The sequence below is a fragment of the Callospermophilus lateralis genome, chromosome 9 (genome assembly GCF_048772815.1).
Source record: "Callospermophilus lateralis isolate mCalLat2 chromosome 9, mCalLat2.hap1, whole genome shotgun sequence".
Taxonomy (NCBI): Eukaryota; Metazoa; Chordata; class Mammalia; order Rodentia; family Sciuridae; genus Callospermophilus; species Callospermophilus lateralis.
The window spans coordinates 924,462-1,043,738 of record NC_135313.1 but is presented as its reverse complement, the minus strand read 5'-3'; the positions used below and the strand labels follow the sequence as shown (position 1 = coordinate 1,043,738).

At 62.2% G+C, this 119,277-nt stretch overlaps 3 protein-coding genes across 3 annotated transcripts; 2 read left to right on the top strand and 1 right to left on the bottom strand.

Moving 5' to 3' along the window:
- The first annotated feature begins 14,396 nt into the window (after positions 1–14,396).
- Gpr35 (G protein-coupled receptor 35) lies at positions 14,397–15,314 on the top strand. The gene has a single exon (XM_076866492.2). It carries the CDS (start codon positions 14,397–14,399, stop codon positions 15,312–15,314), a length of 918 nt encoding a protein of 305 aa, XP_076722607.2.
- An 8,524-nt stretch (positions 15,315–23,838) lies between these two features.
- LOC143407218 (aquaporin-12-like) lies at positions 23,839–27,746 on the top strand. Its single transcript, XM_076866348.2, has 3 exons — positions 23,839–24,445; positions 25,707–25,823; positions 27,529–27,746. Exons 1-3 carry the CDS (start codon positions 23,839–23,841, stop codon positions 27,744–27,746), a joined length of 942 nt encoding a protein of 313 aa, XP_076722463.2.
- A 3,016-nt stretch (positions 27,747–30,762) lies between these two features.
- On the bottom strand, positions 30,763–119,048 carry Kif1a (kinesin family member 1A). Its single transcript, XM_076866347.2, has 49 exons — positions 118,978–119,048; positions 96,285–96,452; positions 92,801–92,877; positions 92,319–92,498; positions 91,701–91,766; positions 91,208–91,386; positions 90,105–90,216; positions 89,021–89,098; positions 88,422–88,487; positions 87,702–87,719; positions 83,291–83,366; positions 81,972–82,050; positions 81,233–81,375; positions 80,771–80,797; positions 79,399–79,604; positions 78,365–78,444; positions 77,936–78,011; positions 76,062–76,141; positions 75,653–75,759; positions 74,715–74,798; positions 72,568–72,748; positions 72,424–72,496; positions 72,222–72,315; positions 71,376–71,524; positions 70,888–71,066; positions 69,439–69,576; positions 68,492–68,755; positions 63,156–63,274; positions 58,696–58,781; positions 57,687–57,825; positions 57,419–57,590; positions 55,232–55,322; positions 54,232–54,350; positions 53,330–53,385; positions 52,698–52,806; positions 51,957–52,023; positions 51,780–51,864; positions 49,008–49,113; positions 39,576–39,690; positions 38,797–38,930; positions 38,025–38,086; positions 37,546–37,691; positions 36,777–36,977; positions 36,357–36,434; positions 35,659–35,783; positions 35,046–35,198; positions 34,372–34,564; positions 33,899–34,017; positions 30,763–33,555 (listed from the first exon to the last, which is right to left on the bottom strand). Exons 2-49 carry the CDS (start codon positions 96,388–96,390, stop codon positions 33,513–33,515), a joined length of 5,436 nt encoding a protein of 1,811 aa, XP_076722462.2. The 5' UTR covers positions 96,391–96,452; positions 118,978–119,048; the 3' UTR covers positions 30,763–33,512.
- Between the last annotated feature and the right edge of the window lie 229 nt (positions 119,049–119,277).

Sequence of the window (119,277 nt, the reverse complement as noted above, 5' to 3'; positions counted from 1 at the left end):
GAGGGTCAGGGGCTGACCCTGCATGACACACAGCCAGACCCAGGGCTACCACAGTGAGCTGAGAGGAGAGGCAGGCCCTTGGCTGGGTCAGTGGCCATGGTGGGCTCCCATCCACCTGCAGGGCTCCCTGCCATGGCTCCTGTGCGTCCTGCTCGGGGAGCTGCCCACATGAGCTGTGGAGCACAGGGAAGGACGCGCTGTCCCCAGTGCTCCCTGGGGCACCTGCAGAACCGTCCTGGTGTCTAGTCAGTGCAGGTCTGCACCACCACAGGGTCCGGCCCATGGGCCTTGTCCACGTGGCTTCCTGAGACTGTTCCCATCCGGGTCTCCACCTCAGAGGAGGGGGGAGTCTGGGCTGAGGTCTGCAGGGCTGGCCAGGGCTGCTAGTAGAAGCAGGATTAGTGGCTGGCGGGTGCTGGCGGGTACTGGTGGGCCCCACGAGATGCAGCAGCTCGGAACATGCGTGGAGCAGGGTCTGAGAGTTCCCTGAGGTTGAGCAGACCTGAGCCTGGGGGCTGTGAACACGTGCACGCGCGCATGTGTGTGCGCTCACACACACACAGATCCAGGGAAAGGGCCTTGTCAGACTGAGCAAGCTCCAGTTAGAGACAACCCTGTTTCTTTTGAACTCTGACCCCAGCCCCCACCCCGACTTTAACCTCCTAGGCCCTGCTGAGCTCCCGGCCCTGCCCCTTCACTCCACCCCAGTTCCCATCAGTCCATGTCTTCCTGCACCGTCCACGGCTCTACAGCCCGTCAGTCTCATGGTGCTTGCTGCTTCTGCCCCAGTCTAGGGACCTGAGCTGGTCATTCCAGCTCAGTGCTTGACAGACCTCCCTGGGGACTGAAGCCTGGTGCTGGCCCTCCTGGCCATGATTTCCTGACCTGTAGAGCATGGGGTTGGGGCTGGGGGTGCGGAAGCAGGAACCCTAATGAGCTGGTGGAGGCCACCAAGGTCTCTGCTGCCCAGGTCCCAGCCCATCTGGAACAGCTGCATGGCCCAGGCATTGATCAGCTTCAGCAGGCAAGGTCCCTGGGCTTGGCCCCAGTAGGAGCAGTCATGGTGGTGGCTCTGCCCTCTTGGCTCCAGCTCACTTGAGCCAGCAGTCCTACCTCTGCCCGCAGGGCCCTTCCCCGGGCTAGCTCAGCAAGTGTGTGCTTCTGTGTGTGCATGCATGTATGTTTGCACACGTTCACTGTCTAGTGTATCTGTGTGTATGCACGTGTGTGGATGTGTGTCTATGTGTAACCCACAGTGTGTGTGTGTGTCTGCATGTGCACATGCACATCTGTTTTTATGTGTATGTGCGTGGGTATGCACACCTGTAAATTGTGCTTGTGTGCAATACACGTGTGTGCCTTTGTGCATGTGCATGTATGGGGAAGCCATATGACCCCCGCCATCCCAGACCAGTCAGGCCCGAGCAGCCACAGCTGGCCTGCATCTGCCCTCCTCTGGCAGCAAGGGGCCACCCTGTTTGCTGGAGTCTCCTGGCTCCCTTGGCCCCCGGTTCCCTTCTCTAGCTGCTTCCCCTGACTTTGAGCTCAGAGACCACTTGTCCCCAAGACCCTGGAGAAGCCCCATTCTGCACTGCTGCAGCCACACACAAGTCCCACCACTGCCCAGCCACTTGTGGATCTGCAGCAGAGGGTGTGGCCGTCTGTGTTGTTTTATGTTTTATTGTGGAAATTTCCAACGTGCACAGACACAGAGGCAGGGGGAGCCCACCTGCCTGCCCCCTGTCGTTGGCAAGGATCAGATCACTCCTTCCCCACTCTCTATCTATGGCCCAGAACACTTTGAAACAAATGCCAGACATCATATTGTTCTATCTACAAAAACCCCAGCGGGAAGCCAAGATAAGGACTTTGACAAATGCAGGCACCAGGCACACACTCTTGAGGTCCCCACGGTCTGGCTGGTTTCCTGAAAAGCAGTGCAGCCACTGGCCACGGGCTGCGGGGGAAGAGATCAGGCCTGATCCTGTCTTCCATTTCAAAAGCAATTTCCTTGATTGAACTGGAACCAGAGGAGTCTGACCCGGGTCAGAATCCTACTTGCGATTTCAGCCCAAGCGCTGATCTGCCAAGTGCTTGCCAGCCCCCTGGGCAGCTGCCTCCCCACTGCAGGCAAGTGACTGCCCGCCTCCTCATGGTGAGACCTTCTGCTCTGGCTGTTGTCATCTCAAGGAAAACCAGGACACTGTGGTGACGGCACCTCTTTCTTCTCACGTAGGCTGTGCCTTTCAGCTTGGTGCACTGATGCCTGTCAATCTCCCTTCAATCTCCTGTCAGATTCGGGTGTGACTTCGGTTTCTCTCTCCATTTTTGTTATTAAACTGGGGATTGAACCAGAGACACTTAACCACTGAGCCACGTCCCCAGTCCTTTTTAGAGACAGGGTCTCATTGAGTTGCTGAGGCTGGCTTTGACCTCATGATCCTCCTGCCTCAGCCTCCCAAGCCCCTGGGATCACTTGCTTCTTGGCAAGCCCATGGCATAAGTGGCTTGCCCTTCCACCAGGAGCCACTGGATGACCATGACCGACAGCCTCTAAGAGACCTGCAGTGATCCCTGCCCACCTTGAGGGGGTGGACTTACCAGATCACTTATAAATAGAACACATGATGAAAAAATAAAGGACACTTGGTACTTCTGAGGCTGAATTGGGGAGCGCGGCATCTGTCACTCACTGAGGGAGTGAGTGACCACAGAGCTGACCTCTGAGGGACGAAGTGGGAGGGAGCTAAGAGCAGCCTCTGGACAAGAGCCAGGGAGACTTGAGGTCCTCTGTCCAGCTGCCCATCAGGGGCAGAGTCGGGGTGAGCTGGCAGCAGGTCCTCCTAGCTGAGCCTTGGCCAACAGCTGGGGCAGAGGTGGGAGCCCAGGCCCCTGGCCCACAGAGACTGGGAGCTGACCCCTGCTTGTTTCGGGGTGATCTTTGTGAGCAACAGTAACAGACAATGCACAGCTGATGCAGCAGATGACCGTTCCACGCGGTGGACAGGACAGCACACCCTCATTCTCTCTTCCTTCTCCCACTGACCGCTGAAGCTCATGGGAAGGAGGTCCAGACTGTGTGGTCACACCAGGGGATAGTTTATACAGGAAAGCTGGATGAGGTCTGGATTCTTTCCCTTTATTTACAAGCTTCTGACCACGAGCAGCCTCCCTAGCAAGCATCTTCCACGGATCCACGAATCCAGACATCTTTGCTCTCCAGTGCATCAAGCATCCCTGCCGATATTCACGTCGCCCCTCTTTCCAGCGACAGTTACTCGAGTGGACCCTGAGTCCCTGTGGTGGGGCCCTCACGGTCTGGATGCCATTCTGTTCCTCAGAGGAAGAGACGTTCCAGGCCCTTTCCACTCCCCCTGCCCCACCTCACAGCCCTCTTCTCTAGGAGCCCCTCCCTCTCCAGGACAGCCAGCAGGTAGACGGGGCCTGGACACCAGGACAGCCTCTTGACTGTGTGAGTCACTGTGCCTTAGGTTGCATCTGGACCACCCCAGATCCAAGGCTTGGTCCAGGCGCAGCCGTGAGAGGCAGTTCCTGGGAAGCGCCTGACCGCAAGGTCCTGACCTGCCCACTGATGGAGTCACAAGTGGACGGCATGGCTGGGAGGTGGACTCTGTGGGGTGGAACCTGGTTAGAGGAAGTGGGTTATTGGGGGCATGACCTTGCGGCTGCATCCTGTCGCCGTGCCTCCCTCCACCCACTGCTTCCTGGCTGCCATGAGCTGTGCAGAGCCCCCCGCCCTGCCCTCCACGACCTGCGCTCCCTCAGACCCAAAGTCTCGAGGGAGTGGGCCAGCCGTGGCCAGGACCTCTGAAACAGGAGACACGCACGCGCTCTCCTCCTGTAAGGGGTTTTCCAGGAATTCTGTCACAGCGATGCAGGACGGACCATCACATGGTGACAGAACCGAGTCACTGTCTGAGGATGAGACCCATTGTGAGCACAAACCAACACTTTCCACTCAAACCCAGAACCAGGTTCCTTCTTGACCGGACCAGCAGCACCTCTGTGCCACCTCAGCCCATAGGCCACGCCCACAGCAGTGCCAAGTGCCCTGCCCACCCACACGGCCCGGAATCCGCTCTGCTGTCCACAGCAGGCTCACTGAGAAGGGCTTCAGGTTGGCCAGCGTATTTTCAGGGACATTGGGTTACATAGCTATAGGGACAAAGCAGTGCCTTAGACTTCCCTGGAAAACCATTGTTGAAAGCTGGACAGTGATGATGTGGGCTGCGGAGGCCAGGCCGCGCGTGGCCAGAGGACTGGTCTTCGGGAGGCAGGGGCTACCTCGCCACCCCACGTGCAGGTCCTTGGCTTCCATGTGCCTTGGATGCTAACAATTCCTCTTCAGACTTAGTTGGATTTGGTGATCGCACAAATATTTACACGATTGCAAAGCCAGACCCACAAACCCAGGCCCGGGCTCCACGCCTCCATCCCTCCCGGCCGCCCACTTGCCGTCTCCGACCTGGGACACCGTCTGCCTCACCCACAGCCCCTGGCTCTCCCACAGCCGCAGTCTCCATGCATGCGCCTGGCTGGGTGCCCTGGGCATGGCCCGGGAAGCCTGTGGCAGGTGGACGCCCTCCCCACCCCGGGCACTGGGGTGCAAGCCCCGTCCCCCCACTGTCTGCTAGACTCAGGGCGCAGGGCAGGGGCTTGGAGGGCCTCAGAAGCCCTTGAGCGGTGCCAGAGGAGGCTTCTCTCTGAGGGCCCATCCAAGGGACAGAGGCCAGGACCCTGGTGACAGGGACCCTGTGACGCGAGAGCCTGCCTCCTTCCCACCCGCCCCTCCACACCCTCTGCTGTGACCCTCGGTTCCACGACTGTCAGTCAACCCCGTCTTGCCAGCCTCAGAGGCTGTGTCTGGGTGGTGGCTCCGGGCAGGGAGGGACGGCCAGAACCCAGCACCGTTTCCAAGGGTTGAGGACCGCCTGCCTGAGAGTCCTGGCCCGGGACAGACGCGCCACCCCAGGCCACCCCAGGCAGCCGGCCTGGGGCCAGCGAGGGCAGAGGCCACTGTCCTGGTAAGGAGCAGCCAGTCCCTCACAGATTCGCTGGGGCTTCTGCTGCCCAGACTTCAGCTGCTGGGTGGCCACGGTATGTCTGAAGCAGGGCAAAGTGGCGGCCACTCTCTCCCCGCCAGACAGAGCTGGCCTTCGAGCTTCTGCCCAGCAGGCCGCGGGGCCCTTCAGGCTCTGGAGCAGGGGAATGGCCCTGGAGAGGGGCTCCCGGTGGGCGTTCTCTGCTGGGAAAGGACCCTGTGGCCAGGGTGGGTGGCTGGCAGTTGGAGGGCCGTGGGAGGCGTCCTTCCCAGGATGGGCTGGCTGGGGGCCAGCGGCCAGCCTTCCAGTCAGAGAAAGCCTCAGCCTCAAAAGGGGAAGGAGGCTGGGGGGTGAGCAGCCGGAGGCAGGGAGAGGGAGGGGCAGGAGCCGCGTCACTGCAGGGAGAGCTCCGCCAGGCAGCAGCCAGGCGAGGCCACGCCTGGGAGGCCACAGGAGCCGGCCACAGGAGCTGTCCAGGGGTGAGTGAGCTCTGGTGGGGGCCAGAGTCAGGGGTCAGGCCTGCCCGCACCTGCCCTCAGGGGCCTTCCTGCTACAAGCTGCGGTCTCCGAGGGCGGGGACAGCACCTCTGATGGCCAGATCTCTGTGCAGTGCCAGAGATCCGGGCACCAAGGGCCGGGGGCCCGAGGCCCCAGAGGATGGAGGCTATCTCTGTCCTGGGACAGAGGCTGGCCTTCACTGCAGGAGGCTGAGTCCACAGGGCTCCTGGGAAAGGGGCACCAGGGGAGGGAAGGCCATTGTGTGCCAACAACCCCAGCCCCTGGCTCCCTCAGGACCCCTCAGCTCCCCCTCAGATCCCCTCTCAGGACCCCCTAAAGACCCCCTCAGCTCCCCTCAGGACCCCCTCAGCTCCCCCTTAGGACCCTCCCAGCTCCCCCTCAACTCCCCCTCAGGACCCCCTCAGGACCCCTCAGCTCCCCCTCAGGACCCCTCAGCTCCCCCTCAGATCCCCTCTCAGGACCCCCTAAAGACCCCCTCAGCTCCCCTCAGGACCCCTCAGCTCCCCCTCAGGACCCCCTCAGCTCCCCCTCAGATCCCCTCTCAGGACCCCCTAAAGACCCCCTCAGCTCCCCTCAGGACCCCCTCAGCTCCCCCTTAGGACCCTCCCAGCTCCCCCTCAACTCCCCCTCAAGACCCCCTCAGGACCCCTCAGGACCCCTCAGCTCCCCCTCAGGACCCCTCAGCTCCCCCTCAGGACCTTCTCAGATCCCCTCAGGACCCCCTCAGGGTCCCCTCAGCTCCCCTCATGACACCCTCAGTGTCCCCTCAGGACGTCCTTAGCGGCCCCTCTGGGCCCCCTCTGTGTGTCCTCAGACTCCCAGGATCCTTTCAGGATCTTCTCAGGACCCCCTCAAGACCCTGCAGTCCCCACAGTGACTCTTGCTACCCGTGGTGGCCTGTCCCCCTGCCACGGCTCTCTGGTGGTGGGAGCCTGCCAGGGGAGGGTCATGGCCGGCAGGGCCTGGGCGCCCGCAGTCAGCTCAGGTGCCGGCAAGACGGCGGGCTGCGGGGCACACCTGGTCCCACGGCTGGGGCTGGGGCAGAGGGAGCCAGAGCTGCCCAGGGCAGGGCACGTCACCCCGTCACCCCGCCTGGGCCCAGGAGCCCTTCAGAGGACCACGGGGCTCTGCCAGAACAGGGTGGCCGGGTGGCGCGGTGCTTGGGTCAAGGCAGAGGCTGCGCCAGACCTGCAGGCCCAGCTGGCCCCAAGGGATGATGTGGGGGATGGACAGCAGAGGTCAGGAGGCGTCACCAAGAGCAGGGCACCTCTACGGGGTTGGGTCCAGGGTGGGAAGGAGGGAGGGGGCCAGGGTGGGCAGGGCCTCTTTGCCCTCCTGTAGGAGAGAAGGGGTAGGGTCTGAGTGCGGGGCACCCTGGCCAGCAGAAGCAGGAGTTGGGGTGCTGAGGTGGGTGCAGGAGCCAAGGGAGGAGTGGAGGGGAGGAGAGAAGCTGGGCCAGAGGGTGTGGACAGGGCGCCCAGCCCCGCCCCGGGGGCTGCTGTCCCACCGCAGCACAGTGACGTCTGGGCAGGGAGAGGGCCCCAGGGCTGGGGTGTTTCCCAGGCCAGTTCTGCGAGGAGGGGAACAGAAAGCGCTGATGCAGACCTGGAGCCGGGCCGCAGCCCCTCCCTCCGGCTCTCCTGGAGGCACGGTGCTGAGCCCAGTCTCCCGGGCAGGGCCACTCCAAGGTGGTTCAGGGCAGCACTAAGGGCTCCCAAGCCAACAGCCGTCGAGGTAAAACAACGCTGATCCTGCTGGGTCCTGACCGGCTCCGAAACCACAGGACAAGATGGAAAGGGGGAGGGATTCAGTGGCCGTTTGGCCCAAACTGTGACGGCAGCGGATCTGGATGGAAAGCCGATGGGTCCATGTGGGTCAGCTCCAGGGTGCAGGCTTAGGTGGCCCCGGGGCTTTGGGAAGGCAGTTCCTGTTTTCGCTCACCTCCAGCCGTGCTCTAGGGGCGGCCATGGGAGGAGACAGACTGAGCAGGGAAGGAAGAGAGAGCCTGGGGCTTCCAGTTCCACAGGGGCCATTACCAAACCAGGTGGACCACACAGCGCTGCGCTTCAGAGAGGCAGGGACAGTGCTACCACCGCCCCTTTGCACCACCCTGGCTGGGGCTCTGGAGGGGGTCACAGGTGCCAGCCCTCAGGGCAGGCCCAGGCCTACTGCAGTCCTCTGCTGGGTTCTCACTCTTTCCAGATCTGGCTCCCAGTGCCCTGTTTTCTAGAGGGACCAGGTGTCCAGGGGCTGAGGCAGCTCAGGAGGGCACCATCCTGCAGCTTCCTTCGGGGCACTCTCTGTTTCCAGGGCGGGGGTCTGGACGGCATCTGACTGCCCGGCCCCCTTGTGCTCAGAGAGTGGACCAGGGCAGGGCAGGGAGGTGTCCTTTTGACCACAGCCACACAGGTGCAAATGGGGGCCAGGCTCAGAGAGAGGGTGCTGCCTGGGAGTGGGGGCTGCAGAGCCGTGGAGCTGGGCAGTGCCCCTGGACTGGCACGGAGTCCTCCACAGAGGCCTGGTGTGACTGTGGCCTGAGGCTGCCCAGCAGGGGAGATAATGGGCCTGTCCTGACCTGGAACAGGGAACTTCCCGAGCAGTAGTCAGCCCTTTGGGACCCCCAGAATCAGGGGCTTTTGAGTGAAGGGCCCAGGCAACTCCACCCTCCACAGGTGGCCCAGGCAGCAGCGCTAGGTGGCCAGCACAGAAAAGGGCCCATTGGAAGCCCCGACTGCTCTGCAGGGACTGCCCTGGGTAGAAGTGGAGACAGGTGGGGGCCTGGGAGGCAGGAAGGGGGCAGGCAGGGATGGTGGCCAAGAACCCCAGCCTGGGTCCGTCTCCAAATGTTCAGGGTCTTCCCAGGGCCACCTGCTCTCCAGGGCCCTGCTGGGGAGGAGTGCAGGGTGGGCTTCACCCAGCAGAGGGCTGTCCTGGGAAGGGGAGGGCAGTGCCCAGCAGACACGTGGCAACATGGCTTCTTGACCTGCAGAGGTGGGGAATCCCCTGTCCTGTGGTACCAGGCTACGTGGCCTGGTGGGGACTGGACCCTGCTGGCAGCACCTTCTGCTGACCCAGAGGGCAGGTCCTGTGCCAGAGTTTGGGATGGGCAAAGTCAGGGTGGGACAAACCAAGCAAGATTCAGGCAAGAGCAGGGGACCCCCCCCCCCGCTGAGCCTCAAGGCCAAGGTAGGCTCCCCAGGCCATGCACAAAGGGGACCAGGAAGGGGCCCCAGTGACTACTGGGGACCTGGGTCTGGAGGGACAGTGGAGAAGAGGTTCGCGTCCAGGCCAGTGACTTCCTTGGGTGCCTCTGGGCAAGGAGCCTGCTGGACCAGGAGGCTGGAGCACCGCTCTGGACCGGCAGGCCCTTCTCTGGCTGGGGAGGTGGTCTGCAGGGAGGGTGGCTCCCCCTGCCCAGCTCCAAGTGCAGAGAGCTGCAGGAGAGAAGGCCCACCAGGGCCTGCAGGGCCAGGGGGTCGGCACAGGCCTCCCAGGGTGTGGGCTGGGCTTGCCCAGGGGCAGGAGTAGCCGACAGGGGTTTCCCTGTGGGACTGGGCCCGCCTGTCCCATCTCCACAGGAGCCTAGGTAGGGCTGCCCCCAGGCAGGAGTATGTGACGCAGCCACATGGTGTGAGCCTGGACCGTTGTCCCCCACTGCCCCTGCCAGGAAACAGGACGTGGGGAGCCCTCCTCTGACCTCAGGCACTGAGGTGGCACAGGCAGAAGTGACATGAGCTGGGGACAAGGGAGCCTCCGAGGGTGGGGGCTGCCGCTGGTTCTGCTCTTTCAGAGTTGTTTCCAGAACAGTCTCGGGCATGGGTGGCCAAAGTCCCACTTTCCTCCCCTACAGTTGTCCTCTGCCCACCGTGCTGCAACCTCGGGCTGGGGCTGGCAGAGACAGTGAGAGCCCCTGCCACTCCTGCTCCGTGCTCTGCAGTGTCCAGGACACCCAGCCCAGGACTGGCCACGGCAGCCCAGTCCCCCACTCTGCTTCCCAGGCAGCCCCGGTGCTGGCTTCTGCAGGGTCAGAGGGCTGAGCCGGGTGCCACCACTGACAGCAGGCGGCACTGACATGGCTGAGGCCTTCAGTGGGACAGGCTGTGTCAGGGTCTCAGCCTGGTGTGGCTGCGATGGTCCTGGGGCCCTCAAGGAAGGCCTTTTGGAGGAGCTCGCTGGAGATGCTTGCGTCTGGGCGGGTGGGCTGTCCTCTGATGGAGTGGGGTGCCCATGTGGCGAGCAAGTACAGATGACTCAGGGGTCTCTTAGGGCCTTGGCCTCTACCTTATTTGAGACTCTGAGAACTGTGGTGAGGGTAGTGACTGCATTTACAGGTGGCACAGAGAAGCACCTGAGCCCTGGACCCTCCAGCTGAGCCGCAGGCTTTGGGAGGCTCCTTCTCTACCCTGAGCCGTTTCTGTGTGGGGTCAGCTCTGCAGCACCTACAAGGCCTGAGGCCTCCATGGTGCCCTGCCCAGGTAACAGGGGCCTAGGAGGGGGCTGTGAGCTCCCCTGCAGACAGGAGGAGGGCCGGGAGGGGGCCGTGGGAACCCAGACAGGAGGAGGGCCGGGGGGGGGGCTGTAGGTCCCCCCAGACAGGAGGAGGGCCGGGGGGGGCTGTAGGTCCCCCCAGACAGGAGGAGGGCCGGGGGGTGGCCGTGGTTCCCCCCAGACAGGAGGAGGGCCAGGAGGGGGCTGTAGGTCCCCCCAGACAGGAGGAGGGCCGGGAGGGGACCGTGGTTCCCCCCAGACAGGAGGAGGGCCGGGAGGGTCCGTGGGTCACCCCTAGACAGGAGGAGGGCCGGGAGGGTCCGTGGTTCCCCCCAGACAGGAGGAGGGCCGGGAGGGGGCCGTGGGAACCCAGACAGGAGGAGGGCCGGGGGGGGGCTGTAGGTCCCCCCAGACAGGAGGAGGGCCGGGGGGGGTGCTGTAGGTCCCCCCAGACAGGAGGAGGGCCGGGGGGGGGCTGTAGGTCCCCCCAGACAGGAGGAGGGCCGGGGGGGGCTGTAGGTCCCCCCAGACAGGAGGAGGGCCGGGGGGGGCCGTGGTTTCCCCCAGACAGGAGGAGGGCCCGGGGGTGGCCGTGGCTCCCCCCAGACAGAAGGAGGGCCGGGGGGGCCGTGGGTCACCCCTAGACTGGAGGAGGGCCGGGGGGTGGCCGTGGTTCCCCCCAGACAGGAGGAGGGCCGGGAGGGGGCCGTGGTTCCCCCCAGACAGGAGGAGGGCCGGGGGGGGGCCATGGCTCCCCCCAGACAGAAGGAGGGCCGGGGGGGCCGTGGGTCACCCCTAGACTGGAGGAGGGCCGGGGGGTGGCCGTGGTTCCCCCCAGACAGGAGGAGGGCCGGGAGGGTCTGTGGGTCACCCCCAGACAGGAGGAGGGCCGGGAGGGTCCGTGGGTCACCCCTAGACAGGAGGAGGGCCGGGAGGGTCTGTGGGTCACCCCTAGACAGGAGGAGGGCCGGGGGGTGGCCGTGGTTCCCCCCAGACAGGAGGAGGGCCGGGAGGGTCCGTGGGTCACCCCCAGACAGGAGGAGGGCCGGGAGGGGGCTGTGGGTCCCCCCAGACAGGAGGAGGGCTGGGAGGGGGCTGTGGGTCCCCCCAGACAGGAGGAGGGCCGGGGGGGGCTGTGGGTCACCCCCAGACAGGAGGAGGACCAGGAGGGTCCGTGGGTCACCCCCAGACAGGAGGAGGGCCGGGAGGGGGCTGTGGGTCCCCCCAGACAGGAGGAGGGCCGGGAGGGGGCTGTGGGTCCCCCCAGACAGGAGGAGGGCCGGGAGGGGGCTGTGGGTCCCCCCAGACAGGAGGAGGACCGGGAGGGTCCGTGGGTCACCCCCAGACAGGAGGAGGACCAGGAGGGTCCGTGGGTCACCCCCAGACAGGAGGAGGGCCGGGAGGGGGCTGTGGGTCCCCCCAGACAGGAGGAGGGCCGGGATGGGGCTGTGGGTCCCCCCAGACAGGAGGAGGGCCGGGGGGTGGCCGTGGTTCCCCCAGACAGGAGGAGGGCCAGGGGGTGGCCGTGGTTCCCCCAGACAGGAGGAGGGCCGGGGGGTGGCCGTGGTTCCCCCAGACAGGAGGAGGGCCGGGAGGGGGCTGTGGGTCCCCCCAGACAGGAGGAGGGCCGGGGGGTGGCCGTGGTTCCCCCCAGACAGGAGGAGGACCAGGAGGGTCCGTGGGTCACCCCAGACAGGAGGAGGGCCGGGAGGGGGCCGTGGTTCCCCCCAGACAGGAGGAGGACCAGGAGGGTCCGTGGGTCACCCCCAGACAGGAGGAGGACCAGGAGGGTCCGTGGGTCACCCCCAGACAGGAGGAGGGCCGGGAGGGGGCTGTGGGTCCCCCCAGACAGGAGGAGGGCCGGGAGGGTCCGTGGGTCACCCCCAGACAGGAGGAGGGCCGGGAGGGGGCTGTGGGTCCCTCCCAGACGGGAGGAGGGTCAAGATGGGGCTGCAGGTCCCCCCGAGACAGGGGGAGGGCTGGGAGGGGTCATGGCATGGTAGGGCCTCCCTCTGCGACCACTACCTCCTCCCCTGATGGTCATAGCTGATCAAGGGGGAGAGGCCTGGTCCTGCCCACGCCAGCCCCACCCTGGGCAGGAAGTCTCAGCGCCTCAGTCACCAGTTCCCAGCCTGTGGCAGCCTCTCCGAGAGCCTGCTGTGTGCAGGCAGACGGGAGGGCCCCGAGGGTGGACACCTGCTCCCCTGAGCCGCTGGGCCCTGGCACGGCTCTGTGCTGGGCAGGGCAGGCACGTGCTGGCTGCAGCGGGCCCCCAGGACTTCACCCCCGAACTGTCTGGAAGGCACCCAGAGGTGTGCCACCCTTTGGGTGGAAGCCAGAGTCCTGTGCTCCGCCCGTGCCTCCTGTGCCTGGGGACTTGGCCAAACTGGGCTGTCCTCCCCAGTGACCGAGGGGTGCGTCATTGCCAATGGGAGATTTAAAGACTGGGCTTAGATTTTTAAAAAAAGCTTCCCAACAAAATACTGGACTGTCTGAGGCTAACCTGAAAATGAAAGAAGCCTGGGGTGGACATGAGGACATCGGAGGGGGCCAGGCCAGACCCCCTCCACAGGCAGGCTCTGCCACAGCCAGCTTCTACCTCCCCCAAGGCAGCAAGCCGGGCAGCAGCGTGGGGCCTGGACCTGGCCTCCTCCCCACACAGGCCTGGGCCCACCTCATGGCTGAGATGTTACGGGACTCTGAGTGGGCTCTCAGGGCTCTGGGGTTCTGGGGACAGTGAAGAGAACATCTGGGTGCCTGTGTCTCGCAGAGAAAGGTGGCCAGGAGGGCGTCCAGTGGTTGGGGCCAGGAGGCCCTGGGGAACCTGGGAGCTGGCCTGGTTCAGCGTCCCTCCGAGGGCCTCGGTATTGGGATGGCAGCAGGGAGGAGGGAAGAGAGAGCCCTGGGGGGCCCAGCCACCACCTGGGGGCAGGGCGCAGACTTCACTTGCTGGCGGATGCTCCATTACACTTCAGTAGCCGCGGGATCCCCCGAGAGAGCAGGAGGAAGCTTCCAGGCTGTGGTGGGGTCTGTGCCTGCTTCCCTAATGCACTGCGGGCTGGGAGGGTCCCTGGGGGCCCCAGGCAGCTCCAGGGAGCCAACAGCCTGCCATCAGGGGGTTGGCTGCCCCTCCCTCTCCTGCGTGGAGAGGCCCTGATTCCCCCTGTAGCAGACAGCCAGCCTGGGTCGGCTGTCCTTAGGGGACTGGGTGCCAGAGGCGGCCCTCCCCACCCAGGTCCTTCCTGGTACCGGCGAGGAGGCAGAGGTGAGGTGTGTGGCCTGTGGGTCTGGGCTCTGGGTGATGGCCATTCCTTCTGGCTGACCACAGCAGTGCTGAGCACCAAGGTCAGCGCCTCTCACAGTGGGGCAGCTGAGACTAGCCAGCTGGGGAGGGTGAGGCCGAGGACCCGAGGCCGGTCACTGTGCTGACTACCACTCCTGGGCATGAGACTTCTGCCAAGTCCATGTGGACCGAGCCTGGGGGCTGGGCTTGGCCCTCCTGGGCTGCCCTGTAGAGCATGGGCCAGGGAGCGAGGGACCACAGTGGACGGTGGAGTGGAGGGCTCCACCCTTGAGCAGCAAGGTAGGGAGGGACAGGGCTGCTCTCAGAGTTCAAGGAGTGGACACCCTGACCCCAGATGTGGGTTGGGCTGGAGCCTCAGGGGGATCCAGGAAGGACCTCTGGGCCTCGGGCCTGGGGTCTGTGCCCTGTGCCTGCTTCCCTAATGCACTGTGGGCTGGGAGGGTCCCTGGGGGCCCCAGGCAGCTCCAGGGAGCCAACCTTAGGGAGGTGGAGCATTCTGGGGGGCCATTGCTGTGTGCGGACGGGTCCAGGGAGGGGCAGGTGTGGTGCCAGGAGTGGCAGCAATGCTGCCTTGGCCCTGTTCTGGGGCCCTGACTTGGGACCTTAGGCCAGCAGGTGGGGCCACTGTGTCTCCCTGTGGGACCTTGGCACTGCTGGGCCTGGGCTTCCTGTCCAGCACCTGAGGTCCTAGAGGGCTTGGGTTCTGCAGGGTGGGGCCTAGGCGCTGGGCTGTGGACTCCAGCTCCCCCTGCCTCCCTGTGCCCAGCCCCAGGCTGGTCCCAGGAGGGGAGGGCTCTGGAGATGGGAAGGGGAATCTGTCCGTCTCTGCCACCTTGGGCCTGTACAGCGGGCAGGGCTTAGTCCTTGAGGTGACTTTGGGTGTGTGGGCATGGGTCAGGACTCACCTTCACCTGGATCCCTGCCCAAGGGGCAGCAGGCCATGGGGTGGGGCGGGGCCTCACTCCCTGGGGTCCTTCCTTCTGCCCACGCTGACCTCCTGTCCCTCCTGCAGCCCCAGGACCATGAACAGCACTTGCAGCACCGTCTCCTGGCCCCCTGGGCTCAAGCACGTCTTTGTCACCTACTCGGGCACGCTGATGGTGCTGGGCCTGCTGCTCAACGGCCTGGCACTCTGGGTGTTCTGCCGCCGCATGCGGCAGTGGACGGAGACCCGCGTCTACATGACCAACCTGGCCGTGGCCGACCTCTGCCTGCTCTGCTCCCTGCCCTTCATGCTCCTCTCCCTGCAGCACACCTCAGACACCCCGCTGTGCCAGCTCTCGCAGGGAATCTACCTGGCCAACAGGTACATGAGCATCAGCCTGGTCATGGCCATCTCCGTGGACCGTTACGTGGCCGTGCGGCACCCGCTGCGTGCCCGAGGGCTGCGCTCCCCGCGGCAGGCTGCCGTGGTGTGTGCGGTGCTCTGGGTCCTGGTCCTGGGCTCCCTGGTGATCCGCTGGCGCCTGGGGCTGCAGGAGGGCGGCTTCTGCTTCCGGAACTACGCCCGGCATGACTTCAGCACCACCACTTTCTCACTACTGGGCTTCTACCTGCCACTGGCCGTGCTGGTGTTCTGCTCTCTGCAGGTGGTGACTGCGCTGGCCCGGAGGCCAGCCTCCGAAGCCGGCCAGGTGGAGGCCACCCACAGGGCTGCCCGCATGGTCTGGGCCAACCTGGTGGTGTTTGTAGTCTGCTTCCTGCCGCTGCACGTGGTGTTGACGGTGCAGGTGGCCATGGGCCTGTCCTCCTGTGCAGAGCGCAAGGCCTTCAGCCGGGCCCTCTTCATTACCAGCAGGCTCTCGGACGCCAACTGCTGCCTGGACGCCGTCTGCTACTATTACATGGCCAAGGAGTTCCAGGAGGCCTCCGCGCTGCCCACGCCCGCCGGCACCAAGGCCCACAGGAGCCAGGACTCTCTGAGCCTCACCCTCACCTAGAGGGCACTCCCTGTGGGCCAGGTCTCAGGGCTCTGGGAGGGGCAGCTTGCCAGGGCACCTGGGGCCAGCATGGAGCCCCGAAACAGACCCTGGCCTCACCTGGTCGGCGGGCCCTCTAGGAGGCCAGTGGAAGGGCTGGACCCAGGTTTGCCGAGCCTCGGTGGCTTTGCTGCTCTCCTGGGAAGGGACAGGGACAGCAGCCAGAGGATGACTCCTGAGGGGGTCAACCCCAAGGACCCTGGGACAGGGACACACAGCTGTCACCCTAGAGCTGACTCCCTTGGGGCGCCGGGTGGGCCTTGACACCTGCCTTCTTCTGTGGACCCCTGGGCGGGAATAGAGCTGTCCGCGGCGGCAGGCCCTGGCTGGGGCTGCAGTGGCCTGGGTGTCTCCCTCCTTCCCTCTCTTTCTCCCAGGCCCCTGCCCCTCTGCTGAGCCTGGTCTTTCTGGGGCTTGGCGGCCCTGGGGGCTCTTAGGACACGCTGAAGCCCTCCCGAGGCGCCAGGCCCTGGCTCCGCCCCCCACTCCCCTGCAAATGGCACCCAGCGCTTGCTGCCTGACGGACACCCAGCCTCCCTCCCACCGCCCCTGAGCCTCTGAGGGGACCTCGGGCAGCCCTGGCTCCAGGCCTGTGGGGTGCGGCCTGCAGCGAGGTCTTGAGGCCCTTTATGGAGGTGGGGCTCAGCCACTCCCATCAGAGCACCCGCCAGCACCCGGAGCTGCTGCCCAGGCAGCCCTAGCTTGTTACCACCTGCCAGTCTGCCTCGGACACTCCCCAAGCCCCATGCCTGCACTGGGCATGGCCGGGTCACACTGTCCTGGGCAGTGTCAGGTGAGCAGGGCAGGGACAGTGCCGGGCAGCTGGCAAGGCCCTGTCCTGCACTGTCCCCACTTCCCGCCTGCCGTTTCCTGCTGCAGGTAGCCCTGCCTGTGCCCGGAACAGCACCACCAGCTTCCCTGGGATGGGGCCCACCACGTCCACTCCATGGCCTCACCCTGTCTTGGGCTGGGCTCCCCATACCCCTCGGTCCCTCCAGAATCCTTCCCAGCCCTCACAGAAACCCCACCCTCTGGACATGTATCCCCGCCCACCGGGTGGGCAGTTTCCCTGACCCTGACCCCCAGACTTACACTTCCAAGAGGCAGGAGGTCCACTGAGGGTCTTGCCCTAGGCTGGGAGTCTCCAGCCTGGCCAGTGGGGCCGAGGGGTCTGCAGGCCCCCTGGTCTGCCTCTCGCCAGGACTAGGGATCCAGGGGGACAGGCGGACCAGGCGGCAGGCTCAGCTCAGGGAACCAAGGATGGCAAAGAGCTTCAGGTGAGGGGCCAGGTGGCAGGAGCTTCCAAGAGCCCAGTCCTGAGAGATGTCTGCAGGGCCACCATGCACAGGCCTGGGCTGTCCCCCCAGTCACCAGCCGTGCCCATGGGCTCTGATCACCAGAGCAGAGGGAAGCAGAGCACCAGAGAGGGAGAGTGTGGGCCTCTGTGGTGGCCAGGCTCCCTGCCTGGGTCCCGTCTTGCTGGACACATGGCCCTCCTTGGCTTCCTTGCCCACACAGGGAGATTGGGGGATGGGGGTCTCCAGCTGCTGCACCCCTCAACCCAGCCTTGGCTTGGGGATGTAGAGCCAAAGCTGCCCGTGTCGATGCCATCTCACCCTGGAACAGCCCCTCTGACCTTGGGCAGCAGGTGACCCCAGGGCCCTGACCACTGGGTGAGCCAGCTCCTGGCGTGGGCAGAAGGCAGTTAGCTGGCTGCCCTCGTCTCTTGCCCCCAAGGCCTGCCTGTGCCTGGTATCAGCCTGACCTTGGCCCAAGCCCTGGGAGATGACCAACACGCTCACGGAGCAGGCCCCGGCCTCCCCCCTTGTCCTGCTGTGCACAAGCAGGGGAAAGGAGAGGAGCCGAGTGCCCAGCACTGCCGGCCAGGCCGGGTCTGCTCCCCTGGGGTGGTGGCCAGGACCACTTCAGGGTCCATTGCCTGGACCCATCCTGGGCCCACCTCAGATCTGGCTTCCTGGCACTAAGTGCTAAAGCCTGGGCTCCCAGGGTCTGGGGTGGCGTCTTGCTACCAGGGGAGAGTGTGCTCAGGACCCTGTCCTTCCAGCCTGCGTGGGAGCAGGCCTCCGGGGGACTCCCAGGCCCGAAGGGGTGGGCACACATTCCCCTTCCTCCTGCCTCTCTCTCCAGGAGGCCCCCAGTGACCTGCCAGCAGGCGAGGCCTCGTCTCTGTGGCCACAGGGCAGCAAGCCCAGGTCCCCGTCTTTGTGACATCAGTCCTGGTGTGGGACTCGTGTAGCCCGACCCAGGCTCACCCTCTCCCTGCCAGGGTGCCTGGCGGAGGCTCTGCCTCGCGGTTGGAGGGAGATTTCCAGAGGCTTCTGGTCCCGGGAATCGCCTGCTGAGGATCGGCTCTGGGACCTGGGACTGAGAACACAGGGCCGTGGGGCTGACAGCACCCTGGGCACCCAGTGGTGATCCTTCCAGTAGCCTGTCCCCTGGGGGGTGCCGCCAGCCCTAGTCCTCCTGGGGGCACTTGTCCCCGGCAGTGTCTGCAGTACCACCTGCTAGACCCAGGGTCCCGCTGAGGAGGACGCGGGGCACACCATCTGCTGAGAGGACCAGAGGAGTGCGTGTGGAGGACAGGCATCCTGCAGGGGCCGAAGGAGCATGGGCAGTGCCCGCAGTGGACGGCAAGGAGTGGTCCTGCCCGTGGGCCAGGAGCGACCTCTGTGGGGGCACCCTGCTCTAGCTTGCCGTCGTTGTCATGGGCATGTTGTAAAACTGCTGATGGCTCCTGGGACCCAAAGCCTAGGAGGTGGAGCTGGGCCCCTGCGGTCCCCCAGCCCCGTGTTCCCCTGCCCCTCTGCTGGGCCGTCGGGAGCAGCCAGGAACAGCCGGCTGTGCTGTGGGCTTTCACGGAGGGAACGCTGCTTCCCAGAGGCCGTCTGCAGATGGTCACCCGTGGCTGGACCGGAGTTAGCTCCTGCTGTCCCCATGGAGGGCGAGTGTGGAACCCTAAGTGGACAGCCGTGGGCAGCAGGTTAGCAGAACAAGCCGACTGAGTCCCCAGCGCAGGCACAGCAGGGCTGCGTCAGCCACCAGGAACCTTTCCCAGCTCTCCTTCAGAACTGGGCCTGCTGCCCTGGGAGCGCCAAAGCAGCCGGGGGTTCAGGAGCCGGGGGCGCCGTCCAGGAAACCCAGCCGCCCTCCCTTTACAGAAAGAGGCAGCAGCAGGAGGCCCTGAACGGAGACTGCGGTCTTTTCCTGGGTCTGGCCACCGACAGTCCGCCTCACTCTCTGGCCTGAAGGGAACCTTTCACCACAGCAGGAGCTCCCACCCACCCTGACCCCAGCACCGGCCCCCGGGCAGCACCAGCTCCCGCCTCAGCCCAGCCACCTGCAGCCAGCTCCCACCAGGTCAGAGGGCCCTGAGGTGACCGCGCAGAGCCCCCAGGACCCCCTCTGGTGAGTGGCTTTGTTGGCAGAGCCAGAGCGCCTCCGCAGAGTGTCTGGTCACTTAAGCCGAGGGCTGGGCCGGGCTGCAAGGAGAGGCATCTAGGGCCGAGAGCCAGCCATCGACAGGCTGCCACGGGAGGTGTCTCCAGGAAGCGCTGTTCATCGGGCAAGGGCCCAGGACTGGGGGGCTGTCCGCAGGGGAGCAGAGAGGGGAGGTGGGCTGCACCGGTAGTGGGCCTCCAGGAGCCCTGAGCTCTGTGTCCTGGGCCCACAGACACTAGTCGCCCCTGGCGAGCTGCTGGCCGAGGGCTGGTGAGCTCCTGGCTAGGGACAACAGGGCCGGTCCTTCAGGCCTGCATCCTGGTGGGTGAAGAGGTGGCAGGACTGCAGGCAGGGAGGTCTCGTGACCCCGAGGATGCTTGCCAAGGCAGGCGCCTGCAGGGGCCTAAAGCTCAGTGGCATGGTGGCTGACGAGGACATGGGCAGATGTCTCCAGGCCCTGAGAAGCCACTGGCCCCGGCACTGCCTGGCCAGGTGAGCTCCTGGCTGCAGAGGGGTGCGACCTGGAGGTGAGGAGGGAAGGAGCAGGTAGCTAGGGTGCTGGTGGAGGTGTGCCGAGGGGGTCCTGGGGGCCCCGGCGCCAGGGAGCCTGGGTGGCTTCCGCAGGGGGTCCTGGGGGCTGAGTCCTCCTTGTGTCCATGGCCCCTGGGGCCCCCACTCCCAGGCTCACAAGTCTGCAGCTAGAGTGTAGACCCTGAGCAGCCCTTGGGGTGGCCACAGACACGAGCGGACCTTGCCAGGGCCCTCAAACACGGACTGAGCCACTCACCCTCTGACACTAGGTGCCCGACCTGTCCCAGCCCACGTGGGGCATCTGAGAGTCCACTCCAGGTCTCCAGGGAGACGAGGCCAGAACTGAGCTTCTAGCCGGCCAGGAGGGGTGGTGCCTGCCTGTGATCCCAGTGACTCAGAGGCTGAGACAGGGGGATTGCAGGTTTGGGGCCAGCCTTGGCAACTCTGAGGTCCCAAGCAACTTAGCAAGACCCTGCCTCAAAAATAAATAAATAAATAAAAATGAAAAGAGCTGAAGATGGAGCTCAGTGGTCCCAAGTTCAATCCTCAAGAGAACAACAAAAGAGAACCGGAATTCAAAGTCTCAGGCAGGAGAAGCCTCCACGGTCCCAGCCTGGCTGGACTGAGATCAGCTCCCTGCCATTTTGGGGGAGCCAGAAAGGTCAGCGGTGGCCATCAGACTCAGGCCTCCTGGGTGAAATGTGAGTGCAGGGCAGGAGCTCTGCTGTTCTGAGGGCCAGACCCAGGGTTCTCTGCTCCAGGAAGAACCCGAGTCCCTCCCGGGGCCGGAACTTTCTGCAGGGCACTCAAGACACAGAGGCTGAGGAGTGGTAGGGCCACCCTCAGCCAAGAACACGCGGCTCAGCCATCGATGGCTCCAGCAGGACAGTCTCAGTGCCCTCTGCACACCAAAGCTGCCCCGTTACGATGGAGAAGCCATGTGTCACCATGGAGGCCACCATCCTCCCAGGGTCACTTGGCCTCCTGGGGAAGGAGCCCGTGCCCCCCAAGGGTGGCAGGTGACAAGTCCTGACTGTGCTTTGAGGGTCTCAGGACAGGTGGCCATCGACCACCGAGGCCAGGTCTGACCGCAGTCCTACCTGCTGGCAGTGTAGAGGGGTGGACGGCGACCAGGTCACGTGCAGGCTGGGTTTCCAGGAGCGCCTGTCCCTGGCCACTGCCCCTCCCTTCCTTGAAGGACACAGAGCTCTAGATTCTCGGCCACAGTCACCGCGGGTGGGGTGGACAGAGAAGGGTGAGGAGAGCTGGACCTCGGAGGTCGTTCCCTGGCTGGCCCTGGAGTATCCAGGGGCCTGTGCCGCCTACAGAGACCCCATAAAATGTGCTCTGGGAGCCCCGACTCTGCCCGATACCACTCAGGGTCGGAGGCAGAGGAGAAGGCTTACAGGAGACGTGGGAGGCCAGGTGCCTCTCTGGGCTCCACAGCGTCGGGGCTGGAGGGCCGGGAGGCAGAGTCCACAGGGGCAGGCCACAAGAACACCAAACAGACGTGCTCTGGCCAACTCCAGCCAGCGGCACGGGGCCATCCCGTCAGGAGCCCACCTCCTGCGCCACAGAGGACCGTGAGCCCCTGTCCACAGCTGTGGACAAGCCCCCAAACTCACTGAGCGCTGCTCCAGGCCTCACTAGCAGACCACGACTCAGAACAGCCCCAGGAGGCAGCATGTGGCGTGGGGTTGGCTGTCCCCACCCCGTACAGCAGGCACGGAGGGGACTGTCCACTGGGCATCTCTTGTCGCTGTCTCTAGGGCAGGTCCAGCTTAGGTGGAGCAGCTGGATCTCCAACAGCAGTGAGACCAGACAGGGAGGCTGGGGGTCGGGTGGCAGCAGGGAAAACAGGGTTTCTGGGTCCCTGGGAGACAAGCCCTGGAGCACGGGCCGAGAGGTCCGGGTCTGCTCAGTGTTCGTGAACCATTCACCAGTAAGAGTCACATTTATATGATGCATATTTACGAAACACTAACCTAAAATTATACTTCTGCCAGTCTCCCCTTGAGATGTGTGATTACTCAGATCGTAACAATAAAACCAAAGAGAGAAAATCGAGACTCTTTTAGAAGACAAAACAAAGTTCTCGCTGTGTTTCTGTATATTTTTGTCCCACTCTCTAGTATAACAAAGTATTTTAATTGCCCTTCTTCCAGAGAGAACAACATGAAAATACTTGTAGGAGTTGGATCTCAGTAACCCACAGCTACAGAACATAGTCCAAGAATCACGGTCTCTCTGATTGAAGGATCATTGAAGAGAAGTAGAAATAGGTTATCTGAGCAGCGCGAAGAGTGTCTTGCTATGGGTCTGGAGTTCAGAAGTGGGCTCAAGGGAAGGTGGTCACTTGGAGGCCACTGTCCCCCGGGTCAGGCTGTGTGGACAGTGCTTGGTTTAGACACGAGTCTCAGCTCCTCAGGGCAGAAGGGCCTCCAGAGGACAGAAGCAGAGGGTCTGAGCTTACAAACCCCAGAGCAGATGGCCCCACCCAGGGACAGGATGAGAAGGGATGGGTGCCCCACCCAAGCCTGGGGAGCAGGCAGGTGGCGCAGAGGCTGCATTGTCCAGGCAGATGCCAGTGGAACTTCTGATGACCACTGGATGGCCACAAAAGCTGGAGTCTGGGGCAGCCTAAAGCACGGTTTAGGTTTCTGACGGCAGAGATGCCTTCCGGGAAGGCCGGGGCTGCCGGGGAGCTGTGGGCCTGGGTGGGGCTCCCCACCCTGGAGGGGACCAGAGCCTTCGCTGGCCCTGCTGGGCCCCAGGGCTGCGCAGCAGCAGGGCAGCCTGATGCCAGCTCCTGGCTCCCAGGCCACTGCCTGCTCTGGCCTCTGGCAGGTCTCACCACTGCCCGGCCCTTCGAGGGGCAGGCTGGGGGCACAGCCTGAAGGGGCAAGGCTCACAGAGATGAAAGGCCCCGTGCGTGGCTGGACTGGTTCTGGTGGGCAAGCGCAGGCTGCCCGGCCTCCTCCCTCCACATTAGATACGCCAGGCGGGCTGGGAGCTGGCTCCCCACAGGAGGGCAGCCCTGAGCAGGCCAAGCCCGGCTCTCCCGCTGCCTTGGCGTCCTGTGGCTGTGGCCAGCCCTCTGGCAGGCTGGTGGAAGTGGGGGAGCTGGAGGCCCAAGGCACGGGAGGGACGTGGGCAAGGGAGGGGCATCTGTGGGGCCAGGTGTGCCCCGCCCAGCGGGCACGAGGAGGGTGGTCGGGGAGGGGCAGCAGTTCCTCTGGCTCCAACAGTCCTGCAGGGGTGTCTGACAGGGGTCTTGGCCCTGCACAGGCCCTGGCTCCTGCGGTCAGATCCCCCCCTCTGGCTCAGCCCCGCCACCTGCCGGGGGGCCTGTCTCTGTCTGACCTCTGCCCTGTCACCCCTTCCTCAATGCACCCCGGAACTGCCCTCTAGGGCAGGTGACGTCTGTCCCCTCTTTCCCCAGGACAGGCAGGGAAGGGGCTCAGTACTCATGTCCCTCGGCTCCTCCAGTGGCCTCTGAGCTTGGCCCCATCTGCTCTCCGCCCGGATGACCATTCCCACTGGCCCTGCACACTGGTTCCTGCTCGGGGCAGCCACCCCACAGCCTCAGAACAGCCACCCACTCCTGAGCACCTTCTCCTCCTCCTGTCACACCACAGTGGAGCCCTGATGACCCCCAGCCCCTGGGACTGTGACCTCCAGGCTTCATGTCCTCTCTGACAAGCCAGCGCCCAGCTGTCTCCGAGGCGTTCCCAACTCCTCTGGTCCCTCCTGCTGGCCATTTGTCCTCAGGAAGAGGCCCATCTGCACCTCAGGACAGGGTGCCGGGGTGGGGGTCCTGCAGGGCACGGGCCCCTGCCTCGTGGTCCGATTCCCTCCCACCCGCAAGTCCCGGGGCTGCAGGAGGCACTGGCCAGTCACTCTGTGGGCACTCAGTCGCGGCCTTCCTTGGGTGTGTCTCTGAACCCGTGGTGCCAGGCAGAAAGATGGCAGCCCAAGGTGGCCACCTCTGAGGCGCAGCTCCTGAGGGCCGGCACTCTGTGGTGGCCCACCACCCTGGTGGGGGTCGTGGGTCCGTGCCACAGGCCCCTGTGCAGCAGCTGCCTCCTGGGGTGCTCGTGGCAGGTGACTTGGAGGGCGGCAGAGCTGGGGCTTGGAGGTGGCCACAGCCCAGGAGCAGGGGAGGGGTGACGTGGTCCTGCGGCCAGGAGCCCAGGCTGAGTCACAGCTCAGATGGAGGCTTTGAAGGAGGTGCCCCGCCTGGGGCTGGTGAGGGGGGATGTGGGTCCCACTGTGCCCACACCCTGGGGAGGACACCAGGCAGGCAGGGCCACTGTGGGTGCTCCTGACCACACCAGCCTGTGACCAGTGGGGCCGGTAGCCAGGGGTGCAGGTGTGGCTTTCCCAGAGGTCAGGTGGACGCTCTAGCCCTCCTCCACCCTGGACTGTAGGGCTGGCCAGACGCACACGTCACCTGGTCCCCGCTCAGCACGGCTCCTCCTTGGAGCCCGGGGTGATGGCTGGTCTGAACGTGTCCCTCTCCTTCTTCTTTGCCACCTGTGCCCTCTGCCAGGCAGCCAGGAGGGCGTCCAGGGCCCTGCTCTCGGCAGGCGCCTATGCCAGCTTCGCCCGGGAGGTGGCTGCGGCGGCCCAGCTGGCAGCCTGCTGCCTGGAGATGCAGGTTCTGATGGAGATTGGCCCCTGGGCAGGGGGCTTTGGGCCGGACCTGCTGCTGACCCTGGTCTTCCTGCTCTTCTTAGTGCACGGGGCCACCTTCGATGGGGCCTCGGCCAACCCCTCTGTGGCCCTGCAGGACTTCCTCATGGCGGAGGCATCTTTGTCCAGCACCCTGCTGAAGCTGGCAGCCCAGGGGCTGGGCATGCAGGCCGCCCACGCCCTGGCCCAGCGCTGCTGGGCCTGGGAGCTCAGCGAGCTGCACCTGCTGCAGAGCCTCATGGCTGCACACTGCAGCTCGGCGCTGCGCACCTCTGTGCCCCAGGGCACCCTGGTGGAGGGCACCTGCGCCTTCTTCTTCCACCTGGCCCTCCTCCGCCTGCCGCACAGTGCCCCTGTGTACAGGGTGCCCACCCTGGCCCTGCTGGTCACCGTCATGACCTACGTAGGTAAGACCTGCCTCCCTCTGCGGGCCCTTCAGGACCACAGCAGGAGAGGGGTGCTGGCCAGAGCTGCTCAGCCCAGGTTGAGGCGGCCACTTCCTGGGGCCCTGATGGGTATGTAGGGCCAGCAGGCTGGACGCAGGGTGGTGGGGAGGCACCGGCCCCTGCCAGCTGTCTCCCAGCCAGCTCCCAGCTGCCTGGTTCATTCCAGAAATGCCACACCTGGTCCCAGGGTCAGCCCAGCAGGTTCTTCAGGGCCTGGCCCCAGCTCTGACCTGAGATCCCCTGAGTCCTTTGACACACCCCCAGGAGTGACAAGTCCTGAGGGCCATCTCCACTCACGTCCCCACACTCCCTATGGGGCTCTGAGATGGCAGTGCCTTCCTTGCCCCACACCTGTGGCCCCGTCCCAGCCAGGCTGACCTCCTGACCAGACTTCCTGGGCCCCGCTGTCCTGCTCTGATTCTGGGTCCTAGACCTCAGGCACGGGCACTGGCTCCACCAGGGGGGACTGTCCCTGAGCAGGCATCTTACACAGATGGGGCTGTACCTCAGTAAGGACAGGCCCGGCACGGGGCGGGCAGCCGGTGGCCTGGACCACCAAGGCGTGGAAAAGGCTGCCCGAGTCCCACACCGATGGGGACACTGAGGTGAGATGAGCCGGGGGCTCTGCAGGGACAGGCTCTGTGGCCCGATGGCCTGGGCTCGGCCCCAGCGCAGACGCCCAGGCATCTCGGGTGGCCAGGGCACAGACCTGGTCACCACCTGTCTGCTGGGCTGTGTCCCGTGGCCACCTGCTCTGCCCTGCCTGGCCACACTGCCTGACTGCTGCTGGCCCTTCAGCACCCCCCTCGCTCCTGTCCTCTCTGTGTGCCCCCACCTCCTGGCCTCTGCTCTGTCCCTCCCCGTCTCCATCTGTCTGTCTCCTCTGCCTGTCCATGTCTGTCTCTCCTTCTCTCCCTCCAGGTCTCTCTGCCTCCCCGTCTTGGCTCCCTCCCGGTCGCACTCAGAGGCTGCCTCCTAGTAGGCAGGGTGTTGGAGGAGGGTTGAGTCCTTCTTGGGCCAGGTGTGGGGAGGGTCTGGACCCTTGTCCTGGCTGCCCTGAGGCCTTGGCTGCCCTGGCCTGCTTCTTTGTGTCCATAAGCACAAGGGCCCGGGTCAGGAGCTGTAGCCAGTAGGCCTGCAGTGTGGTCTCGGGGGCTCGGGCCTGGCCTGGACCGGCAGCGGCAGGCTGGGCCCACACGAGGCCTGTGTGCTCCGTCTGCAGCTGGGCCCTACACGTCCGCCTTCTTCAACCCCGCCCTGGCCGCCTCTGTCACCTTCCGCTGCTCCGGGCACTCCTGGCTGGAGTACGCCCAGGTGTACTGGCTGGGCCCTCTGACAGGTGAGGTGGGGAGGGTCCCTGGGGCTGGGCTGGAACCCCTGGCCTCCGGGTCCCACTGCCTCGTGTGCTGTGGGGGATGATTTCACAGCAGCTTGTGGGTCTGCAGCGTCCTGTGGGAGGAGGGCGGGTCTGCAGAGCCCAGGGTCCTCTGCTGCCGGTTCTTGAGATCACGCAGGAAGGTGTCCGACCTGCTCAGGGGCAGGCGTGGCTCTGTTGGAGGGAGCCGGAGAGGGGAGAGGGGAGAGGGCTCCTCTCGGGAAGGAGAGGGTCGGCATGCCCTCCCGCCCTCCTGTGTGGCTGGGGTCCCAGGGAAGTTTCCGGGGAGTCTCCCTGGACCTTCCTGACCTTGGACTGACGGCCAGGCTGCGTCAGACCTCCCAGCCCCACCCTCCAGGGGTCTCTCCCGTGGACGGGTGGAGGGAGACTTCACTTGCCAACCACTGGAGGCAGCGTGGGTCACTGTGGCCCCCGATGACCAGTTCTCATCCGCGTATCTCCGTCTGTAAAAGTCACCCAAGCCATCTTCTCCTTATCCACAGGCGGTGGGCTTGGGGACCACAGGTTACTTGCTGCGGGAAGCAGTATGTCCTGTGAGTCAGGCCAGGCAGGGCTGCAGCAAACTGCTCTGAAAACAAAGCCGGTGGGTCAGCATGGTGGGCCCAGTCATGGGCTGTCCCTCGCCCTCAGGACCCCTCACAGCTGCCGTCCCTTCACTGTTCACTTGCTTCTCAGCTTCCCAATCTGTGCTGTGCTTCTCCCTACTGTCACCACCTTGGCTGGCTGGCCCTTTGGCAGAACCTTGTCCATCATGTAGAGCACTTCAGCTGGGCAGAGCACATTCCAGTAGCCGTCATCATCCAGAAAGTCCCAGTTAAAATCTGCCCCTGAGAACCAGGGGCTTGGGGACAGGGCCGTCTGGTGGCTAAGATGGGAAGCCGGCTGGCTGAGGAGAGGTGACTGCCCCAGTGGTTGGGACCCTGAACAGGTGTCCTAGCCGTCAGCCTGGCCCTGCTCTAGAGGGGCTGTACCATGTCCACCTAAGGAATAGAAAAGGGCACCCGAAGAGTGTCAGCAGCTGATCATGGGGTTGTCCTCAGGACACAGAGGGGCTGCTGGTGTACCACATGTGGTCAGGCCAGGCTGGCCCTGGCCTAGGTGGAACTCAGCGAGTCGCCTGGCGGACCACCACCCACAGGTTAAACCCTTACCTCAAACCTGGCTGGCTAGCCTTCCCAGAGACCTGGGGACTGGGTGGGAACTGGAATTCTCAATCCTGGATTCCGCACAGAACGTGGGGGCTAGGAGGGAGTCGGCCAGGCCCGGGCATGGACCAAGGCCCCGCTCTTCTTGGCCCAGGCCCACCTCTGTCCCTCTCCTCCCCTTGCCCCTCCCAACAGTACACAGTGCCCCCACGATGCAGGTGACCTTCCTGAGGTAGCCTGGGAGGAGGGGCTGAGCAGGTTGGGCCTGGCTTGGGACCCCTGTGGGATCCCAGCTCGGGGTCCCAGAGCATGTTCTAGAAGTTACAAGCTCCGCATAGCTCTGACGGGCTTGTCTCCATCTCCAAGGGAGGACCCCAGGCAAAGGGGTGTGGCCAGGAAGAGCCAGAACAGGGCCAGGCAGGAGCCCCCTATAGGCCCCCACGCCTGGAGGGTCTGGGCTGTGGTGTCTGGTCCACTCTGCGGTCTGACTCTGTCTCTCGTAGGCATGGTCCTGGCTGTCCTGCTCCATGAAGGTTGCCTGCCCCGCCTTTTCCAGAGAAACCTGCTCTACAGGCAGAAGAGCAAGTTCCGAACCCCCAAAGGGAAGCTGGCCCCAGGTTCTGAGGACAGGCGGGCACTGGCGGCAGGGTGCAGTGGCCAGCAGCTGGGGCGGGGCAGAGCCGCTGCTGCGGGGCTACTGCTGAGCCGCCTGGCTCGGTGAACGCCAGCCAGGGTCAGCGCTGATGGACCTGGGGCCCCGGAGCCGAGGGGGCCCCAGCTCTCCTCCCTGGAAACCACTTGTTAATAAACGGTTGCTCGGTGCCTGTCTCCCTGGGCCTGAGAGGCCTCTTGAGGGCCGGCGGGGCGGGCACTCGTCTTCGACAGGCTCTTTCCTGCTTCTTGTTACAGAATGAGAATAAAGGGTGGGCCCCAGTGCAGGGGGAGCCTGGGCTGAGGAACGTCTCCTGGGCCCAGGAAAATTGTGGGTGTCACCGGCAGCCTGGGACACGGAGCTGGCCCAGGGCCCTGGGAGATGGCCGGGGGCCGACAGCGGAGACTGACTGCAGGGTCCGGGCCAGGTCCAGGGCCCTGAACCTGGTGGCCACGGAGTTCCCTGGCCACCAGGATGATGCCTGCTCACCCCAAAGACAGGAAACCTTGTCAATCTCCAAGAATAATTTCCAGGGGCACCCCATTGTCCCATGGAACCCCAACCGTGGAGCCTCCACCATTTCCCCCTCACACCAGAGCTGATCTGGGAATTCCCACCACGAGAGGATGAAGGTCCCCTTCTGTGGTCCCCAGAGTCCCATCCGAGAGGGCAGGGCTGCAGGGCTGTGCCATGTCCCACTCTGTCCTGTGGGAGCAGCAGCCCTGACCGGGCTGCTCTGTGGGGAGGGTCTCCCTGGGGACCTGGTGAGGCCTCTCTTCTGCTCGCCTTCCAGTGAGGGGACAGAGAAAGGTCCTCCGGCCCCTCCCGTGGCTGCCCCTTCACCCCTCTAAGTCCCCTCACCAGGCCGCTGGCCAGGAGCCTCAGCCTCTCCCTTCCCCTGCTTGGTATGACAGCCTGGGGAGGGGGTGACAAGGAGCCCAGGTCCCTAAGGGAGCGCTGGGGAGCAGCCTGCAGCCGGCCCGTGTGGCTGCCCTGCCAGGGCTCTGCAATCCCGGGTCACACCAGCCACCACCCCTGTGCCCAGAACGGGAGCAGGCAGAGGTGCTGGGCAAGCTGCAGCCTGGGGGTGGTCAGGCTGCTACAGGTGCAGAGGGGCTGGTCCAGGCCAGGCCTCAGGTCAGGGCCCAGGGAGAGTGCCAGGCCACAGTGGGCATTGCTGTACCTGCAGGGATGGGGGCCTGCTCATGCAGGTTCTGGGGGCTCACGCAGGCAGCTGCAGGGTGGTTGGCATGAAAGCCACCTAGTTGTCCAGCCCCACAGGTGCATCCCATGGCAGCACCAGGAACTCGTCCAGGTGCTCAGGCCCTGCCCGCACCACCAGGCCAGGCGGCAGCGGGCAGCAGGGTGAGGGGAGCCCAGGGGAGGTCGTGAGGTTTTGGAAAGGGTGGCTCTGGGAGAGACTCCGCCTGGGCTCTGGCAGTGCTGGCGGGGCCAGAGGGGGAGCTTGCTGTAGAAGGCAGACTCTGGATTGGGCGGGTCCCCAGGATGGCAAGACTCACTGTCCCTGAGGAGGGGCTGTGGGGCAGCGCTAGAGACGGCACAGCTGCCTTGGTCCCGACAGGGTCTTTATTCTGTCAAGCCCCCGCGCCTGGATGTCTGCACGCACAAGGCCCTGGCCAGGGGCTGAGCTCCCTGGGCAGTGCTCAGCTGGGCACCGCTGTCCTGCACCTCCTGGAGCCTCGCTGGTAGGATCTGATTTGCCCCACGGGGGAGAGGAGGTGACTGCAGGATCCAGGGAGGGTTGGAAGCACCTAGAAGCCTGTGCTGGGGGCAGCTGACCACCAGGGGAGAGCTGGGCGTCAGAAGCCCCGTGTCTGTGTGGGGAGGGCTCTCAGGGCTGATGGGCCTGCTGACCACTGTCTGTCTGGGAGGCCGCCACTTGCAGGGGAGTCTCTAGCTCTGAGAAACCTGGTGAAGGTCCGTAGTCTCAACTTCCTGTGAACCTACCATTATTGCAAAATTTTGAAAATAAACCCTTTTTGCAGTTTTTTCTGACTTCCCTGCAACAAATCATCATAAAATCATTTTTAAAATGAAGAGTGGGAAGTGCATCAAGCCAGGGCTCTGCCTGGGCGGGCACAGGGGCTCTCCTGTCACAAAGGGAGAATCAAAAGGACTGGGAACATGGCCCAGAGGCCCAGTGCCCTGCTTCAGAGCAGAGTCACTCTGAACTCAGGGGAGGCCACATCACTCCAGCAAGGGAGGTGACCTCCCACAGCCCCCAGGACACTCAGGGTGCAGAGCCCAGGCTGGCCCAGGCAGGGGACCAGCACCCCAACCAGGACCGGCTCCCGGGCCCCTCTGCCGAGGCCTAGCCACATGCCCTGTGTCCAGCAGCCCTCCTGGTACTGCTGCCCACGACCTGATGGGCTGCCCCGCACCTGGCCTATCTGCATCCCTGGGGCCAGGGCCAGGGAGGAGCCCACCACACACCTGAGCAGGAGGCTGGCCTGACCACTCCCCTGGAGCAGCCCCTGAGCCCAGACCTGGTCTTGCTGGCTTTGACCTCTCAGAATGGCCTGTGCTCTGAGTGGCAGTGACCTTGAGCCAGCCCTGCCTGGCCAGGAGACTCCCGTGTCCCCTGAACCATGTTCTTTCTCTGGGGAGCTGAACCCTGGCCTGGGGGGAACCTGATTGGACAGGATCCAGCCAGTGTGGGAGTCGCCCCAACTCCCACCGTGGCCTCGGGCAGGACCAGGCCCTACGGGCAATGGCCTCACACCAAAACTTGGGGTAGCTCTGGTCCCAGAGCCTGGCCACCCTGCTGGGGTCCTGAGGGGCCCAGGCCCCAAATGCTGCCTCAGGGGCCGTGCAATGGCCTAGCATGAACCTGGCACCCACAGGTGAGGGCACCCAGGCGGCTCAGAAGGGGGTGGGCTCCAAAGACAGCACCCCTTGCACCTCACCCCACAAATCTCTCCCAACCCTGCCCCTTCCACCCCAAGAAGCCAGCCCCTCCCTGCCTGGCCACTGGGCAGCAGATGCCATCTCTGGACTGTGCCAAATAGATGCCCCTGTGACCCCCCAACAGACCTGACACAAAGCCACAGCTGAGACACGGGTATGTGTTGCGTAGAGCCACGTTTATTTCCTAGTTGGACACAGCCGTGATGCACACACAGTACAGGGGCCTAGAGCTAACACTCAGGTAAGACACGGGGAGAGTCGCTACGTCGGGGTAGTGGAGTTGACACAGGGTCCCAATCACATATGTACAAGCCAGGGACGCAGCCTCCAAGCTGCAGAGGCACTCAGAACAGACCGACTACAGGAAGCACACCCGGGCAGAGACGGGGCCGTCACAGCCTCTGTCCAACCTGGGGCTGCAGGGGTAAAGGAGGGTGCCTCTGGGGCCCCAGACCTGGCCGAGCTGGCACGGGACCAGCACCACACCCCGCTCGCAGCACACCTTACCACGTTCAGGACCCAGGTGCCCCGGGCTCCAGGGACCAGGATGGATGTGGAAGGCCACTCTCGGCAGCTATGCCGGCAGGACCACTTAGCAGGAGGACTTGGGCTTCTCAACCTCACAGGACCCCAGGAGCCGGCCTCCCCCAGGCCAAAGCAAGGCCAGAGCCGGGCAGTATTAAGCCTTAGAACAAAACCACCAGGAGAGATGGCTGTCTCGACCTCTCACCTCCGTACCAGCAAGAAATGGGGGCCACAGCCAGACCAGGCGCTCCCCTCCGCCTCACAGGATGGGAAGACCCCAAGGGTCTCTCCACGGCACAGATGTGGACACAGCATTCCAGGGGTGGGGGCAACTGTCCTCAGCTGGCTGGGTACGTGGGTGGTCTCGGGCAGGGTGGGCAAACAGAAACCAGGCTTCCCACCTTGTGGACGCACTGCCCTTGGCATCTCCTGTTTCTGCAGACCGACTCTGGACGGCCCACAGGGCAGGGGCCCATCTCAGTGCCCGCCAATGCCAAAATGGCACCGCCCAGGCCTTCATGGGGGGGGGGTCCTCTGAATGCAGAGGGCTCCAGGCTCCTGGCCTTTCCCTCAGCCTGACCCCAGGCAGCAGGTGCTCTGCAGGTTGGCTGGCCTCAGACACCCGCTGGTGGGGGCCCAGACCTTTCCGAGGCCACGGCTTCAGGCTGGCTGACCTGAGTGGCCGTGGTGGGCCTGGCCTCTAGCCTGCTGTGAAGGGTGTGGCCTTGAAATCCAACTCAACACAGAGCAGGGTGCTCTGTCCCGGGTGCTCTGTCCCACCCGCCCTGCCTCGAGGGGTTCACGGGTACCAGAGTGAGTGCCATCTGGATGCTGTGTCTCAGCCCACTGCCCCCACGGTCCACAGGGCTGTAACCTGGTTTCTGCACAAGGTCTACTTCAGTCTGGGATGGCACTGTCCTCAAGGAGCCTCTAAAGAAAGCGCTGCGTGGCCCACACTGCACCGCTGTGGTTTCCTAAGACCTGACGCTCCGACAGAGGCCCTGGGCCCTGGGGACGAGGCAGCCACCCCTGCTGCAGCTGAGCCCGGTGGGAGGACGAGCTCTCCGTCTGAGCTTGCATCTGGTCTTGTGCTGGCTGCAGGCTCAGATCCTGCTTCCACAGTACCACTCACCCTGAGCCCTGCGGCCTGGGGTGAGGGTCCAGAGGCCTGGACGGTTTCCCCAAGGAAAACCTGAACTTGTTTGTCAGCATGAAAGAGGCCCACACACCTAGTCTCTCCCTCCGAGAGTGGCTTGAGCTCACAAGTCAGGGTAGTGCCATCCAGAGACCACCTGGGCTGATGGGGAACCTCTGACCCCCTGGCTCATCTGGACCAAGCAGCAGGAGCTGGCAAGGGGGTGGAAGGTGCCCAGCCCCAACAGCAGCCTGGTCCAGGTGGGCTGTAGGGTTAGGGGACTTGCAGTTTGGTTTCTGTTTTTCCAAATGGGCCTGTGAGTGGGAATTCCCCAGGTGCAGAAGAACCCTGGACAGCCAAGACAGCCTGGCATCTGCCCTCGCCCACCTGCCAAGACATGCCCCGTGCGTGGAATCTGCTCCCTGGGGTGGAGAGGAGGGTGTGTGTGAGGAGCTCCCAATCACAGAACTTCCTCCCAGAGCAGCCTGACGCTCTGCGTCCTCACAGCACTAGGGAGGCCCTGGAGGCCGGGACCCACACCCTGAATGCTGACCTGGCCTGCTGCCCAAGAGCCCTGTGTCTGAACCCAGCCACTGACCCCGACAGTCCGAACACAACTGGTGAGCCTGGCGCCACGGACACCCTGGCCTCCTCCCTCCTGGCCCCCATGGTCTCATCTCAGGTCCGCTCATCCTCCCAATCCTGCTGGCACCACCTGAGCACCTGGAGACCCCACACACCTGGAGGAGGCTCAGAGAAACCTGGCCCAGGAGTGCCTGTCTGCCAACCGGGGGTCCCACGTCCAAACCCCTCTTCCCCCGCTCTGCCCCTAAGGCTGGAGATGCAGAGGGCACAAACAGGGAGGGTGGCCTCTGGGGCTCACAGGTGTGCTCGGAGGCATTAGAAATAAATACTTATAAATAGAACACAGTTATAGTTAATTTCTCAGGACTGTCTCCACGTCACTAACTACTGTATATTAATTATAAGTCTGTCTATGCTTAAAAAAATATTAGAATGGCGGCAACACGGGGTCTTGTGCCCTCTGGCCTCCCTCAGATCCCCAGCTCTCCCCACGCAGAGCAGCTGAGGAAGAAGAAAGAAGGACTCGTGCAGGCTTCCCTGGGGCACAGCTGGCCATAGGCCCAGGCCCGGCACTCCCTGGCAGGGGAAGGCTGGGCAGCAGGACAGGACAGACGGGGATGGGGCGCGGGACAGCCAGTGCTGGCTGGTGGGAGGGCTCTGGCTCAGACCCTCATCTGTGCAGACCTCCTCCTGGAGAGCTTGGACCTGCAGAGGGAGGAGAAAGGGGTGTCACGCTGGGACTGAGCCCCCGCCACGTCCGTCAAGCCCCTGGCGTAAGGGCAGCCCAGGACCACCAGACGCTCAGGCCCTGGCACTCAGCGGGTGAGGCCTGGTGCTGCCTCAGCCCTCCCCACACCCACCAGGCCCTTGTCTGTGACATGGAGGGCCCGGGTCCCCAAGCCTGACTGTGCGCGCACACCACCACAAATCAAGGCCCACCCAGTTAGTGTAGGCCCACCCCCTCAGGACCCCCACAGGATCCAGAAGCAGCTCGGCCCTGCCTAGCGCCCCAGAGGTGCTGGCTGGCAGGGCCCGGGCACAGCCGTACCGGATGGTCCCCGCCAGGAGGGGGTTGAAGGCGTACAGCCAGTCATGCATGTCCTTGTCACTGTTGGCCTGCAGCAGGATGCCACGGTGCTCTGTGCACACCGCGAACGTGTTGGGCGTCTGCAAAGGAGGCCGTGGTGAGAAGGAGCCTGCCGGCACCCACCACTCCTGAGAAGGAACCTGGGGATTCTGAGGTGGGGCTCGGGGAGGGGCGGAACAAAGCCAGGGCGGGAGCCACATGCCACAGGTTCCCCAGGAGGACAGGATGGGCCACTGGCCATATCTGCCCTGCCCTGGGACCACACTCATCACCAACAGTGGTCACCAGGACTGAGCTGCAGCAGGGCTGAGCCCCAGGTCCCATCTCTGTGCACAGGACACAGAGCCGCAGCCCGGGCAGGGCACAGAGGCCGGGCCCAGTTCCTCCCCACTGTCCCCGCCCTGTGGGGGCCCCAGGCCCGGGGACCGGCGCACCTTGAGCATGGCCTGCTGGTCCTCACTGTACTCCACCTGGGCCGTGGAGAGGTTGAGCACAAACCTCTCCACCGTGTCCCTGTCACTGTTGTACATGTAGGCGTAGGGGCGTCGCACCACCACGAAGCGCTTGGCCCAGCCGGCTGTGTGCGGCTCCAGGAAGTGCAGGTACCCCTTCTTGGACACGATCGGGCTGTGGGGCAGGACACCTGCTGGCTCACGTCCCGGCAGCCAGGTGTGGTGTGGACAAACGCAGAAGTCACGGCCCCCCACCCAGAGCCAGGCCCAGGAGAAAGCGGGCCAGAGGCCGGAGACCAGACCCACTAGCCCACCTCTGGCCGTTTCTGGGGGCTCAGAGGACATCCCAGCTGTGGATGGCGAGACCTGAAGAGCAGACACAGCCCTGGAGCTGCCAATCACTGCCCGGTGACACTAGGCCCCGCTCTGGCTCGGACCCCCACCCCCACCCCCCGTCTGCATGTTGCCACAGCAGCACCAGGACCATCGGGGGTGGGGTGACCCCTCTAGAACAAAGTGGTCCCCAGTCTGGGTCCAGGGGTCTGCCTGACCTGGTTCTCAACTGTCCTGCACGTGGGTGAGGGTGTGTGCCTGAGGCCTGGCCCCTGGCTCTGCCCTGTGTGCTCGCTGGGCAGCTCCATGTGGGGCCCACATACCTGACTCGGATTTCCTGGATGTCGGGGACCAGCAGGCGCTGGGGCTCCTTATCGGCCTCTGTGGCCCGCGCCGGGGACAGGGGCTTCTTGGAGTCTGCCTCTGGCACTGGCTCCGGCTCTGGGCTGGCCGGCCGGGAGCGGGGCTGTGGGGTCCTGGAAAGCAGGGAGACACACTGTCTGCTGCCAGGCTCCTGGCCAGGCCACGCCATCCCCTCAGGGACCAGGTGACAACGGGAGCCAGGAGCCCAGCAGGCTGCGTGAAGCCTGTCTCAGGGGTGTGGGGTCGAGACCCTCTCTCCTCCCTTTTTTCTGGTAAAGACAATCTGGGACCCAGAGGTATTTCAAACAGGAGTCAAGCTCCCTGGAATCCGCCATCAGTGGAGGGAGCCGGGCAGGGGCTCCTCCGGGACGCTGTGCCGCAGGCTGGCTGGCAGTGTCAGGGTGCCGGGCACACGGTCCCTCGGCTGTGCCAGGCGGCTCTCCCCACGAGCACTTCCTGAGCTCTGTTCTGACTCACAGGCCCTCCGTCATCCCTGCCCACTTTCTCCGTCCTTATGCCCCTGAGTCCCAGCTTGGGGTACGGAAGCTTCTCCAGGAGCCCGGGCTCACTCACCGCATGTCGGCGGCACCGTAGCGACCTTCAACCAGAGAGGGGCAGGTGGAGGAAGGGGTGAGCGTGGCTGCTCCCAGAGGCGACAGGGACGGGTCCCGCAGCAGGGTGACGGACATCTCAGAGAGCTGAGGGAGAGAGTCCTCCTCAGGGCCTCTGCTGCATCCTGCCTTCTGCTTGGGACACCACCTCCCGATTCGCCCCAGCCTCAGCTCAGGTGCCCCTGCCCTGGAGACGCCCCTCTCCCAGCCCCTCACACCCCTGCCTGCCCCTCCCAGAGCTTCAGATCTGCGCTGACCTAGGTGGGGTCCAGGTGTGGGGCCAGCTCCAGGTGCCCCCTCCACAGCCTCTGTGGCATGTGGCCCCCGGGAGGCTGCCGGGTGAAGGCCGTGGGCCAGGCAGAAGGCTCGCCTGACCTGGTGCAGGGCAGCCTTGGGAGGCTGCGGGAGTGAGGCACCAGACCAGCCTCGCTTGGGAGGGGACTGAGCCTGCAGGATGAGCATCCTCAGAGGAAGGGCCCCGGTGAAAGGGATGGGAAGACAGCAGGGGCCAGGACCACACCATCCTCCCAGGACCCCCGGCCTGGGGTGCCTGCTGCTCAGCTACGAGGTGCCCCTCAGAAAACCCTTCATGACTTTGCCTGACAAGGATGGGACTTGTTGGTGACAAGGGCCCACAGGTGGCCCTGGAACCCTGCCCACCTTGCTCTCGCTGGCACTGATGCAGACATGGCTGTGGGTGTACTCCCTGTTGAACGTGTGCGTGAGCAGACGTAAGCACTGTGGGCAGAGAGCAGGCACTGTCAGAGAGCATGCAGGTGGGCAGACGGGCGAGCCCAAGCATGGCCGGTCAGGCGGGTGCAGGAGACCTTCCACTGGTCCATGCAACCACAGATGGTCCAGCTGCATGGAGCTGTGTGCTCCTCACCAGCTTGGGGGTTCCCAAGAGGGCAGGTCGCTGCTGGGGTCCGAGACAGCAAAAGGCCCCCAGCCGACTCCCCTCTCCAGAGTGCGATGGGCGCGGCTAGAGGGGGCTCAGGCCCGTCACCCTCCCCGCTCCTGAACTCTGACTGGAGCCAGTCCCAGGGATGGGCCTGGGTGCCACCCGCGGGCTCCACCTACCTTGACTGCCAGCTCCCGCTGCCTCTCACTGGGCGCCTCCAGGGGCGACTGTGGGCCCTCGGCCGACAGTGGGGAGGAGGCGCCAGAGGAGCTTTGGGACTCACAGTCCTCACTGGAGACGGGGGACAGCACCTCAGGGCCGGGCCGCTGGGTGGTCTCTAGTTTCTCCCGCAGGAGCAGGTAGTGACGGGTCTTCTCGACCTGCAGCAGGAACACGGAACTCAGCAGCCACGCCCGTGAGGGGCAAGGCCAGCCCAGGCGGCACCACTGAGCAGCGGGCTCTCTGGTCAGCCCCAGAGGGTCTGGCCCTGGCTGGGGAATGGCTGGGGGCCCTCCACGTGAACTGAGCAGGCAGACTCCAGGGCCACAAGGCCTGGGGGACCCAGCCCCTCCCAGGCTGCCCTCCCTGTCCACAGCCTCCTGGCCACAGTGCTGGGCCAGCTGGGAGCTGAGGACACGTGCATTCCCTCTCTGGGTCCTGGGGTGGAGGGTGCCACTCTGCAGTGTTAGTGCCTTGGGAAAGGACAGAAGGCTGGCTGGGGCATGGGGCTTCAGTCTCCCCACGGACATGCCACACTGGACAGCCCAAGCTGGCTTTGGAGGTGATGTCCCTGCCCAGAGCAACAGACGCCAGGCCCAATATCCTCCCTGGACTTCTGTCTCATCCCTGTCTGAACACCCCACGTCTCCCGAGGGGCATCTGCTCTGTGTAGTTCACTCTGGGGACAGGGCCATGGTGCCGCTGGGCCTGGGCGGACCCGGGGCTCACCTCCTGCAGGAGGCTCAGCTTCTCCAGCTCCCACTGGTGGTCCAGGATCAGACTGTCACTCCGGGGCCGCCAGCCAGCCAGGTTCTCCTCACCCCGGACATAGGCCACGGAGGTGTCCAGCACCCGCCGGCGCCGCCGCTGCATCCCTGGCCAAGAACAGGCACTCTGTCCTTCCGGAGGGCCGCCAGGTTCTCCCACCCACCAGGGAGTCCCAGCCCCTGAAACCCCTCCCTTCGGGATCAAGGTCAGCTTCCAAGGTCAGCAGTGAGGCCCTGGGGCTCAGACCTGGCAGCCGCAGGGCCAGCTCACCCCACTCTCTCCATTTGAGAATGACCCCAGGGGCTTCCAGGTGAGCACTTGCATTTTGCAGGTAAGGGACCCAGCTTAGCTAAGGTCACCCCAAGTGGAGCAGAGACCCAGCAGCCCAGTGATCCCAGGAACCTGCCTCGGCCCAGCAGAGGAGCAGGGTGGTGGCCTACCTGGGCTGCCGGCATCCGCCACGTAGCACAGGCTGAGCTCGTACACGCCAGTCACTCGGTTGCTACGGCGGGGGGGAGGGCATGGTCACCAGGATGGGGATTGGCAGGCTGATAGACAGCTGACCCTCAGTACCATCAAACACACTCTGGGCACAAGCCTATGACCACATCATCTAGGTGCCTGTCACGGGTGCTGACGGCCGGGGTCTGTGACCTGTAGCCTGCCTAGGCAGTTCCACCCCAGACTTCTTCCTGACCCCCAAAAGCTTGCTCCGGCTGTGCCCAGAGGGGCCTGGACACTGGGTACATGAAGCAGACCATGGGAACACCCACCAAAGGTGACCACAGGCCTGCAGGGTCAGCAGTCCCAGGCCTGCAGAGGACAGCCCTTCTCACTGCCCTAATGTCCTGGCTCGTCCTCCACCCCCAGGACGCAGGAAGTGCTGAGTGCAAGCAAGGTCCGGCCTGAGCCGGTGCCCTCGGGCACTGCAGCCTCCCAGAGGACCCGCTTGGCCACGTCCTGCTCAAAGTCCTGTCCAGGGCCCCACTTCCCGCCTGTTGCCCTGCGTAGCAGGCAGTCCCAGCAGTGCAGACCCTGTGGTCCCGGGAGCAAGGCACTGGCAGGGTGCAGGGGTGCCCCCACGCAGGGCACAGGCTACCCATGGCCAGTTGGCCAGGTTCTCTCCGGCCCTCCCATGAGTATCAGACCGAGGACACCCAGGGCATTCTGCAGAGTTGAGGGCAGCTCCCCTTCCCGCCCCTGTAGGCTCACCCCTCTGCGGCCCTCAGGCTCCCGCTGCCGAACAGGTTTCGGATGGAGCGTGAGGCCGGCAGCTTGGCGTCGCGGGAGTAGAAGACCATGCAGAAGTCCTTGGTGATGACGGCGGGCTGGGTGCAGCTCTCCATCTGCAGTGGGCAACAGCGGACTGGCCCAGGGTCCCTGGGAGGATCTGCTCCTGCCCTGAGCCACTGCGGGGGAGGGAGCCAGGCCTGCCCACTTCACTGCTGGGTGGGGCTGGCCCTGAACCTCAGTGGGCCTCACAGCAGACCCGCTGGACCCACGTTTTAACTCTGAAATGCCACAGGACGTCACTTCACAGCAGGTGACGGGCCTGGGAACCTGCCCTGTGCCCCGTGCCCGCGGGCACAGCCTCCACTGTTCTCAGGCGGACCTAGCTACCACCCATGAGGTGGCCACAGACAGCCCCATTTATAGCCGCCCCTCCCCCCTGAACCAGCTAGAAACACCCACTCCCAGCCCCAGCTGGGCCTCAAGGAGAGGCTGTGGGCCGCAGACCCTGGAGCAGGGCCGTGCAAGTGGGGCGCCCCTGGTTCTGAGCCCCTGGAACACAGCTGCACTGTCATCTCAAGGACAAAACCCGCCGCCGTGGACAGCGGAGGGGTCAGCTGTGAGCAGGGCCATCAGAAGCACCTGGGTTCAACTCAGGCCTTGGGCTGTCCTCTGAGAACAGGGCCAGCTGGGATTGTCCAGGGCTCACAAGCACCCCCACAGCCCCCTGCCTGCACCCCAGCTTTGGGGAGTGCCCTTGCCTCAATATAGGCGGACAGGGTCATGTAGATTTTCTCCCTGTAGGGCGTGACGCGGTTCAGCAGGAGGGAGTTGTGCATGGAGCTGTCCCAGGCGGCCTCAAACTGGTAGAAGGTCCTGGAAGGAAGCAGAAGAAAGGCCACAGATAATGGTGCAGGGGGTTCCCAATGGGATGTGGACATGCAGACAGACAGGTGCAGCAAGGGCAGGGAGAGCCGCTGCAGTCAGAGGTCCGGGAGCCCAGGCAGCAATGGCGGGGGGACAGGCCCTCCTGACTCAAGTCAGAGGCTGAGCAGCAGCTCCTGTGTGGCCATCCCTGGTCCCCTCAGCTCCAAGTGAGTGAATGAGAGGAGGGAGGAGAAGGGGGGAGGTGGGAAGGGAGCCTCGATGGTGAGCCAGAAAGAACAGGGGAGGAGGGGAGGGCTGGGGAGGAGGGCGGAGGGAGGAGGGGAGGAGGGAGGAGGGAGGAGGGAGAGGGGAGGAGGGCAGAGGGCAGGACAGGAGGAGGGAGGAGGGGAGGGCTAGGGAGGAGGGAGGAGGGGAGGGCTAGGGAGGAGGGCGGAGGGAGGAGGGGAGGAGGGAGAGGGGAGGAGGGAGAGGGGAGGAGGGAGGAGGGAGGAGGGAGAGGGGAGGAGGGCAGAGGGCAGGACAGGAGGAGGGAGGAGGGGAGGGCTAGGGAGGAGGGAGGAGGGGAGAGCTAGGGAGGAGGGAGGAGGGAGGAGGGGAGGAGGGAGAGGGGAGGAGGGAGAGGGGAGGGCTAGGGAGGAAGGAAGGATAGGAGGAAGGAGGAGGGGAGGATAGGAGGAGGGAGGGGGGAGGACAGAAAGATAGAGGAGGGGAAGGCTAGGGAGGAAGGAAGGACAGGAGGAGGGAGGATAGGAAGATAGGAGGAGGGAAGAGGGGAGGGCTGGGGAGGAGAGGAGGGCCAGGGAGGAGGGAGGAGAGGAGGGCTGGGGAGGAAGGAAGGACGGGAGGAGGGAGGAGGGAGGAGAGGAGGGCTGGGGAGGAAGGAAGGACAGGAGGAGGGAGGAGGGGAGGACAGGAGGAGGAAGGAGGGAGGGGCAGAAGCCTGGGCCATCACAGCCTCATTTTGAGTAAGGAGCTGCCCTGGCCCTCTCTGGCCTGAAGGACGGTGCCGGTCTGCCCAGACCTCCAGGACCATGTCCCCACGGGCGACTCGCCCTCCACCAGTGCTCCAGGGAGGATGCTTGGAGTGGGAAGCAGGAGGCCGGTGGCAGCGGCGTCTTGCGAAGTGGCACAGGCGTGGACAGGGACTCTGCCCTGTCCCTGCTCTAATCTGGAGAGGCCATGAGCAGCATGTCTGCCAGTGGCCCCCAGGCCCTGCCCAGGGCAGCTCAGGGCAGCCCCAGGAGGCCAGGACTCTGTGTCCCCCATGGGGTCCCACCCTGCTCTGTGACCCTCAGACGCCTCAGATGCGGAGTTTGTATCCAGCAACTTCTGCTTGCAGATGGGGCCCTCCTAGGCCAGGTGCTCATCTGGGGAAGGGCACCTCAGTCCCCACGGCCACCCACGTGCCCCTTCCCACAGCAGCACCCTCGCAGGGCCTGTGCAGACACACTGACAGACAGCGGGCAGCAGCACACGCTCTGACACGCCAGGCCCGACGTGCCACACTGCCCCGTCTCCTGGACAGGTGGCCTGGGTGCAGGACACAGGAGTCTCAAGGGTCAGGGCCAGGGCAGGGCCGCCGTTGGCACACAGAGCCAGGGAGAGGTCCAGGGGAGATGGGGACAGTGGGAAACCAGGAGAGGGCACAGAGCAGGCAGACATGGAGGAGAAACGGAGTGGTCAGGGCCGAGGGGACAGAGCACGGGAGGAAGAGAAGAGTGGGCTGTACCTAGTGTCATTCCCGAAGGGAAGGCTGAGGGGCACCAGACACACGCACACACAAGAGAGAGCGAGAGTCAGACGTCACCCCGCTTGGCCTCCTCACCGCCCCTGCGGCCCCAGCCTGGCCCTGCAGAGGCCCTGCCCCAGCCCTGCAGCAGAGCCCAGGGGTCCCCAGCTGGACTAGAGGTCAGGGCCCTCTGCGGCCAGGCTGCAGGCCAGAGCTGGCGTCCAGCACAGCCTGACTCAGAATGAGGGCCTGCAAACTGCCCACCTCAAGTGCCACAGAGCCACCCAGGCCACGTGGCCTCAGAGTTCACCAGCGCGTCTCTACCCTTGGCTGATCTGTATGACAGGTCAGTGACTGTCCCCACTCCACCCAGATGTCCTCAGATGCAGCAAGCTAGTGTGTGACCAAGGAAAGAAGAGGGGCTGACTCCAGCACACGTGACTGCCACTGTCCTCGCTCTGTGCCTGGGTCAGACCCATGGGCCACCAGCCCAGTCTCCTGCTGGGCCCAACCAACTGACCCTTTGTCCACCTGCCTTGAGAGGCACCGAGCTCCCCGGCCAGCTTCTCTGCTGCATGGCCCCTCTTGTGGGCCCTAGCCGCCCAGGTCCTGCGGAGCCCTGTGCCCGCCCTGTCCTGGGGCCCTCACCCTCCCCGCTGAGCAGGTCACACCACAGGAGCTTCATGGTGTCAGCTGGAGCTACTTCTGGGCAGGGTGGACTCTGCCAGGGGCCTGGGTGGGGGATCCCCTGTCCAGGTTCGGGGCATCGAGCAGCTCAGACTGCAGCCAGCCAGACACTCGGGGAGCTGACTCGGGGTCTCCACAGCTGTGGGCCTTGGAGGGGTCTCTACCTGACCATGTCCACAGCCAGGACTGGGTCTTCCAGACTACTGCACCATCCCCCAGGACCCAGATGGTCAGCTGGACCTAGGTCCAACATGACACTGCCCACTGGTCACTTCCAAACTGGTGGTCGGCCCTTGGCCTCGCAGGCCGTCTGCTCTGCTCCGGAGGAACAGCACACAGGGCCTCTCAACCAGCCTGCAGCCCACACCAGCCACGGCTCCCGAGTCCCAGGCTGCAAACCCTGGAACACCAGCGGCGAGGGTCAGTGGCCAGGCTGATCCCAAAGCTTCTGCAGGGGAAGAGTGCACCCTGACCCGAGTGACAGCCAGAGAGGGTGGACTTGGGTGGGGCAGGGGTGACCAAGGGGCAGCCCCTGGGGACACACCAAGAGTGCAGGCAGGCTGTGGGGACCAGGGTCAGCCCTCAATCACAGAGCAACAAACTAAGACCCAGAGAAGCTGAGAGGTGGCCAATCCCCCCACAGCAAACCCCAGGAGCAGGTCTGGGAGGGCCTCAGAGGCCACCGAGCACCCACTGCCCAAGTGGGCTCAGGACCCGCAGGGGACCTCTATACACACAGGAAGGGGCCTGTGTCCGTCCCCGAAGCCCTCACTCTGCCAGGCTCCAGTGTGGCCAAACCCCTGCAGCAGACTGGATCAGAGGGAATGTCCCCCAAGCCTTAGAGTGTTGAAACTCAGCCCCTCTGGGGATTAGAGCACAGAAAGAATCTGACCACAGTGGTTAGAGTCGGGCCTTCAGGGGTGATAGGGTTAGATCAGGCCGTTGACAGAGCCCCAGACTGCCCCAGCCCTGCAGCAGAGCCCAGGGGGCTTTATAATGTTCCAGAACACACACATGTATCTCCTATCTCTTGTCACATGATGGGCCACGTTGGGACTCCACCAGTAAGAAGGCCATCACCAGAAGCACCCCCTTGACTGCAGACCAGAACCATGAACCAAAATAGACCTTTTTCCTCTAAAAGTTACCCAGCCTCAGATATTGCATTATAGTAACAGGATGGATTAAAATCCTCATATTCAACTGTAAAAAGGTGTGCACACTGACCTACTGAGGCAGAAACACTGGAGGGGTGTCCTTGTAAACAGAGGACCCAGGCTTGTCCTGTAGGGCTTCCCCATCCGCTCTGTGGTGCCCATCATGCTGGAGACCCTGCGAATCTGCCTGTTCTACAGCTGGGAAACCTAGGCCTGAGTGCTCTTACCTGTCCCTTCCTCTGGTGAGGCCATCCCAAACCCCTTCCCTGTCCTCACTCCTCCACTGCGTCAGGAGCCAATTCAGGCTCCACCCCTGGCCACCAGAAGCCCAGGGTTTTCAGTTTGCCTTCAAAAATGTCCCCTGCTCCGCCTCCTTGGACACGCTCCCAGCCCACTGCGGACCAATGTTCCCACTGCAGTGCTGGATACTTGCAGATGACAGGTGCCATGTCCTCTGCCGGGTCCCGGCCTGTTTCCAGTAAACCATGCCCAGCCCACCGAGGGTGGAGAGGGCTCGGGACTGACGTCTGGCCCCTCTTACAAGCTGGACACTCTGCAGAGTGCCAAGCGGGGCAGGAAACACATACTCGGTGGTCGGGGCAGGTCAGAGATGGCAGAGCCGCCAGACAGGAGGACTGTGGCTGGAGGGAGCTGTGCCCTATCCCCTCAGGCCAGGGCAACAAGCAGGTGCCAGAGAAACAGGGCCTGGCGCTGTCCTGGCTTCCCCCGGCAGGAGGCTGCTGTCCAGCAGTGGAGGCAGAGGGGCAGTGGCTTCCTACCCCTGGGCACACCTGTGGGAGGCAGCATTCACTCTGTCCAGGGTCTGTGCCTGAGGGCTGGCAGCAGAGGCTGCTGTCTTGGAGAAGGGACCCCCAAATGCAAGGCAGTGGCTGGGCCTGGCGGGTGCCTCCCTGTGCTCCATCCCCTGGGCTCCCAATCGGGTTCCCTTCACCTCCCGGCTCCCTTGCTCCCCAGGGCACTCTGCCCACCAGGGACCTGGCACCGCCTTCTCTCAGGCCATCAGGGCACTGGGACCCTGACACAGGGGTGCCTGTCCCTTACTGCAGTGTCCCAGGACAGGGCCTATGGGGTCAGCATCTGCTGAGGGTGGAGTGGGTGAGCCCCTTGGCCAGGCTTTGAACTTCCTGGACAGGCAGCTTCCCATGCAGCCCTGCAGCCCATGAGGTGGGGCCTGCAGGACCCAGGGACGGATGACTGAGCCAGCGAATGCCATGGGTCACGGCAAGGAAGGGCAGGAGGGGACCCTGAGGTCTCCACGGGACCTACGTCTGGGCCTTTCCCCAGGAGGCTGGCAGAGCCTCTCGGCAGAAGCCAGTTTCCAGGCCTGGTGGGAGGGGGGAGGCCGGAGCCGCTGCCCCCCCATGGTGTCCCAGGAGAGCAGCCGACGAGGACCTCGCTGCCCTTTGGGGACACCCACTCCACCCTCCACTCAGGGCAGGCAGGACGTGGCGCCCAGGGCAGGGTGCACGGATGGGCCGCAGATCCGACAAGTTTCCCTGGAGATATGGATCAGGTCTGGACCACCCTCGTCCTGGCCCTGCGTGCCTCCCGGAGGCCGAGCACAAGGCCTGCGGCGTCTCGCTGTGGCCTTCCCAGGGGCTGAACAGGTTCACCCCAGGCTGGTTAGGGAGCAGGGTTCCCGGCACCAGGCCCGGGGCTTTCCACGCACATCCGCCGACCCCGGGCGCCCTGAGCCCGCAGCTGTCCTGCCCGCCTCGGGAAGGAACCGGAGCTGCAGAATACTCCACGCTCAGTCACGTTCCTACACACATCAGGGCTCAGTCTGGTGGCCTTGGGGACCTGGCTCCTCCCCACACCCATCACCTGCAGGGCAGCGGCACTCCCCGCCACAGTGGCTCCCTGGCCCACAGAACTGGGCCCTGGGAGGAGGCTCGGTCCGAGTTGCAGAGCTCCGATCTGCCCCCACCCTTGCTGAGCAGAGGGCAGGAGCCTGGGGAGGCCTGGGCTGCGGAGGAGGAAAGGCCCTCCCTCTCCTTCCAGGTGCCAGGGCTGGCCTGCCCCACCCTGACCCTTCCTGGAAGCCCTGGTGTGGGCAGTGGGGGTTATCTGCGATCGCCAAGCACCCCGCAAACATACAGAAGGAGTGGAACCTAAATATTGGACAGACCCAACAAGATGCAGACGCATGACCTCGTGAGATCACTCTGAGATCTCCCTGGGAGCGGGGAGGAGGCTGAGGCCGCGGCCAAGCGCTTGGACAGAAGACGGGTTTCCAGCCCCGGAGGGTTCTGCGCACAGGGACGCCTGAGCCAGGCCAGCTCACCTCTAGGACCAGCAGTGGGCTGCCTCCTTCAGCAAGCCTGCCCCAGGCGACCCAGGGCGAGGGAGGAGGCCCCTGCTCAGGCCTGTGCAGGCTGTGCCCCTCCTTGGCCACCTCTGTAGTTGACCCTGGGCAAGGGCCTGCCTCACCCAGCTCCAGGTCCCAGCAGCCTTTAGAAAGACGTGCTCACCTAGGTAGGTGCACCCCGTGCTGCCCCAGGGGGCAGGCCACAGCCCCACGGCCCCAGGGGGCCCCTTCCAGGCCAGTTTGCCCTCAGCTAGTCACCTGGTGCCCAGTCAGGCCCCTCTTTACTGGCTCACCACCGTGACCTGATAAGGACAACCTCCAAAAGTTTGGGCTGTGCCCGCCCAGCCCTAGGGCTCTGTCCAGGGAGCGGACAGTATTTTCTGGGCTGTACAGCTTAAAGGCTCAAATGTTCCTGGCTTCAAAACTGCTGATCTACTGAAGAGCTCATGAAGGTCTGACCGCATCCCATAGGCCCAGACGGTGAGACTCTGCAGACCTGCTTTTGGAACACCCTGTGTTCTCCTTAGATAAAGCCTGGATGAGGACCTTGGAGGCCATCTTAGGGCCTTCCTGAGCCCCTGCACTGGACCAGTGAGGGGCAAGGCCTGGAGTCAGGGAGCAGGAGCTGCAGCCTCTGGGGCCTCCGGGGGGGAACCTGGAGCCAGCCCCGCCCAGGGACGCAGGGGTCTCCAGGGACTCACTGCCTGCCACTTCCAAGAGGGGAGGCCCGGCCACAGGCAGAGCAGAAGGCTGGAGTGCGTCCCTCCTGCAGCCCTCCTGAGGTCTGGCCAGGCCAGGGGCTCAGGCAGTGGAGTGTGCTGGGATGTGAGCTGCCTGTGACCGGTCCCCTCTGCCCCAGACCCTGTGTTCTTGGCTCTGCCTGCTATGGCCCTGGTAGGGAGTGGCTGGCCCCTGCAGCTGGGGCAGCCCAAGGCAGCCTGGCCTGCATGCAGGAGACCCCTGTGCCCACTCCGGCCAGGCTGGGGTGTCAGCACAGGGTGGGCAAGGCTGTGAGGACGGAGGGGCCAGCCAGCATCTATGAGGCAGGAGCTACCAAGCAGCCACAAATAAGAAGGGCAGGGAGCACTCAGCCAGGGGTGGGTAGCAGAAATAAAAAATAAAAAAACAGAACCATATTCCAAGGAAATAAAGTAATAAAGAGGGAGAAACAGGAGGAAATGGTGAGCAAGTTTATAAGAATCAAAAAGCTGGAAATTAAATGTTCAGGGTTGTGTGGGCGGTCAGGGAAGGAGGCAGGGGAGAGGCTGAGAGGAACCAGGGACATGGATGATACCTAGGAATGTCCGAATCAAGAAACTGCCTGCAAAACACAAACAGTCAGAGGTTAGTGAGGGTCGTGGGGAGCGGGGCAGCAGCGGGGCAGCAGCGGGGCAGCAGCGGGGCAGCAGGAGAGCCACCTGTGGTGGTGGGCCCACTCTGAGCCAAGGCGGCTGCAAAGCATGGGTCCTGGGAGGCGGGGGGAGGCTGAGGCCATGGCCAAGCGCCTGGGCAGCCCGAGGCCCCTGGGCCTGGCTGGGACTGCCCCACTATCGTGGGGTCCATCCTCAGCCATCCAGACACAGAAGCCCTGACCATGCGGGCCCTGCCCGGGGCCACCAGCCGGAAGAGTCCTCCTCGGGTTGGGGAGCCAGGGGAGCAACAGCAGAGCGGGAGCCAAGCAAGGGGAAGCGTCTGGCCAGTCTACACTCCCCCTGGACAGGCCTTCCTGCCTCCTGGGCCAGGGCTGGCCCACCCTAGCTCCTCAGCCCCCAGGAACCTGGCTGAAGCTCTTCAGTGACATGTTCCTGGACCCCACCTGCCTGAGGTCCAGCAGCCACCTCCGGCATCACCCTCAGCTTAGCCAGGGCCACGGCCACCCAGGGAACCCCTCAGCAGCCAGGCTGGCCAGAGGAGGACCCTGGAAATATAGCCCTCAGCACAGGGAGAGTGTGGGGAGGAAGACACCCCCACCCACATCTCCCCCTGCCACCTCTCATCCTGCCCCAGGAATCCTGGCGCTCCTGTGTCAGGGAGCCAGAGGCTGGGGGAATGAGGTCCTCTTCCAGGACCCAAGCAGACAGGCCTCTGGACCCCCACCTTCCCTCTGGGTCCTGGTCCAGAGACAGGAGCGGTGGCCCACAGCCCAAGGGCAGCACCCACCCGGGGAGAGATGGCCTTTTCCATGACACCCGCGTGGTGACAGGAAACCTGAGGTCAGAGGGAGAACCAGGCCCTGACCACCCTACTGTCTGCCTCCCCTCCCCTCCCAGATGTGACTCCCAGCCTGCCCACCCCGTGCCATCTGCAGGAGGGACCGTCCAGCCCTCTCCACCCCCTGGACAGGATGGAGGTGAGTTCTGTAAGAATGAGGGTCCAAGCCACACCTGCACGTCCAGGTCTCCGCCTCCACCCAGTCACCCTGTCCACTGTCCCCACTGCTCTCTGATGCTGCTCTGCCCAGACCTGGCTTTACCTGAGGCTGCCCAGGTTCTCCTGGAGCCGAGGGGTGACCCGCCTCTGGCCTAGCCCTGGGGTATCTCTGAAAAGGCAGCACTGTTTGGACCCGAGAGTGGGAGAGCAGGGGACTTCTCCCGCAGGGCCCTGTCCACGGCCTGCCTTCCCTTGCAGCCCTGCGGCCCCTCCCCCTCCAAGCACACCCACCCCTCTAAGAGGCTCTTCCTACAAACAGCCCCAGCCAGGCTCCAAGGACGACATCAGGCCAGGTGCAGCGCAGGGCACGGCCTGGCTGGGGCTCGGAGCCCTACCAAACCTCCCCAGACCTCGGGAAAGCAGCTCTCAGACAGCACGCTGGCCGGCACTGCTCACCAAGAGGGTGACTCCACAGCCCTGACCCCAGTCAGCCTCAGATGCCGCCTCTCACGTCCCACCCACCTGCCAAACCCCACAGCCAGCCAGGCGTCCCTGAGACCTGAATGGCCTCCACTGCCCTCACACCAGGACTGCACCCACCCAGGGCGCAGGACAAGAGCATGTGACAAGCAGAACCCTGTGGTCACACCTCCACCCTGAGCTGCTGGCCCCCAGCTCCAGGACCCTATCCCCAGGACCCAACAGGCTCTAGACTGCCCACCATGGATGAACCCTGGGAGCAGGACCTGCTTGTCCACCCACTGTCCCAGCCACTGCCCCACCTGCCACGGAACTCCTGGGGACGAGACCTGGCTCCTACTCCAAGCCTATGCTGGCCCCTCTGCCAGGTGTCATGATCCATGGTAGAGGTTGCATAATAGGCGAGAGGCCTGGAGGCCACCGGCCTCCACTCGGGCACCTGTCCCATCGATGTCAGAAAGTAGGGTGGGAAGGCTCTGGGGCCAGACGCATGGTGGCTGGGTCAGCAGAGGCCATGGGGCTGGGTTCTGGCCGCCACCCCTCAGGGACTCACCGGTCATCCTGGGCTGGGTGGACATATCCAGACGAGAGGATGTTGAGGGACAGGATGTTGGGGTCGATCAGGGACTCGTCAGTCTCCGGAGTGTTTCGGATGCGACCTGTGGGCAAGGTCATTGAGAGGTGTCACTTCCCAGGAGGCTGGCAGGGGTATAGGGCAGGGGTGTAGGGCGGAGGTGCAGGACACAGGTGCAGGACAGGAGCCCAGTTAATGAACAGCCGTCCACAAGGCTGTGGAAAGGGCAGCAGGCAGGTGGCAGGCGAGGCCCTGGCCCGCTGCTTCTCCAGGTGTCCCTTGCAGGCCATGTTCTGTTCCTGTTTCTGATGGGTTCTGCCGGCCCAGCTGGAATGCACGGCCTTGCGCAAGGCCGTGCATTCCAGCTAGGAGCTGACCAAGAACCCATCAGAACAGGAGCACGAACATGGCCCTGCAAGGGACCACCTGGAGAAGCCAGCCAGGGCAGGGCCTCGCCCCTCCGCCACCCCGGACGTGGCCAGGATGTCTGCACGCTGGCCACCCTGCCTGGCTGCTCTGACGTAAGCTTTGCAGCATCTGGGTTCTGGGAAGAGGGGGTGTGGGCCCTCCAGGACTTGGGGTGCCTATGACAGGGAAGGGCTCAGTGCAGGGGCAACCTGCCCAGACAGGACCTCAGCACTGGGGACGGCAGAGCTCTCGTCTGCAGGGAGTCTGGTGAGCACCTCTGGTCAGGACAGGGACACTGGTGGGGCCGGGCCTGGGGTCCTGCTTCCTTGTCAGCAGCCCTCCAATACTCCCCAGCCCTAAGGAGCCCACCCACCCAGAGCTCAGCACTGACCCAGGATGTCTCCTGTCCCTCACCCCTTTGGGGAGCCCCTCCCAGCCTATGGGGAAGGACCTGGGGTGGGGGAAGGCTGTGAAGGGGCCAAGGGCCTGGACAGCAGTCAAGTGCTCCAGAAAGCAAGTGGGCTGTGAGCCCCACGTCCAGTCAGTGTGGGAGGCCAACCTCGCACGTGACTGAGTCGCGCTCCCGGCTGGGTGCTGAGGCGCTCAGTCACAGAAATGGGTGTGTCTTGCTACAGCCCCGTGGGTGAAGCCATGCTCACCTGTTCCTTTGTAATATAGCCCCTCGCCCTGTTTAGGATACGATCTTCCACGGAAGTGCCTTGTGTGTGTCCCCTTCTCTCACTGTGCCCTGGGGTGTGGCCTACCCAGGTGTCAGTCAAACTGCTGACAGTGGACATCATGAAGATAGACTCAGCCCCTGAAACCTGACCCCTGGCCTCATCTGAATAGCTTCTCCTCAATAAAAGGGGTCAGCGCCTGCTCTCACTCTCTCTCTTCCTGCAGACCCTTAAGGTCAGAGGAGCCGTCACAGTGACCCCAAAGAAAAAGGTATTTGTGTCTCTTGTGGGGTTATTTTGTGCAGCCCAGTCAGTCCAGTTTACCTGGAGTGACCCTGAGCCTTTTAGTCGCGAGAACTGAAACCTGGCAGTCAAGGCTGCTGGTTCAGGAAGCCCAGAGGCAGCACCCAGTGCTCATCCTGGACTGGGGGCTATGCACAGGGGGCAGGATGTCCCCTGTCCCCTTTCATTCCTACCCTTCCACATCAGGGACATCAGTGTCCACATTTTAAGAAAGGGAGGACGATGGATCATGGGGTCGGCTCAGGGTGAGCTGGAGGGACCTGGGCAACCACAGACCCCAAGGCCCGTGAGGATACAGCTCTGTGTCAGACCCCCCCACACCGGGTGCAGACAGTGGGCACAGGATGTCGGCATCGGCCCCCGGGGTGGCGAGGTTCAGAGGCCAGCTGTGTTGGATCTTTGCCTTTGAACTGATTCCCTCTTTGGATCTGGCCAGATAGGAGGGTCTGTGCACTTACTTCATGCTCTCTCTCTCTCTCTCTCTCTCTCCTTCTCTCTCTCTCTCTCTCTCTCTGTGTGAATAAAACAAGCCTCTCTCCTGGCGCCCCAGGAGCCTCCCTGCCAGGGTCCCCTCTAGGACGAAGAGCCGTGGGTGCACCCAGGGGTAGGGCCCCGAGCCCCCTCCCTGCCTGGCCATCGAAAGGCGGGGACCTCAGCAGTGCTCCCAGAGGGCCCCCATACACCCCAAGGCAGAGGTGGGGCTCACTGTGGCCCCCCGCTGCGATGGACACCTGTCTGTGCCTCAGAGGGAAGAGGGAGCGGCGGATCCCGCACAGCTTAGAAAGGAAACCCTGACAGACCAGCGTGGAGACAAGAGGCCAGGGCAACGCCAGGATGTCCCTCTGGTGGTGGTCAGGGTGGCCTGGGTTTCCCCAAAAGTAGACAAGTTGCGTTCCCAGCCCTCCTGGGGCCAGACTGCCCCCCGTGTGCAGGTGGGTGCAGAGGTCCCACAGTGGTGGGCCCTGATGTCCATGGCCAGCATGCTCGGGGTCACCTGTCAGAGGGCAGCTGCCTGCCTGGAGGACTATGTGGAGGTCCGTGCAGCAGGGGCTCTCCCCCAGCCAAGGACGGGGATGGCCCTGCCACCCACCGCCAGGTGAGGCAGGCAAGGCCAGAGAGCACGCTTCCCACTGGCCCTGACCTGGGCCTTCTGGCCTCCGGAGCAGGGGATTTCTGTGGCACTTTGTGCCAACAGCCCCAGAACACTGACTCGGATTAACAGGAATTTGGGAATCACCCCCAGGTCCAAGGCTCTCCTTTTTGGCTTAGGGACTGAGGCACAGAGAGGTTTCAGGACTGAGCCAGGCCACACAGCACACTAGCATGCCAGCCCAGCCTTGAGGCAGCCCCACGTCCTGCTCACCCACGACCAGCTCGCGCACTTCCTTCCAGCGGATGTGGCTGCCCGTCTCATGCAGCAACGTCACAGTTATCCGCCTCTGGATGCCCTGTGGGGCACAGGAGTGGGGACAGTCAGACCCCCAGGGTCATGGGGGCAGGGGAGGACTGGGCACACCATGGGGCAGGCAGGGCTTCACACCTGGTGGAGGAGGAAGGTCCCCATGCAGGGCATGCCGCCACGGTGGTCCACCACAGCAGGGATGTAGCTGGAAGAGAAGAGGGTGAGATGCTGGCTCCTCCCAGCCCTGCCCCTGGCATGGCCCTGGTCCCAGAGAGAGCAGGCACCGTCACAGGAAGACATCAGCTGCCTCCACAGACAGAGACACCCCGCCAGAGGACAGGGTCAGCTGGGCACCAAAGCCAGGCAACTCCTCCTTGACCATCACCCCCAAGCCCTGCCCATGGCAGGGAGGTGTCCAGTCCCTGAACTGCCCGGGTAAAGTTGCAGCAGGGGCCCCGTCGCACGCAGTACAGAGCCCAAGCCAGCTCGGGCCTCCCCACGCCTGGTCCCTTCTGGGCCACCAGCCATAGCAGGCAGCCACGGCCCCTGCACTGTGGCCTGGGAACCTGGCTCCCCTGTGCCTCTTCAGGTCTTCCTTTCAGTGTCCCCCATCATGTGTGACAACCCTCCGTGCCTGCCACCTCCAGCCCCAGCCCCGACTCCGACCCTGGGCCCTGGACCTGGCGCTCAGCCCAGCCGCCAGATTGTCCCTCAGGGGGGTCTGCTCCTTCCCCAGCACCTAGGAGGCCACCCACACCAGACACCTGCTGAGGATCCCTGGACGTGGGAACCAAGAGGCTCCAGGCCTGGCCCCCTCCGCCCCCCTTGATGCCCCGAGGACCTGTCCCCGACCCCAGTGGGCACCGGGGCCGTACTCACTCCCCGTTGGCCTCCAGCTCGCAGATCTCGAAGTAGACCAGCAGATCGTACTTGCAGTGGCAGGGTCCCGGGCAGGGCCGTGTCAGCGTGCTGAGCTTGGTGGCAGGCACTGGGGACAGGCGGACACACACTGAAGGACACCTGACCTGCTACATGGCGAGGGCACACTGGGGCGTCCACCAAGGTGGCTCCTCAAGAGAAAAGCCCGGCAGCCAACCTGGCACAGCACACATCTGTGTGCTGCCTAGACCGTCCACTGACTGTACGTTGCCCAACAGGCCCTGTCCTCAGTCCCCACTAGCCCCTCGCTTGTGTCCAGCTCCTGATAGCTTCCGTCCCCCAGTGGACCCCTCACAAAGGCCCTTCCTCTATCAATTCCCATCTGAGCACTGGCTGGTTCACCTAACAGCTATGGATCCAGATGTCTGTCCTGAGACCACGGGAGACAGTGGCCAAGGAGCAAGAGCTGGAACCAACCGCAAGGCCCGCTGGCACACGGTGCAGGGTCAGCAGTCCTGGGGAGGGGAGGCTCCACAGCACCCCGCCTGCAAGATCCCGCCTCACCGCAGAGGGCCCTGTTGGCACCCACGGCTCGGGCGCCTGCCCCCGGGAGCCAGGCGAGTCCCACCTACCTGGCTTGGACAGTGGCATGACCCGGGGGAAGTGTCTGCGGGAAGGCCTCAGGGGGCTGTGGAGAGAGAGAGCCTTGGGAGGGGACGTGGCAGGCTGGAGCTTGCAGGACGCTGGCTGGAGCCCGCAGCCTGGCCGTGGCCGGCTGCTAACCCTCAGTCTGTCCCTGCCTCCCTGTCTCCCACCAGGCGAGGAAAGGCCTGATCTCATGCCCTGGACCTGTGTGGACGGGAGACAGGGCCCCCCACCCCGGAGTCCAGGCTCTGCCCCAGAGGCCCCACAAGGCCACAGAGAACCAGGAGGGTGGAACTCTGGGGTTCCCAGGCCCGAAGCTCCAGACTAATGATCCCAGAAGGTTACAGAGCAGACGGGGCTCCAGGCAATGCCGGCCATCGCCCCTCTCTTCCCTCGGCCCAGCTCTGGTCCTGCTCCATGGTGGAGGGGGAGATGGGGCTGGTGACGATCTCTGGGCACCGAGGCTGATCACAGTTGTCCCACTGAGTATCTGCGAGGGCTCAGCCTGGCCCAGAGGGCTCCATCCCACTCTCAGGGCCCAGGTGAGATGGACCTGGCTCTCTCTTTCTGAGCCCCTGGGAGGCTACATGGGGTGAGGGGGTGGACAGACATCCCCAGATAGAACAGCTGGACGGTCAGCACCCCGACACTACCCGTGCTCAGCGGGAGGCCGAGTTTCCAGACTGAGGCCCTGCTCAGTTCTAGGAGAGAAGCCAGACCAGGCGCAGAGCTCTGGCTGAGCCATCTGAGTCCCAGAGGCCCAGGTGAGCGGCCTCCGGCAGGCAGGAGGGGCCTCAGAGGCCCGGGGGCTCTGCAGCCTGAGGCTGCTGGACAAGGAGGCGCAGGCAGTGACTGGGGAGGCGCCCGCCCTGTGGTCCTGGCAGCTGACCTGAGCACATCTTTGCAGAGAGGCGGGAACGGGTGCTGCTGGTAGTGGCCAAAGACCTCGAACACGATGGGCTGGCTCCGGATGTACTCGACGAAGGACTTGGTCACCTCCACCGCGATCTGGACGTCAGAAAGCGTTCAGTCTCCAGGCCAACCCAGCGCTCTAAGGGACACTACCAGCCCACCCTTCGCCCTCTGGGGGACAACACTCCCTGGTAGACCCAGCAACGAGGCCTCTCCTCCCCAGACATGCCCAGGCCAGAAACCAGGGGCAGCCCACTTTCCCTGGGCATCTGGGCCCGATCGCTCGGCTGCCTTTCAGAACACAGAGCCCGAGAAGGAGACCACAGCCAGGGCTCTCCTGCTGCCCTTGCCCTTGCCCACTCACTAGATTACGGGGTGAACTTGCACCCCCCAGATCCTGCCCTGAAGTCCCGACCCCAGGGCCGTGGAATGCAGCTGTTTGATACATGACCGATAAAGTGAGGCCACAGAGTGTGCCTCATCCAGGGTCCAGTGTGGCTGGGGTCTGGACCCCGACGCAGGAAGGAGCCCCAGGAAGAGCAGCCCGCTGCCCCTGATGGGAGGAAGCAGCCCCAGGACCAGGCTCGCCGCTCAGAGCCGCGTCACAGCGGCCAGCCAGTGAGCACTCCTCCGTTGTCCTTGGATCCTGCTCTCACTGTCGCCAGCACTTTCCTCCCCACCTCTCAGCCTTGGTGGACTCCCGGGGCCTCTCAGGGCTGAGCTCAGGCATCCTCTGGCCCTCCCAGGCCCAGCCTCCACCCTGTCCCTGCACCCGGGGTGCCCTCGGACAGACCCAGCCAGGACCTCACTGGACCCTCCGTGCCGTGTCTGCCCTTTGGGGACACACAGCCTGCTGCCCTGTGTGGGCCCACCCCCACATGGCACTGGCGGCCCATGCTCCTGCCAGGCAGCGTCCTGCTCAAGCTGTCCAGAGCAGACCAGGAGGCAAGCAGGTGAGGCAGCGGGCTCAGACGTACGTTCTGGACGTGGTAGAAACCGAGGGGGGGGCCCCTGCCCGTGTTCTTCAGGGGCTCCGTGGAGAAGGCCTCATCATGGCGGTGGATGAAGCTGCAGGCGGGAGGATGTACTTGGTGGGGGACGTGGGCAGGGACCACAGGCCTCACTGAGGGTCACATGTCCTGGCCTTCACAGCCCCCCAAACCTGTGTCTGACTTTGTGCCCCAGACTGTCAGCCTCCTCAGAGTACCTCTCCTGACAGTTCAGGGAAGGGCAGGACAGCCTGGGGACAGAGGGCAGGACAGCCTGGGGACAGAGGGCGGGGCAGCCTGGGGACAGAGGGCGGGGCAGCCTGGGGGACAGAGGGCGGGGCAGCCTGGGGGGCAGAGGGCGGGGCAGCCTGGGGGACAGAGGGCGGGGCAGCCTGGGGACAGAGGGCGGGGCAGCCTGGGGACAGAGGGCGGGGCAGCCTGGGGGACAGAGGGCGGGGCGGCCTGGGGACAGAGGGCGGGGCAGTCTGGGGGGCAGAGGGCGGGACAGCCTGGGGACAGAGGGCAGGACAGCCTGGGGACAGAGGGCGGGGCAGCCTGGGGACAGAGGGCGGGGCAGCCTGGGGGACAGAGGGCGGGGCAGCCTGGGGGGCAGAGGGCGGGGCAGCCTGGGGGACAGAGGGCGGGGCAGCCTGGGGACAGAGGGCGGGGCAGCCTGGGGACAGAGGGCGGGGCAGCCTGGGGGACAGAGGGCGGGGCGGCCTGGGGACAGAGGGCGGGGCAGTCTGGGGGGCAGAGGGCGGGACAGCCTGGGGACAGAGGGCAGGACAGCCTGGGGACAGAGGGCGGGGCAGCCTGGGGACAGAGGGCGGGGCAGCCTGGGGACAGAGGGCAGGACAGCCTGGGGACAGAGGGCAGGACAGCCTGGGGACAGAGGGCGGGGCGGCCTGGGGGACAGAGGGCGGGGCGGCCTGGGGACAGAGGGCGGGGCAGTCTGGGGGGCAGAGGGCAGGACAGCCTGGGGACAGAGGGCGGGGCAGCCTGGGGGACAGAGGGCGGGGCGGCCTGGGGACAGAGGGCGGGGCAGCCTGGGGACAGAGGGCGGGGCAGTCTGGGGGGCAGAGGGCAGGACGGCCTGGGGACAGAGGGCGGGGCGGCCTGGGGACAGAGGGCGGGGCAGTCTGGGGGGCAGAGGGCAGGACAGCCTGGGGACAGAGGGCAGGACAGCCTGGGGACAGAGGGCGGGGCAGCCTGGGGACAGAGGGCAGGACAGCCTGGGGACAGAGGGCGGGGCGGCCTGGGGGACAGAGGGCGGGGCAGCCTGGGGACAGAGGGCGGGGCGGCCTGGGGACAGAGGGCAGGACAGCCTGGGGACAGAGGGCGGGACAGCCTGGGGACAGAGGGCGGGGCAGCCTGGGGGTGGCAGAGGGCAGGGCAGCCTGGGGACAGAGGGCAGGGCAGCCTGGGGACAGAGGGCGGGGCAGTCTGGGGACAGAGGGCGGGGCAGCCTGGGGACAGAGGGCGGGGCAGCCTGGGGGTGGCAGAGGGCAGGGCAGCCTGGGGACAGAGGGCAGGACAGCCTGGGGACAGAGGGCGGGGCGGCCTGGGGACAGAGGGCGGGACAGCCTGGGGACAGAGGGCAGGACAGCCTGGGGACAGAGGGCGGGGCGGCCTGGGGACAGAGGGCGGGGCGGCCTGGGGACAGAGGGCGGGACAGCCTGGGGACAGAGGGCAGGACAGCCTGGGGACAGAGGGCGGGGCGGCCTGGGGACAGAGGGCAGGACAGCCTGGGGACAGAGGGCGGGGCAGCCTGGGGACAGAGGGCGGGGCAGCCTGGGGGTGGCAGAGGGCAGGGCAGCCTGGGGACAGAGGGCAGGGCAGCCTGGGCACAGAGGGCGGGGCAGTCTGGGGACAGAGGGCGGGGCAGCCTGGGGACAGAGGGCGGGGCAGCCTGGGGGTGGCAGAGGGCAGGGCAGCCTGGGGACAGAGGGCGGGGCAGCCTGGGGGTGGCAGAGGGCAGGGCAGCCTGGGGACAGAGGGCGGGGCAGCCTGGGGGTGGCAGAGGGCAGGGCAGCCTGGGGACAGAGGGCAGGGCAGCCTGGGGGTGGCAGAGGGCAGGGCAGCCTGGGGACAGAGGGCAGGACAGCCTGGGGACAGAGGGCAGGACAGCCTGGGGACAGAGGGCGGGGCAGCCTGGGGACAGAGGGCAGGGCTCACTTAAACTGGCAGAAGATGTCGGCGTATTCGGCAGAGATGCTGGAGGCCTGCAGGACAGTCACACGGAAGGTGAAGGTGCTGCCCAGGCGGAGGTGGTCCAGGGCAGCGTCCAGGGGCCCATCCAGGACGGCTTTCTCAGGGCTGTCCAGCAGGAGACCTTCTGGGGGCACTGCTGCTGGGAGTCGGGGGAGCAACAGGGTCTCCAGGCTGTTCTGCAGGCCACATGGCGGGGCTGGCAGCCAGGCCTGGTACCCCTGAGGGGACCTACCTGAGCAGGTGTTGTTGTTCACCTCGTCGGCCGAGGGCCCTGCATCTGCGCCCTGGCCCTGGCCCTCCACAATGCGCAGCTCTTCCTGAGAGGTCCCCGAGCGAGCCATCCCCACCCCGGGGCAGGACTCAGACTGAAACTGTGCAGGGTGCAGAGTCAGAGACGGGGAGCTGGGAGCTGGCCAGGTGGGCCATCCCGGCCCGTCGCACCCTACAGGAGGGTGTGCAGCCCTGGGCCGGGGCCTGCAGGGACCCGTGCTCCTGACCTGCCCCTGCTGCGGACCCGGACCCGCGGCCACAGCCTGTCCCCCCTGCTGTGAGCGGCCACCCCTGCCTGCAGCCACCCTTGACTGCAGCCGATTAACCCTTGGGAAGAACAGGAGGCGGGCTTTGGGAAACGGGGAAGGAAGCGTCCTCTTGCAGCCGGGGCCCTCCCAAGGGCAGGACACAGGTAACCACCCGTTCCTGGGCATTCCTGGCACTGACACCCCTCTAAGGGGGGAAGCGGTAGGGTCACGGGCACCCTGCTCAGGGTGCGGAGTTGTGAGGCTCCTGGTGACAGGTGGACAGGTGGGCACAGGCTAGAAGTGTCTAAGGAAAAGCAAAGCCCTGAGCCTGGTCATCACAAGGGACCGTCCCCTCCTCTCTCTCTCCAGAGGGCAGAAGAGGGCGCCTTGGGTCTGCTCCCTCTCTGAGGCTGGAGGTGGTGGCCTCTGTGGGGCCTCCCTCATTCTTCAGGTTAGGGTTGGGGAGGCAGGTGAGGGGCAGTGGGAAACCCAGTGTGCCACTCAAGAGAGGGACACCGGGCTGTCTTCCCGAAGCTCGTCCCCACCCCCACTCTGTGCTCTGCTGTACAAGACCCAGGAGAGTCCAGAAGCCAGGAAGGGGCACCGCAGGTCGTAGAAAGCAAGAGACAGGACAGGCCGGTGCTTGGGGACGGGAGGAGAGCACCAGGAAGACCCAGGGGTTGTCGGCGTCCCCAGCTGTGTGAGGAGAACAGTGCCCTGTACCTTCTCGAAATGCTGGTCGTCAAAGGAGATTTTAGCGGTTCCTGACTGGCGGACACCAGAGCCGTAATCAGGGGCCTCTTCATCAGCTGCAAGAGGAGCCAAGGAGGCGTCTGGGTCCAGCTGGTCCCCATGGTGGGCACAGCCAGACAGAGGGCCTGCAGCCAGACTCACTGCTCTAGGGACAGCCAACATCACCAACCACAGTTCAGTAACCACCAGGGCGGCGTCCAGGGCACACTGACCAGGAGCTGCCCCAGAATCCCGCATGTGGCTGTGTCCTTGTCACCACAAACGGCATTGTCAAAACCTGACCACGGCCCACCCAGAGGCTCAGGTAGAATCACGCCGCCACTCATGCAAGCCACCCATAGCAGCCCTCGGGACCCTCAGAGGCCCTGCCAAAACCTGACCTGGCTTCTGACGGCCTCCAGACCCCAAGGCAGCTGACTGCCCCAGGCCCCATGACCTCCCTCTGTCCAGTTCAGGCCCGGGGACTATCATGGTGCCCTCCTCTCCATCGCTGGCCCAAAGCCGCACAGCTCTGTTCTGCCATGGCCCAGGGCCCAGTGGGGCTCAGCAGATAGGCTGACCTTTGCCGGGGCTGCAGAGGGTGGGGCACAGGTGGCTTCTGTGCCCGCCACGTCAGGCACCTGCCTTCGTAAGTGCCCGCAGCCGCACATAAGCCAATATTAGGCATCACTCAAAATACAGTGAGCCCGCGGCAGGGCCTTTTGCACAGGTCAGGACCCTGTTTCAGCCTCGTTTCCCGAGTGTGACCTGGAGACAGACCTGGGCTCAAGGCACCCTACACCTTCCTAACAAGCTTTCCTTGTCCAAGAAGTGGGGAAGCCCACAGGGTGAAGGGTGATGACCCAGAAGTGACCCTTCTCTCAGAGATGAAGCTCCGGGCTCAGGTCCTTCACCAACTTCCACGAGGACCCCTCCCACCAAGGGCAGGCAGGACAACAGTGGCCCCCCACTGAGTGGGCCAGCCCCAAGGCCTCTGGTATGGCCCCATCTCAGCAGGTGACAGTGGCAGGAAGTAGTCGGCCTGGCTGTGCTCAGTAAGGACAGGAACTAGTGGGGCAGACGCGGATGGCGGCCTGTGGCGGGGATGGGAGCAGCTTCTGCAGAGCAGCGGGTGGCACTGGACACTCCCAGCAACCCTGAGCAAGGGGATTGTGCCAACACGGCTCTTTCCTACAGAGGGGCCTGGCAGGAGGGGACCTGTTTTCTGGCCCCTCCCTGCACTCCAGGCTTGCCCCCGGGGTCCTGAAGTTTCAGTACCATGGGTCACCGTGAGCGCCTTGCATTTATGTAACAATAGTGGGGGACCTGGGATGGTAAGAGGTCCTGGGGGAGCCCTTAGATGCTACTAGTTTTTACTGCTAAGAGGGCTAGATTATCAGTCACGTTAACACACAGGTGGAAGAGTATAGGGCCAGGAGACTCGACATCTGAGTGCGGTTGGAACTTCCGAGGGTAAAGGATATGAGCACCTGGGGGAACTGAGCACCTAGGAGACCTGGGTGGGGCAGCACCTGGGGAGGTGAGCATCTGGCAGAGGTGAGCACCTGGGAGGTGAGCACCTGGGGGACATGAGCACCTGGGAGGTGAGCACCTGGGGAGATGAGCACCCAGAGAGGTGAGCAACTAGGGAAGTGAGCACCTGGGGGAGGTGAGCACTTGGGGAGGTGAGCACCTAGGGAGATGAGCACTTGGGGAGATGAGCACCTGGGGAGGTGAGCACCTAGGGGAGATGAGCACTTGGGGAGATGAGCACTTGGGGAGGTGAGCACCTGGGGAGGTGAGCACCTGGGGAGGTGAGCACTGGAGGAGATGAGCATCTGGGGAGGTGAGCACCTGGGGAGGTGAGTACTTGGGGAGATGAGCACCTGGGGAGGTGAGCACCTGGGGAGGTGAGCACTTGGGGAGGTGAGCACCTGGGGAGGTGAGCACTGGAGGAGATGAGCATCTGGGGAGGTGAGCACCTGGGGAGGTGAGCACTTGAGGAGGTGAGCACTTGAGGAGGTGAGCACCTGGGGAGGTGAGCACCTGGGGAGGTGAGCACCTGGGGAGGTGAGCATTTGAGAAGGTGAGCACCTGGGGAGGTGAGTACCTGGGGAGGTGAGCACTTGGGGAGATGAGCCCCTGGGGAGGTGAGCACCTGGGGAGATGAGCACCTGGAGAGGTGAGAACCTGGGGAGGTGAGTACCTGGGGAGGTGAGCACCTGGGGAGGTGAGCATTTGAGAAGGTGAGCACCTGGGGAGGTGAGCACTGGAGGAGATGAGCATCTGGGGAGGTGAGCACCTGGGGAGATGAACACCTGGAGAGGTGAGCACCTGGGGAGGTGAGCACTTGGGGAGGTGAGCACCTGGGGAGGTGAGCACTTGGGGAGATGAGCACCTGGGGAGGTGAGCACTTGGGGAGATGAGCACCTGGAGAGGTGAGCACCTGGGGAGGTGAGCACTTGGGGAGGTAAGCACCTGGGGAGGTGAGCACTTGGGGAGATGAGCACCTGGAGAGGTGAGAACCTGGGGAGGTGAGTACCTGGGGAGGTGAGCACCTGGGGAGGTGAGCATTTGAGAAGGTGAGCACCTGGGGAGGTGAGCACTGGAGGAGATGAGCATCTGGGGAGGTGAGCACTTGGGGAGATGAGCATCTGGGGAAGTGAGCACCTGGGGAGGTGAGCACCTGGGGAGGTGAGCACCTGGGGAGGTGAGCACCTGGGGAGGTGAGCATTTGAGAAGGTGAGCACCTGGGGAGGTGAGTACCTGGGGAGGTGAGCACTTGGGGAGATGAGCCCCTGGGGAGGTGAGCACCTGGGGAGATGAGCACCTGGAGAGGTGAGAACCTGGGGAGGTGAGTACCTGGGGAGGTGAGCACCTGGGGAGGTGAGCATTTGAGAAGGTGAGCACCTGGGGAGGTGAGCACTGGAGGAGATGAGCATCTGGGGAGGTGAGCACCTGGGGAGATGAACACCTGGAGAGGTGAGCACCTGGGGAGGTGAGCACTTGGGGAGGTGAGCACCTGGGGAGGTGAGCACTTGGGGAGATGAGCACCTGGGGAGGTGAGCACTTGGGGAGATGAGCACCTGGAGAGGTGAGCACCTGGGGAGGTGAGCACTTGGGGAGGTAAGCACCTGGGGAGGTGAGCACTTGGGGAGATGAGCACCTGGAGAGGTGAGAACCTGGGGAGGTGAGTACCTGGGGAGGTGAGCACCTGGGGAGGTGAGCATTTGAGAAGGTGAGCACCTGGGGAGGTGAGCACTGGAGGAGATGAGCATCTGGGGAGGTGAGCACTTGGGGAGATGAGCATCTGGGGAAGTGAGCACCTGGGGAGGTGAGCACCTGGGGAGGTGAGCACCGGGGAGGTGAGCACCGGGGAGGTGAGCACCTGGGGAGGTGAGCACCTGGGGAGATGAGCACTGGAGGAGATGAGCATCTGGGGAGGTGAGCACTTGAGGAGATGAGCATCTGGGGAAGTGAGCACCTGGGGAGGTGAGCATCTGGGGAAGTGAGCACCTGGGGAGGTGAGCACCTGGGGAGGTGAGCACTTGGGGAGGTGAGCATCTGGGGAGGTGAGCACCTGGGGAGATGAGCACCTGGGGAGGTGAGCACCTGGGGAGGTGAGCACTGGAGGAGATCTGGGGAGGTGAGCACCTGGGGATATGGGGAGGTGAGCATGGAGATGAGCACCTGGGGAGGTGAGCAGCTGAGAGATGAGCTGAGAGATGCCTTTTGTCGGCCCACTGTCTCCCCAGGGCTCCCTGTGGGATGAGGTCCGTACTGCAGGACTGGAAGGTCCTGGGTGGGGCCTGAGCAGTCCCCTGTGCCCGCTGAGAAGGCAGCCCGGGAGCCACCATCACACCTGGCACCTCTGACCTGCAGACCCTGGTCAGCCACACTTTACCCAAGTCCTCGCCTGGTCTGGCAACGTTCTCAGGTGGGAGGCGTTAACACCTGGCCCCATTTACAAGGAGGCCACCAGGGCCCAGAGCTTCCGTGGCTGGCCAGTGGGAAGGTCTTGCCCCTGAGGGTGAGGGACTGGCCTTTTCAGGCCCACATGAGGGAGGGTCTGAGGGAGGGGATCTAGGAGGCTGAGAGGCAGAGGTGGGCAGGGACTCTGTTTGCAGGCCCTCCCTGTGGTTGTGGAGCCTGTGGGTGGATGGGGTGGCCTGGCTGCAGGGAGGGAGCCAAGGGTCTCTGGGTCCCTCTGGGCCGCCTGATGGGGCAGGCTCAGGCCTCCCTGGGCTTAGCCCAAGTCCCTGGTCAGCAGAGGGGAGTCTGGGAGGCCAGAGCAAGAGCTGGGCCCAGGGGAGTGCTTCAGGCCCCACCATGGGCAGCCAGGTGAGGCTGGACTGGCCAACACGATGCCCACAGGCCCGTCTCCGCCCTCAGCGTCTGCCGCACAAGCAGAGCCGGCCGGGCTCTGGGCCCAGTGTGCCACCCACACGCACCTGAGATGGCCTGGACGGCCACGCGGAGGAAGCCCTTCACCTCGCCCTTCTCGCTCACGATGGCCACGCGGTGCACCAGGGGCACGGGGTACAGCAGGTTGCTCAGGTAGACGAAGGCCCTGGGGAGCAGAGGCCGCGATCAGGGGCCACCCCCCATGCTCTGAGTGGCAGCAGTGACAGCACGGCCGAGGACAACATGACAAGAAGCTGCGAAGCAGAGCCAAGCCGCGGGGCAGCCAGGGTGTGGGAGCGAGGCGCTGGGCAGGGGTCGTGGGGACTGCAGTGCTGATGAGACAGGAGAGGCACAAGGGGGCCGGGGAGTGGACCTCCGTGAGCAGAGGGCACAGCCCAGCAGAGCCCAGGTGTGGCCGTCCGACAAGAGAACAGGTGGGGGGGGGGCGTTTCAGCCTGCTTCAAGGACTGGAGGACCTGGCGGGCCAGGCTGCGCTGCACCCGACCCGCAGCTGCTATGATGTCCCTTCCCTGGCCAGCCCTGCCGCTCACAGGCCTCAGCCTGGTGGCTCCATCCTCCTGAGCCCCTCCCGTCAATGCAGCCTGTGGTGGGTGAGAGCTACTGAGTCAGCCAGTGCCCAGGGTGGCTGGCTAGTGCCCTGAGGACACCCCCAGACCCACGGCACAACCCAACCTGACCCGTTAGTGACCCAGAGCTCCAAGAGCCTCTGTTCCCAGCCAGCAGTTAGCTGCCCCAGCTGGTGCCAGGACTGACCTGGGCAGAGGACATGGTCACTGGGATGGCTTCTGCATGCCCTGAACTAGCCAACATGTAGGGTCACAAAGGCAGCCAGGATAGAGAAGACCCTGGAGGGCACTGTGCCACCCAGCCAGGTGAGCAGGCTGCTGTGGAGAACGCCCCCACTGTTCAGGGGCCCCTCCTGGATGGGTGAAGCACCCTCCCAGGAACCAGAGAACCTCCTGGGTGCAGCACCCTCCTAGGAACAGGAGCACCTCCTGGGTGGAGCGCCCTTCTAGAAACTGGAGCACCTCCTGGGTGGAGCACCCTCCTAGAAACAGGAGCATTTCCTGGGTGGAGCACCCTCCCAGGAACCAGAGAACCTCCTGGGTGGAGCACCCTCCCAGGAACCAGAGAACCTCCTGGGTGGAGCGCCCTCCTAGGAACAGGAGCATCTCCTGGGTGGAGCACCCTCCTAGGAACAGGAGCATCTCCTGGGTGGAGCACCCTCCTAGGAACAGGAGCATCTCCTGGGTGGAGCACCCTCCTAGGAACAGGAGCATCTCCTGGGTGGAGCACCCTCCTAGGAACAGGAGCATCTCCTGGGTGGAGCACCCTCCCAGGAACCAGAGAACCTCCTGGGTGCAGCACCCTCCTAGGAACAGGAGCACCTCCTGGGTGGAGCACCCTTCTAGAAACTGGAGCACCTCCTGGGTGGAGCACCCTCCTAGGAACAGGAGCATCTCCTGGGTGGAGCACCCTCCCAGGAACCAGAGAACCTCCTGGGTGCAGCACCCTCCTAGGAACAGGAGCACCTCCTGGGTGGAGCGCCCTTCTAGAAACTGGAGCACCTCCTGGGTGGAGCACCCTCCTAGAAACAGGAGCATCTCCTGGGTGGAGCACCCTCCCAGGAACCAGAGAACCTCCTGGGTGGAGCACCCTCCTAGGAACAGGAGCACCTCCTGGGTGGAGCGCCCTCCTAGCAACAGGATCATGCTCGGGGGGGCATCCTCCTAGGAACAGGAGCACCTCCTGGGGGACACTCCAAGGAGTCACCTTGATCAGGAAGGGCCACCTGGTGAGTCACACTGGGGTGAGAACAATCAGCTCAGCTCTGCTTTTAGCCCAGAACCTACCCACTTAGCCGCCTGCCCTCCTTTCCAGGTAGAGCTGACTGGGCATCCAGAAGAGGAGTGGGAGGTCCTGGTGGCACCGGCTCAGGATTTGGACATTGGGGGGGCTCACAGGAACCTGCCAGAAAACCACTGCAGCCTCCTGGGCTGGCGGGGGGAGGGGGTCTGCTACGTGTCAACCTGTTGGCTCAGGTTCCCAGAAGTCACATGGGGACCCTTTAAGTCCCCTAGGCATAAACCAAAGACCCAGGGAGTAACGGCCCCAGCAGGTCCCTGAAGCACAGGGCAAACGCCCTAAGAGCAGGAGGACGCTGGAGAGCTGGCTGCCGACACCTGGAAGGCCAGTGGCCAGACGGGGCCCACACAGCAGGCATCCCCCTTGCTGGCTGCGCCTCTCTCTAGGGGCACCAAAGTAGAGCGAGGGCTGAGCTGGCAGGCATGACCTGTGGACTGTGGCGTCAGGGCTGTGACCTGCAGGTCCCCGACAGCTCCCAACCAGGCCCTCCAGTCCCCCACCTCCCTACTCGGTCAGCACAGCCAGACCCTTGGCCTTTGAGAACCTGCTCCTGTCTATGGAGAAAGCCCAACATGGTAGCACCCACCACAGTCCTCATGCGAGATGCAGCCACACAATGCCCCCGAGGGAGGGCTGTGGGGTAGAGCCTGTGGGACCTCTTGGTTGGAGGCCCAGAGGTTAATCATCGAAGGGCCACTGGGATCTCTTCTCTAGCCCTTGACCCGTTCTGGACATTCTGAGGGATACCCTGGCAGAAGTCTGAGGACCCAGTGACAGCTCTGGTGTCAGCGTTGGAGAAGGCAAAGGAGCCTCTGTGGCTCTTCCCTCCAACCCACAGACCCTGCCAGTCCACCTGGAAATGGTGACGGACACACTCAGACCCCTAGTGGCATTAACCACCCTCAGTGGCAGCACCAGCCTTGAGCGGCCACAAATTGAGTCTTGAAGACCCCTCTTTCCTTCTCCCATGGGGACCCCATCCAGCCCATGCACCCAGAGTTTGAGCAATGGGACCAGGTGGTGCCGGACTCCAGGGACCCACGTCGGGGGGCCTTGGGCTTCTGTCCAGCAGGGACTGTTCTCCAGGCCTGGTCTCATCAGCCCTCCTGGTGCCAGGCAACCCAACAGTAGTGCCAGGTACTTTGGGGACCAGACAACTGCCCCAGTCCTGACCCTGACAGCACGGCTCTGCTACACCCACCTGCACAGCCTGCTGCCCTCAGGGCCTGGAGACACCATCCACAGGTACACTGGCAAGGTGGGCTGAGGGGCCTGGCACAGAGCCCCTGGAGTGGGGGTTGAGGGGGCCCGGGGTGCACAGAGCTGACACCTGCCTCTCGCTGGCTCAGCATGATCACCTAGTGCTGGATACTGCCCTGGAGCCTGGGCTCGTCCCCCTCCCCCAGCACTGCCCAGGAACTAGGCTCCTGCCCGGCCCCGTCTGCAGTGCCGTCTTATCCACTCTGTGTCCCCCTCTCCTGGAGGCACCTAGTCTTCCGGGGGAAGCACAGGCCTCAGGCCCACTTCCTCAGCCTGGACTGTGGACAGCAACACAATGGCTTCCCCAGGTCACTGGGCAGCACAACCTCCACAGGCAGAGCCCCCAGGGACCTGACCCTGGACATGGGGAGAGGCCCCTGGCTCTGGCAAGAGGCAAGAGCACCTTGAAGCAGACTGAAACGGAGAGGAGAGGCGGGGAGGGAGGAGGGAGCCGAGTGGCGAGCGGAGGGAGGAGGCAGCGCTAACCACAGATTGGTGAGGTGCAAGACGCATGCTGGGACCCAGGGACGCCTTTCCATAGGGGACCAGAGTGGGCCACCCAATTTTGCTTAAGCTTTGGAGAGAGAGCCAGCAGCTACCAGAAGGATAAAAGGAAAATCCATGGTGGGGTCCTTCCCAGGGCTGGGCCTGCTTAGCTGCTGAGCGGGAGAAGCCAATTCTTGCCAAACCAAAAGATCGGGATGATTCCAAATGAAGCCTGTCACAACCTCCCGTGACACAGGGGGCCAGGCCTCTCAAGGACAACTTTTGTTCCGTTTGGCAGTTTTGTAAAATCTCAAATCCACAAGAGGGGAAAAACGTTGGAAGGACCAGCTCTTTTCTGCTGAGACTGCAGGCCCACGCCCCATTTCTCCCCTATTCTTGTCCCTGCACGCCCTGACCCCTGGCTACCTGACACCCGGAGCCACTCCCCAACCCCAGCAGGAGCTGAGGTCTGGCCCTAGAGCCTGGGGCTTGGCGAGGGGAACCTGCCTGGAGTCGGCTGGGCCCAGCAGAGTGAGGTCCAGGCTCGGACATCTGGGGGACATCACCTATTTGTGTCTGGCTCATCTCCTGATGCCAGCCTGGTGACAGTCAGGGAAAACCAATCAGAGCAAGTCCATGGCATGTGCCATGGGGACCGGCTGCCTTCACAGGGGTGGGGGCTTTCCTGCCATCTCCTCCACCTGGGAGCCCAGCCAATCTCCTGATCTGCAGGGGCTGCCCCCAGCCTGCGGGTCAAGTTTTCTTCTGGAAATGCCTGGCCCAAGGAAACCATCTAACTTCAAGAAAAGCTGCTGAAGCTGACGGACACCTTTTCGTGTGGGAGCACTTTGTTCCCATCAGGAGCCGAGCGTCTGACAGCGGCACTAGGCTGCTGGACCTGCCTTCTCCTGTCTCCATCCCTCCATGAGAACAGAATGAACAGTGGGTGCCAGGTCCACCTGCAGGCGGGATGTCTGCCCCAGGTCTGGCTTCCCCACAGCCTCTGTTCCACCTCCTGACCTTGGCCACTCCTACACCTGGGGGCTGTTAATGACCAGCTCCCGCTGCAAAGGGCAGGTGCCCAGAGGGCCCTGGGCCACGGGTCCATCTCTCCCTGTGACAGCCTGGGAGAATACCCTCACCTCTGCACAGAGGCAGGGCCTGCCAGGCCCCTCATGTGGGGCAGTAGAGGGGGCTCTTGCCTGCCCTAGGCTGACCCAAGTCCTGCTCCTTTCCCCAGAACAGAGTGGCACTGGATGCACACAGGGAACTGCCTTCTCTTTGGAGAGACTGAAGCCGCCGCAGTAGGATGAGCCGGCTCCACTGGGGGGCCCCTTCCTCACCTCTCACCCCTCCACTAGGGTACCCCTTCCTCACCTCTCACCTTGCACAGATACTCATAGGGTAGAACCTGGGTACCAGGGCCAGAGCCACGGTTTCCTGCGACCTTCGTAGAACAGTTCCACCTACAGGATCCAGTGCCATGGGCCGGTGGCCACGCTGTGCTCCAGGGCTGCTTCTTCCCTAGCTGGACCCCGACCCTATACCACTAGGCCAGAGCATTCATCTCCCCACGGGGCCGCCGCGGGAGCCCCAGCTCCCTCAGGCCCTGCCTCGGAAGGCCAGCCCCTCAGCCTGCCTTGGCTGGGAGGGTCCGGGGTCACACCCTGACGCCTGATCGTGCCCACAGCAGTGCTCCTGTGCAAAAGAGCTGGTTCCTCCCCAGCATGCTCTGCTCGGCCTCACCAACCTTCCTACTAAACTGAACAGGGGGGGCCGGTCGTAAAACGGGTCCCGGCCGTCGCACAGCGTGTGCTCCGGAAAGACGTCGTCCTCCAGGTCCTCCTCCTCCTCCTCCTCCTCCTCCTCCTCCTCCCCCACGCTCTGCTCCTCGGCAGGCTCGGTGGCGTCGGAGTCGGGGCTCGAGAAGGTGGGGGAGGGGGTGAGACCAGCCATGCGCTCGCTCATGCATGTGTTGAGAAGAGGGTAGCTGTTGCAGCCAGAGATGACTGGACTGAGGTTAGTACGACAAGACAGAGAGAGGTTAACACCAGCTACCCGCGGGAGGCGGCGGCCGGGGCACGCTCTGTGTGAACCCAACCAAGCACACACACCACCGAGAATGCCGCTTTAAAGACAGGAGGACCAGACTCCCACCCAGCCCCAGGCTCGGAGCAAACCACGCGTGTGGTCAGCTGGAAGGCTCCAGAAGGTTCTGGAAGGCACCAACGGTGTGATGGAGAACAGGGGTCCTAGCCAGGCATCCCCAAGGCCATCGTGAAGACCTCAGAATGCCACTGTCGTGTGGGGTCAGAGGCTGGGCACAGACCCCAGACCAGAGACCAGGAAGGAGGTGGTGGCCTCTATGGCCTCCAGGGCTGGGGGGCACAGCCCTGCCTCTGTGTTCCCACCCCAAAGAACACCTGCCCAAGGCCCCAGCTGCTGGGGAGTCTCACACAGACTGGGCAGGGTGGCAACGGTGAGACCCATCTCATGCCCTGAGGTTGCGGCCCACAGGTGTGTGGTGAGGAGTGGCGGGCGGGGGACGGGGGCCTGGGTGGGGCAGAACAAGGCGGAGCAGAGCTCCTTCCTTGTGTCAGGGCCAGGACAAGTGGGGTCCAGGCCTGGGAGCAGGCCGCACTTCCCACTGCTCTCTAGCTATCACATGCTGTGCCAGGGCAAGGAGGAGGCGCCCACCTGCCCACCAGCCGGAACCAGGGGAAGCGGTCATAGAAGGGGTCTCCACCGGTCACCACGTTGTCGCAGTCCTCCACCACGCTGGAGGGCACCTCCGCGGCCCTGTCGTACATCTCGCGCATCAGGTCCAGGCGCTGCCTGTGGGGCGCAGACACTGTGTGGGCCCGGGCCAGCCACCGTGGGCCTCGCACAGAAACCCCCCAGGCCCTCGGAACTGGCCAACCGGGAGACACACTTGCAATTAGACAGGCAGACTCACCCTCCCGAGCCCACACGCCTGCAGCTGGCCTGAGGGGTGCAGGGACCCCCATAGGCAGCGGCTGGAGCAGAGGCCCCAGCGAAGCTCAGAAACAGAGCCCACGGGTCCAGAAGGCGGGAGGGGAGGCAGGGACGGGGCAGGGAAGACTAAGAAAATGTCTTCGAAATCGTGCTCAGGGGAGCTGCAGTGCTGGGCAGAGCCCAGGGCCCAGGGCTCAGGACCACACCCACTCCCGGGGGACACCCCTGCCTGGGGCAGGCACCCTGAGCATGGAGCCCGGAGGTCTGCAGGGTGCTCACGTGTGGACCCCTGGGTGTGTGTGTGTGTGTGTGTGTGTGGACCAGTGTGCGTATCGGGGTGTGTGCCTGTGTCCACTGTTGCATGTGTGTACGTGTGTGTGTGAGCTACACAGAGAGGAGAGTGGATCCCGTGATTGGTCGTCCAGGTTCTGACGTTTGGACACTTTGGGGACTTTCTGGTGGGGAGAGCCCTCTGCCACCTCCCACGCCGAGCCTAGCGGTTCCTGGAGCCCACCTGTCACACACAAATGAATGACCTCCTCCCTCCCTGATTTCCCACATGCCAAGCCAACATTCCCTTTGTCCCATGTCACCAGGCCAGGAGGCGGTCAGAAGCTCGGGCCTTCCTGCTTGGCCAGCCCTGGAGCCTCCCCCCAAGCCCTGGGTCCCCTCCTAGCAGCTGCAGGGCATTCTGCTCTGCCTTCAATGGCTCTGCCCCCGCGTTCTCACGCGGTCACCTTTCATAGAGGAAGAACAAGCACAAAGCACAGTGAGTCCACAGGCCAGGGAAGCCGAGCCACAGGGCCAGCGGCTCCTCAGTGGTGCAGCGGCTGTGGAAGGGTGCAAGGGAGGAGCCAGGAGCCCAGTCCCCTCCCGCTGCCCCTGAGCTCCTGGCTCTGGGGACGCTGATCCCACCCTCCAGGCCTGGCTGTGCCCATCCAGTGCCCCACTGCCCACAGGACCTCCTTCCCTCCCTTCCAGAAGGACCGTCTTGGCCTCTGTGGGCCTCAGTCTCCCTCCTCTTCCTTCTGAGGTCTGACCACAGCACTGGTAAGAGGATGCAGATTACGGAGATCCCCGTGTGCCCCGTGCGAAGGTTGAGCCTGGCCCTGGTTCTGTCCTGGAGGAAGGCCCGCCCCACTGTCCACTCCAGCTGCCCACCAGCCACACCTGAGCTTCTCCAGCGTCCAGTAGTGGGTGGCCCCGTTCTTCTGGTCCTGCACTTCCACAGCCACTATCGTGCGGGGGAAGGGCCGAGTCTCCCGGTCTCTGGCAGCCTCTGGGGGCAGCAGGTCTGGCGGCAGTGGGGAGTAGAGGGTATCCGTGAGGAGAACAAACTGGAACTGGACCTGTGGAAGACGGCCTACCGTCAGTCCCTGGTGAGTGGAACCAGGTCCCCAGTGGGGCTTCCTGCCGACCTCAGAGCCTTTGACTGGTGCCCATGGGCACTGGGCCTTCTAGCCACACTGCAGAGGTCCTGCTCCCGTGTGCCTCCTGGCCAACACCTTCCCTGAGCAGAAAGGGCAAGCTGTCCATCTCAGCTAGTCCCAGAACCTCCTTCTGCTGCCCACCCCGGGGCCAAGGTCAGGCAGGGCCCTTCTGTCCACCTTGGGCTGAGAGGGGACAGGACGGGCATGGCCAGCAGAGTGAGCACCCACCTTTTTCTTGAGCTCGACGCTGATCGCATTGGCCTCCTTGAGGAAGATGGCATTGCCCCACAGCAGGTCCCGCAGGGACGTGAACTGGTACCACTTCCACTTCCGGAAGGCCCACAGGGCCAGCTCACACTCGCGCTCTGTCCACTGCACTGTGGAAGAGGCCACAGGGTCGTCAGAGACAGGCAGCTGTGTTGTCCACTGGGCCCAACCTTTGGGAGGTCCAGGCAGCAGGGTCATGCTGTGGGAGCACAGGCTGGCTCTGTGCCCAGTGTGCACAGGAAGGTTACTCGCCTCCAGAGGCTGGCCTGGTGCGGGACTGGGAGGCCCCAGGTTTTGCAGCTCTGGTCAGCCCCTCCCACTCAGGGCCTGGGCCTGGGGCTCCATGCTCGGGACCCCGATTTTAAAGAGAATGAAGAAGCCAGTGGAAAGCTCTGCAGGTGAGCCATGTGGCAGGGCCCAGGTACCCCAAGATAAAGGGCAGTGGTCCCGAGCACTAGGCTGAGCTGGGGGCTGGGGTAGTCTGCCAGTGGTAGCCCACAGGCCACGCAGGCCAGCAGTGGGGGACGGGGCCCCAGGAGAGGAGGCAGGAGAGCAGGCCAGGTGCACCCGGAGCAGGGCTCCAAGCCCCCCAGGGAAAGGGCGTCCTTGGAGAGGGACACAGTGGCCCTTGGTTTCCACAGGTCACATGGTGAGGCACCTGCCAAGCGCTTGCCACCTCAGCCCTGGCCACCCGTCCACACCCACATGTGTGTGCACGGCGTGCTTGCCGGCTGCTGCTCGGCATCCAGAGCCCCATCTCCACATGCTCCCTGGCCAAGGAGGCCTCCCCCTGGCTCAGGCCCTCACCTTCGTCCTCCGGCTCCTCCTCCTCCTCGTTCACCTCGGGGTAGTACCTGGAGTCCATCTGCTTCTGCAGGGCCTCCAGCTTGCTCTCGTAGTCCTGCAGAGGGGACAAGGCTTGGGCTCACCAGGGAGACAGGTGGCCCTTGCACAGAGGAGGCAGGGCAGACAGAGAGGGCAGGGAGAGAGGGCCCCCCAGTGTCCTCACCAGCCTCTGCTGCTCCAGCAGGTAGGTGGCCTCCTCCCGCTCCCGGCGGTACTGGTCTTCCAGCTCCTGGAGCCTGCAAAGGGGCAGCAGGTAAGCGCAGGAGGCCCACAGGCGCGGCGGGCAGTGGCCTGCCCCAGGCCTCACCTCTGCTCCATCTCCTGCTTCATGTCAATGCCCTGCTTCTCCAGCAGCTCACGCTGGGCAAAGGCCCAGTCCACAGGCTCCGCTGGCGTCTCCGCGCAGGGCGTGCGCTCCCGTTCCTGGCGGGCCTGCTCCGGGTGGTTGAACCGGAACACGTGGCTCTTACCCATGATGATACGGTTTCCTGGGGGACAGAGGCGAGGCTGGCCTCAGTGGCCACGAGAGAGGGAGATGAAGGAAGGGGGTGCAGGTACTTCCTCTGTCTGGCCCTCCCGGCACTCCAGGGAGGCCCCCACGACCAGGAGACCCGCTCCAAGCCCCTCTCCTCCTCAGCTTCTTCCTTCTCTCCCAAATCCAACCCCTGAGTCACTCCCTGCTCAGTGGTCTGCTGCGACCTCCAGTGTCCCTCTAGAGTGTGGCAATCACCACTCTGGTCCCCCTCCCCTGTGCGCTCGGCCAGGGCGTTCCCTGATGTGCAAGTCGTGGCTACTGCAGGGGCCGTGCGTCCACAGAGCCTTCTCCCCATCACTCCCTCTGGACAGGAAGGGCTAGGGCAGGGCTGCCAGGCCCAGGGTGGGAAGGCCACAGATGCTGGTCCTTAGGGCAGCCAGAGTGTCAGAGGCGGAGCGCCGGAGGCTGACCTTGGTCCAGGCCTGCCACCCAACCCCAGTGCTGGACCCCTCTCAGGACCCACGCATCTACAGGGCTCCTGGGGCAGTGCCTGCTGATTTTGGACAGTCCTGCCTGTATGGCCCCTTTGAAGCCCTCACTTCCCCTGTTCTCCCTCACCTGAGCCTCAATGTTTGCAGGAAGGTCCCCTCAGTCCCTGCTCAGCCCCTAGCCCGGCCACCCTCATCCAGTCACTGCCTCCGGCTCCCCGTGCACGGGCTCACACACTGGGTGGGAACCCCAAGCCAAGGTCTCCCCTGGGCAGGCCCAGAACCTGCCCAAGGCTCCTGGGCAACAGAACAAACCCTGAAATGAGCGAGAACAGTAGCAGCTGTCTGTCTAGACTGCCCACCCCAGGTGACGAGCCTCCAGGGCCTCAGGGCAATCTGGTGTTCCTCCAAAGTGACCTTAGGGACCCAAAGGCAGGATTTGGGAGTTCTGAAGACCCCTGGACAAGGAGGCCCTCAGGGTGAAGGCAGGCTGCGTCACCTCCCACCTCTCTCCCCTGGGGTGGACAGAGGGACCTCCTCATTCCCAGCCAGAGCTCATTCCTGGCCAAGGTTGATGTGGTGGTCAGTTTAACATGTCAGCTTGGCCAGGTTACAGCATCCAATGATCCCACCAAGCACTGTCTAGGTGTTGCTGTGGAGGTGGTCCCGGACATGTGGTCAACATCAGCAACCAGCTGACCATATGAGAAAGAGAGTTCCTCTACGGTGCGGGGGCCTCCATCAATCAGTGGAAGGCCCTAGGAGTGGACAGAGGAAGGAAGTTCTACCTGCTGATGGTGAGTCTTCTCCTGCCCAGGAGCTTCGGGCCTGCTGCCTGCCTGGGGGCTTGGACCCTCCCTGGCCTACAGCCTGCCACTCACCTAGGCCATGTCTTTGAACTAAATCTTCCTAAATGTGTACGGGGGTATCCCTCAGCCAAGCTCTGGCCATGGCTGCCTATGCACCCTGCTCCTGCTTTCTCCAGACTGACCCCAGGCAAAAGCCAGATGGCACTTCCTGTCCAACTCCCCTAAAGAAGGGAATTTCTGCCACGTGCACCTGGGTTTACACCAGGGGCACCAGGATGCTCACATCTGGACAACAGGCCAACCCCACACCAACTGACCATGCTGCCCTCCAGCCCTCTCTCCCAGCCCAGCCCACCAAGTGTCCATCCTGAGCCCGGAGGGGAGCCTCTTCTGGAATGGGTCCCACCTCGGCTTCCCCAGCAGCCCCAGCCCACTGTGGGTCCCCGTGTGCAGACCAGGCTCTCTGCTCAGGCCTTGGGTCCTGGTGCTCAGGCCCAGTGCCCGGTGGGGCGTGGGGAGGCTTGCAAGCTAGTCAGGAGCCCACAGCCTACAGAGCTGGCACCCACGGGCCATGGGCTGTGCCCACGGGGGGCTTCATACAGAGAAGGGGTGACTTGGGCATTGGGATAGGGCTTCCCCTGATGCCCTGTCCCTCCGTGGTCCCTCTTGCCCTTGGCCATACCTGACCGCAGGATGCTGGGCTCAGTGACTTTCTTGCCATTGACGTACGTGTCTGCCCCCTCACAGGGCTCCAGGGTCACCACGGCTACAAGACAGAGACAGAGTCAACTTAGAGGGACTGTCACTTCAGCAGCTCAGCTTTCCTGCCCTGGGCAGGAGGTGGGTTCTCTGCTCCTTCAGTAGAGGAGGAAAGTGACCTCCAAGAGGGAGCTGTGTGTGTCCAAGACAGGGCTTGCGAGGCCACGCAGGGCTCCACAGCCAGGGCCCTGCCCAGGTCTCCAGGTGGGTCATGGGTAATACAATGGCTGACTCTCCCCAGGGCACCCCAGAGTCCTCTGGTTTCACCCCACCCGAACTGGAGAGGACAGACGCTTTGGGGACAGAGTCAGGGAGAGCTGACTGTCGTCAGCATGGCTCAAGGACACTAAGCGCCATCCTCCTGAGCTGGCCCAGTGGACAGTGAGCTCCACTCACAGATCTGCAGGTCAGAGGCTGGTCAGACTCCCACTGGGAGCTGCCCTGACAGCCACGGACATCGATGCAGCAGGCCCATCACAGAGATGGGCAACGCCACCTTCTGGAAGGCGGCCGCTAGACAGGCAAGGAAATGGGCAGATGGCTGCTCCACAGCCAGCAGGAAGCATGGTCCCCAAACAGCTCTCCAGCCTGGACTTGGGCTCTCCTCATGGCTCACTGTCCTGCTGCCAGAACACCCCCACGCTCCCAGACACATTGCCAACCTCCACGTCCCACCCCTCGTCTTCCAAGACTCTGGGCTCCCTGGAGCACCCCTGGCCGTGGGAGGCACCAGGCCCTCCCTCAGCACCCCAGGGAGTTGTCCCCAAGGCTGTCCTCTGCCCCAGTGTATGGCTTAGGCTCCTCTAAGAGACCCCTCCGGGGCCTGGTCAGCAGCACGGGGCAGGAGGGGTGAGCACACACCTTCACTGCCTCCCCTGGAGTCGCTCCGGAAGACACAGTGCTCCTCTTTGATGAAGTGTCCGCTCAGGACAATGTCCTGCCGCCTCTCGGCATCCTCCCTGCCCACTCTGGTGGGGGGAAAGAGGACCATGAGCAGCATACACAGGTCCCGCACACCCATGAGGACACCCGCTGGCCACCTGGGCCCACAGGCAGCCTTGGGGAGGCCCTGGGCAGTGAGAGGTGAGAGGACCCCAGTGCAGCCCAGCCCTGGGATCCACAGCCCAGAGGAGACACAGGGTCACTTCAGAAGCAAGCATGGGCAGCAGTATGGCTAGAGCAGGTGACCAACTTGATGGCCCTCTGTGGGGTAGCACAGGCTGGTAGGAACAGGGAGCCCCCACGCCCAGCCCACCCTACCAGTGCCCACCTGGTGATGCCGTCCTTGATGTAGTACAGGAGGCACTCAGACATCAGCGGGTCCTCGTTCAGGTTCACAAGGTGAGGAGTCTGGGGGCAGGAGATGGATGGCCACCTCTCCCAGGGCCACTGGCCACCCCACTGGCCACCCCACCCAAGCCTCCCCAGGCCCAGACCACGGCAACCCCAGCCTGGCAGACGCGACAGGAGAGCAGGAGAGGCAGGAAGGTCTCAGAGGCAGAGCTCTTGCAAGATGCCGGGACCCTTCCCCATCTGCCACTCAGTGGGTCAGAAAGCCAGGACTGGCCCTGAGGGCCAGGAAGCACAGAGGTTGTGAAGGACGTCCCCCGGAGCCACGGCGGTTTGGAGGCCAGCTCCCCTACCCCAGGTCCACCAAATCCAGCCCAGGCCCAAGGTGATGCACCCCGCCACCAGGCCTGTCTCCACGGCCTTCTGCCCCATGCCCACCCCATCAGCCCCCGCAGGCCCCACCCACTGTGGCCCTGGACTGGCCTCACTGCCTCCCCCACTCATCCCAGGGTCTCTCTGGGCCCCTGCCCTCCCTGAACTCAGGAAGGGCATCACCCAGCTGTGTCCCACAAGGGACCCCAAGCTGTCAATCCCAGGGCAGGCAGGAGAGACCTGGCCACCAGTCATGGGACTGACATCAGGCTGTCCCCTCCCCTGAGTGGATGCGGGTCCTAGGAAGGGCCAAGGGACACCAGATTCCCAGGCACGCCTAGCTTCTCGTGCGGGGTCCCTGGCGGTCCCACTCCTGAGCAGTGCACACACCCAGGGACATCAACAAAGCCGAGGACTCCAGGTGCCTAGTCTCCCAAGGGAGTGCCCAACCTCCAGGCTCCCAACAGCCTCAGGACAATTTGCTCCAGACAAGAGCAGAGCCTGCTCAGGAGGTGTGTGGAGTCCAGCCCCATCGGGGCACCGCTGGGCCCTGTCTGCAGTTCCTCCCAGGCACTCCTGCCCCTGGACCTTAGCACACGCTGCTGTCCTGGCCAGGTCCTGACCCTGCCCAGCCCCCATGGTTGGTGCCTCCATCAGGCACCTGGCACATGCGGGCAGCATCAAGCCTTGCTGGGCCTGGCAGAGACACATGTGGAGCACAGCTGGGTCCCGCCTGCTGCCTGGGGACAGAGCAGACTCTGGCTGGGGATGTGTGAGATGCACCAGCTCAACATCATCTGGGAAATGCGCCCACACGTGGGCCAGAGAGACTGTGGTAGGTGGCCTGGTGGCCTGGCCAGGGCCCGCAGGATGCCCTGCACTGGCCTCTTCCCAAGGCCTGCTCACACTCCATGAGCTCACAGTGCATGATCATCCCAAAAGGGTCCAGTCCAAGAAGGCCAGTGCCCAGGGAGGCCACCCTGAAAGTGGCCAGTACCTTGTTGCTCAGATGGGCAGGCTGCAAGTCCCACCTCCCCCAGGACAGCCCTTCCTCAGCCTGGAGGTGGACTGTCCTCCTGGACCCCTGACCACCCTGCTGCCCACAGGCTGCCTTTCCAGTCTGGGGCCCAGGGGACGAGGGCTAGGGCCTCCTGTGAGAGGCACGGGCTCCAGGCTAAGGCTGGGCCCACGTGTCTCAGGTGGCCAGCCCGGGCCTGGTTTCCCTTGCCCTGTCCCCAGGGGACCTAGTCCATACCTCACGCAACTAAACACCTGTCTCATGTCCCAAAGCCAGGAGGACTCCCCGACGTGGTGACAGGGGACACGCCTCCCACGGGAAGGAGAGGCTGCTGTGATCTAACAGCCTCCCCGATGCCTGGCCAGACCCCCGCCTGCTCCCCTCCTCCCAGAGCCCCTCTGGCCTCCACCAAGGGCACTGTCACCCTGCCCAGGGCAGCCCCCAGACCTGAGCCCAGCTCCTACCTTTTTGGGAGAGAACACACCCAAGGTGCCACCGTCCTCCCTCATGGCCACACCCATCTCGGCCAGCAGTGCTTCCCTGGGGACAGAGATGGGGTCAGCAGGAGCTGCAGGCACTTCCAGACTGGCCTCAGCCTGAACAGCTGACCCAGAGCCACCCAGTTGCTCCCAGGCCATATCCTGTCTGGTCAGTGAATTAGTGTCCACTGGTGAGACCTTCTGTACCATGCTCCCTCAGGGGTCATGTCTGCCAGGCCTCTATGGCCAGTGGCCAGCACCACCAGCTGGGGTCACTGGGTCAAAGGTAGGTACCAGGTTTGTCTTGGGCTGGGGTGCAGCCACCCCCAGGCCCAGGCGCCCAGTGCTGGTGGCTGGGGCTCGTGTGTGTCCTGCCTGGGCCACAAACTCTCGGGCTGTGCCCCCATCACTCACCTCTCCATCCGAATCGCCTCCGTCCGCCGCAGCTTCTCCTCCCAGGTCTCGTTGAGCTCCGCGATGATCTTCTCTGTCTCCTGCGGGGCAGAGGGAGAGGGTGAGGTCCTGCGGGCAGCAGCCAAGAGGGCAGGGAGGGCCCCGGACCGGATCTGAAGGTCCAGGTGGGGACCAAGGGACACGAGGCTTTCCTCTGGGTACAGCCGGGAGAACGGGGAGGTGACGTGAAACAGGAGGAAGCAGCCTGATGTCCCAGAGGGCTCCGTGGCAGCTCTGAGCAGGGTCCCGTCCAGAACACAGTGCAGCACCAGCACCTTGGGTGTCCTTCCCACACACACCTCAGGGCCCTCCAAGCCCCAAGAAGGCCCTGCACCCCCGGGGGCCCGCGCTCCTGGTACACACTCGGTCTCTCACATCAGCCTCGCCTGGGCCACGTGCCTTGTCCCCTCAGCCCGTCTGGCCCACCCCCTGCACAGCTGGGCACCACAGGCCCAGTGACCGAGGAGACACAGGGCAGCCCAGAAGGGGCTCAAAGCCTGCACGCCACGCGGCCTTCCCTCCTGTGAGTGTGGCTCACGGACGCAGGCGGGACTGCCACCACCTGCCGAGACCACCACACAAGGCTGCGGCGGGGCCAGGGGCCGGCACTGCGCAACCCAGCTCCCCACCAGGCGCCGGCTCATGCCATCAGATGCAGCGAGTTCTGCCCAGTGCCCCAAGCCACCTCATATCACCCCTGGGTCCTTCAAGGCACTTTCTGTCCAGAGCTCATCTGCACACTGGCCAAATCTTGTGCAGCCTAAGGATGCCCAGACACACCACCGGTGGGCAGGGAACAGGCCACAGTTGACCTGGGTGGGCGCCAAGAATCTGCTGCGCAGAGCTTGCCTGCGAGGAGGCACTGTGCCGGGGGGAGGGCAGGGCTGGGCCCACACCCAGGGTACAGACCTGTCGCCTCTCCACACTCACCCTGGGCCCTGCCGCCTGGATCCATCGCCCACCCTCTGCTGCCCTCATTCCAGCCTGTCCCTCACCTTCAGCCTTTCAATGGCCTCCTCGCTGCCCGGGGCAAACAAGATGCGCTCATGGAGGCTGGACACCGAGGCAGCACGGCTGGACAGAGCCGAGAGCGAGGATGAGGGGCTCATGCCCACCAGGGCGTTGGTCACTGTGGAGAGATTGTCAGGGGCCTGACTCAGCTCGGCCCTGCCACGGTTATTGTTCTCAAGGTCCGACACATCTAGGGCAGGAGGGGAAGGCGAGGGGACAGACAGACGGGAGGGAGAGAAAAGAGAGACGCAGTTGGGACAGAGCCAGAGGGCAGACAGCACGGCACGGCCAGGCAGTCCCCCAGGACAAGCACACACAGGCCTCCCAGAGCCCTCTCCCGCACGGCTGCGGTGGCACAGGCAGGCCCGTGTGTGGCCCACGGAGCTCTCCCGGGCAGCAGCGCCCACGCCCCTCTGTACTCTGCTGAGCTCCCCACCACCTCCCTGTTCCTGGGCCCTCTGTGCTCCACGCACCTGTATCCAGGGCCTGCGAGGGCACCTCGCAGCCTGCGCAGCTGGGGCCTGAGCTCCTGAGCCCACTAGGCCCGTCTGCCCTGCACCCAGGACCCTGTGCTCATCCTCACCCTCTGTAGGTGGGCCACCCACCCTCACCCCAACCCCTCCTGGGCCACCACACACCCCAGCTACAGGGCCAGGGGGCACCAACTGTCCAGTCCTGCTGAACACACCTGGAAGAGGGGGTGAGCAGGAAGCCCTCCGGAGGGAGCCCCCTGCTCCTCCACCACCCCAGGGCTCAAGTGCCCCAAAGCCCAGGAGTTGGGCTGTGACACCCTAGAGGGGGGTGCCCAGGCCCCCCCAGCAGAAGCACACACAGCAGAGCAGCGGCCAGCACAGGGCAGCACTGTGGGAGAGCACCAGAGACTGGGCCTTCTGCCCCGGGGTCAGGGAGCCAGGTCAGGACCAGAGGAGACAGGCTGGTCAGGACTGGGTGGCACTTGCCAGCACCTGCCAGCCACTCAGAGCCAGCACTTCCCTCCCAGGGCCTGGGGTCGGGCAGCTGGAGCAACAGCAGGGAAGGTGGGCCTGAACCAGGACAGCTTGGGATGAGCCCTCGGGCCCGCCTGGCCCTGGCGCATGGACATTCTGACCTTCCCGGCTTCTGGAGCTCAGGGTTAGAGGGTCTGCCTTGGCCACTTGGGCCTGAGAAGGCCTGGGCGGCAGCCCACTCCCAGCTGCCTCAGTTTCCAGTGGGGGTGAGGCGACCTGGAATGCGCCCGGGGAGGCGGAGCAGGGAGGGGCTCCTCCGCCTGCGGGGACCTGCCCTCCCAGCCCGTGCTGCCCTGTGCCCCCGGCCGGGCTGGAAGCAGAGAAGCAGAGCAGCGCTGGGAATACACACATTTGGGTCCTCCGGGCACAGTGTTGGCTACAGGGGAGGGCAGGCGTGGGGGAGGAAAGACAGAGAAACACAAGAGCAGGTTGGTCTCCAGAGGGCCAGCTCGCCCGCTCGAGGGTGGGCAGGCGGCAGCACGCAGGCAGCGGAGGTCTTCAGAGTGGGCACACAGGTGGGCAGCACCGGGGCCTGCCGGGCTTCCGGGAAACCATCTCTGGCCTGCTTGGGCCAGCTCCAAACCCAAACCATGCACCTCCATCCAGGCCAGGAACCTCGGCCCTTGCCCAGAGCCTCCGCCAAGGGCCTCCCACCCAGAGGCAGTGAGCAGGCCAGGGATTCAGCAGGTCCCCACCCCTGCCCAGCCCTGCCCCAGCCCTGCCCCAGCCAGCAGGCAGAGACCCAGGAGAGAGGCCATGATGCTGAGGAGCCCGTCGGAGGTCCCCGGCACAGGCTGCTGCAGATACTCACTGTCGGTGATGTCACCCAGGCCCTGGGCGTATAGCAGGTCCCGCAGGCGCGTCACCTCATCCTTCAGTTCCCGGATCAGCTTGTTGTTGGGGTCTTCATTGATGACGGCGTTGCAGCGAATCTGCTTGGCCCTGTCCGCGTACCTGGGCAAGACAGGGGTGGGCTGGGACAGGCCCCTCACAAGACGGGAGCAGAGCTCTACTCCTCACTGGGCCACCAGGGGTCACTCTGCGGCCAGTGGCCACAGGAGACCCTGGGGGGGTGGTCACCCAGCCCTCCTCATCCACTTGAGGAAACTGAGGCCCAGGAGGAGGGACAGATGGTGTGCTGTCCCCATGAGGCGCCGGGGGCTCAGGTGCGGGAAGGTGGCTGCCGGCCCACGTGTCTAGCTCACATACTCAGCACCAGGTGCAGGAAGTGCAGGGCTCCCACAGGGTGCAGGTCCGCCTCCCACTGGGCACACTCAAGAGGCCAGGAACTGCAAAGCCAAACTCGGCAGCCTCCTGAGGCCCAGTGTCCCCACCCAGGAGGCCACCCCTGCCTCCTCTGCTGACTGGCAGCCCTTCCAGCCAGGTGCACTGGGGCCCTGCCTGGCCTGCAGCCCCACGTGGCACCCTGAAGGGTGGTGGGAGCAGAACAGGGCCCATGAAGGCCCAGGAGCCTCGGATCAGTCACCTCCAGCCTCAGAGGGTCCAGGAGGACCACCAGGGTGGGGAGAGCAGGGCCCAGCTGGGCGCACCTCAGCGTGCTGAGTGTCTCGTCATAGTTGATGTCCGCAGGGCTCAGGGCGGCCACCATGGCGGTCCTCGAGTTGCCACCTGCAGAAACAGCCCGGGGTGACCACAGAGGGCTCTCAGCCCAGTGGGGTCTGCTCACCTCCCCCCACGAGTCAGGCTACCCGATGGGCAGACAGTGGCAGGGACTGTCCTTCCTCAGGGTCCCCCATGTCTCCTGCCAGGGCCACTCTGTGACCAGCAGCCTCCTCTTCACCACAGTGGAGGCATGGGGCCTCTAGTCTTTAGGCTGAGGTGGAGGCGTGGGGTTGGGTGCTTCTACACCCTGCAGGTGCCCTGGCTCCTCGTGCAATGAATGTCCTGTCAGGGGCAGCCACCTCGGCAGTCCTAACAAAATCACCCGCTGATCCCACCCCAGCCCTCAGGAGGGCTGCCTGTCAGTGTGCCAGGTCGGGATGGACAGCCTTGCCGGCTTGACCCCAGGGACTTGTGTCCACAGGCCATGTCCTGGAAGTGGTTCCCTAGGGAATTCCCACAGGGACTTGGAGGTGACAGCAAGAAGGGCCTGGGCAAAGTGCCATGTCAGGCCCCAAAAAGGGTGCATAGGGGATCTCCCTCTGCTTCACACTAGGCTAACGCTGGCATGGCCCTGTGTCCCGTGAAAGGAGAGCCGTTCCTATGACACCTCTGCCCCACTGTGGGGCCCACCTGCCCTCTTCTCCCGGGGGCAGAGCTGCCTGACAGGGGCGTTGGCGCCAGTCCAGCTGGTCGTGGGGTGCAGAGCCAGGCCACCAGGGTCTGCATGTCCCGCACACGACTGGGGAGGCCAGGAGCCCCCGCTGTTCACCAGGTCGGCCCGAGACTCAGTTTACCTCCTGAGCACCGCTCTGCAGCTACACTCAGCTGGGGCACCCTAGAGTCATTTCTGGGAGGGACAGGGTTCATGTCAGGCACACCCAATCTTCATCTCCCTGGGACTCTCGCTGCTCAGGACGCAGATGGGGGCCAGGGCAAATCTGCAGCAGCCCCTCAAATCCCAGCAAGCAAGCAGGGTTCTCCAGAACCTCCGTGTCCCAGGTCCCTGTCACAGGTGGGGACCAAGATTCACCGGCAGGAGCTGGGGGCCAGTGCTCTGTAGCTTCCTGGCTTCCTGGACTGGCCCTGGGTGCGCACTACGGGTAGCCGCCTCACCGAGGCCTGCACAGTGCACTGTGGGCAGCCAGACAGGGCAGGAGGCCTGGTGGCTGGACCTCCCAGGTGGGATGATGGCATGGCCCCTGGTAGGACATAGGGCCCTGGGGACAGGCTGACTGCCAGTCCTCACCCAGGTTCTCGCGGAGCAGCCAGGTCAGCACGGAGTCCCGGTAGGGGATAAAGTCTGTCTTCTTCTTCTTCTTGTTCTGTGGGACGTCCATGGTCAGCCCGGGCCCAGGAGGGCAGCAGAGGGAGGAGGGAGCACAGAGCCACAGGCGGGGTGAGGGCAGGATAGGGTCAGCTGGCCGCCTGTCCCCAGGCCTCTCCAGCCCTGGGTGCCCCCTGCTGGCACCTCCACCCTGGGCTAGAATCAGGACAGTTGGCAATCCCTCAGGGCCTTCCTGGTCCGTCCCTGCTGCGTCTGGGCCACTTGGCTGGGCCCGAGCCCAGAAGTATGGGCATCACTGGCCACGGCGTCCCGCGTTGGGACTGATCTGAGCCCATCCCCCCCCTGAAGCCCCCCTGAAGCCCACCAGCAACTCTGACCAAGGGAAAAGCCCCACGTGGCCAAGACTATCTGAGCCCCGTGCCCTCCGCCGCACCTCTGCCTCCCTGTCCCCGCCACAGGACACCCTCTTCCCACCCAAGTCCCTCCTGTCCTCCAGAAGCCAGCTCACAGCCCCCTGTGCTAGACTGCCCTCCCCCCCCAGCAGGAGCACCCCAAGTCTCTCCCCCACTCTAAGGCAAAGACCATCTCCCGGGTTCATGCCTGCCCCGGGCACTGGCTGCTGGGAACGGTAGCTCATGGGCACTGCAAGCTGGCTTGACTTCACTAACTGTGGTGTCCAGCGACTCTCCACTCCACCTGCTTTCCATGCACTGGCTGGGAAGAGTCAGATGAGCACTGCTGTGGCCAGCAGACAGGCCCCGTCCCCTGGTGCCCACACCATGGAGCTGCACTTGGGTGCCATCCGAGGGCTGTGCCATTTCTCTGGGCATATACCCCCGCCATTCTCTAGGATGACCCAGGAGGAACCCCACCAGCTCAAAGGACATAAACCTTAAAAGCTCTTGAGACACTGGCAGCAGGTTTGAGACCGAGGGCAGGTTCCTCACAGTTCCATGCACAAACAGATCCTCACAGATGCTCAGGTCCTCACACAGATCCTCACACAGATCCTCACAGATCCTCACACTCATCCTCACACAGATCCTCACAGGACCTCACAGATCCTCACAGGTCCTCACACAGATCCTCACACAGATCCTCACACAGATCCTCACAGATCCTCACACTCATCCTCTCACAGATCCTCACAGGACCTCACACAGATCCTCACACAGATCCTCACACAGATCCTCACATAGACCCTCACACAGATCCTTACACAGATCCTCACACTCATCCTCTCACAGATCCTCTCACAGATCCTCACAGATCCTCACACTCATCCTCACACTCATCCTCACACAGATCCTCACACAGATCCTCACACTCATCCTCTCACAGATCCTCTCACAGATCCTCACACTCATCCTCACACTCATCCTCACACAGATCCTCACAGATCCTCACACAGATCCTCACACAGATCCTCACACAGATCCTCACATAGACCCTCACACAGATCCTCACACAGATCCTCACACAGATCCTCACAGATCCTCACACAGATCCTCACACAGATCCTCACACAGATCCTCACATAGACCCTCACACAGATCCTTACACAGATCCTCACACTCATCCTCTCACAGATCCTCTCACAGATCCTCACAGATCCTCACACTCATCCTCACACTCATCCTCACACAGATCCTCACACAGATCCTCACACTCATCCTCTCACAGATCCTCTCACAGATCCTCACACTCATCCTCACACTCATCCTCACACAGATCCTCACACTCATCCTCACACAGATCCTCACACAGATCCTCACATAGACCCTCACACAGATCCTCACAGATCCTCACACAGATCCTCACACAGATCCTCACAGGTCCTCACAGATCCTCACACTCATCCTCACACTCATCCTCACACAGATCCTCACAGATCCTCTCACAGATCCTCACACAGATCCTCACACAGATCCTCACACAGATCCTCACACTCATCCTCACACAGATCCTCACAAATCCTCACACAGATCCTCACACTCATCCTCACACAGATCCTCACAGGACCTCACAGATCCTCACAGATCCTCACAGATCCTCACAGATCCTCACACAGATCCTCACACTCATCCTCACACAGATCCTCACACAGATCCTCACACAGATCCTCACACTCATCCTCACACAGATCCTCACACAGATCCTCACACAGATCCTCACAGATGCTCACACAGATCCTCACACTCATCCTCACACAGATCCTCACAGATCCTCTCACAGATCCTCACACAGATCCTCACACAGATCCTCACACAGATCCTCACACTCATCCTCACACAGATCCTCACAAATCCTCACACAGATCCTCACACTCATCCTCACACAGATCCTCACAGGACCTCACAGATCCTCACAGATCCTCACAGATCCTCACAGATCCTCACACAGATCCTCACACTCATCCTCACACAGATCCTCACACAGATCCTCACACAGATCCTCACACAGATCCTCACACAGATCCTCACACAGATCCTCACACAGATCCTCACAGATCCTCACACAGATCCTCACACAGATCCTCACATAGACCCTCACACAGATCCTCACACAGATCCTCACACAGATCCTCACACAGATCCTCACAGATCCTCACACAGATCCTCACACAGATCCTCACACTCATTCTCACACAGATCCTCACACAGATCCTCACATAGACCCTCACACAGATCCTCACAAATCCTCACACAGATCCTCACATAGACCCTCACACAGATCCTCACACAGATCCTCACAGATCCTCACACAGATCCTCACATAGACCCTCACACAGATCTTCACACAGATCCTCACAAATCCTCACACAGATCCTCACACTCATCCTCACACAGATCCTCACACAGATCCTCACATAGACCCTCACACAGATCCTCACAGATCCTCACACAGATCCTCACAGGTCCTCACAGATCCTCACACTCATCCTCACACTCATCCTCACACAGATCCTCACAGATCCTCTCACAGATCCTCACACAGATCCTCACACAGATCCTCACACAGATCCTCACACTCATCCTCACACAGATCCTCACACAGATCCTCACAGGTCCTCACAGATCCTCACACTCATCCTCACACTCATCCTCACACAGATCCTCACAGATCCTCTCACAGATCCTCACACAGATCCTCACACAGATCCTCACAGATCCTCACACAGATCCTCACACAGATCCTCACAGGTCCTCACAGATCCTCACACTCATCCTCACACTCATCCTCACACAGATCCTCACAGATCCTCTCACAGATCCTCACACAGATCCTCACACAGATCCTCACACAGATCCTCACACTCATCCTCACACAGATCCTCACAAATCCTCACACAGATCCTCACACTCATCCTCACACAGATCCTCACACAGATCCTCACATAGACCCTCACACAGATCCTCACAGATCCTCACACAGATCCTCACACAGATCCTCACAGGTCCTCACAGATCCTCACACTCATCCTCACACTCATCCTCACACAGATCCTCACAGATCCTCTCACAGATCCTCTCACAGATCCTCACACAGATCCTCACACAGATCCTCACACAGATCCTCACACTCATCCTCACACAGATCCTCACACAGATCCTCACACTCATCCTCACACAGATCCTCACACAGATCCTCACAGGTCCTCACAGATCCTCACACTCATCCTCACACAGATCCTCACAGATCTTCACACAGATCCTCACAGATCCTCACACAGATCTTCACACAGATCCTCACCCAGATCCTCAGAGTTTCTTACAGTTTCACACACAGGTCCTCATGGCTCCTCACAGATCCTCACACACTCTTTGCACAGTTCCTTGGTTTGTCATGCGTAGTTTCACAGCTGCCCACAGCACTCACACGCCTCACCCCATTGCACACACACACCCTTGCGCACTTCCTGCAGAGTTCCTCATGGACTTCCTTCCTTAATTCCTCACACCTTTCCACACATGCCTCTCCCGTGTCCTCCCACCAGCAACTCTGCCCACCTGTGCATCTCGCTCTGTCCCCTCCGACTACAGGGCACAGGTGCTCCCTCCCATGGCTCAGGCTCTGTTGCAGGCCCCTTCCCCAGGAAGCCTCCCTATCCAAGCCAACTGAGGACTGCCTCTCCTGCGGTCACCCATGGCCCTTCCTCCCTAGGGATCTCTTTGTGGCTGCTGTTTACCACCGACCTCCCCACTGCACTGTGGAGCCAGAAGGCAGGGCTGCGCCCCTCTGTGCTCGGAGGGGCTGGTGTGTTTCCTCGCTGAGGGAAGAGAGGGGGGCTGCCCAGCTGAGGTGTGCACAGGGGCTGGGCCAAGGCCCTGCCTCCAGCCTCCTGCCCTTGGGGTTGACGGAAGCCGCTTACCTTGTTGGGCCCAGAGTCCTGAAAAGAGAGAGGACAGAAAGAGTCTGAGGACCTGGGCTGAGGCTGCGGCCCCAGAGTACGTGGAGAGGGGAGGACTGGTAGGCACAGAGGGCAGGAGGGCAGCAAGAGGCCTGAGCACATGCCCGGTGGCCATCACCCACCACCCACCAAGGCTGGCCACCCTGAGCTGGAGTGACAACGGAAAACTACGGGTGTCACCAGGCAGCTGTCACCGGCAATCTTCCCCACCCCCCGCCATTTCAGTTGGCTGGGTTCTCTGGACAGTGGTCCTTCTCTGTCCACAGCCTGGGTGTCTTGGTGAGGGTGGGTGCTGCTGGCTCTGCAGGGGCCAAAGAGCCTGGTCCCTCGCCTCCCAGGCTGTGGCTCCTCCTTGGAGGGTGGCCTGGGCGGGGCCAACAGCAGTGGGAGCTGACCCCTGCCCTCCCATTAGCATGCCCTCCACATGCTCAGCACGGCCATGGTGGACTTCCCTCGGAAGGACCACGAGGAAAGCCGCACACCCCCATCTTGCAGGCCCAGGGAGGAACAGGGGTCACTACTCCAAGTCCAGCCTTGCCCGTCTCTGGGCTGTCCCTCGGGCCACGGCCACCTCTCCAGACGCGGGAGTGAGAGCAACAGCCCATGTCCTCTCGGCATCAGAGGGAGGGGCCCACACAGTACCTCCCACCAGGCCAGCCCTGAAGCCGGGGGCCAGCTCACCATTTCGGCCAGGGCGGAGATGACCTTCCCCAGGGTGGTCAGGGACTTGTTGATGTTGGCTCCCTCCTGTGGGTGGAAAGTGGTCCGGGTGGGCTCCAGGGCCTGGCCTGGAAGGTGCGGGCAGAGACGCCCCTCTGCCTGCCGACCCCAGGGGCCACTAGGGTCTGGCCACCATTTCTTCTCAGTGCCACAGCACCCTGCACCAGTGCCCCTGTCCTCACCAGGTTCCACTTCCAGGGCTGCTCCCAACTATCAAGCCATGGCGGGGACCAGGGGCCCTCCGGAAACCAAAAGCGCTCCTTCTTGACACTAAGCCTGTCTTCACAGGAGGCCAGCGCACAGCCCATCCCCGCAGGGTTGGTGTGAGGACGGGGGACCGTGGAGAAGGCTTCCAGCCGGAGCCTCTGTCCTCACTCACTCAAGCAGGGCAGCAGGAATGGCCTTCGGGCCACTGGAGGCCAACGGCTCTGGCTGGGTCCCCCACTCCCCGCCCAGGCTGTGGCCCCACGCCTCCAGCCCCAGCCAGACCCTCCTGCCCAGCTCTCCCTGGACACTGGACCCCACTGGCTGAGCCCCGAGGCACAGCAGCCTGGCCCTACCTTGAGGCGCGTGCCCTTGGCCCCCGTGGAGTCCGCCCGCTCACTGCCGGCCAGGTCCACCAGGCTGATTTTGCTCACCTGCAACGGCAGATGCGTCAGCTTCTCCCACAGAGCTTCCATAGTGGTGGCCAGCCCACCCCAGGGAGGCCCAGCTGCTCTTAAGCCACACCAAAGGCAGGCCCACTGGCTGTCTAACAGGCCTGGACACAGAGGGACCCTCAGGGCCCTGACCAGTGAAGGAGGAGCCAGCGGCCGTCTGCCTGGGCTCTGACCATGCCCTCCTTCTGGTCCCAGCCCCCTTGGCCTCCCTGAGCTTCCTCTTAGTACCTCAAGGGGTCAATTGGAGGTGGCCCTGAGGTGACCCCCCAGCACCTCCAGGGCCTGAGCCCACTTCATACAGGCCCTCAGCAGACCCTGAGCCGCCGGGGAACCCCTCTGAGGACACTGGAGGAGGCCTGGACAGGGCTCAGGGGTGGGGCACAGTCGGAGGCAGGCAGGGAGAGGCCCAGGCCTGCCCACTCCCCCTCCAGGAGCCCCTGGATACAGGGCCAGGAGAGGGTGCCCACTGGCCCACCGAGAACTTGAGGTGTGTGGGAAGGGCACATGGGACGGGGCAGTGGGCAGGCTGTGCCCTCAGGCAGGGCGCCCCTAGCTGAAGAGGCTGGTGCCCGCCCGAGCCCCTGCTCCTGGTAAGGGCCCGGCTCCCAGTGAAGGCAGAGGACGCAGCCCTGCCCGCCTGCCCAGAGCCCACGGGCATCTCTGACTACTAACTGGCCCTGCCGCCCCACCTCTGTCCTTGGTGCTGCCTGGGACACCCCCACAGTCCCCACCCAAACTGCCCAGCAGCAGGAGGTGGAGGGAGGAGGGCCCGGTCCCTGAACCCCGATCCCCTCCACACCCAGGCCACCCCCAGGCTGAGATGAGGTGCCTCCCAGACTGGCCAGCACCCCACTGGGACCAACACCAGGTGGCAGACCAGAGGGCAGTGCCCGCATCGCACAGGCCAGTGTGTGGTTTGGGTCCTTGTGCTGCCCTGCCTGACCAGGGCCACTGCTCTGGGGGGCGCCTGCCTGGGCTCACTCGCCTTCTCAGTGGTTATGTCGGTCTCTGCGTCGTGGCGCTTCTGGGTGAAGATGATGTTGAAGACGGCGTGAGAGCGGCTGCTGGTTTCGTTCATGTTGGTGGCCGCCACCGTCCTGGGAGCAGGAAGCCACACAAGATCACTCTTGTCCCATGTCAGGCCACCCATGGTAGGAGCCGGCTGCAGGGCTGCTCGGGCCAGGCAGGGGTGACCGTGCCTCCTGCCAGCCTCCTGCTCAGCCTTCCCACTGCCCACCATGGGGGTCCTTGTCCCTCATTGGTGCCTGGCACCTCAGGGATGCCTTGACCGAGGGGTGCCCCCTGCTCCCAGGGGCTCAGGAACCCAGCAGGGCAGAGGTCCTGAGGGCCCTGGTGGGAGAAAGCCCCTTGGAAGAGAAAGAGTATGTCCACCACATCCCACCCTCCTGCCCACGCCCTCCTCTCCAGAGAGCCCAGTAGCCCACCCCATGCCCGGGAGATGCCAGGGCCAGCAGTGCGCCCTTCCAGAGCGGAGGCCCAAGCCTGCCAGAGAGGGCCGGGGTTTGCTTCCCATACTGCCCCAACCTGCCAGGGACCTCAGAGAATGTCCCCAGACTCAGTCACCAGGTGCCAAGAGGCTGCCTGGGGAATGGCGGTGAGAGGGCTCAGGGTGGGCCAGCACCACCCAGGAGCCGGCTGACTAGGCAATGGCCTGAGGGGAGTCTGCGGCAGAGAGGGACAGGGGTCACAGACACCCAGAGTGTCCAGGAGAAGCCAGGGCAGGGCAGCGCTCACAGCCTCAGAGCCCCTGGGCTATCAGAGCGCTGCCCTGGGGGACCCAGACTGGCCCTGCCGGAGGGGCCAGCACCCACAGAGAACCAAGCCCTCAGCTGGAGGAGAGAGAAGCAGCCGTCACCTAGGTGACTGTCCCCGGAACAAGGGGGTCTGGGTCTCTCCCAGGCTGGCACATGCCCTTGATGGCCCAGACTCATGAGGAAATCAGGGCCACCAGGCAGACCCCAACAGGGACCCTCGGGTGCCCCAAGAGCTGGGCAGAGGGGAAGGTGGCCCTCCTGGGGACTGACAGTGTCAGGCATGGCGAGAGCGGAGGGCAAGGAGCATGCCCACCTGGCCTTGTTCCCCGAGTCCATGAGGTCCTGGATGTCATTGTAGGAGGTGACAGCCAGCTTGGACAGGTCCTCCACATAGGGCCCCAGCAGCGGGTGCTCCCTCACACGCAGATTGCCCTTGTTCTTGGGGTTCAGGAGGTCACGGACACGCTCACAGTAAATCTCCATGTAGCTGACCTGCAGGACAGCCACACCGTCAGGGGCCAGCTCCCCACAGCACACAACCCCGGTCACACCAGGGCCAGGCAGCCCCCAGGTGCCCGTTCCAGCACAGGGGCCGAGTAGCCACTCACTCAACAGCTGGCCCCGGGGACAAGACGGCACAGGGGAGCCAGCGGGGCAGCCCCGGGGACAAGACCGCACAGGGGAGCCGGCGGGGCGGCCCCGGGGACAAGCAATGACAAGCTGAGGGCAGACCAGTGGCAAAGCACTGCCTTGGGAACAGCACCTGGGATCCCACTGTCCCTGCAGGTGTCCAGCAGGGGCCCTACCTCCACAGAGTAGGACATGTTGTCATTAGTTGTGTCGTTGATTCGGGAGAAGAGGTCTTCACAGAGCTGTACGGACAGAGGGAGAGTCAGCTCGGAGGACTGATGGCCCCGGAACCCCATCCCCCATGGCCAAGGGGACACTGCTCTGCCAGGCCCTCCTGTCACAACGCACATCCCAATGTGAAGGCACCAAAAAAGCCGGCAGCCCAGGGGCTGGTGTCCTCTGGTTCCAGGTCCCCTGGTGAGTCCCTGATGCTCTCAGAGAGACTTCTGCTTGTCACCCCGTTCCCCGTGGGCATGAGGCGGGAACTGCCACCCACGGGGGTTCCCACCGTCTTTCTCCCCGACGGTCGAGTAGGAACCAGCTCAGATCCTGCTGGGGGCGTGGCACTGGACTGAGGGAGACCAGGGTTCTGGTGGCATCTGAGGAGCCATCTGTGTCTCGCGTCTGGTCCCCCCGCCCCGGACGCCTGTCCACAGCCAGTTCCCAGCCCGCCCCAGCCAGCAGCTTCAGCCGTCGCCTCCTGGTGTGTCCCTCCGCCTGCCTCCTGCCCTGCCCCACTGACCTCCCAGTCTGCCTGCCCACCGGCTCCCTCCTCCTGGCCAGCGGCCACCTGCCTGTGGGATGATGCCCTGCTGGTCCTTCTCCTGCTTGCCCATCATGGTGTAGGACTTCCCCGCCCCTGTCTGCCCGTAGGCGAAGATGCACACATTGTAGCCCTCGAAGGCGTGCTGCAGCATCTCCTCGCCGATGTCCCGGTACACCTGCTTCTGCGAGGCGTAGTTGATGTCCTCGGGCTGGGGAGGAAGGGGCAGTTCCTGAGGATGGCCACCGTGTCCAGGGACAGTGCAGGAGGAGGGTCGCCTGCCCTGGGAGGGGCCTCTGCCTCCCAGGTGAGAGCTGAGAGCCAGTGGGGGTGCCTTGGCGGGAGGCAGCACAGGCCCAACTCAGGGACACCCACCAGGGGAGCAGGTGGGGTCCCCCCCCACCAGAGGGGAGCATGCCACTTCCAGAGGTCGAGGGATTCCCGAGGGCCGCACTGCGAGCTGGCCAGAGCCAGTGTCCACATCACCACACACTGGCCCCAGCCCTGGCTCACCGAGGTGTGGGACCAGTAGGAGTAGTCGAAACTGAAGCTCTTGGGCGTCTCCTTGGGTTGCTTGGGGTTCACAATGGCTGCAGAGAGGGGACACGGGGAACGGTGGTCAGGGACACACTGAGAGGGACACGGACAGGAATTCTGTGCCCCCAAGGTGGGAGCAGTCTCCAAGGAAGCCAGGCTCCCAAACTGGGAACAGGGCCCCTTCCAGACAGCGAGTCGCCCCTGCCCCTCTCCGTGGTGGACCCTGCCTCCCACAGATGCCTGCAGGTCCCACAGGACCCTCCTGCAGATGCCCGCAGGGCCCCCTGTGGACCTCCAGCAGAGGTCGCCCACAGCGCTCCTGCCAGCGGACAGGTGACACCACAAGCCACAGCCCACCCATCTGGGGTCCAGGGCCTGCTTGACACCCCCACGCGGGTCTCTATGTCCTGCTTGGCAGCCGTGCCCTAGAAGCACCCAGAAGCCTGGGCACCCTGTGGCTCCACTGGGCATTTTGGCCGTGGCATGCTTGCTGCCCCTGCTGCGGGCACCTGGGGTTCTCCTCCCCTGTCAGCCTTCTAGGCCGGCAGTTAGGGCCAGAGCACGGTCAGTCCTCTGCACACCACCCACCACCGGCACCAAGCCTCAATCCACACCCCCCACCACCGGCACCAAGCCTCAATCCACACCCCCCACCACCGGCACCAAGCCTCAATCCACACACCCCACCACCGGCACCAAGCCTCAATCCACACCCCCCCACCACCGGCACCAAGCCTCAATCCACACACCCCACCACCGGCACCAAGCCTCAATCCACACACCCCACCACCGGCACCAAGCCTCAATCCACACCCCCCACGAGCTCCAAGCCCAGCTCCAGACACCGCGGCTGTGTTCCAAATGGGCTCCTTCAAACCAGGGCAGGCCAGGAGCGGCCTCGATGCCCCGCACCGGGGCCTACAGGGACCCCGGAGCTCCCCTGGAGCCCAGCACGCCTCCCTCTGACTCCCACCCAGGGGCTGGCTCAGCCAACAGGCCGTGTCCTCTGAGCCAGGGCAGAGAGGACTTGGTCCCCAGCCCCCAGGCCACTGGACGCACCGCGCTCTGGCCCATCAGAACCCAGACACCTTGGTTGACAGAGAGCTGTTGCAGCCCCCAGGCCAGAGACAGACCGCACCCTGGGGACCATGGCCGTCACATCATCTAGTCTGATGAGGGAAGTCCCTCCCGACTCTGCCCCAAGGCCTGAGCTGAAGGCCAGGTTTGTCCACCCGCCTGACTGGACACCGCATGGCCTCCAGGACACCTGCCGTGACCAGGGTGACAGGATCAAGAACAAGGAGCTGTGTCCTCCTCAGCTCATGTCCACCCAAAGCCCTCGGTTTCACGTCCTGGTGCCCAGTAGCTCAATGTGACCTTACTGGGAGACAGGGCCAGAGCAGGTGTGATTGGTTAAGATGAGGTCACTGGGCGGGGCAGGGGCGATCCAATGGAACTGGTGACCTTAGAAAGGGGCATTTGGAGACAGACACACACGAGGAGGGTGCCTGTGAAGACACAGGTGGCAGGCAGGGGGACAAAGATGAAGGCCATGGTCAGGGACGGCCATGGAGCATCAGAGTCACTGGTGCTGTCCGGGAGCTGCGAGGGGTCTGCAGCAGACCCCTCCCATCCTGAGGCCCCAAGCAGGAGGGTATGGGTGAGACCGTGACAGCCCTGTCCTCGGGGCTGTGGGGGGCCATGTCCAGCTGCCTCCAGGAACAGCAGCAGGAGGGAGAGAGAGGAGGGCCCTCAGGGCGAGGCCCACACAAGGTGACCACCAGAGGGGACAGAGACGGTGTAGCGACTTCACGGAGCGACTCCTGGAGTCTGAATGTCCCTGCAGCCAGGCACGCCAGCCAGCAAGGGGCACCAAGTGGCTTCTCACCGGAGCCCTCTGGGACCTGCCTGCGTCCCCCGTTCACTCATCAGGCCCATCCCAGTGGACGCAGGTCGGGAAGAGGTGAGGAGGGTGGAGCCGGGTCGGGGATTGGCAGGCTCATGGGGCCACAGCAGCCACGCACCTCGCTGTCCCACCCTGGTCTCCAGAACTGGGAGGACACAGGCCGGGCATCTGGAGTCACTCAGCTGGAGGCCCTCTATGGAGGCTCAGGCAACGCACATGGGCACCACCTCCCCGTGGCGTGGAGGTGCTACCCCATTCCCCAGCACCAGTGGGGGTGACCTGGGGTGGAGAGTCCCGTCCCAGCCTGGGCCCAGGGTCCCGGTCTACACAGCCGAGACAGGACAAGGGGCCGTGCCCTAGAGCTTCCTCAGTGACTGAAGGACTCAGAAACAACCCGGAAGTGGGGTGTGGGGGCATCCAGCAGCACCGTCTACACTGGCAGGGACACAGAGGCCCAAAGGGGCGCAGGTAAGTCCCAGCAAGCTGGCTGAGGGCACAGCCGGGCGTCACTCCTGGGCCTGCTTCCTGGGCCCTGCTTCTGGGCCCACCTGGCCTTAGCTTCAGCCCAGGATGGGCAGAGCCTCTGAGGTGCCCGGGGGGCCATCACAGGCCAGCCAAGGGCCTGCAAAGGGGCTCACTGGTCACTTCTCCTGCTCTGACCCAAAGAGAGATGGAAGTTTCCTGGGGCTTCAAAGCCTGCCCTCTTGCAAAGCGAGGACATGGCCACAAGGAGGAACCCAGCTCCGCATGGCTGGGCCAAGCTCTGCAGCCAGGGATGGAGGCGCAGGCTGCCCTGATCCTGCTGGCTCACAGCTGGGTCACAGGACACTCCAGTAAGAGCATCATTTACCCAGTGATGACCTCACGCAACGGGACCTCGAGTGTCCCAGCACCCCTCTCCCATGACGCCCAAATGCTCACTCTTGGAGGCCGAGGCCACCACCCCAGCAAGGTGGCCACCCCAGCCCCTGTGGGCGAAAGGCTCTGCCATACTGCACCTCGAGGATGAGCTGTGGGGCCCACTCAGTCAGTCCCAAGCCACCTGCCACCTGGCCAGAGGCTGAGAGGCTGGAGAAACAACCAAAGGCAGAAAGCAGGGAGCCTGGAAGCCTGGGCAGTGGTACTGTCCTGAGCTAAGGAGTGCCCCCAGGACCCTCGAGGGTGAACTCATCTGGAAACAGGGTCTTTGGAGGAGAGGTCACTATTTTCTAAAACATGGTCATCCTGGGTTAAGGTGGCCCTAAATCCTGTGATCAGTGTCCTTATAAAAGGTCACTTGGGAACACAGGCATGCCAGGGAGAAGGCCGGGTGACAATGAGGAGAGATGGGACCTGAGCTGGAGGCTGGAAGAGGCAGGGCCAGCCCAGAGGGAGCGCGGCCTGTCCACACCTGGCTCAGACTCGGGAGCTGTGGGAGGCAGCCGGCTTCTGTGGGCTTCGGCAACTGCAGGACACTGTGACCAGGAGCTTGTGGCTCCAGGAGGGCCGGGCTGGCCGAGGGGCCTGACCCAGAGACACAAGGTGCCTGGGGACCAGTGACATCCCAGTACTCACTGGTGGTGCTTCCTGACATCTGGATGATGCACTTGGAGTCACGGCTCATCTCTCGGGAATTGAAGGGGCGGACACGCACCGCCACCTTCACGGAGGCCCCAGCCATCTCTGCGGCCTTTGTCGGTCACTCCTAGTGGTGGCAGGAGCCCCAGCAAGGGTAGGAGATACCTTGGGGAAAAGGAAAATGCAAATTAGAAGCAATATCCAAAGACCCAAGATCAGGGTGCTGCTGGAACCCACAGAACCTCTCCACTCCCTTCCAACCCCAGCAGGACCTGCAGGAGCGGCCGACAGGGAGAAAGGGTGCAGCACAGGGACGTGGGGGTGTGGAGCCTGGAGAAGCTCCATCCCAGGACAAGAAGCAGGAAGCACCTGGCATGAAGGTGACCCTCGAGCCATGGCGGGGTCCTGGGGATCCTGGGGAAGGGTCCCCTAAGGATGCAGCCCCGGGTGGGGGCTGCACAAGCCCAAGATCCAAGTCAAGGGTGTCTGACTGCAGCCCCACCCTGGGCCCAGGTTGGTAGCCACAGCCAGGCACAGTGTGGTCTCGGCATCAGCAGGAGCAAGCGCTGAAAGCACTTGGCTCAGCACTCAAAAGAACCACAGGGCCCTGAACAAGGCGCAGAAGCCTCCCTTTAGCACCATTTCCTGCTGCCTGTGACCCTCTCAGGAGGAATGAAGGATATCCCTGAAGCTGCGCCCAAGTCACACAGAACAGCAGGCAGCAGACTGGGAACCCCCAAGTCACGGGCAGTTCATGCAACCTGCGGGCCCCGCTGTGTGACAGTCCCCTGGGCCACAGGGTGGAGGTCCACGGCCCCAAAGCAACTCTGCCCCTCAGGTCCCAGAACTGGAAACTCCTGCAGAACAGGGAGGACAGCCGTTGGAAAGCGCTCTCCAGGGCTGCGGGCAGGCCCTTGGCTGTCCCACCCAGGGTCCCGGGTCAGGACGGTGCTCCCAGGAACAGGGAGAGGGATGGGTTCTGGCAGAGTGACAGTCACAGCAACTGAACTCCTGTGGAAGGGCAAGGGTCCCTCTTGGGGGCCAGAGCCCAGGAAGCAGAGTTCCTTCAGCAGGACACCCACTGCCACGGACACCGGCTTGGCTGTCTGTTGACTGTGAGCCCCCAACAGCAGAGGCACCTAGAGCAATGGCTAAGGGTGGGCTCCTTGAATCCCCCCAGAGAGTGCCCCAGGCCCCCCTTCTGGAAAGGCCATCTTCTGTCTTGTCCCCCTGCCCACTCCTCTCACCCCAGGACAATGGGCACAAGGGTGCCCTTCCTGGACTGTTGCAGACTCTCATCTGGATTGAGGGGCTGTCCCTCTGAGTCAGGAAGGAGGACTATCTCTGCAGACAGAGGAGGGAGCACAGGGTGGCCCAGGGCCACACAAGTCCAGCGACACAGGCGGGCCAGAGGCAGGCTGTCCTCCCCCACCAGCCCAACAGTGCACGCTGGCCAGCCTGAGCCACTACCCCCACACAGTCCTGCAGCCACTGGGCACAGCCTGACTGCACTCTGTGGTGGGTCCCTTACTGTCTGTCCTCTTGAATCTACAAGTGACCACCCAGGAGTGGACAAAAGGGTGCACTTCTGAGGACCTGTGTTTGATGATATTGGCAAGTTCCTGTGCCTGTGAGGCCAAGAGACCATGAGCGAGAGGCTGCTGAGAGCGAGATTCTGAGACAGCGACAACTGGCAATGAAGAAGCATCGAGAGCAGGGGTCCAATTCAACACTGCAAAGTGTTCAGTCCTCCCGGTTTAGCTACACCAACTGTTTTCGTCAGAACAACTTCAGGGAAGAAGGTTTATGGGGGGCTCACGGTTTCAGAGGTCTTAGTCCTAGAAGACCGGTCCATTCCTTGGGGCTTGAGGTGAGGCTGAATATCATGGCGGAGGGTGGCAGAGGGAAGCAGCTGACATCATGGTGACCGAGGAGCAGAGACTCACTCCCCATGTACAGATGCATACCCACAGCCACGTCCCATGCCCACCTCCTGCAGCCGCACCGACACCCACGCCACTTCAGTCACCACGCAGTTCATCCCACCAGGGGACTGGTTACAGATTGGGTCAAGACTCTCACAACCCAATCATTCTCCTCTGGACCGTCTTGCACTGTCTCTCATGTGAGCTTTGGGGACACCTCACCTCCAAACCATAACACCACTCAGTGTGATCCCCATAATCAGAATATCCCAGCAGGATGTTCCATGAAATGTGATAAGAGAGAGATTTTTTGAAAATAAGAACAAAAAAGGCAGAAATCCCTCCCAGCGACCCTGGAGGCTATGAAGCCATCAGCCACAGGAGCTCAGGGGGAGACGAGTCAGCCCCACCCAGAGCACCGGGTGAGACCAGCCTTGGGACAACTGGCTGTCCACACTGAGCAGCGGAGCTACAACTTCCTCTCTGGGAGCACCACACGAACACTCAGGAGCTGCAGACTCCCATCTGGGGCTAAAATCCGCCTGACCAGGGAGACTGCAGAGTGAGGTGGCCACCCCAGGCTGCCCACACGGCACTGGGGAAGTCGTGAGTGTTAAAGCGCCACAGAAGCAGAGGGGCAGAAGGCCAGGATTCCAGAGCAGGGCTGCAGGACACAGCCTCACCCCACACACTATCCCAGCACATTTGCATTCCAGGCACAGCACGGGCTGGGCGTCTGGAGTCTTCCCAGGCAGAGAGTGGTTGCCCAGGGACAGAGGAACCTGCAGAGCTCATGGCGAGAGAAACAGGCTCCAGAGGCCAAGATCCCAGGGAAAGAGACGGAGACTCCAACAGCCAGTTCCTCCCTTAAGACAGTTGCCAAATTCTGAACGAGGTATAAGGGGTGGTAATTTTTTTTAATACTGAAGATTGAAATCAAGGGTGCTTTACCACTAGGTACCTCCTCCGTGCTTCAGACTTTTGAGACAGGGTCTCCCCAAGTTGCTAAGGGTCACTAAGTTACTCAGGCGGACCTCCCACTTGCAGTCCCCCTGCCTCAGCCTCCCAAACTGCTGGGATTACAGGCTTGTGCCCCTGAATCCAGCAAGTGGGATGGAATTTTAAAAGTCTAAGCAGAAAATCTCTGAAAATCAAGAGAAAACTTCAGGGCCAGGTGCTGCTAGGAAAAAAGACTTGAGTTCAAGGTCCTCCAGGAGGACCCCAGAAGTCACAGTGGGCCCTGACTTTCGAGGCCTCAGGGAGGGGCCGTGTTTTCACAGGTCATGTACCTATCCAAGCACAAAGGCTTGATGACACAGGACCGTATGATCCAGAACAAAGAGGAAGGTAGAATAAAAACACAAAGACCAGACAAAAGAAATGTACCTCTGCAGGATTCAGACCTGGGAGTAATCAAACAGGTCTTAAAAATCATCATGATCAGTATGTTCAACATGTAGGAGAAAAAGAGGAAGTAAGTGGAAAAATGGAGAATTTTCCCAGAGGAATGAATGAAGAATCAAATGAAAATTTTAGAATTAAAAAATGTGATAACTGAAATTAAGAACTCAAGAGATTAGATACAACTGAAGGCAGTGTTAACAAATGGGAAGACAGGCAATAGAAAATGAAAAAAGAGAAAAAAGATGGAAAATATAGACATGAGGTCCCAGTGACATGGCCTAACACCATGTAAGTGGAACCAAGAGAAAGCCGTGGAATGGGGGTGCCCAGTCTGAGGGTTTGTGTCCCTCCAATTCATACGTTGGAATCCAAACCTCCAAAGTGGTGGTACTGGGAGAAGCGGAAAGTCCGCAGTCCATTCTCAGAATACAGTGTTTCGCCTTAATTGGGATGTAAGATCCAATAGGAGCCACTTTAACTATAGCCCTTCCCTTCCCCTGCTCCTTTTATAAAACCAGCGCATTGTGAACACTGTAACCGCGAGCTTCTCCCATCAGAGCAAGGGCAGTGCTGCACTAGGGGCCAAAGCAGGAGGGCCGCCTGCCCAGGGGCACTGGCCAGCCAGGACGGGCACACGCCCTTCGGCAGAGGAAACCTTTGCCTTGCTGAGGGCTTCTGAGCATGTGTCTGATTCCCTGGGGCACCCCGGTATTTCTAACAAAACTGGAAGGTGGAGGTGATTAGGTCAGGGGTGCTCATGAATGGACCAGTGCCCTTGCAAGATGTTCCAGAAAGACCCCCTGCCCTTCCACTAAGAAGACACAGCAGCAAGGCGCCATCTATGAGCCAGATGCTGAGCCTGCCTTGACGGTGGACTGCCCACCTCTAGAACTGTGAGAAATCAATTCCTGTTTTTTAAAAGCCTCCAAGTCCACGGCATTTTGGTTTTTAGCAGCAGCCTGAATGATGGCAAAGTGGTATTTTAAGAGAATAATCATGAATTGTGAAAAGCTACTGAAGCTTGTCAATCCATAAAATCAAATCTGCAAACGCAAAGCAGAGTACACAAAGGCGACATGGATCGGGGCAGTGGTAAGGGCAGAAGACAAAGAGGACAATCTAACTCCAGCCAGAGATAAAAAGCATGACACTTTTAAAGGCCAAAAGTAAGACTGACAAGTGACTTCTCAGCAGAAACGAGAGTCAAACGACAAGTCTGCAGTCTCTGCACTGCCATGCAACGGTCAGTGACCACTTAGACCAGATGGACAGGAACGTGTGGTGATTACGGGCAGTCATTAAGAGAACAGAAAAGTACGCTGCAACTGCAATAACACAAAGAAAAATACAGAATTTAAAAAATATCTTTATCAATACAATTGTAAAAAAAAAAAAAGAGAGGAAAAACAGAATATAAAAGGATAGATTGAATGGATAAGAAAGAACTCAGATTCTAGAAGACGGCCCAGCTCCGTTAATACAGACTAAAATTCAAGTAAGCATTACAATTGTCAGACCGGCTTTTGTTGGGTTCTTTCAAAGGTTTTACTTTATTATTTTTCAATTAAATTTATGTTTTACTTTATTATTTTTCAATTAAATTTATTTTAACACACACATAAAAACTGTTCACACTAATGGAAGTAACATGATGTTTCAGTACATTGTAATGTATTTAAGAGAATAATCAGGACAAACTTCTCTCTCCTCCAACATTCATCACTCATTTATAATAAAAAACAAATTCAAACTCTCCCCCACTTTCTGAAGTGAGCTGCACATTGTCGCTGGCCACACCCTCCCCACTGTGCAACAGCCCCTGGACAGGACGTGCTGCTCCTATCCCTCTACAACCAGGCACCCCCTCCCCCAGCTGCCTCCTCCCGGTCGCCGGCAACCTTTCTAGCCTCCATGTCCCCAGATTGACGTTTTAAGGTTCCACAAATGAGTGAGGTCGGCCTGCGTCTGGCTCACGTAGGCGGGATTCCGCGCTCTTGGGTGAACAGGATCCAGGTGCAGCACTTTCTTCGTTGGTCAGCGTTGGATGAGGCACTTCCAGCTCTCTGTTGCCATGAACCGGGCGTGTGCGACGCATTTCCAGGACGGATTTCATTCCCGCTCAGGTGCCCCACCTCGTAAGCCTCCCTTCCAGCATCCCCCCAGCAGCACTGGCTGTCTTCCGTCTTGCTGGGGCGACCGGGGAGCTCACAGGGTCTGGACTTGCATTTCACTGATGCGCATACTGAGCATCTTTTCACATACCTATGGGCTATCTATACACTTCTTTTCAGAAATGCCTGTTTAGGTTTATTGCTTATTTTGAGTTGGATTATTTGTGGGATTTCTGTTTGCTTTTAAGTTTTTGGAGTTTCTTGTACAGTCCCGAGATCAGCCCCTTGTGGACTGTGGAGCGCACCAACATTTTCTCCTATTCTGCAGGCTGCTGCTTGTTTATTTGTTGTGCAGAGCTTTTTAGTTTGAGGTGATCACAATTGTTTATTTTTGCTTTTTGTTTCCTGTGCTTGGGGGATCTTCTCCGAAAAGTCTCTGCCCTTCCTCATGTCCTGAAGCCCTCCCAGTTTTCTTCTCACTACAGGTCTTGCAGGTAAGTCTCTATTTCATTCTGAGTTGGCTTTCCCACAGAGAAACAGGAGTCTGGTTTCATTTTTCGTACATGGACATCCAGTTTTCCCAGCACTGATTATAGATAAGACTGTCCTTTTTCCACTGCATGCACCTACCACCATTTTAAAAGCCAGCTGTCTGCAGAAGCCTGGCTCCTCTCCAGGCCCCTGTCTATCCAGGGACTCCGGGCGTGTTTTGAAGTCAGGTAGTCTGACGCCTCCTGCTTTGTTCTGTTTGCTCAAGATTGCTTTGGCTACTCAGGGCTTCACGTCATTCCTCACATATTTTGCACTGTTTTTTCTAGTTCTTGGAAGAGTGTCACTGTAGTGCTCTGCGTGGACCTTTCCACGGTACCGAGACTTCCGATCCGTGACCACAGGGTGTCCTTTCGGCTTTCACATTGTCTTCATCCCTTTCCTCAGTGTTTTATGATTTCCATTATAGAGATCATTCGCCTCTTAGATTAAACATATTCCTAGATGTTGGGGGGCGGGTTGTTTGTTTTTGCTGGTTTGTTTTGGTAGCTTTTGTAAATGGGATTCCTTTCTTGATTTCTAGGTCAAATGAATCACCATTGTCATATAGCAATGCTACTGATTTTCATGACAATTTTGTGTCCTACAGTTTTGCTGAATCAATCTGCTCCCAGGTTTTCTAGCGGAGTCTTTGGAGTTTCCCTATGTAAGGCCCTGTCACCTGCAGTCCTGACTTCTTCTCCAATTTGAATGCCCTTTTTTTCTTTCTCTTGCCTCACTACTTTGACTAGAACTTCCAGCACTGTGTGGAATGAAAGTAGGGGAAGCAGACCCCCACATCTTGCTCCAGATGCTAGAGAAGCGCCCAGCTCCCCATGGGGTGGTGTTGCCTCTGTGCTGAGACCCTCCTCCTGGGTCTAACCGGCTCAGGCCTTCATCAGGAAGTCCTGCCGCTTTCCCCAGATGCCTTTTCTGCTTCTGGCGCTGTTGAGAGGGTCCCAGGCTTCGTCCTCGGTCTGCTGGTGGTGTGCCAGCTGGGTTGGTGCACGTGTGTTGAGCCGGGTTGGGTGCCACTTGACAATGGCGTACACTCTTTCCACGTGCTCAGGGACTTGGGGTGCCAGTGCTTGGTCGAGGATCGCTGCGTCCATGCTTTTGTAGTTCTGCAGATTTCTTTTTGTTTTGTCTCACCCTTATCTGGCTTTGCTCTCAGGGCACTGCTGGCCTGGTGGAGTGTGCTGGAGAGTCTTCCCTCTACTTCTTGGAGGACTTAAGGAGAATCGGCACCACTTCTCCTCCACAGTGCTCTGCAGGGAAGCCGTCTGGCCCTGGCTCATGCTTGAGGCCGACTTCATCACCAAGCCAGCCTCACTACCTGCTATCGCTGCTTCTTTGTGACTCCACCTTGGCGAGGTGTATTTGTCTAGGAGTGAGTCCATCTCTTCTAGGTCACCAAACTGGTTGGCATATATTGTTCATAATGATCTCTCATGAGCCTTTGCCTGTCCGCAGAGCCAGCTGTGATGTCTCCCCGTCCGTCTCTGATTCTGAGTGCTCGCTCTCTCTCTCTCTCTCTCTCTCTCTCTCTCTCTCTCTCGCTCTTTCTCTCTCTGCCTAAGGAATCATGTCTTCTTTCTTTTTGAGAAGCGCCCAGCTCCCCATGGGGTGGTGTTGCCGCTTCGCTGAGACCCTCTCCTCCTGGGTCTAACCGGCTCAGGCCTGCATCAGGAAGTCTTGCCGCTTTCCCCAGATGCCTTTGCTCTGGTCTTTGCTATTTCTTTCCTTCCACTGATGGTGAATTTGTTCTCGCTTTTCTTTCTTTTTCTTCCTTCCTCCCCTCCCACCTCCTTCTCTTTTTCTTTCCACTGCTAGGGATGGAACCCAGGGCCCCACACGAGCTGGCCAAGTGTTCTGCCTCTAAGCTCCATCCCTACTCCTTGTGCATGTTTTCCTAATTCCTTGAGATGCAGTGATGAGTTATTTACTTGACATGTTTCTGCCTTTTTGAGCGGATGGTGGGGTGGGTGCTATCAACTTCCTAGTACTGCTGTTCCCACAGGCCTTGTTATGTTGTTTCTTCATTATCATTTGTTTCAAGAAATTTTTAAATTTCTTTCTTGGTTTCTTCCTTTATTTATTGGTTATTCAAAGGTAAGTTATTTTCTGTATAATCTCCAAGACTTTTTGTGTTACTGATTTCTAGTTTTAGTGCACTGTGGTTGGGAAAGGAACCTGACATGATTTCAATAGTTCAAGTTTTGTGAAGGCTTCTTTGGTGGCTGTCCGTGGCTCTGTCCTGAAGAACGTTCTGTGTGTTGCCGAGAAGCATGCCTCCTGCAGCCTCAGTGCAGAATGTTCTGTGGGTGTCCCCTGCGTCCACTTGGTCCAGGGTGCAGCTGAGCTCTGCCTTTTCTGCCTGTGCTCTGTCTGGACAGTCTGCCCACTGCCAGGATGTCTATCAGTACTGTGCTGTGCATTCTCCCTCCTCCTGGTCTACTGCTGTCTGCTGTCTCTACTTCAGTGCTCTGATAGTTGGTGCATATATACTTAGAATTGTTATTTCCTCTTGCTAAATTGACCCCTCTATCATTATATAATGACCTTCCTCAGAAATTTCTTTTATTGCATTTTGTTTACAGGAGACCCTTTAATAAAGATGAGAAAAGTTAAAAATAAAATGATGAAAATCTTTCTTCTGCTTATTCTATTGGCTACTAAGATGTTTTCTTTTCTTTTTTAATATTTATTTTTTAGTTGTAGTTGGACAATACCTTTATTCTATTTATTTTTATGTGGTGCTGAGGATCGAACCCAGGGTCTCACATGTGCTAAGCTAGCGCTCTACCCCTGAGCCACAACCCCAGCTCCAGGCCCAGAAGATGTTTTCTTTTAAAGTGTGCATATAACATTTGCTTAAGTTTGCTATGTGGTGGTTTTAAAAGTTTCAGTACATTTAATTTTAAGTTAAAATCATAAGGTCTATGTTCTCTGACCATAAGAGAACTAAGCTACACCTCAAACCCTGTCCCCAAAAGTCAAAATCCCCTAACTGTGGGTATTCAGTAGACGATCCTAAATAATGCATGGGCCAGAGGGAAGAAAAAAAAAAAAAAAAAACATGCCGGGCATTCAAAACTAAGCTGAGAAACTCCCAGGACAAGTGGAGCAAAAGGAAGAGGCTCAGGCAACTCTACCAGCCAGCGGAGGGGGGAGGCGGGGCCACGCAGATACCAGACCCTCAGAGGATTGGGTCCTGTGTGGAGAGGCGGGGCCACGCAGATAGACACCAGGCCCTCAGAGGATTGGGTCCTGTGTGGAGAGGCGGGGCCACGCAGACACCAGGCCCTCAGAGGATTGGGTCCTGTGTGGAGAGGCGGGGCCACGCAGATAGACACCAGGCCCTCAGAGGATTGGGTCCTATGTGGGGAGGCGGGGCCACGTAGACACCAGGCCCTCAGAGGATTGGGTCCTATGTGGGGAGGCAGGGCCACGCAGACACCAGGCCCTCAGAGGATTGGGTCCTATGTGGGGAGGCGGGGCCATGCAGATAGACACCAGGCCCTCAGAGGATTGGGTCCTGTGTGGAGAGGCGGGGCCACGCAGATAGACACCAGGCCCTCAGAGGATTGGGTCCTATGTGGGGAGGCGGGGCCACACAGACACCAGGCCCTCAGAGGATTGGGTCCTGTGTGGAGAGGCGGGGCCACGCAGATAGACACCAGGCCCTCAGAGGATTGGGTCCTATGTGGGGAGGCGGGGCCACGCAGATAGACACCAGGCCCTCAGAGGATTGGCTCCTATGTGGGGAGGCGGGGCCACGCAGATACCAGGCCCTCAGAGGATTGGGTCCTGTGTGGAGAGGCGGGGCCACGCAGATAGACACCAGGCCCTCAGAGGATTGGTTCCCTGTGTGGGGAGGCGGGGCCACGTAGACACCAGGCCCTCAGAGGATTGGGTCCTGTGTGGGGAGGCGGGGCCACGCAGGCACGTGGTCAGGTTGGAGCCAGCCTACATGAAGAGTCAGACTCTTGAAAGTTCCACCCTCAGGGGAAGGAGGTGGGGGGTCATCTCACGTTAAAGGGACGCGGAAAACTAGTGACTGACTCCAGGGGGCAAAGAGCAAGAGTTCCCAAGGATCTCCAGCCAAGGCCTGTGCTCATGCAGTTTGGATGTCGCACTTGGAACACCTCCGAGGTCCGTGAAGCCAGGCGTGGGAAATCGGCACCTGGCCGGAGACATGCAATCCTCCTGGCAAAACAGCCATCTCCGGGGACCCTGCAGTCCCTGGGTGAAGATCAGTGAATACGAGCTCACCGTAAATATTACCAAACAATGGAGAAGCTGTTCACGGAGGCAGAGCCGTGGAGGAAAAGAGGCAGGGAAGGAGGAACAGGACTACATCCTCAAGGACCTCTGGTTTTGAAATGGTCACATACAGATGATAAAACAAGTAGGATCAAGTGTTTATAGAAATCAGCGGTGAAGGAAAATAAGAGACTAAAATATGAAAAAGATCCAGATAGAACTTTTAGAATTTAAAATGCAGTAATTTAAAATGAAAAACTTATCAGGCATGTTAATTAGCAAATTAAATGGAGTTTAATGCAAAATTAATGAACTGGAAAATATGTCAGAAAAAAATTAGGCAAAATGGTCTCAGAGAGACAAAGTGGTAAAATATTAAACCTAAGTTTCAGAGTCCTGAAAAGAGAATTCGTGAATTTGCAAGGCAGGGATTGGACTCCTCAGAAACTAGCTGGCAGATCAAGCAGACATGTAATTAATAAGAATATTCATGCATGAATAACATAATAATCATGAACTAATGGACACATGTGGAGTCTTGTTCTAGAAAATTAGAGAAACATATTCTTTTTCAACACATATTAATAATATTTGACCATATTGGCAACGAAATAACTTTCAAAGATTCTGTATCAAATGGATCAGGACCTTGAAGAAGATTAAAACAAAAATTCATAAAAGTTACTGTGTTAGCTCTTCATCACTGTGACCGAAATACCTGACAATAACATCTTCAAGGAGGAAAGACTGATTTGGGCTCCCAGTTTCAGAGGTTTCAGTGGACGGTAGGCTGGCTCCATGGCCTTAGGCCATGCGGAGGGCAATGCCCAATGGCAGAGGGTGTAGCAGAGGAAAGCTCATCAGCTCATGGCAGCCAGAAGCAGAGGGGAGGGGAGGGAGGAAGGGGCCAGAGATAAGATACAGTCCCAAGGGCACTCCCCTAGTGCCCTACTGTCTCCCACCATGCCCCACCTGCCTACAGTTCCACCATTTCCCAGAGCCCATCCAGCTGTCAGTGGGCACCGTCATGCCCCGCAAGAAGAACACATGCTTCCCACATTCTGCAATATAAGAATCCTGTCCAGCATCAATCAAAAACTACTACTTTGATCCACTGAGGTCAGAGCCCTCATGATACAATCAATTCCCCAAGGCCCCCTCTGAACACTGATGCTTGAAGACCACACCTTCAACACACAGGCTTTGGGGAACACTGCAGATGTAAACCAAACAATAACTAACCCATTTGTCTAGAAATTGAAAAAATTAAACCTCTGAATAACTCATACAGCAAAGAAGAATGAAATGTAAAAACACTTAGTAAATGACAAAAAACTTACTACTAGCAAAATATATAGGCCTTCATTTCCAGCCACAATGGAGTTCCAGTGACCAGACTTGACTTCTCACTGCAAACAACAACCAACAAACCAGACAACACATATGAAGATAGCCGTTTGCAGACATCAGCCAACAGGCGGTGCAGGACTGTGATAGGTGAGCCCTCTGATCATCCCACAGCAGCCTAGAGGCAACTTTCAGATCTCGGCACAGGGCAGGAGCAAGTGGGGGAGACTGATGTCAGAGTGCCAGCAGGCAGAGGCAGCCGGACGCTGGGTGGGAGCTCTGGAAAGGGCAGGAGCTGCTCAGGTGGCACCTGTGGGTCCCGTGCAGTACTAGTTCCTGCTCATGGGACCCAGACACAAAAAGCATGGGCTGTCATAGGCTGCACAATCTCCAAAACTCACATAAGGTAGGGAGACATCTGAGATCCAACCAGCCAGAACCAAGAGAGCCCTCCTTCCTCTACTGCAGTTATTCAGAGAAGCCATGTCCTAGCTGAGTGACACAGCAGATCCACAGGATGCCTGTTCCAGACCAGCGACTGTTCCTTAGGTCAGTTACCTGCCTGACACTCCCTACAGGAGGAACACATGCTTCCTACGCTCTGAAATATAAAAACCATGTCTAGCATCCAGTCACAATTACTGGACATGCCAAAAAGAAAGATAATATGACCCATAACTAGGGGAAAAACAAATCAGCAGACACATTAATTTTCCCACACCATTAGAGAAATTTGATTGAATGATTTAAAAATTCATCCACAAGCCAGGAAGGGTGGATCACACCTGTAGTCCCAGGACTCAGAAGCCTGGGACAGAGGGACTGCTGGAACCCAGGAGTTTCAAACCAACCTAGGCAGCCCAGCAAGTCCCCATCTTAAAAAAGAAGACTCTTTATAGTTGAGTTATACCATACATTTAAAAACAATAATTCGACTCCTACACAAACTCTTCAAAATAATGGGAAAAAGGGGAAGACTGAGAGAAAGAACATATTCCGAAACTCATTCACTGAGACCAGTAGAACTGTGGTCACAAATTGAACAAGGAAAGTTTGACAAGTGAAGATCAGAGACCCATTTCACCAATGAACGTAGATACTCATGTCCGAAGGAATCAGCCAGAAAAGCCAGCAGTACGTGAAAGGGCAGCAGGCAGCGCAGCTCAGGGCCACTCTGCCCCTCTCCACTCCTCAGGTGGGAGGAGAAAGCGCAGGGTCCTCAGTGGACACTTAAAAAGCATCCAGTAGTTTTCAAGACCCCTTTATGGTAAAACTCTGAGCAACATCAGAATAAAAAAGAAATATTTTAACGTCAGAGCTACCTACTAAAACCCCACCCCAACCCTCCCAATGGCAGTGGTGGGGAAGAAGCTGTGGTCCAGGAGGGAGCCCCAGGCCCCCCGCATCCTTCCACCCACACTGTGGGGAGGCTCCAGCCAGGCCAGAGGGGGAGACAAGGGGCCAGGTGTGAGGTGGCCTGAGGCCTGAGCCTGAGCCACTCCAGTTTAACCTGCAGTCCCACCAGGCACACCCACGGGAGACCTCCAGTGTGGCCCTCAGGCACAAGCAGGTCACTTCCCCCCACCCCACAAGCTCAGAGTGAAGTCTCTGTCATGTTGTCCTCACCCGATGAGGGGGAGGCAAGAAAATCCGGGTGGGGACCACCAGACCAGATGCTTTAACCCAGGGCAAATGACGTCACTGAGAAACCCCGTGGCAGCTGATAGGGATTGAAAGCGGGGTCAGCAGACCCCAAAATTTAGTATAAGTGATGGAGCAAATGAACAGACATTCAGCCAGCGACACTGAGCCCTCACACTGAGAGCCTGATGGGGACCTGGACTGACCCCTCAACTCCTCTCATGGTTTGCCTGACCCTCTGTGTCCTCCTCACCTCTCTCAAACTCTACAGCCACACCCTGACCCTGGTGAGAGCCACAGCTTCTCCCTACCACCCTCTCCTCGGCCGGCCACCAGCTCCACCCCAGGAGAAGCCTGCCTTGGTCCCTGATCTGACCACCATGTCTGAGTGAGTGGGCGTCTGCTGGACTCAGAGCCTAAGGCTGAGACTTCTGACACTTGAGCTGAGCCCACAGAGGGAATGTCTGTCATGAGCCTGTCATGAGTCAGTGTGTTTGCAGTGCTTAGAATTAATCTAGAATTGTTTGCTGTGAGTTGATTATGTCTATTGCATTGCCCAGCATTAAGGATTGTCATTTTCTTGATAAGAACCTATAGAGTGAAATTGTACTGAGTGATTTAAGTGAATAAAGCATTGAAAAGGGCAGAAGCCGTGGGCATTCTTTATCTCTCCCCCTCGACTGCGTAAGTCGCACCTTTTGCCGTCGCGCCCAGCACCAGGCAGTGGGGACTGGAGAACTGGAAGGAAGGGACCAGGTCATCCTCTGCAGACCTAGGCAGCTGTGTGGGTTCTCGGAGCCAGGAAGGAGTCTCAGAAAGGCCGCAGGAGGCCAGCCACGCTGCTGTGCACCAGGGACAGAGCCCAGTTAAAGTGATAACCCTAACCACAAATACCCAGGAGGGTCACAAAGGACACCGGTGACTTCGATGGAGAAAACTCTAAAAGAGCAGGCAGTATGCCCAACTGTCCTAAGACTCGGCACAAAGCCACAAGAAGCCCCACGGTTCCAGGGCCTGGGGTGCTCGGGTGGGATCTTAGGTGCCCTGAAAGGCCTCTGTGGAAAGGCTGAGTCTCTGGCTTGGTGCTGGTGGGAGGTGGGGCCTGGTAGATCCCTGGTCACCAAGGTACTTAAGGGGACATGGGAGTCAGGCCCTCCCCCTCCCCTCTTCAGCACCCTGCTCCTGAGGAAGGCACTTCACTCTGGCACACCCGAGCCAGCACGGCCCGCAGCACTGGCAGCTCCCAACTAAGAGCCGAGGCGCCCCTCCTCACCAGCTGGTCACCCAGATGTCTGTCACAGCCACAGAGCTGACAGGCTGGGACGCAGCTACCTGGAGTCCACCGAGTCCAAAGTGTTAGAAGGAAACCAGGCCTGGGGCTGTGGCTCAGCCAGGGAGCGCCTGCCCAGCACGTGAGGCACTGGGTCCATCCTCAGCACCGCATCAAATAAAATAAAGTCATTTTTAAAAGATCATAAAAATGTAAGTTTCATAATTATCTCAATATATAAAATAAAAATCAAAAGAAAGCTTCAGTAATAAACAATTTCTAAATTTTTAGAAAGTTTTTTAGTAGTATACGGTCACGAGGGTTCACTCTTAGTCACTGTTGGTGTCTCACTGTGCCTGATTTACACGCCAGACTTCACCACAGACGACATACATACAGGAAAGACCCACAGGTCAGCACGGACCAGACTTCACCACAGACACACACACAGGAAAGACCCACCGTGCTCTCAGGCACCGATGGGGTCTGGGATGTGTCCCAGTGCCACTGGGACAGGACAGAAAACCACTGACACACAGATGGGGCTCAGAAACAGACCTGAGTGACCACAGCCCTCTGGATCTGATGAAGGTGGCCCAACGCCACAGGGGACAGGAGGGACCACTGAGCCCATGGTGGGAGGGCCACCCTAGCCACATGGAGAAGCACCTAGTTAGACCCTTGGGGGCTGAAAACCCAAATGTGAGCAACAACGTTCCAGAGGACAGTGAGGTCTTCATGCTGTCCCTCAGGAAGGTCTCCCAGCCCCAGACCTCAGGACACCACTAGAAGGCCACAGCGCACTCCCCCACCCGGAGGAGACATAGGACCCATGGTCCATCGAGGATTCACACGAACAGGTGAAAACACAAAAATCACAAAACAGAAGTGGGCAGAAACGCACAAACGGGAAGTTCACGGGAAAGGCGGTGCGACCCAGAGTGAGCAGCCGAGGGCGCCAGGGTCCGCCCGGCCAACAGGAGCCTCTCCTGAGACAGGCTCCACCGTGTGCCCAGGTTCGTCTCCTGCTTGCAGGCCCGAGGGTCCTCCTGCCTGGGCCCCCTGAGTGGCTGGGGGACCTGGGGGTACACACTGGCCCAGCAGCTACTTTGCTAGCCTGCCCAGGGAGTGACCTGGGACCACCCACCTGGAAACCACACGGTGGGATCTGGAAGGGCTGCCCACCGTGTGGCATAGAGGCTGTGCCACCGGGATGCCACCCACCCCCCCAGAAAGGCCCCCTCCAGGCAGCAGCATCCAGAACTGCAGGAAGCAGGGGCCAGTTCCCATGTGTGCCCGTCGGGGACCAGACAAATGCTCTGCGGTACCTTCACAGAGGAGCCACGCAGCGGTGGGAAGGAGGGAACCAGGGCCCAGGGACCTCGAGGACCTCACAGGAACAGCACAGCGAGGTGCAGACAAGTGCCTGGGACGAGGCCACAGTCTCCACCACACGGACCCTGCCCAGAGCTGGGGCAGACGATGGGATCCGGGACTCGCGGTGGCTGGTGAGGCCAGGCCCTGAGGGAGAGGCTGCTGCAGGGCTCGACGCACCAGCGCTGGCGACCAGAGGAGCCCTGCTGCCCCATCTGCCCGTCTTCCTTCTGGGTGCAGTGAACCTGAGGGGTCTCGTGAGTGGGGAGTGTCCTGTTGGTGCTGGGCACAGGTGGCATGTTGGAAATGCTTTGAGGCTACTGTGCTGCCCACGGCAGAGGGCCGAGCTGGAGATGGGGTCTGGTGGCCACGGTCACTTCATCAGACACCCCATGTGCCAGGGGATGGGAAGAAGGGCGGGCACCCCAAAAGCAGAAGGAAGGTATACTGTGCTGCAGGGCACCAGGACCCTGCCCGCCTGCGGCAGGGCACGGAGGAGTCAGAGCCAAGCAGAGAGCGAGAGGCTGCCGGAGGACCCCTGAGCCTGCGCTGGGGGCGTGATGGTGGTGCTGTCGGTGTCTGAGGGTGACAAGCCCCAGGACTGTCTGCGGGACGTCAGGGCTGGGCCCTGGGGGTCATCCTCATGGGTGTGCCTATGACTCCGAGAGGGAGACTTGAGTCTGGAGCCAGGCCCCAAGAGGGAGGATGGGAGCCGGTCCACCCAGGGCACTGGGGGTTACGGCGGACACAGGAACCCCACTGCTTCCTCTGGGCTCTCAGGCCATTTCCGTTTTCTGCATCAATGTGGGGGTCATGTGCAGAAAAGCAAGTCAAGGCCAAACTTGGTGGGGGATCTCGTGAATGGGGAGTGTTCTGTTGGTACTGGGGACAGGTGGCATGTTGGAAATGGGTTGGAGACAAAGGCCAAAGTGGCGGCAGAGGCCACTGCCAAGTTTGGATGTGACCCTACATTTCAGGTGCTGGGAATTTAATCCCCAAGGTCACTGAGTGTCGGGGTCTTTGGAGGTGCCTGGCCGTAAGGGAGTGGAGTACTGCATTCATGCACTCAGGAACTGTGAGGTCATCACGGGAGTGGCTCTGTTATGAAACAAGCTCTCTCCACAGCCTGCTGTCTCACATGATCCCACACCATGTTGCCACGGAGCACAAGGCCCTCGCCAGAGCGAGCATGCTGGTACACCCTGTTCAGAAACTTCCCAGCCTCCAGAGCCATGAGCCAAATAAACATTTATTCTTTGTGAATTACCTAGTCTCAAGTATTTTGTTGTAGCATCAGAAAACAAGCTAAAACAGGTACAGATGCCTGACAGGTGTCTATGCTGCTAGTAGTGGGAGCGTGAGCAGCAAAAAGGGACCAGCGTGGGCACAGGCTCTCCCTGCCTCTAGGACAGGCCATCACTTGGCAGGGAATCAAGTGCACAAGGGCCTTCATCTTGGGACCTGTCTTCCTCCAAGTTAGACCAGTGGCCTAATGTATGTACACACCAAGGACATCAAGGAACACAGCTTGAACACAGCACCTCTTCCCAAAACCCTGACTCCACACTGATTCTTCTCAAAGAGTTTAATTAAAAAAAAAAAAAAACACACACAAAACAGGTTTGTCTTCACATCCCAACAAGTGCACAGACTTGAGCCCCAACTAGGCCACACTCTAAACACTGGAAGAGTGAGGAGCAGCCTCTTGACCAGAGGGCCTCCAGGTCCGCTGGCCACTGAGACCCCATGAAATAATGTGGGAGAACACTTGATTCACCCTCAACAGCAAAGGGCAGAGTGTGGGAGAGGTGCCCCCCAAGACCTCAGCCCCCACTGGCGTTTGTGGAGGGCAAAGATGGACGGTCAGAGCACAGGAACCCCTGGGGGCTCAGCTTATGCACCCAGGGGTCAGAGCAAGGCCACCTGAGGAGCAGGGCCCTCACAGAGGGCAGCTGAGCCAGGCCCCAGGCAGGCAGCTGAGCTTTCTCTCCACTGAAGCAGAAGGGGAGGCCTTCCGTGTGGAGGCTGGAGCCCACACCTTGGCAGAGAGCACAGCAGCAACCCCCCTTCACCCGAGCCACAGCCCAGAGCAGACCCCGGGCTCCTGTCGAGGACCAACTCAAACACACCTCTTCCGGTGACTTCCCAAACATGCACATGAACAACAAGCCTCCTACCTGCGTCAGAGCAAAGGCCTCAGAGTGAAGGCCGACTGAACCAGCAGAAACAGGCCTTGGCAAAGGGAAACCAAGCACAGAGCCAGCAAGCCAACAGCACCTCACTGCCGTGTGCGAGCACATGAGAAATCGCCACGTTCTCCAACAGCAAGACGCTGAGAAACAGGAACATTACAGTCAAGAAAAGCACAGGGTTGAGATTCTACATGAGCTGGAATACAGACTTCCAAACAAAGAACGAGAAAATGCAGACCAAAGACTGTCCAGAAACCAGAACCCAGACGAGGAGACAGAATATATAAGAGAAAAGGCAGGAGAAGACCAACCCCTGGATTCAGGAAGAAAACAGGAAAAATGAGAGGGGTGAGACTCATGCCCAGATAAGAGCCACCTCCCATTCAACCTGCCTCCCATTCAAAAGCCCACTGAGCCCCCAGTGAAGCAAACGCCACTCAGAGCCCCACCCACCGGCCCAGGGAGAAGGCAGGAAAGGGAGATTCCAGGGAGAAAGACAGGCCACTGAGAAAGAGGCCGCAGGACCACCCTGGGGAGAGGGAGGAGGGCCAGGCGCTCACACACACTCAGACTTCCGTCCCCAGAAGTGGCACAGATGTGCTCCAGCAAAGCAAGGTGGGAAACCAAGAGACAAGCAGCTGTGGGGTCCCAAAGACACAGACCCAATCCAGCAGATGCAGCTGCCAGGAGCCAGGAAGGGGCAGGTCACAGGCAGGCAGGAGGTGGCCGCCTGGAGTGGGCTCCGCAGAGCTGGGGAAAGTGAGGAAGCCCATTCAATGCAAAGAAGCGCATTCAATGTAACAAAAGGACACCACCCAAGACAGCCAGCTTCCAGCAAAAGCTGACCCAGGCGGTGAGGCCCGGAGGTGTCTCTTGGTCCTGGCCTGCTGAGTAGCTGCATCCTGCCTGGCACCAGGGACCTGAAGTCAGGGTGGCACTGGCCACACAGCAGAGAAGCCAGGTCCCCACAGTCCTGCCTCTCAACACCCTGGCTTGAGCTGGTGACAGGTGGGGAAGGCAACGGGCAGGGCCAAGATGGGGGATGTCTGATCTGCTCTAGCGCACCCCTGGGCACCACCCACCTCCAGCTGAGGACAGGCCGGAGGTGGCTCCAGAGGAAGGGGCCTGCAGGTGCAGTCAGGCGCCATTCCTACCCCTAGAGCTTCGCAGCCCAGGTGAGACCTGGAGAGCAGGGCGCCTGTCCAGAGGCCTACGGACGAGTCCTGGCAACACCCTAGCAGGCAGGTGTGCAGGCTGGGTAGAGCTGCTCCAGGCAGGAACAGACCCTGAGTGAGGGCAGACAGTGTGGGGGGTGTGTCTGTCAGGGTGAGTGTGTACACGTGCCAATGTGCACCTGTGGGTGCAGGAGTGGGGGCAGGGGGCTCTTCAGCCTCCCCAAGGGCCATGTGGGGAAGGGGCTAGGGCTATGCAGGAGGCTTGGGCAGTCCTGAGATCTGGTTGGGTGGAGCACATAGTAGGAGCCTCCCGGGCCCCGCAAAGCCTGTCTGAGATCTGGTTGGGTGGACCACATAGTAGGAACCTCCTGGGCCCTGCAAAGCCTGTCTGGACTTCAGGGTCGGGATTAGGAGATTAAACCCAGGGTCAGAAAGCTTTGGAGAGGGGCAGCCCCTCCCACTCAGACTCTGCAGTCAGGTAGGAACTTCCGGGTCATTCTCCATGCAGAGAGCTAGGACCTCAGGAGCTCACGGCCAGTGGAGGAGCCCAAGGGGTCTGGGTCTTAGCTTCAACTGGGGACTTTGTGCCCTCCTCCCCTCCCTGTAGTGTTCTGGTCTGCAATGCCACCCAGGCATTGAGGGACAAGGCACTGAGGATCCAGGATTCCATCTGACCTTGGGACAGGATCCTGGCTGGGCTTCAGTTAAGCAGCAAGCTGGTTACACTGGGTGGGACTGGGGAGCCCCTGCCCCTGCTCCAGGCAGATGCCAAGGAACCCAGATGCAGGGCCCTGGGATCCCAAACCCTCCTGTCCCAGGACAGACCAGTGGACAGAAGCCATCAACAGAGGCAGAACTGGAAAAGGGTGCAGGCCAGCCCTCCTGGCCCTGGGCACCTGGACCAGCTATGGACAGGCTGGGGGCAGGGTGTGGTCCACCCCCATCAGAGTTCTCAGAGATGCTCCCAGGCAGGGATGGAGTGGTGGACTTTGGGAGGTGACCTTGTGCTCCCTCTGGCTGTCAGCAGGGAGGTGGTGAGCCCTGTCCTCTGAGCCTGGGAACACTCAACAAGCAGTGTTCAGTGGGCTCTGCCCACGTGCTGGGCCTGCCAGGTTCTGGAGCCGGTGGCCCAGGCCCCTCCAGTCTCAGGCCAGAGAGCCCGGCTGGCCTGAGCTCAGTCAGTCCTAAAAGCAGGGTTTTCAGTGCTGACAGCTCTTCACAGGCCCCAATCTGGTGATGCCAGGCTCTGTGAAGATGCCCCAGCCTGCCACACACACCCAGCGCAGTGGCCATAGCTGTCTGGGAGCTGAGGGGCCTAGGGGACCCCACCCTCCAGCCCCCAACCCCTCCACCCACTTCTGTCCCTTTTCTCCCCTGGCTTTCCACACAGCCCGCAGGAAGACTGCTCTGCTCCATCCTGAGAACAGGGTCAGCACTGGTCAGCAGATGTGATGGAGGAGAGGACACAAGGGGCACAAACTGGGCATGAGGCCCCCCTGCCCAGTGACCAGGATTTGATTCCAGTTCAGCCATCTTCAAGCTTTGGCCTGGGCAGAGCTTCAATCTTCCGGGGGCTGTCTGAGGGGCATCCCCATGGTGGGGGACACCACAGGGATACTCACTGCAGCCTCTTACAGGCCTTCAGACAGGGCTTTGTGATTAGCAGCCCCTCCATGCTGTTGCCCTACCTCAGGAAGGCAGCCTGCCCTTCAAATTCACCCACAGTCCCAGAAGGAGGCCCTCATGGTCCCTGCCTCAGGCCAGTGTCCTGCCTGGACTTCGCACCCTGCAGAAGGATGGTTTTCTTACAAGCCTGGGTCCAGAAGGGCACTGGCTCTTGACCCCAACAACCCTAACCAAGGAACCCCTAAAGGTGGTGTTTAACCAAAGCAAACGCGGATGAGTGACTTTCCCTGCCCATTCTGCACCCCACTGCTGGCTCCAGCCCTGCTCACCCCACCCCACTGCCCCATCAGGCAGGCATCCAACCACACCTGCAAAATGGCCGCCGCAGGTATGGCTCCAACCCTGGACCCCAGAGCTTCCTGTCAAACCCGCGGCTGCCTTCTCAGACCAAGGGGACTGCGCATACCGCCCTGGCAGACGCCCTAGCCATCCTCCTGAGTGACCATGTCCCCTGCAGGAACCTGCGCCGAGTGCTGTGTGTCCCAGGAGTTAGGGACCAGCCTAGCGCGGCAGGGGCCCCTCCGCACCTCCTCCTCTCTGCAGTCGCAGGATCCAATCCGCTTGCCCTAGCAGGCCCTTAATCCCACAATGCAGGCGCCCCTTGAAAAGGTGGCCGCAGGGGAGCGGTCCTCTGGCCTCTGGAGGAAAGTCCTATTCCTGGGGACGTGGGCGCGCATCGGGTCCGCGCCGGGCGACGTCGCGCTCGCGCCCAGCAGGCCCATGACTTGGCATTCCCTCCTTCCCCTCCCCCTCCCGCCGGGCGGCCCGCAGTCCCCCCACCCGGCACCCAGCGCCCCGCCCAGCCCGCAGACCCTCCTTCCCCGCACGGACGCGGCTGCGCCCCGGCCCCTTCGGGAGAGAGAGGGCGGTGCCCCCGGATTAGTGGGGAGTTGGAGTGAGGGGGGATAAAAGGGGGAGTGCGAGGGTCTTCGCTGCCCGTGTTCCTTCTGTCATCCGAGCCCGGGCGCCCGGGGAGCGCCGCTAGCCCAGACCCCGCGGCCCCGCAGCCCCTCCCCGCAGCCCCTCCCGCCCGCCGCCGGGCCACACCTGTTACTGTGGCGCTGGCCGCGCAGAAGCAGGCCGCGTCGGCCGGCGGCCTTCCCAGGTGGTGGGTCTTTCTGGAAGGGAGCTGGGGTCTCTGGGGGAGGTGATGCGCAGCCCCCGCGGAGCGCTGGAAGCCGGTGGCCTGGCCTTGGCGCCGCAGTCCCCGTCCGCCCCGCCCGCCTGTTGGCTCCCGGCTACTGCATTCGCCCTCCCCCACCCGGGGACCCGAGCAGCTGCCCCAGCCCGGCGGCCCGGAGCGCCCGCTCCTCTGCCCAGGGCTCTGCAGCCGCGCCCCCTCCCGGGTTCCCGCATCCGCGTGCTCTCCCCCTCCACATCCCGCCCCGACCCGCCAGTGCAGCCCCTGGGCGGCTCCTCTCCAGGGGAAGGTACAGCGGGGAAAGGAGGGTGCCCAGAGATCCTGCCGGCCGCGCGCCCTCCCCTGGCGACCCCCACCCACTCGGGCCCAGCGTTTCTACGCCGCAGAGAGGGGACCTTTCCGCAGGGCCTGCCCGCTGCGCACGAAGGGCGGATGCTCCTGAATTCTCCCCATTGTTCTCCGCGGGGACGGAGGAGGGTCGGGGGAAGGGAAGGGGCCGCGAGATGCTGGCGCGTCGGGCACCGACCAGGACGCCTGCGCCGGACCGGAGCTCCCTACCCCGGGTGCAATCGGTGCAGGTGCCGGGTGAGGGGCGCGGGCTGCGGGCGGCCTGGCGGGCAGCGGCCTTACCTCTCCGGCGTCACTGGCTGCGGCTCCGCATGGGCACGGGCACCGGCGCGGATTCCCGAGCCTGGAGCTGATGCCGCTGGCGGGCTGTGCTCAGCGCTGTGACGGTGGCACCGCGTGACGGGCTGCGCGCCCCCGGCCCGGCCCGCCCCGCGCCCCTCCCGCCGCGCTGGTTGGCTGCGCGCAGCGTCCGAGCCCCAGCCGCCAGCTGGTTTGTCGCGCAGGGAGAGGGACTGGCGTCGCGGCCGCAGCGGAGATGAGGATGGGGCTGGAGGGGGGCTGGGGCCGGGCTGTGACATCACC

Bases quoted from the DNA above. Each gene is read 5' to 3' on its own strand.
- Gpr35 (XM_076866492.2), top strand. From the start codon at position 14,397: ATGAACAGCACTTGCAGCACCGTCTCCTGGCCCCCTGGGCTCAAGCAC.
- LOC143407218 (XM_076866348.2), top strand. From the start codon at position 23,839: ATGGCTGGTCTGAACGTGTCCCTCTCCTTCTTCTTTGCCACCTGTGCC. The intron at 24,446-25,706 runs GTAAGACCTGCC...CTCCGTCTGCAG, and splicing joins CACCGTCATGACCTACGTAG to CTGGGCCCTACACGTCCGCC. The intron at 25,824-27,528 runs GTGAGGTGGGGA...TGTCTCTCGTAG, and splicing joins CTGGCTGGGCCCTCTGACAG to GCATGGTCCTGGCTGTCCTG.
- Kif1a (XM_076866347.2), bottom strand. From the start codon at position 96,390: ATGGCTGGGGCCTCCGTGAAGGTGGCGGTGCGTGTCCGCCCCTTCAAT. The intron at 76,142-77,935 runs GTAGGAGCTGGG...TCCTGCCCCCAG, and splicing joins GTGTGTTCTCTCCCAAAAAG to ACTCCTCACCTTGTGAACCT. The intron at 49,114-51,779 runs GTGAGCAGGACG...CCTTGCCCACAG, and splicing joins AGTGCGCGAGCTGGTCGTGG to GTCGCATCCGAAACACTCCG.